This window comes from Hydra vulgaris, chromosome 12 (genome assembly GCF_038396675.1).
Source record: "Hydra vulgaris chromosome 12, alternate assembly HydraT2T_AEP".
NCBI lineage: Eukaryota > Metazoa > Cnidaria > Hydrozoa > Anthoathecata > Hydridae > Hydra > Hydra vulgaris.
The window spans coordinates 4,785,411-4,905,295 of NC_088931.1; the positions used below are offsets into that span (position 1 = coordinate 4,785,411).

Genomic DNA, 119,885 nt, shown 5'->3' on the forward strand with positions numbered 1-119,885 from the left:
ATTAATCTTTTAAGGCATCTGTTAATCATCACGTTGCTTTATGAAGTTTATCTCTTCTCTTCCAGTAACTTCCAACTCTAATAGTGGTTGCTTGCAGCTTTGTTGGAAGTGAAGATGTTACTAAAATTACTTTACCCCCCTCCCATATAATTTCCCATAATCAAATACTTAGTTTCGACAAGTTTCGACTTTTAAAGCTCACATAAGACCCTGAAAAATTATGGCTTATTTAAATATTTAAAATCTAAGGAAATATTTTAGAAAATAAAAAAAAATTTAAAATCACTAATTTTCAAAAACTGATTTGGGTTTCTTCTTCTGTTTAATAAAATGAAAAAAAAAAAATTACAAGTGAAATAAAATTTTTATATAGAATTTATTTTAAAGATTCGTCTAGACTACTTACTAAACAAACTACTTTATAAATATTTACTTCATTTTATAAACACACAAAACGCCAGAACATAGCAAACTATGCAAAAAAACATACTAATAGTTCAAATATGTACATATGCCAGCATTCGAGTAATTTATAAAAGCACGTAGGCAAACCACGCCAGAACATAGCACCAATTGGAAATTATTTTTCATAATTGTGAGACAAACTAGATTTATGTAGTTAAACTCTATTTTTTTTAATTCTAAGTTTGTTTTTTTTTACTTTAAAGTTTTTTTCTTATTTGATGTTTTTTTAAAAAAAAATTATTTGCTTATTGATGCTTAATTCTTAATTTTGAATTTCTAGCTCTGGTACGATGTTCTTGCTGCGGTACAATGTTCAGCACATTCTTGTTTTAATAAAGGTTAGTATTATATTGTTCATAGAATTTTAACTGCCATATTTGACCACCAATTTGATTGTATTTAACCTCTCCAATCAATGATATCAAGGCATTCTAAAAAATAATTATATGTCATTATGTATCGCCAATTAAGGCCATGAGTGAATAAATTTCCCAAACTAATTTCTCATTTGATAAAAATTGCAAATAACAAATATTTATTTTTAAAAATAAATCACTATTACTGATTTTATTAAATATCTTTGAAAAATTCGAAATTTGACCAAATTATTGTCCATACTAGAACCTTCCATAAAGGTAATAAATTTTTATCAATTTTTTGAATAAAAATCGTCGTAGAAGTTCAATTAGGAAAATTTTTTTTTCCATAAAAATAATGCAAAATGTACTGTTCAATATTAAAAAAAAAATGTAAAAGATTTAAATAAACATTTAATCTTAGTAATTAATAAAATCAAATTCAAAATTTAATTTTGATTTAATTTGTGTTTTTATCTTTCAATTATGCGAACAAACCAAAAAAAAAAAAGACGCCTTTAAAATCAAATCAAATATGATTTTAAACCACATGGTCGACTTGCAATATATTACTCGTAGGTGCCAAATAAACATGTTTTACAACACGGATTATTGATTACAAGGAGCAATTAAAAGTTGCATTAAAAATTTCATTATTAAAAGGCGAATGACAGTAAATAAATATAAAAAAAAATTGTTTCTGGTGTCATAATCTTAAGCATTAAAAAATAATTTTATCGGTACTTTTTTAATTTCAGCATAACACAAATATTTGTTGCACTATTCAATAAGACTAGCTTAATTGTTAAAGTCAATTCTCTATTAAAAACTAATACTTGCTATATATATAAATATAATAGACAGCCACTGAAATTGGTAGATTATCACACTTAATGTCGTTTTTAACGCCTTTAACAATTTAGAAGTTTTTTCTTTTTTCTTGAGTTTCCAAACTGTTAGGTTATATTAAAACACTTGAATAACACAACTAAAAACGTAGTTTCTATTGGGATTTTGAAAATGCTTGTACATTTTTTGCCATTTTGAAAAACTTATTTTGAAAATTACCCGCCACCCCCCACGTCCCATCTTAGAATCGCCTCTACACCTAAGAGCTAGAACGAATAATGATGATTTATTAGCAATCGGCACACCTCATTGGAATTAACTCAAGTTAAACTTAAAAATAAAATTTTGGTCAATAAATTTTTACTAAAAAATAAGATTTTTTAATTTAAAGAAAAAATTATAATAATAATAACAATAGCAGTAGAACATTATATTAAGTATATACCTCAACCTGTTCTTCATTATGAATGTCAATGACATTGTACGCCTCTTGCAATAATTTATCTCCAAGGATAGAAATACATTGGCTAAAAATACAAATATAATTTTTTTCAATCTTTAAAACCTTTTTTTTTTTGTTAAAATATTATTTTTATTTTTTGGCTGAAAAAATTATATAACGAAACTATGAGTTAAAAACCTTAACTTCTATAAACGCAAGCTTGGAAGGATTAACAGGAAAGTGAAAAAAATTTATGCTAATTAAAAAATAAAACAAAAAATATATCTATCCGGGTCATAATATTAAACTAACAATATACTAGTGCAGAGATACTCTGATATAAAACCTACAATTGTGGACAAGGGTAGAAGAAGATCATAAACCTCGGACAGAATTCCTCTTAGTAGTAATATTGCAATAAAAATAAATGGTCCTAATCTGAAAATCAGATTATTGCCTATAGAAGGCATTAGGTTATAAAAAATTGCTTCAATACATCCATAATGTAAATTTAAATAAAAATATGACATAATGTAAACCTGTACAAACCAAATATAAATTTGAATAAAATATGACATTATGTAAACCTATCCAAACCACAAATATAAACTTAATAAAAATATGAATTATGTAAATCTGTCCGAACCACAAATGTAAATTCATACTCAATTAATTAAATGTAGTTTTTAAAGTTTTAAAACATTTAAAACATTACCGTGGTTGAAAAATATTTCAAACAGAGTAAAATAGGCGCAATTAAAGAAAAATGGAAAAAAATTGAAAAAAACTGCCACTCAGTCCAAAACAATTTATGTAAAAAATTGGACCAAAATTTTCATTAATTTTTTTGGTAAAAAATCAGCAATTTTTTAAAAATAAGCATTTTGCGCATGCCTAATGAATGTTTCTGCATGGAAATTATAAAAAAAATCTGAATGGAGAATAGGGCAGGTCGAATTACAACTTACTTTTTTTTCGATTTCAGTGTTTGGCATTATGGAGATAATTTCTAAACAGTCCAAAAATACATCCTGGAAAATTTTATGAAATTAAAATAGTTTCTTCATGAGCGATTTTAGCTTTGAAGTTGGGTCCTAAGGCTTTCCGCGCAACATTTACTGCGGCATTGTATTATAAATTCAGGACCCAACTAATTTATATATAAAATAAAATAAATAAAAAGCAAAAGGACTGACAGTTACTTAGAAATAAAGAAAAACAAAATAAAGTACTCTAAGTCAAAAAAATATATTTTTTTTCTAAGTTAGATATTCATACTTTAACAAAATTCTTTTGTAAATTCTGGTCAGGATTTTATAAAAAAAACGCAAATTTAAAATGTTGAAAATTTGTTTAATGGTTTTATCAGGGGTCTAAAACTGTAATCCTGCGGCTCTTTTTTTAAAATTATTTAATGAATATTTATTTTAACTATTTAATGAAAAACCTCTCAACCTTAAATAGGTTGCCGACGCCTGGGTTATATAATAGAATATTTGTAAAATAGAAAACTATCTTAATTATTTCAGATAAGTTAAATTTATCCAATAAGTTAAATTTTAATAACGATTATTAAAAACCTTTGAAATAACTGTCAAAATTTTAAATTATATAAAAGATTCCATAAAAAAAATTGCATTCAAATCTTTTTATTTATTAAGAACCACGCGAGGTAATGACTAACTCAAAAATTATTATACATTTTTATTAAAGTTTAATTTTACATGTACAAGTAGCAATAAATTAGTTTTTAAATTAACAAAAAATATCATCATATGTCTCACCGTAATAACGTTTAGACATAAAACTCTTTCTATGCTTTTTGCTTAGAATTTTTGCTAAAATATGCATATGCTTGGCCATCTTTTTTACGATTTCTAATATCAAGTAATCTCTGCATTGCTATTGATCTTATATATATTTCCTCTGACTTTAACATTGAGTACAAAATATTCTCAGGAAGTAGGCAAAAAGTATTGAACCTTAAGTTTGCTAAGCAAATATCTTGCACCTCTTATCCTTGGAGCTTGATTTGGTTAATCATAAAATATATAATTGATGGAGCATCGTGTAACTTATTGCTCTTTTTATGGAGGAACCATGTAGGAACATAGACTTGGACAATATAGGTTACCAAAATAATTAATTTAGAATCAGGAACTAGTACTCGGACATATAAAGACATCAACCGTATTGCCAATGTTAACCATCGAGAATGATTAAGGGGACCAATTTTCCAACTTGAATATTTAACACTCATATTTCCAGTGGCAATTGCAATGCAATATTCATATAAAAGCCTCTGGTCACTACTTAAATCATCTAAAATTTCTTTTTCTAAAACAATAATTGGAGACTTAATAACACCAAAATTAACAACTAAATTAAGCTCATTATTGATATTTGCCATTTTACCTAAAGGTCCAGCAAAATGGTTTGGTGAATTAGTTACTCCATCAATTTTTTTAAACAAAGATCTAAAGGGAAGCTCATTCTGATGAAGATTGCAGCCTATAGTCTGAAGTTTTCGTTCTAGTTTTTTCTCTAACTCCACAACCATTCCTGCTTTATGACCTGTATTTGTGGAAGTATTGTCTGCCAAAACTGCTTTTAGAGTGTTTAAAGAATCATACTCTTCAAGAACTTCGTATAGGCACTGAGCTTGCTTTTTTCCTGTTGCTCCAACAAGAGGTAAAACTTTGTGAGTAAGATACTCCCCACTGTAAAGGTTAGGGAGAAGTTCTTTAGTCACAGTCATGTGATGTTCTTTCTCTGTTGATCTCTTTAACACAACCTCACCATCTTCTCTTTTTATTTCTCTTATAACTAAAGTTTCATTATCAATGTTACCATCAACACCAAGGCAAACAAACTCTCTGTTATTTTCAAAGGATTTTAAGTCTGACAATACTTTAACTGACTTTTTTTGTCTGTCTATTTTGAATTTGTCTAAAACTAAACTTGATATAATTGCTGGATCATTAAACAGTCCTGATACATCGAGCAAAAGAGCATTCCCTAATGCAGCTCCAATCAAACTTCCTATATCGTTTCTGATCAACTCAATAGCAAACTTTGGAAACTTCCAAAGATTGTAAATTCCTGATGGACTTCTTGCAGGCTCCCATATCTAAAAGAAAAGTTATAAAGTTAATTAACAAAAAAATTTTATATAAAAAAGTGATATGTTAAAAAAAAAGAAAGTAAATTTAAAAAATATAACAATGAACTAAATTTCGATTTATTAATTAATTACCTCACTTAAGATAGAAATAACAGATTCTGAATCAGATTCTGATAATACTATTTCTGGAAGTAAATTAAATGTTTCTTGTTGTAATGATTGTTCCATATTTTTATGTTCAGTTTTATGTTTCTTTAAAGATCCTTTTCTAGACCTTTCACAATCAACTGAGCCAAGTTGAAATGATCCTTTAGGACCTGACTTATCTCTCTGGTTTTTTAAATATAACCTTTCTTCTACAGGAACCTAAATATTATTTGATAACATTGAGAAATTGCATATGAATTTCATAGTATTAAACTTTATCACTCTAGTAATATACTTGTGTTCATTTTATTTAAAAAAAACTTTTATTTTATTTATCTATTATTAAAAAATAACATAGTACTTTTTTATCTGGACTACATGTGCATAAAATATGAGTATTAGGACAATTATCTTGACTACATTTGATATTTTTATCATTACAAAGTACAACTTTAAGGTCACATGTGCAGGAACTGATATCAAAAAGCGTACCCAATTTTTTAGAAGTGTTTTTTTCTGTTAATACTTTGCATTTTCTTCGGTTAATTAACCTGGATATGTTTAGAAGTACTCCAACTTTTTTTTCGACACAATATGTGGACATTAATGGTAGCCGAGTGTTAACTTTTTTCCAAATCATGATTACTTTTTCAGCTATCAGTTTTACAATTATGCTAAAGCAATAACTTGGATAAGTATTGTTAAGAAAATAAAAATCTTGAATAATCTGTCTGTTTGTGGGTGGTTCTGTATTTGCAAGAGGGTTAGGACTTCCACCAAACTTGCTTTTTGTGCAATTTCGTGTTTTACGCTTGTTTGAAAACATTATTTTTTGTCCACAAAACTTTCTTTTTCCCACACAATTATAACATTTGTTTATTTTGCGTAAGTGCGGCAATCTTTAATTTGTATAAAAATGTAAGTGATAAAGATGGCGTTGCAAAAAATTTTTTAATTAAATATACCAATATTTAAAATCATTTTAGCTCAACTTAAACTTAATTAAAACAAAAATTTTTTTACCAAGCACATTTTTTTCACCTATTAATCAAATCTCTTTATTACCAAACCCCTGATTCCAAAATCGACCTGCCCTAATGGAGAATGGATTTTATTGATTATAAAAGTGCCATCTGTGGCTTTTTTTAGAAACATTAAAAAAAAAAAATCATAGTGACAGGACAAGGTTTACATATGATAGATCTAAAATTCAACTATTTTTGCATGTTAGATTTTCACTGGCAATTGGTATGCTTTAAACAGCTACAAAATAATTTGAAAGAAATCGAAACGGGAATAACTATAATAGTTATTAATAATAAATTTCTGTAAACATAAATTTTTTTGTAAACATAAACTTTTTTGTAAACTTAAATTTGTTTGTAAACATAAATTTTTTTGTAAACATAAATTTGTTTGTAAACATAAATTTGTTTGTAAACATAAATTTGTTTGTAAACATAAACTTGTTTGTAAACATAAATTTGAGTTTTTACTCAAAATCAAAAATTTTGAAAAAACCAAACTAATGGTTATGCATATAAAACAATCAAACGGCTATTATAAGTATTGAAAAATAAAAACTTGAATTTTTTGATTTTTCGTTATTTTTTCATTTTTTACTGATAAAAATAATGTATTTTAAACACGTTGAGCATTACTAAAACAGAGGATAAAATATGAAAAAAATAAAATATTTCAAGCAGGGTGAGCATTACTAAAACCAAAGATAAAATATGAATTTTCCCAAATTTCAAGACAATTGTTTCACATGTCAATATTATTCATAAAAATTAAGAATTAAGGAAAAATTCATTAATTTTAAAAAAAATACTATAATGCTACTTGATACCAATAAACTTTTAATTTAATAGTTTTTCTTTCTAAGGTTTGTAAAGTTTTTTAAACTTACTGAATACCATGTTTTTATAAGGTGTACCTCACCTCAACATACTGAATAATATATTTAATTGAAGCAGGAAACTTGTATTTTATGTTTCTATAATATTGAAATAATTAGTAAACAAATTTCTTACACAAATATTTTAAGTACGTATTTCAGTTTTGACTATATCAATGTTCTAATTTACTTTCTTTCTTGCTTCTACCTTCTCTATTTTTCTGCAGACAGGGCTTTTGACTGTTGATTGCCAAAATCCTTCATTCTTTCCTGTTTTCAGTTTTCTGATAAACATTTTGTTAATTCAACTTTATGTGCCTTCATATCATAACATAAGATAATTATGGGTAGAACATATAAAGATATTGGTGTCAATGAATTTGTGTTGCGAATGAATACTCATTCAATTTAAGCTTGTCCATGAAATATTGATAACATGCTGTAATTTTGCTTCTTTAAATCAATTTCCAAAACAAATAGATAAACAAATAAAAACATAAGTTATCCCTATTAAAGGATTTTGATTTTATATTATAGTATAGCACATTTACACTTTTAAGGAGATTTACATTTTCAAGGAGATTTGTCTCAAGCTTTAATTTAAAAATTTCTAGTAAAATAATTGTATAGAAAGCTTCTTTTTCACAAATACACTCATACTTAAGTATTTTCAAGAATTTAAAGTTTATATACCTTCAGCATAAAATAATTAAAAATAAACAAAAATACAAAAGTTGCAACAAAAATGTCTATTTGAACCAGTAATTTGAAGAAGGAAATAAACACTACTTTGTGACATGCTTACATTCTTTAAACGTAGAGCTTAATAATTAAGTTTCTTTGTTCGAAAATAATATTTAAGCCATTTTAGTAATTTAATCCTTTTCTTCGAACTCACATTTAAAAATGTAAAATGCAGAAAAGTGATTATGTCAAAAAGTGGTGTTTATATCCTTCTTCCAATTGGTGATTCATATAAAAAAAACACTGTAAAACAGCAATTTTAATGATTAAATTATAATATGAATGTAAATAATTTAATGCTTACTGCTTTAGCCTGGCAATCCTCTCAAATAATCTGCCAGTAACAGTTGGACAATCAATAACTAAGTCAAATAAAATAAATATTATTTGTTTATATTGAAAAACTCTTTACAGTATGACACTTAAAAAGTAGTATTCTTGAAAAAAATTAGTTAACAAAGTTGTAAATTATTATTTATATTTTCATTCTATAACACCTTTTACTTAGCAAAATACTTTCTTTTTTTTTAGAATTAAATAATGTTTATATAGTTTCTAAATTTTGCTTGTTTCTTTTATTTTAACATCAAGGCAATCTTGATTCAGAATGAGTTGATTGAACTTAAAATTGTATCTTATGGCAAAGTGTTCCAATAACTTGATATTCTAATTGCGAAGAAATTGTCTGATTATTTCATTCTTTGAGCCTTTGTTCAATATTTCTCTTTTAATTCTCATAATATGTCTTCTTGTAGTTGTCACAATATGATTGATAGGGTTGTGAAATTTATTTTACCAAATCCTTTGAATATTTTAAACATTTGAATAAGATCTAGTCTTTTTTTTCTATTTTCTAATTTTTAGATAATTCTATTTTTTTATTTTCAATTTTTAGATGATTAATCCTTTTTTCATACAACAAACCCTTTAAATTCTCTATTTTTGTCGCTTTATGTTGTATTATTTTGATTTTATCAACTTCATCTTTTCTAAAAGGGCTCCACATTGCGCATTAATGTGAGGTTTCCAGTTAAAGTCATTTGTGAGAGTTATACTGAGATCAATTTCTGATTGAGTTTCTAATAATGTAAAATCATTTAGTTTATAATCATGTTTTCAATTACTTTTACCAAAATGCATTATTTTGCATTTATTTTGATTAAATTTAATTAACCATTCATTTGACCATTCATCTACAATGTTTTCATGATTTTTATTGTCCTCTGGATTCTTTATCACCAAAATCACTTTTGTATCATTACAAAAGAACTTTATAGCATTTTTTAGATTAAATATTATTTATGTATATAATAAATAGTAGTGGACCTAGTACAGGTCCTTGGGGAACTCCACTTGTAAAATTTTTTCATTCATATACATGTTCTCCTAAAAATACTAACTGTGTTCTATTGCTAAGAAAACCTTTGCACCAATTTAATAGTTTACCTCAAATTCTGATTGCTTCTAATTTCACCAAAAGCCATAGGTGTGCAACTAAAGCAAAAGCATTTGCTAAATCCAAAAAAATAACATCTTTATTTAACTCCTCTGCTAAGCGTTTCAAGTAAATTATTTTGTCTCTTATTATTTTTTCCCATCATTTTGTACATTATTGATGTTAAAGAAATCAGTCAATAGTTAGTTGGATCAAGCTTATTTCCTTTTTTAAATCGAGGTGTTACCATAGCTTTTAACCAAATTGTCAGAAGATTACTATTTTCAAACAATTTTACAAATATTTTCAATAACCTAACGAAGAGGAGATATGATACAAATGTTTAAAATATTCAAAGGAATATATAAAGTTGAGCTTATCAACTCACTGTTGTTTAAAAATTTAAAAACCAGAGGTCACGGGTTTAGTTATGACAGAGAAATTATTAATAGTGGAGTTTGACATAACTTCTTAACAAATAGAGTTGTTCTATTATGGAATTCATTGGTTCTATCAGCAGCTCCCACTTCACATTGTTCTTTCCAACAGAAAACTTGGTCTGTTGTGGCCATTATAATTTAATACAATATTTTTTATTCAATAATATAATATATTTCTTATTCAATAATATAATATAATATTTTTTATTCAATAGTTTAATATATTATTTTATACTCAATAATTCAATATAATATTTATATTCAATAATTTAATATAATATTTTTTATTAAATAATTTAATATAATATTTTTATTTAACAATTTAATATTACATTTTTTATTTAATAATATAGTATAATATTTTATATTCAATAGTTAAATATAATATTTTTTATTCAATAATTTAATATAATACTTTTTATTCAATAACACTATGTAACAAATTTTCATTTTTATTCTGTTCCTGGGTTGAAAGTGTGTTTTCCTAACCTTTAGGTCTAGAAAAAATAGAAAATCGATGATATTCCAGAAAAAGCTTCTGTGACCAGGACAATGAAATTTAGAAAATCGCATATTTTCAAGAAAATTCTTGATTTGCTTTCAATGCAATTTGATATGGCATCAAGAGGTTGTTTCCATCCAGCTAATTCATTCTGCTATGTGTGCAAACAATTCATAAAGACAAGAGCGAAAAAGTATTCCGTGAAAGCAAATTGTTTAATGTGCAAGGACTACAAGGCATACTGTGGCATGCTGGTTAGGGACCAAGACAAATCTTGGGCATCGCATTTCACATTGCAAGAAGGTAAACTGAACAGTTGCTTCTTACTTAGATGTGTTTTAATTTATTTTCATAAAATACCAATGCTTTAGATCTAGTTCATTTCAAAGAGCTGTAATTTACAAAGTTTTGTCATAAGTCGTGTACTGTAGGTGAACACGTTCCATCTTGAAATCATTCCATATTTTGAAATTTACTTTCCTTAAATTATTATAATTCTTATGTATTATTATGTGCTGTGTTACAGGTTGGTACAGTGGAGAGAATTGAGCCATGAAGTTTGCTATGTCACGAATATGGCAAGAGCCAACAGACCAAGCAACTGCTACTTTTGCATGGTAAACCCAAAAATTGTCCCACCAGCACAAATAACCCTCAGATCATTTATGTGGACATACGTTCTTCCATTGCCTTAGTACGACACCAGCCCAGATCTGCATGTTCCAACTCCTTCTAGGCAGCATCGACCATCTTCAGGAGACAGCAGCAAGTAAGAAAGTGAGGCAGATACTGTAGATATGCATTACAATTCTGCAATTGAAGTTAGGGATAGAAAGTCATACTTCCTTAACCAGAAAGATGTGAACAATATAATTAGGGACCTGGGGCTTACAAAATCGAATGCTGAGCTTCTATTATCCAGGCTCATACAGTGGAACTTGGTTGATGATTGCGTACAAGTCACAGATCAGAGGAAGCAGCGTCAAAGATTCTCTAACTTTTTCAGTTACCATGATAAGCTGTGCTTCTGCTATGATGTTGCCAGTCTTTTCCAGGCTATAGGTACTACATGTAATCCTATTGAATGATGCCTCAAAGCTGTGTTGCTTCACAATAGAAACAATTACCCGTTTCTTGTGATGGCCCACTCTGTGCATCTCAAAGAGGACTACATCAGTTTCAAAATTTTACTGAGTGCATTAAAGTATGACTACTATGGATGTGAGGTCATCAGTGACTTCAAATGATACCATTCTTCATGGGTCTTCAATGTGGTGTCATGAAGTTTCCTTGTTACCTCTGTCTCTGGAATAGGCATGACACTAAGGCGCATTACCGCACAAAGGACTGGCCACAACAGACCAAGTTTTCTGTTAAGAAGTGCAATGTGAAGTGGGAGCTGCTGATAGAACCTCATAAAGTGCTTATGTCACTGCAGCACATCAAGTTAGGTCTCACTAAGCAACTTGTCACTGCTCTTGACAAGAAATTAGCAGTATTTTAATACCTCCAAGATCTTTTTTCAAAGCTGTCTGAGGCTAAGGTCAGGGCTGGTATATTCGTTGGACCACAGATCAAGTAGATAATAGAATGTGAGGATTTTGCAAAGCTGTTGAACAGGATGGAGAGAATGGCTTGGAGCAGTTTTGTTGCAGTTGTTCAGGGCTTCCTAGGTAATTACAAAGCTGAAAACTATGTAGAGTTAGAGCAGTTAGTGCTCTCATAAATAATTATGCAGATGCAGAATGGGAAATAATTATGCAAATAATGGGATGCAGAATGTCTCTGAAATTCCATATCCTTGATTTGTATCTCAACAAATTCAAGGAGAACATAGGCGTTAACTCCAAGGAGCTTTCGTCAAGATATATTGGACTTTGAACGTTGTTACCAAGGAGAGTATAACAAAAACATGATAGGGAACTACATTTTGGAGCTACTTTGAGAGAGTGATTCACAGTGCAATCATAAATCAAGAAAATTTAAACATTTCTGGACCTTGTTGAGTGGTTTCTGAATGTTTGTCTATTCCTTGTGCAATTTTTGTTTTTACCCGATCATAATGACAAAAAGAAATGAAAATCGTTCTATTTTCACAAAACAACGAGTTTTCTTTGTGCTGTTGTTGTGTAAGCAAAGTTTTTGTGCTTAATGAAGTCATTTGTTCACATACTTTAGACATAATATATTTATGTCTAAAGTATGTGAACAAATGACTTCATTAAGCACAAAATAGTATGTATACAATTTAATATAATATATTTTATTCAATAAGTTTAATAAAAAAGATAAAATAAATATAAAATTACAAAATATAAAAATAATATAATATATAAGTTTTTACTTATTTCATCACAAGATGGCTGGTCAGGTGATATTCTATCATTTATGTCACTTTCCATTTTCAAAGTCTGCTGAAGACTTTCAATAAAAGCTTCTTCAACAGATTTAGCATTCCCAAGAGACTCCTTTGATTGCTAATAAAAAACTTTATATTATAGAATAAGAATTTTCTTGATAAAAGAAGATAGAATAAAACCAGGGTCTTATCTCAAATCATTATCGGGTTGTTTTCAAATCTGTGTTAAAAAAACAAACTACAAACCAAACTAACATATTGATTTTGATTAACATCAACTCTTTTTATGGCTCCATCAACAACATCACGCAAACAATTCACTTTTACCTTAGATACAACTGGAAGGTTTTTTTTTGGAACTAAAATATTTTTGAAAGCTGTTTATTTTTTAAAAACTTTAAATAATATAATATTGCATCATTATATATATATATATATATATATATATATATATATATATATATATATATATATATATATATATATATATATATATATATATATACATACATACATATATATATATATATATATATATATATATATATATATATATTAGAGGTGTTTAGAAAATAAATTTTAGAATTTGTAAAATCAAACCATCTAGATTTAAAGCAAATATGTTTAAACTTACTCACAAAAAATTTCAGCACCATCGAACCACTCTTTCCTTGAAAATTGACCCAAAAATGACCAAAAATGGCTTACTTTAAGTGTCTTGAGGGCAAGGTTAGCATAAACATTTTTTTTTAGAGCATAGATAAATATCTGTATTTTTGATTATGGTTTTTTTCTTTCTTCTCTCAAAAAACAGCATAATTTACATTTTAAACCAGCTAAAAAAAATGTATTATGTGGTAAGGCATTGTTTTGATAACCTTTTCAACAATTAAACTTAAACATTGTTATTTGGGTTTATAGTATAGTTTTCAAATGTATATATTCAAAATTAGAATAGAATTACTTATTTTATGTACATTTAATACCTTTACCAAACAAAAGAATATGTTCTTAACTTATAACTGCAATTTTAGTAATTTTGTAAGTAGCGATATGAATACACAAATTAAGATATAATGTATTGTATATATCATCTAACATGTAAAATGAAACAATATAAAGTATATCAAATATTTAAACAATATATTAAGTATTTTTCTGGCTTTTATAATGTTTACAAATATAAAATCCTTGGTTATTTAGGGTAATGATGATGATAAATACTAAACTTGCGATAAATTTGTATAAAAGAAATGAAGAGTGTGAGTTTGAGAACAAATTTAAGATCTAATAAAAAAAGAAATTGTTTATTATTAAAGCAGCTAAACCAGAAGTTTCAGGTAACTTCTACGTTGTAAGAACCTTGTACAATTTAATGTATATTACATATTTAGGAGAGGTCTAAATTATCTCAATAAAATATAATGAACAAAAGCAAACATACATATTCAACTTCAGACAGGAATGGATACTCTATAACATCTCTGCAATCTAATCTGCCTAAAACCACCAAAAAAATCAATTTAGATACGTGCTCACTTTGTAAAAGTTTTGAAAGAGTTAAAGAATTGTAACTGTGTTTTAACTAAGGTTAAGAAACCCAGGATAAAAACAGGGTTTGAAATCGTTAGTGACACTCAATTATTCAAAAATATTATAAAACTAGACAAGCAGTATTCTAATTTGAAAAAAAAAATAAAAAAAGAAAAAAGAGGCTCTTCTAAAGATTTAACAAATCAGAAAAACTTTGAGAACAACTTAAAAAAAGTTTTTTGGGTAGGCAAACCAGATTCGAAGAACATTATTAGGACCAAAAAAAAAGATCTAACAAAGATAAGCTCAAAGATTTAATGTTTTTGGAAGATCAGAAAGGAGAAAGAAAGTTTATTCTTGGGACAGAAGAAAAGAAATTTAGTAGAAAGGTACAACTTTACAATTACAAACATTAGGTGATATTTATCTTATTAAACATTTCATTATAATTAAATTAAATTTATGCTTGTAGACAGCAGAGAGTAACAGAAAGAAAAATAGAACAAAGGAAGTGCGATTGACAAAATCTAGTAATGTAATTGAAATCAATTCTGATTTGAGTTCTGATTCATTTTATGTTTCTGATTTTGAGCCTAGAGATGTGTATGCCAGGAATGTTGGCCTTATGGCTACATTAAGTGATGTTTTGTCAAATGTTTTGCAGAAAGTGACACGTGCCATTTTAACTGAAACTGATGTTGATCTTACAGATATAGATTGTAGTAAATTAACAGCCTTCAAAAAGATGAAATAGACAAATAAAAATGTCAACTTTAGCAAATGAGGATGTAAAAAAATGCAATAGAAGCTTCTCCGTATCCATGTATTATACATTTTGATGGAAAAACTCTTTATGTAACTAATGCAGGAAAAAGGTTCAAGATTGACAGCCTGGCAGTTCTTGTGAACATTGAGAGTGAGACGCACCTACTAGGTGTTCCTCCTCTAACTTCCTCTTCTGGTGAGGATCAATACACAAGTATTATAAACATACTGAAGGAATATAAACTTGAATCAAAAGTAGGAGGTCTTTGTTTTGATACAACTGCAAGCAATACTGGGATCAAAAAAGGTTCAACAGTAAAGATATCCAATAACTTAAATGAATATCCTCTAAAAATTGCATGAAGGCATCACATAACAGAACTAACAATGGTGCATTTTTGGAAACAGACAACAAATGAGTTGAGTAGAGTACCAGAAAATCCATTGTTTCAAAAATTTAAGAACCTATCTGAACATCCTAATATTAGTTATGCTCCAAGTGATCTGTGTGAGTTTGATTGGAAGGAGGTTAGTGGTAGTATTGGATCTTCTTGATTCAATGCATCGGTATTGCTTGCGTCTCTGTTTTTATGACTAGGCAACTCGTTCTATTATCTTCTAATGAGAGCACAGCTCTAAAACTCAGTTTTATGGTTCTGAGGCCGGCTGCAAGTCAGGTTTCCTGAACTCTGTGGAAGCTCTCAGAGAGGCTGATTCCATCAACAGAAGAAAAATATCAAAGTATTAAGAGTGCGCATGGATGGTGTCCCTGTTTGTACTTTTTGGTGATCATTGCCAAGACAACATTTGGAGCCCTTTGCTATGGCTTATGGTTTATTAATAGTAATGAGGCAATTGTTTGGGCTATTAAACAGTGTACTGAGCACTGTTTATGCTATGAATCAAGTTCTTTAACAAAATTAAAAATGAATAAAGTACCAAAAACTATAAAACACAAAAAAACATCGTCACCACCAAGTTCTCTTAACATGTCTTTCACTAATATTCATGGTCTTCAAAGTAACTTTCCCTCTGTTGAGCCTTATCTTTTGCCTACTTGCTCTTTGTGAGACTAATTTGAGTTCAACTTTCTCATCTTGTGATCTCAGCTTTGATGGTTATCTTTCTTTAATTCATAAAGACTCCAATAGTCACAAGCTTGGCCTGGGCATTTACATTCGTAAGAACTCACCCATTTGTCAGGAAACTAGGTTTGAATCCACAGATTATTTTTTAAGTGCTTTCATTTAGCACCACTTCATTCAATCGCCTTTCTCTATGTTTTATATTGCTCTCCTTTATCTCAAGACTGCACTCTCTTCGATGTTATTTCTAATCAAATTGACCAAGCCCTCTCTCTTTATCCATCAGCCAATATCGTTGTTATTGGTAACTTTAATGCTCATCACACTAAATGGCTTGGCTCTAGTGTCTGTGATTCTGCAGGCATTAAGGCCCACAACTTTTGCCTTTCTCAATCTCTAACTCAAATAGTCAACTTTCCAAATCGCTTTCCGGACAACCTGAATCATTTACCTTTTCTACTCAACTTATGTCTTATTTCTGATCCTAGTCAGTGCTCAGTTTCTCCACATTCACCCTTAAGTGCTTCTTATCACAGTTTAATCTCTCTAAAACTAATATCTCATTCTTCTTCATCATCTGAATCCCCCTATCATCATACCTCTTACAACTACCTCAAAGCTGACTGGGACTCTTCCTGTGATATTCTTCATGATGGTTATTAGGTAGAAACCTTTGATCTTCCTGTTGACAAATATGATTCTTACATAACTACGTGGATTCAGGCAGGCATGGAATCTTTTATTCCCTCTCAACAATTCAAAGTCAAGCCTCACTCTTCTCCATGGTTTTCCTAACATTCTGCTGCTGCAATTGCCAATCAAAACTGTTACTTGCATATTTATCAGAAAAACAATTCTCCAGAAAACAGACGTCTGTCTATTACTGCTAGAAACCATTGTAAAAATGTTTTGTCTAACACCAAAGCCCGTTGTTCTCAGGTCATGAAATCTCGCATTTTATCACAAAAATTAGGCTCTCATGACTTCTGGAAAAATCTTTAATAGTATCATATTAATCTTTAATAGTATCAATATTATATCAATATTAATACCATCTTTTGATAAAGTTTGGCATGCTGGTCTTCTTCATAAGCTTTCTTCTTACGGTGTTTCTGGTGACATCTTTAAGATTATTGAACATAATATCTTAGTATAAAAGTTGTCCTTGATGGACAGCACTCTTCTTCATTTTCTGTAATTTCAGGGGTTCCTCAAGGTTTCATTCTTGGCCCTATACTGTTTTTAATTTACATTAACAATCTTCCAGATATTCTCACATCTAAGGTGGCATTGTTCGCTAATGATACTACCATTTATTCTTGTCATGATAAGAAGCCAACACTTGGAGGGGGCATTTGAGCTTGAAAAGGATCTCACTTCTGCTACAGCAGAAAAGTGTCGAGCTCGATAAAGTCTTAGCATCTGCTATGGTTGCATCTCTTTATTGAGCTCGACCTTTTCTTACTCTGGATTCTATTCTCTATCTCCATTAATTTTCAAATTCGACCTTTATGGAATGTTGCCATATCTGGGGCGGATCATCTAATGATGCCCTTTCTCTTTTAGACAAGGTGCAAAAACGCATTGTAAACAATACGTTTTTACACCTTGTAGGTTGGGTGCTCTTGCAGCCAACCTACAACCATTATTACATTGTCGTAATGTTGCTTCTCTTTCTCTTATCTAAAAATAAAAATAAGCAGTGTCTAAAGAGCTAGCGCCTCTTGTGCCATCTACTAAAACTAATTCTCGTGTTACTTGTCATTCAATTAAGTCTCATCCTTTTTCTGTGACTGTTACTAAATGCTCTAAAAACTCTTATTCTCCTAGTTTTTTTCCTCGAACATCAGTTGGGATTCGCTTCCTTTATCTGGCTTTCCTGGTTCATATAATTTGCAATCCTTTAATCCATCTGTCAATCGTTATCTTGCTCTACAACCTTCATCTTTTCTCTTCCAGTAACTTCCAACTCTAATTAGTGGTTGCTTGCAGCCTTGTTGGAAGTGAAGATGTTTGAAAAAAAAAAAAAAAGTATAAAAAGACTGCTAAAGATTCTAAGAACTTTTGTAAAGCATAAATTTTTTTTTAAACATTTTCACTTCCAACAAGGCTGCAAGCAACCATTATTAGATTTGGAAGTTACTGATGAAGTTCATACAGCAAGATAACGATTAACTGACGATTTAAAAGATTGCGAACTAGATGAAGCAGCAAAACAAGATGAAGAGAGCAAATTCTAAAGACCTGATGTTCGAGGAAACTCGATGAACTGATGTTCGAGGAAAAAAACTAGACAAATAAGAATTATTGGAGCTCTTAGTAACAGTCACAGTAAAAAGATGAGACTTTTTTGAAGTCTCATCTTTTTATTGTGATGAGTAACACGAGAATGAATTCTACTAGATGGCACAAGAAACGCTAGCTCTTTAAAGGATTGCCCATTATGGTATTTATAGAAAAGAGAAAGAGAAGCAACATTGCGACAATGTTATAATGGTTGGAGGTTGGCTGCAAGAGCAGGTTCAACTGTGTTTACAATGCGTTTTTGCATTTTGTCTAAAAGAGAAAGGGCATAATTAGAAAATCTCCCCAAGATATGGCAACAGTATTCCAAACCAGGATGGATTTGAGATTTATAGAGATAAAGAATAGAACCCTAAGTAAGAAAGTCGCAAGCACGATAAAGAGACGCAACCTTAGCAGATGCTATTTTGCAATCGATTTAATATATGATTTTTAAGAAAGATCAGAAGTAACAGTTAATCCTAGAAGATGAAGATTTGATGACTCATTGAGTACATTACTGTTCATAAATATAGGAAGTTATAGACTATTACGATAATGGTTAGCTGAGTTTTATCTGAGTTAAAGTTTATCAGCGACTATATAGAAAGAAAGGGGATAGTAGGAGAAGATATAAAGAAAGTATACAGAAAGAAAGATAGTAGGAGATATAAAGAAAGTATATAAAAAGAAAAGAAGTAGTAGAAAATATGTAGTAGTAGGAGAAGATAAATGCGAAGACGAAAGAGAGCTGGTTGAATTAGTTGTGACTTATCTATCACTCTCTGTTTATAAAATCAGGAAAACTGGAGCTATCCATTATGTCCATTTTCTTTCTAAAGAGATTTACTTTCTGAAAATGCAGTTTTTGCATTACAAAAACAACAATCTCAAAAAAGAAATCAAGCTTATTGCAGAGTTTGCGGTCTGTTTTTATGCCAAGCGGTATTTAGATTTGAGTTATGTGTCAAAGCCCCCAACTTAGATTCTAAAGCTATCCATCAGATGCATCAGATCAAAAATATTTGTTTGAATCCAAAAGCAGTTGATGCTGTGCTTGATTTGTTTTACAACCACACTTGGTACTTGGACTCAACTATGATTCCAGTAGCTCTATTGGATGAAGATTTGTCTTTGCGTGAAAAACAAAAAATTCCAAATGGAATTCTTTCATTTAAAATGTCTAAAACTAAACACTTTCAAAATGAAAACAAAGAAATGAAAGACATCAGAAAAGAGATAGAAAGAAATGCTAGTACTGAGAAAGATCCACCAAGCTTAGCTTGATGGATCTTTCTCAGTACTAAGCACCAAGTCGTCTTTTGGTAGATGAGTTTTCTTACCTTATCTTTAGTTTTAGTGGTTTAACAGAAAAAAGAATAAAAGACTGGCTTTCACTACCACCGCAATACTGGCATACACAGTCTTTGTTTAGAAAATTTTTGAAAATTATGCTAATAGCCATTATGTTGTTAATGACCATTTGGAAAGAGCCATCAGCATGATGCAGCAATATGTTCATCGTTACAGCAATGAAGAGAAAAAACAGAACAGACTGATATCAGTTGATAGAGTTCGCTCTGCTTTCATGATTTGTAGGAAAAGCTCCGCCAGTCTTACCAAAAAAAGATTATCTGATAGTCTTTTTTCCTTAGCAAAGAAACACAACACAAACAAGCATTAACACAAACAAGCAAAAGAAAGATTAACATAACACAAACAAGCAAAAGAAAGATTAGTTAGATTAACTATAGAAGAAACTTTTACAAAATCTTCTTAAATAATTAAAAATACTTTTTTTTTTGATTTGATAAGTAACATTAAATTGTGATATGCACAAACGACATATGTTACAAAATCAATATTTTCGGTAAATTTGAAAAAACCTTTTTATTTCTTTATTGTTAATGACTTGTTTTTATAGACAACTTGAAAACCGCATATTTACTTATGATGTAAGGTACTTTGGCACATGTTTGATTTTTCCAGAATATCATTGATACTGCATATAAGGAACATTTTTCAGAATATCATTAATACTGCATATAAGAAACATTTTTCAGAATATCATTGATACTGCATGTAAGGAACATTTTTTGCAATAAAATCTCAAAATTTTCCAAATAAAGTAAAAAAAATGCAACATGTGGTTTTTACAGATCAAGATCAAATTTTAGTAATAACTTAAGAAGCACTTTATTATATTCTGATTAAAATAATAAACATTCATAAAACGAGTAATTTTATTCTTATTTTGAATATATACATTTGCAAACTATATTATGAATCTAAATAACAGTTTAAGTTTAATTGTTGAAAAGGTTATAAAAACAATGCTGCACCATGTAATAAACATTTTATAGCTGATTTAAAATGGAAATTATACTGTTTTTGAGAGAAGAAAGAAAAAACCATACCTTTTTAATTAAAAACACAGATATTTATCTAAGCCCTTAAAAAAAAATTTATTAAAAATGTTTATGCTAGTCAAGATGCTTAAAGTAAGCTGTTTCTGGTCATTTTTGGGTCTTTCTTTTTCCAAACATGTGCTTTGAGGGCAAGGAAAGAGTGGTTTAATGGTGCTGAAATTTTTTGCGAGAAAGTTTAAACCTATTTGCTTCAAATCTAGATGGTTTATTTTTTCAAATTCTTGAATTTTTTCTGAACACCCCTAATATATATATATATATATATATATATATATATATATATATATATATATATATATATGTAAACACTATATTATAAAGATATGAAAAAGCATAAATACTTAATTATAAAAATAACCTTGCCATATATCAGAAACAAATGGTGCCACAGATTCTTGTTGTCTTTGTCTACGCTTTTTTCGAGCTTCAAAATTGGGACCACACTGTAATGTGTATATATATGTGTATGTATGTGTGTGTGTGTGTATATATATATATATATATATATATATATATATATATATATATATATATATATATATATATACATATATATATATATATATATATATATATATATATATATATATACATACATATATATATAGATATATATATATATATATATATATATATATATATATATATATATATATATATATATATATATATATATATATAATATGGGGCATGCAAAAAACAAAAGAAACCCCTGTGCTTTAGATTTATATTACACACTGTTGCTAAATCTTTTATAAGCTTTTTGGTAATATGCTTAAAAAATTAATAATTTAGTTAAATCATTTTGTTAATTCTTATTTCGACAAAATTCTAACCCTCAACCCTTCTCACCTTCCATCATCCTAAAGCTAGCTTTCTAGTCTGTGACCTTTACGTTAAATAAAAAGCAAGAAAAAATTTTAGCTTAAAAAAATAAGAAATATACATATGAGGTAAGTACAGATTATGAGAAATATACATTATGAGATAAGTACACAATTTTTTTACAAGGTATACATTTCCAAACTCAATATTTTCTTTAAAAATTTTTTTTTAATAATTAGTATTATGTTTAAAATAATATAGTAAAAACAATATGAAAAAATAATATTAACCAAGAATTCAAAATAAATTTCCTTTATTCTGTTAAAGTAATATAAATACACTCCAGTTTAGACAACTCTAACACTGATTCATTATCGCTTAACTGACATTTTTAAGGCAGACCAATAGAAGAACTGCTAGACCTCAGGCATGAAAAAATGTTTTAGGACTTGAAGGTCAGCATGCTTTGCACAGCTAAGTGGCTGTCACTCATTGTACAAGAGTTTTTTTGGTAATTGCTTCTTTTTTCCAAAAGCTTTGAAATGACAACTCTTTTAAAAGGTCCGTTCTAACTGAGTCTGTATTGTAACATAGTAGGGAATTCTTATACTTGTCTTTGTAAAATGATATGTTCAGAAAAAATTAAGAAAATGTTCAGCTCAATCTGAAGAACTTCAAAAAGTTTCTTATGACACAAATTCTTCTATCCAATTTACGAATACTTCTATCCAATTTATTGGTAGTTTTAGTTACTGAAATTGTTTCTTTACTACATTAAAGTGTAAAAAATGAGTTTTTTAGTTACTGAAATTGTTTCTTTACTACATTAAAGTGTAAAAAATGAATTACAGTCCAATTCTTATTTTGCTTACTGCACGAATCACAAAGATGTGATACATCATTTAGTAAAATGTAGTCAAAATAGTGCTCCATCATGCTTGCTACATCATCTGCTCCCTTTTTTCCGTAAGTTTCATAATTTTAATATATAAGGGAGCACTACTTGATCCTAAGCAGTGTATATTAGGCAGCAGTGATGTAGTGGTAAAACTCTAGCCTCTTAAGCAAGAAGTTCCAAGTTCGATCCCCACCACATCCCTGGTAGTACCACACTCAACTTATTTTTTCTTGCAGCGGCTTTGTTCGTCAAGGTTTGTGTTTCGGTGTTATAGAGTTGAGAGAGGGTTGTAACCACAAAAGTAGCCTCCTCAATTGTAGTGGCTCTCTCGGCCTTGGGGAATCATTTTTAAAAATATATATATATTAAATGTGTACGACAGCTGTCTACAACAAAAAAAAATCATTTGTGGAAACATTGGGACAACTCATATTTTTAGCAAAGTCAAATGCAAGAGCTGCATGGCCAGTTTTTGCATTACAACATGGTTCTTTCTTTCTGGAATGAAACATCTTTGCTTTTTGCAAGTGAAGCTCTTTTTCTTGACGACTCTTACTGAGTTGTAAATCAGTTTTTTAGTGTCATGTAATATTTCATGACTTTTTTTTGTCCTTTGAAAGACTTGATATGATCAATAGTACTATTTACAATATGATCTGAAAAAGTAAGAGGTTGGTTTGTATGTTTTCCTTGCTAGTTTTTAGGAGAAACTCCTAAAAGAATAATCGAATGTACAAGTTATTTAATGTTTTATTAACTTAACTAAATCAAAATATCAACTTTCAAGCTCACTTAAAATCTTTTTTTTTTTAATTTTTGAGAGAGAAATTTTGTTCATACACGTTTGTGCATTATGTTTTTTATTTGACTGGCTATTTAGTAAATAAATAATAGTAGGAGATCCTCTTATTCTTTCTATTCTTGATTTTCTTTTATGGATAAAATAGCATTGATGCAAACTGGAACTCTAACAGTATTATTATCTTGTGTCACTTTGATGTTACAAGAAGCATATTTCCTCTTTTTTCAATGTCTTCTTTGTTTAACATCTAAAACCTCAATCAAGAAGCAAGAAAGTTGTCTTTTTAATTTTTATTTTGCGTTTTGTTAAAGTGCAAAAGTAAAAACTCTTCCACTCTCATTTTTTGAAAACACATATAAAGCTTGCAATTACTTGGAAAGCCCATCACTTGCAAAGATAATCATTCATTTCTATCTCCGTCCTACTTTTGACAAAATTTTTTTTATTTTTTGGAATATCTGTAGTATCTGGATTTTGATATTAATCCGTTATTTTTACAATGATAGTTTTTTTTTGATAAAATGGAATTTGATTGGGTGTTATGTAAATTGCACATATATATATATATATATATTGCACACACACACACACACACACACACACACACACACACACACACACACACACACACACACACACACACACACACACACACACACACACACACACACACACACACACACACACACTTTAATTGTGGTTAAATATACATAGCCTTGTTTTTAAAGGTATGTGGTCCAAAACACATACCTTGAAAAACAAGGCTATGTATATGTAAACAGGCCTTATTTTATAGTGTAAACTAGTGCGCCATTTATCTATGCCCTATGCCAATAAACATAAACAGTGAGCCATTTCATGTGAGGCATTTTTTATCATTTAAACAAGTCTAAAGAAAATATTTAAGCGGTAATATAAAAGAAGTAATTAACGTTATAAAAACAACTTATGAAGTTTGAATGACGATTACGTAAAAAAGTCCGCATGACAATTACATTTGATATTTGTGTTATTCAAAAATGTAATAACTTAAGAAAAAACAAAGAAAATTTTATTTTTATTAACCTAACTTATTCATCAAAAATAATCAGTGAAAGAAAAAGAAAAAAAGATGTTATGAGCGTGTAAAAAAAGAAACCATAAAATAAACATAAAAATTTTTTTATTTATCATCTTGCAAAAATATTTATTTAGACAATTTCTCATAACAAACAATAACAAAAATAATTACTCAATTTAAAAAAAAAATATTTAAATTTTAAATTTTGTTTGTTTGTTTATTTTGTTATAATGATCGATTTAAACAAATAAATGAAAAAATATTATAACAAGCTTTAAATGAAATTTTATTTAGAGTTTATTTTTTTATAATAAAAATAAAAAACTTCTTTTATGGTAGTAACTCTTATTTAATTTTTTTGTTTGAATTTACGCTTAATGCAATATAGCTCATGCAATGTCTTCGTTTATATTTATAAGTTTTATTTTGTAAAAAATAAAAAAATAATATTTTATAACACTTGCAGAGGTTTTATATTTTTTGATTTTAGTTTTCATATTTCTTAGAAAGTTCAGTGACATTTTTATATTTGGGAGCATTTTTTTTTTAACAACTTCGCTTCTAACAAGGCTGCAAGCAGCCACTAATTAAAGTTGGAAGTTACTGGAAGAGAAAAGATGAAGATTGTAGAGCATGATAAAGATTGATGGACAACTTAAAGAATTGCAAATTATATGAATCAGGAAAGCAAAATGAAGAAAGCAAATTCCAAAGAGCTGATGTTCGAGGAAAAAAACTAGACGAATAAGCATTTTTGGAGCGTTTAGGAACAGTCACAGAAAACGGATGAGACTGAATTGAATGACGAGTAACACAAGAATGAATTTTAGTAGATGGTACATGAGACACTAGCTTTTTAAAGCAGTGCCCATTATAGTATTTGTAGAAAAGAGAAAGAGAAGCAACATTACGATGATGTGATAATGGTTGGAGGTTGGCTGCAAGAGCAGGTGTAACTATGTTTACAATGCGTTTTTGCACCTTGTCTAAATAAGAAAGGGCATCATTAGAAGATCTGCCCCAGATATGGCAACACTATTTCATACAAGGCCCGATTTGAGATTTATAGAGATAGAGAATAGAATCCAAAGTAAGAAAGTGACGAGCTCGATAAAGAGATGCAAACTTAGCAGATGCTAATTTTGCAACTAATTTGATATATGGTTTCCAAGAAAGATTGGAAGTAAGAGTTAATCCTAGAAGATGAAGAGTAGATGACTAATCGAGTATAACATAAACACTGTTCATTAACATAGGAAGATCTAACTTATTGTGATAACAATTGGCTGAATAAAATTGAGTTTTATCTGAATTAAAGTTCACCAGCCACCGTAAGCCCCATGCTGTAGCAGAAGTGAGATCCTTTTCAAGCTCAAATGCCCCCTCCAAGCAATCAGAGAGTGTTGGTTTCTTATCACAACAAAAACAAATGGTGGTATCATCAGCAAACAATGCCACCTTAAATGTGAGAATATCTAGAAGATTGTTAATGTAAATTAAAAAAACTATAGGGCCAAAGATAGAACCTTGAGGAACCTTGAACCTTGAGAACCCCTGAAGTTACAGAATAAGAAGAAGAGTGCTGCCCATCGAGGACAACTTTTATACTACGATTGGAAAAGAAGAATTCAATAATCTTAAAGATGTTGCCAGATACACCATAAGAAGAAAGCTTATGGAGAAGACCAGCATGCCAAACTTTATCAAAAGTTTTTGAAATGTCAAAAGCGATGGCCTTAATCTCTCCACCTTTATCTAATGCACAATAAAACCTATCAGTAATTACTGTTAGCAAATCAGCTGTAGAATGAGAAGATCTAAATCCCTATTAATGGTCAGATAGTAAGTCATTAGATTTAAGATGAGAAATTAAGTGTTTGTTAATTAAAGATTCAAAAACCTTGCTTATGATAGAAAGAAGACTAATGGGACGGTAGTTAGATGAATCAGATCGCTCTCCAGAATTTTTGAAGATAGGGATAACAGATGCCGCTTTCCAGCAGGCTGGAAAACAAGACTCTGATAATCACATGTTGAATAGTTTTGAGAGTATAGAAAACAGCTCTGGAGAACACTTTTGCAAGGCAATAACAGGTATGATGTCCGGGCCACAAACTGTAGAAGAGTCTAGGCAGAAAATCACTTTAGATACAGAAGCTGGAGTGATACAAATGTCAAGCAATGGATCAACCTGTTTGTTGGCAATATCAGGTAGAATGCAACTAGTGGAATCAAGAGATGATATTGATGAAAAGTTTTTAGCAAACAATTCAGCTTTGTCTTTAGGTGAGGTGACAAAGTCTGAAACATACAAGAGAGGTGGGATTTAAGAATTGCTTTTATTATTAATACTATTAAAGAGTATCCAGAAGTCACGAGAGCCTAATTTTTGAGATGAGATACGAGATTTCATGACCTGAGGATAGCGGGCTTTGGCGTTAGACAAAACCTTTTTACAATGGTTTCTAGCAGTAATAAACAGACGTCTATTTTCTGGAGAATTGTTTTGCTGATAAATATGGAAGTAACGGTTTCGATTGGCAATCGCAGCAGCACAGTGTGAGGAAAACCATGGAGGAGAGTGAGGCTTGACCTGGAATTGTTAAGAGGGAGCAAAAGATTCCATGCCAGCCTGAATCCATGAAGTTATGTAAGAAGCACATTTGTCGACAGGAAGACAAAAGATTTCTACCCAAGGGCCATCACTGAGAAAATCACGGAAAGAATCCCAGTCAGCTTTACTGTAGTTGTAAGAGGAACGATAATAGGGGGATTCAGGTGATGAAGAAGAATGAGATATTAGTTTTAGAAAGATCAAACTGTGATCAGAAGCAACTAAGTGTGAATGTGGAGAAACTGAGTACTGACTAGGGTCAGAAACAAGACATAAGTCAAGTAGAGAAGATAAATGATTTGGGTTGTCAGGAAAGCAAGTTGGAAAGTTGACTATTTGAGTTAGGGATTAAGAAAGACAAAAGTTGTGGGCTTTAATGCCTGCAGCATCACTGACACTAGAGCCAAGCCATTCAGAGTGGTGAGCATTAAAAGATTTAAGAAGGTAGGCATATCCTAATTTAAATGCAGTTTCACTTATACCAAAATAAACTTTATCTTTGAATTCAGGATCTCCAGAACTTACACTAGCTTGGTATATGGTACTACTAAATAGGTATCGGTTATCTAAGGTCTCTTCAATTTGTCTTATTCATTAATGAAAACAAATTTATTTCCACCAAACATTAATATTACAGACCTATTTAACAATCAAATGAAGTTATATGCTGATGGCAGCAAATTTATTTCCACTAATTCAACTTCTGGCAGCCCAACTATGCTCCAGAACGATAAAAATCAAATCACATCTTAGACTACAACCTGACGCTTACATTGCTTACGACAAATAATGCTAAAGCAAAAATCCAAACCACTAATATTAAATCTTGACTCCACAAGGAATGCAGCTTCTCAATTCCACTTACCACGAAAGAGATCTTGGAATTTGCATTTCACACAACTTCAAATGGGACATTCGTGTTGAAATAATATCATCAAAAGCTAACTCTGTCCTTGGTCAACTAAAGAAAGATTTTATTCAAAAAAGCACACAACTTTGGAAGAGACTTTACACATTACTGGTCAGATCTTCTCTCAAGTATAATGCTCCTGTATGGAATTCTCTTTCTGCACACAGCATTAAAAAACTTGCGAAAGTTCAAAACTGTGCCATTGAAGAAATTTCACTTCTTAAAGTGTTATCCAGCAAAGCCAGATTATCACATCTTCATCTCACCTCACTAAATGAAAGAAGTAATTGAGGTGATTTAATCTACAACTTCAAGTTTATTAACAACTTAGAAAATATTTGTTGACTTGACCCACAAATTGGCCATCCATATGATCGAATAAATCGAGGACACTCTTAGTGTCTCTTCAAAGAGTTCTTTAATGCATCTGACCTCAACAATAACATGTGAGCCATCTCTACTAGACTTAATTTCTTCCCTAACAGAGTAGTCAGTCGATGGAATTTACTCCCACAAACTCTGATTGACGATTGTCATCATAATGAATTTAAAAATCGTATTGACAAACACTTTGGTCGGCACTAGCATTATAATTATCCACTAAAATGCTGCTACAGCTCATTGTATACTGACAAGGAGCTAAAGGGTTGCTACCCCTTTCAAGCGAGAAAAAGAAAAAACATAAAACAAATTTACTTAGTGCTACACTCAGCACTTTTATTTAATTTAGTCCTTATGTTAATATTTTCTTGCCACAACTTATCATTATTATTATTAGGACATATATTATTATATAGGACACATTTCTTTGTGAATGTAGTATGCATGTTTTGGAATTTTGCATCACAGATTTTTTATAATAAAATAGTTTAAATTCAATATTGTGTATTTTTTTAGACTTAAATTTTCATTAAGTCTAATTTTTTTGAAAACTTCGTTAGTTTACATTGCATTGCATTATATTGCAATGATTTTATCAAACCTTTTCTTATCCATTGATATGTTTATGTGTACATATTTTTTTTATCTATGTTTTTTTATAAAATGAATATTATTTTTGAAATTTGTATATGATTTTGCTTCGTTTGAGACCCAACATGACATACTTTTGAAAAAAATTTTTTTTTATATTATTAGGGACCTGTTTGATGTATAAGGGCCTTGTGGCACCCGTAAAAATATTTTTTATTCAAAAATTTTTTAAATCCAGTATTATTTTATTATATAAAACACATTTAGGGGTTGTCAGCTGACATTTTCAAAAAAAGTTGTTTTTAGCACCACCCTAATATATATATATATATATATATATATATATATATATATATATATATATATATATATATGCATAAATATATCAACCCTTGGAATTAGGATCGGCATTCGGCAATGACGACAAAAGTCATTTGTGGTCAGCAAAAAATTGCTGACCTTGTTTCGATGTTTTATGGTAAGACCTTAGTATTAAATTTTTTTTGCCAACCTCTAAAAGATTGAAGTCGGCAAATTATTGTTGACCTCAGTTTTCTTAATTCCAAGGGTTGATATATATATATATATATATACACACATATGGGCAATTCTGTGAGAGTGATGGTCGTAAACTTGACACTCTTTAAGCTATTAAAAATGAACCAAATATGGAAATGACTCAAAACATTCCAGAAATATAAAATACTATCATATAATTTAGTATCCAAAAGTAACAACATTAAAGCCCTAAACTTTTTTCAAAAACTAACTTTATGTAGCGTGATGGTCATAACGGTTACTCTACAACTTCTGAACAAAACAACTTTGTTATACTTAATGCAACGAACAAAATGGTAAAAAAAAAAATTCATTTGATGTGTGTATTTAGCACATTAATATTATGCTGAGTTTAAAAGTTTTTACTTGAAGTTTTACAAACATTTTAATGTTTTTTTTGTCAAGATGGGTTGTAACGAAAAATCTAATATTAAAAAACAACAAATAAAACAACACAATCAATAATGTAAGAAAAAAAGTATAAATGATTATTAAAAACCATATAAATTATGTTAAAAAAATGCACTATAACATTATGAAAGTTCTTAATTATGGTTTTACAATACAATTTTTCAACGCTTCACAACAGAACTGTATATAAACGTCAAAACATGTTTAAACAACCCTTACAACTTTAAAACCATGCTATGGTATGATAAAATGATTTTGTTTAATAACTTTTTTGCTTAAAAGTATTTTTAAAGAGTTAAAAAAAAGAGATATAGAGTTTTTAATACTTTTTCAAATATTTATCGCTGTTTTTTTTTTCCTCTCTCTCGCGGTATTGCCCATATATATATATATATATATATATATATATATATATATATATATATATATAAATATATATATATATATATATATACACACACAAACACACACACACACACACACACACACACATATATATATATACTTATATATATACTTATATATATACATACATATATATATATATATATATATATATATATATATATATATATATATATAGAAAAAAGTTTAGGGCTTTAATGTTGTTACTTTTATATATATATATATATATATTTTCTTTTTTTTTTTTTTTTTTTGTTATTCACCTCCCCAAGGCCGGGAAGGCCACTACAGATGAGGAGGCTACTTTATAGTGGTTATAACCCTCTCTCAACTCTATAACTCTGAAACACGAACCTTGATGAACAAGGCCGCTGCGCGGAGAAACAAGTTGATATATATATATATATATATATATATATATATATATATATATATATATATACATACAGTAGCGTGCAAAAGTAACCAGACAAGCGCATAACTTGAGATGAACTTTTGAATGAAAAGTCTAATTTCTTTCAAATTTTCACTGGAATGTCAAAAAATTGATTACAATTCTAAAAACAAATGAATTTTTACTAAATCTAAGCAATATAATCTTAAAAGTTCATTTTATTGAAATATACACATTTTTTTTGCTTAAAAGTATTTTTAAAGAGTTAAAAAAAAGAGTTATAGAGTTTAGTATACATTTTCATAACTTTTTTGCTGATTTTTTTTCCTCTTTCTAGCGGAATTGCCCATATATATATATATATATATATATATATATATATATATATATATATATATATATATATATATATATATATATATATAGACATAAACACACACACACACACACACACACACACACACACACACACACACACACATATATATATATATATACATAAATATATACATACATATACATATATATATATATATATATATATATATATATATATATATATATATATTTTTATATATATATCTATATATATACATATATATATATAGACACTGCGACCATTTTCTATAGACGCACGTAGAAGTTGGCGAATTTACAGTGTTGCAGTGGTAATAAAATTGTTCTAATGGTCCTTTTGAATAAGTGTATGTAAGAAAACAATGATCCATTATGCATTTGATTATTAATTTTCTTGATTGTATAATAATAATTTAATTTTTAATATTCACATGGCAATTTTCTATAGACGCACTAAAGTTTTTACGAGTTTTGTCGCAAATTTTTTATATTTTGTAGTATTTTTTATCTTGTGAGTCGAAATTAAGTTGAACTTAACCAAATGCCGAAAGGAAAGGTCCTTACCGATATTGAAAAAGGTCAAATATTGGCTTATCATCGAGAAAAAGTTCCAAATCGAGAAATTGCTAGAAGATTGAAGAGATCAGATCAGGTTATCCGTAATTTCTTGAAAAGTCCAACAGATTATGAAACAATCAAGAGGAAACCAAAGAAATCTAGGGTTTCAGACCGTGAAAAACGCAAAAATGTTCGACTTGTATCAAATTCATCAAAAAGTTTGAAAACAATTAAGTCAGATTTGGGTTTAAATGAATGCAAGGAGACGATTAGAAAAGTTCTTAAAGACATCCCACACATAGTACGATCAAAAATGAATAAAGCACCAAATTTAAAGCTCGTTCACAAACAGAAACGGATGGAATTCGCCCGTGAAAACATGACACGCATTTGGGAACAAGTAAGAAATTTTAGATTAAATTCTCATGAATACTTAAGATGTCTAAATAGCTGAATATTTTTGTTTTCAATACCAGGTGATTTTTTCGGACGAGAAAAAGTTTAATCTTGATGGGCCTGATGGTTTTAGTGGCTACTGGCGTGATTTGAGGAAAGAACCCAAATATTTTTCGACAAGGAATTTCGGTGGTGGATCTTTGATGGTTTGGCTTGGGTTTTGTGCAACAGGAAAGTTAAATTTAGCATTTACATCTTGCAAAATGAAAAGTTCTGAATACATTGATGTGCTAAAATTATGTTTGATTCCATTTAAAAACAAATATCGACGCAAAAAGTTTGTTTTTCAACAAGACAACGCCAGCATTCACACTAGTAACAATACTAAAGCTTGGTTTGAAGCTAAAAAAATTAAGCAAATGTGGTGGCCTGCTCGCAGTCCAGATTTGAATCCTGTTGAAAACATCTGGGGAATCATTGTAAGACGTATCTATGCTGACTAGAAGCAATATAACTCTGTGGCAGAGCTAAAAGTAGCGGTATCAGAATGCTGGGAGGATATGGAGCCAAAAGTGTTAGAAAACTTGGTGGAAAGTATGCCAAAACGAATTTATCAAGTAATTGAGCGAAAAGGAGGTCCAATCGAGTACTAAAAATGTGATAAAAACATTTTTTTGGATAGTTTTGTTAAAAAATGTGAACTGCGTCTATAGAAAATAGTCAGCTATCTTTTGAACTTAATGTTAAGTGCTATATTGTTGGTAGCTGGTATTTAGGATCGTTTCTATGGCCTTTTGGTCGACGAACATATCTAATACCATCAGATCCAAATAACATAAACTGAGATTCATCACTAAAAAGTACTTTTGACCATTGTTCTCTTGACTAATTCAAATGTTCATTAGCAAATCTCAAGCGTGCTTCTCGATTCTTCATAGAAATAAAAGGTTTCTTTGCAGGACATCTTCCAAATAGATTTGCAGACCTCAAATGACGCTTGGTTGTGTCAACACTACATTTTACATTATAAAATTCTTTCATTTCAACATTTAACAAGACAGCATTTTTGCGTGGATCATTTTTTGCAGCATGAACTAAAATTTTATCTTGTCTTTCAGATGTAATTTGAGGCCTTCCTGACTTTAGAGAGATTCTATTGTTATTTTTTTCCTTATATCTTTTATATATATCTGCTACTGTTGATTTTCTTATATCAAACTGATCCGCTATGTCTCTTGTAGTTCTGCCTTGTTCAATTGCACGCAAAACAATCTTCTTTTTAATTAAAAATACTTTAAGCTTTGTTTACTATTTTTAAACATTAAATAAAAGCCAACTAAAGTATTGGAATGTTATTATTTTAGTTCTGCCCGGATACTTTTGCATGAGCATATTTCAATAAAATGAACTTTTAAGATTAGATTGCTTATATTTAGTAAAAATTCATTTGTTTTTAGAATTGTTTTCAATTTTTTGACATTCCAGTGAAAATTTGAAAGAACTTGGACTTTTTATTCATAAGTTATCTCAAGTTATGCGCTTGTCCGGTTACTTTTGCACGCTACTGTATATACACACATATACATATATACACATATTTATTTCTTCTGATTCACTTCCAGCAAAACTGCAAACAACCACTAATAAGTTAAGAGTTACTAAGAAAAAAAAGAATAGAGTTATAGAGCTAGGAAATGGTTGACAGAAGACTTAAAGAGTTGTAGGTTATATGAATCAAGAAAACATGAAGATAAGAGAGTGTTCCAAAGGGTTAAAGCGGATAAAAAAACTAGACAAATAAAAGTTTTTAGAGCATGCAGGGACAGATAAAGTAAATGAATGAAACTTAGCTGAATGGCAAGTTAAGCGAGAATGAGTTTTTGTTGATGGAACTAGAGATGATAACTCCTTTGAGCAGCAACCATGATAGAACTTGTAAAAAAGAGAAAAAGATGCAACTTGACAATGGAAAAGATGCAACAAGACAATGGAAAATAGGGTCAAGCTTAGCTAATAGAGCGGTTACAACTATGTCTACAATTCCTTTTTGGACCTTGTCTAGAAGAAAAAGAGCACCATTAGAAGAACCAACCCAAATATAATAACAGTATTCCATACAGTTATAAATAAGAGATTTGCAGAAGTTGAGAATGGAATGAGGGCTAAGAAAATGATGATCATGATAAAGGGATGCTAATTTAGCAATCTATTGTATATTTTGTTTACATGAAAGGTCAGTAGTAAATGATAATCCAAGAAGATGTAAAAAAGAGGACTCAGTGAGAGGGTTGCCATTTATTAATATAGGAATGTCAACAGTATTGTGGTAGTTGTTTGCAGTAAATAACTGAGTCTTGTTGGAGTTAAAATTTATAAGCTAAAATTTGTGAGCCCCAATCTGTTACAGAAGTGAGATCAGATTCAAGATTGGTTGCTCATTCTAAGCAATCAAAAAGAGAAGACTTTTTGCCAAGACAGGAGTAAAAAGTTGAGTCATCAGCAAAAAGAGCTACTTTAGATGTAAGGTTGTGAGGAAGATCCCCCCTTAAGATAAAAAATCAGAGCTCAGTTTTTTTATGTGCTGTGGTTATCTTTTGTGAATAATCTAAGTTTAATGTTTAGTTCATGCTTAAGCTCATTATCTATTCAACAGGTCCCTAATATTGCTTAAAAAATGTTTATATTTAAAAAGGTTAATTTATTACTTAAATGAAGGGAAATTTTATATAAATGTATTTAAAAAAATTTAAACAAAGATATCAAAAATCTTATAGAAATTCATATTTTTTAAATTTTGATATAAAAACTGTAGTTTTTCTGCAATAGAATCTAAAAATAGATTAACACAAAAGATAACCACACCACATTAAAAACACTAAGTAGTGATTTTCTATCTAAAGGGGTTTTAAAGCACCATAATATCTATATATACATACATATATATAAAGAGAAAGTATATCTTTAAATTCCTTTCGCCATAAGATTATGTCTAAAAATTGAACTTGAAAAATAAAGCATGTTAAAAATTTTGCAAGTGTTATGAAATAGTGCTATATAATATATATATATAGTCTAGATAAATAAATCATGTAATTAGAAAAAAAATGCAGATAAAAAATAAATTATAAATGAATAAATTATAAATAACCAGGTGAAGTTGGTCTGGAAAACTCCATAAGTAATAATAATTCAAAATTTTTAAATTTTACAAGAAATTAAGTTCAGTATAGGGCATTTTTTATAAGCGCCTACTAGCAATATATACTTTTTTGACAAGTATAACAAACAAACAATGTAAACTAAATTACTACACAATATACAAATGCTCAAATAAGTAAACAATCTCAATAGATTGATTATTATTTTAGAGCATTTGAAGTCTGGTATTAAATTTGCATAATATGATATACTAATATATTTACTAAAGTAAATTAAAAATTAAAATCAAAATGGTAACTTTCTTATAGGATAAGAATAGTTTCTATATATAATGAGTATCACAGTTGTTAATACAACATGACAAAAAAACATTTCCTTACAGTATAAATAGATATATAACTAACTTGAAGCTAATTTAATTTTGTTATTAAAAACTTATGTTAAAATGGTGTTTATACATCGAAATGTGCTTTTAATGGTCATATACTAAAAATATAAAAAAACTAAAAATGCTTAAAATCTCTCTCTCTCTCTCTCTATATATATATATATATCTTTTTTATAGTCAGGTCATGTTATCCTGATCCTAGTAACATGTAACCCAGTACAATCTGCTTCATGTCCTGCTGCCTTATAGCATACAACTTTTAGAGCAAAGGCTAGGAGAAAGCTAGCAACTATGACTTAAAACACCCCTGCCTTAGGGCTTTTGGTTAAGTAAAGGCTAGAGATAGTGTCTCAATAAAAATACTCATCTTGGACAGATATTAAATGCATCCGGCTACTGTCTTGTAATAGGCCTCCTAGGCAAAGACTTAAGGGGTTAATAGATTTTATCTGTTAACCAGTCGCGCATCGCTTTTTCATCTATTAGGCTGGCGCAGATGTATTTTTAATACATTGTTTCCAGTTTAGGATGTTGAATGCTGGATCTTCTTGATTCAATGCATGGGATTTGCTTGTATCTCTGTTTTATGACTAGGCAACTCATTCTATTATCTCCTAATGAGGGTACAGTTCTAAAACTCAGTTTTATGGTTATGAGGCCGACTGGTAGTCAGGTTTCCCGAACTCTGTGTTAACTCTCAGAAAGGCTGATTTCATCAACAGCTGAAAAATATCAAAGTACTATCAGTGCCATGTTGCACACATATGGTGTACCTGTTTCTACTTTTGGTGTGCATTGTCAAGGCCACATTTGAAGACCTCTGTTACGGCTTAGGGTTTATTAGTAGTAATAAGGCATTTGCTTGGGCTATTAAACAGTGTACTGAGTACTATCTATGCTTTGAGTCAAGTTCTTTAACAAAATTAAAAAATGAATAAAGTGCCAAAAACTACAAAATACAAACAACCATCGTCATCACCAAGTTCTCTAAACCTATCATTCACTAATATTCGTAGTCTTCAAAGTAACTTTTCTTCTGTTGAGTTGTATCTGTTGCAAAGTTCAACAGACTTACTTGCTATTTGTAAGACTAATTTGAGTTCAGCTGTTTCATCTTTTAATCTTAATGTTGATGGTTATCTTCCTTTATTTTGTAACTAATCCAATAGTCACATGCATGCCTGGGCATTTATATTCATAAGAATTCACCCATTTGTCGGAAAATTAAGTTTAAATCCACAGACTATTCTTTTATGTGCTTTTGTTTAGCACAACTTCACTCAATTGCCTTTCTCTTTGTTTTTTATCTCTCTCCTTCATCTCAAGACTGCACTCTTTTTGATGTTATTTCTAATCAAATTGACAAAGCCCTCTATCTTTATCCATCAGCCAATATTATTGCTGATGAATAAAGATAGAGGTGACTTTATTGGCTCAAGTGTCAGTGACTCTGAAGGCATTAAGGCCCACAACTTAAGCCATTCTCAATCTCTAACTCAAATAGTCAACTTTACAACTTGCTTTCCAGACAACCTGAATCATTTACCTCCTCTACTCAACTTATGTCTTGTTTCTGATCCTAGACAGTGCTCAGTTTCTCCACATTCACCCATATCTGATTCTTCTTCATCACTCCAGCTACTGTATCTATAGTGATTTCCAGCTTAGTCTCTTCTACAGTTTGTGGCCCGGACAACATACCTGTTATAGTCTTGCAGAAGTGTTCTCCGGAGCTGTTGTCTATACTTTCAAAACTATTCAACAAGTGCTTTTCAGAGTCTTGTTTTCTAGCCTGCTGGAAGGCGGCATCTATTATCCCTATCTTCAAAATTCTGGAGAGTGATCTGATTTGTCTAACTACCGTTTTATTAGTCTTCTTTCTATCACAAGCAAAGTTTTCGAATCTTTTATTAACAAACACTTAATCTCTCATCTTGAATCTAATAACTTACTTTCTGACCATCAATATGGATTTCGAACTTCTCGTTCTACAGCTGATTTGCTAACAGTAATAACAAATAGGTTTTATCATGCATAAGATAAAGGTGGAGAGATTAGGCTATTGTTCTTGACATATCTAAAGCTTTTGATAAAGTTTGGCATGCTGGTCTTCTTCATAAGCATTCTTCTTACGGTGTTTCTGGTAACATCTTTAAGATTATTCAATCCTTCTTTTCCAATTGTTGTATAAAAGTTGTCCTCAATGGACAGCACTCTTCTTTTTATTCTGTAACTTCAGGGGTTCCTCAAGGTTCAATCCTTGGCCCTATACTCTTTTTAATTTACATTAACGATCTTCCAGATATTTTCACATCTTAGGTGGCATTGTTTGCTGATGATACAACAATAAATTCTTGTCATGATAAGAAGCCAACACTTTCTGATTGCTTGGAGGGGGCATTTAAGCTTGAAAAAGATTTCACTTATGCTACAGCATGGGGCTCACAGTGGCTGGTGAACTTTAATTCAGATAAAACTTAATTTCTTCCAGCCAATCGTTATCGCAATAAGTTAGATCTTCCGATGCTTATGAACAGTGTTTATGTTATACTCGATGAGTCATCTACTCTTCATCTTCTAGGATTAACTCTTACTTCCAATCTTTCTTGGAAACCATATATCAAATCAGTTGCAAAATTAGCATCTGCTAAGTTTGCATCTCTTTATCGAGCTCGTCACTTTCTTACTTTGGATTCTATTCTCTATCTATATAAATCTCAAATCTGGCCTTGTATGGAATACTGTTGCCATATCTGGGGCAGATCGTTTAATGATGCCCTTTCTCTTTTAGACAAGGTGTAAAAACGCATTGTAAACATAGTTGGACCTGCTCTTGCAGCCAACCTCCAACCATTATCACATTGTCGTAATGTTGCTTCACTTTCTCTTTTCTACAAATACTATAATGAGCACTGCTTTAAAGAGTTAGCGCCTCTTGTGCCATCTACTAAAATTCATTCTCGTGTTACTCGTCATTCAATTAAGACTTATTCTTTTTCTGTGACTGTTCCTAAGTGCTCCAAAAACACTTTTTTGTCTAGCTTTTTTCCTCGAACATCAGTTCTTTGGAATTTGCTTCCTTTATCTTGTTTTTCTGATTCATATAACTTGCAATCCTTCAAGTCGTCTGTCAATCTTTATCTTGCTCTACAATCTTTATCTTTTCTCTTCCAGTAACTCCCAACTTTTAATATATATATATATATATATATATATATATATATATGTATATATATATATATATATATATATATACACACCACATACATGCTATATCTCAATGAAATAATTTTGCTTATAAGCTCGGTTTTATGTGCAAAAAAGGTATATATTGTTGCTTTTATTGTATATAGGCATATTCGCAATTGTTTTTATCTATAAATAAGACAATGAAACAGCTAATTTGTTGTCATAGTATTACAAAATATTAATTTCTAAATAAGCATATTATTTTTAAATTTTGTGTAAAATATAAATCAGATTTTATAATCTGAAAATAAACTTTCTGGCTCAGAAACACTTTTCCAGATGTTAGTTTCATTATGTTGTTTATCACTACTTTTATCACTTAATGAACTTATCTTATCTCTTTTATAATCTTTGCGGCATTGTTGTGATGACAACGCTTGAGTAAATTTTTAAATTTACACAAATTAGTCTTTTTTAAATTACTGGCATGTTATACTTTTCTACAGAAGAACCAGATTTGTCTATTATTAATAAATGTTCTAATGTTTGAGTAGACAAGGAGCATCTAAAGTCAGTTTTAACTAATTTCAACTTTGAAAACATTATTTTTGGCTTGGCGTTGCACTCTGGGATGGTGAAATATAATACAATTATTACCAATATGTCCTTCCAGTTCTTATACCACAAAGAAATTTTTTTTCTCTATGTAGACAAGCATGTCAATGTTAGTATTGAAAGATTATCTCGAGCATACTCTAACAAAAGATACTCTCAAGCATATTCTAACAAAAAGTACCATTGACTTAACATATCTGATGCATTTTATCCCAGCACATTTTAAAGGTGTTTCAAAATGATGTAGTAAATAAGTAATGATATCATATGCAAACACATAGTCATTAACAGTTACTTTTTTCACTACTACTTTCTGATCCCATCCTTCACAATCTAAAACTTTTGGAACAAGTTTACATCTTTGCTTGCTTTCTGCTTCTTCTACTAAGCGAACTATAAAGTAACTTTTCACGCGTTTTTAAAACTCTTTTTTATTTATTTAACGTATTTAAATTTTTCAGCTTAATGCTTTGAAAGTAATATTTTCCCTCCTTATCAGTAACTTTCAAAATCAAACATTTTACATTTAATACTATTTCTAATTATAATAATTTCTAAATAGGTTTATAATTTTTTTTTAATTTGTTTTTGTAATGTGGTTTTTTTATAGTTGGAATATTAGCCTTATACCAGAATAACTTCATCTGCAACTGTGTTGCAGGATATTGAAATAGTTGACTTTTTGACTATCATCTCATAAAACACTTAACATAGGCCAGCACCACTTGTTGGCAACTGACTTGGCCCACCAATAGTTAAGAGAATTTGTCAAACATTCGTAGGTGAGCCAAACATTCGTAGATGAGCATGTTGCATAAGCAGCATACAAGTCTGAAGCTGCCAGTTTAAGTAATATTTTTTTACTTTATTATTAAAAAATGTATATAACCTTAATAAATATAAAGTACTTGTAGCCAAATAAAAAAATTTGAAATTTGAAAACAAAATTTTCTATATAAAAAAAACCTAATACATGTACATGCATTTATAAATATATAAATAATAATCACAAACAAGTTATAAAAAAAACATGAATTTGTCCCATTTCCATGAATGTGTGTGAATATTTAAAATTGGCAACTTACTGCTTGAATATCCTTAGAACCACTGGTATCTTTGTTGGACCTAAAAAATTCAATATTAAATATTTTATCATCAACTACAAAGGTTTAAATTTAAACTTAAAAAAGCTCAAAAAATTAAAACCTAGTTTAATAAAATTTAAGAAAGAAATATAAATCTATTTATCGATATTAAAAAAAAAAAGATAAGTTACAAAAAATGTAGTTAACAAAAGATCGAAAGTTGTCAATTTTACAAAATAGCTACACAAAGTTTCAATGTCATAATTTTTTTCATAAAGTTTGAAATCTGTTAAAAAATTTGATATATTCTTATTTTTTTTTACTTGTATATATGAGAGTGTAAATGCCCTCAAACTCCAACACACATCATTAATGAGCAGAAACAAACATAATTATTTGTAAAATATTCCTAATTTGACAAAAAAACAAAAAAAAAACAAACATAAAAAGTTCATCTCAAGTGGATCTCAAACACTTAAAAATCTAATTGCTAATTAGATTTCCTACCTTTAGATTTTTTATTTAAATTAAGCCCTTTAGATTCCATTATTCCAACACTTCACTTAAAAATGGTCTTCTGGTGTCAGTCATCTTTTAAAACATGTTTCATAAAGTTTTGTATATAATTTAGTCTGTTTGCTAAATACTCATATGTGAATTAGTATTCAACAAAAAATTATTATTAGTAACAAAACCTTGAACATGATATAGCAACAGGATACACCTCAAGAGGCTGATTACAACAAGGTCTTGGTGGCAAAGGTCGACTTGAACGCTAAACAAATTTTAAAAAAGAAGGAATTAAATTAAAAAAAATAAAAATGAAAACCATTTTTTATAATTATAAACTTTTTTAAAAGTATAATTGAAATTCAAAACTGAGGAAAGTTTATTACCCATAAAGCATATTTTTTGAATATCTACACATACTTATACACATTTAATGAAAATCTATTTAACAGTGAGTTTTGATAAGTGAACTACTTTTTTTTCAAAAACTAAATTTTGAAATCCTCTAATTTATCCCTGAACTTTTGTCTGCCACAATTTCAAACAAATTTACTTACTTTTTCTTTTTCTTCACTATGCGGACCTTCATGCTGACATTCTTCACTTTGTGGACCTTTATGCTGAGGTTGTATGATGTCATTTTTCTTTTCATTTTGATGAGATTTTTTAATATTGTTTTGTATTTCATCTCTCTGATGCAATTTTAACTTAAGTCGATCAGTTATTACCCTACGAACTTCAGAACTATTATTCTCGCAAAGTTTTCTTTCATTGTTTTGCTGTAACTTCAAAGGCTTGCTTTTCAAGGAAACCTTATCAGATTTTTGGTTAGTATTTGCAGATTCTTCAGGTTTCATATAATTTTTAGTTGACTCAAAATTTCTATTTGAGTCAACTTTCACTTCTTTAAGTTTTTTAGATTTATCATCAGATGACAATTCTTTGACTTTAGGAGCTTGAAAATTATTATTTTTTTCAAATAATAATCTATTATCAACAGGAACTTCTTGAACTTTGTCATTTGAGTTATTTAATTTATCATTAAATATTTTATCATTAACTATTTGAATTTCGATATTAGATGAAGTTACAACATTTTTTAGGTCACATTCACTAAAACCTGAATCACTTGCACCTTCATTATTTTTTGATTTGGTCTCACAACTTCTTCTCCTAAAAAGAAAGAGTATACATATACAAATGTTGTAGTATACATATCACTTAAATATACGTGTATATATATATATATATATATATATATATATATATATATATATATATATATATATATATATATATATATATATATATATATATATACATATATATATATATATATATATATATATATATATATATATATATATATATATATATATATATATACATATATATATATATAAATATATATACATAAATATATATATATATATATATATATATATCAAATATATAAATATATATATATATATATCAGGTGTTAGAACAATAACAATAAATACTCCTAATATCCCAAAAACGTGGTAAAAAATATATTCCTGGCTAACACCCTATATATATATATATATATATATATATATATATATATATATATATATATATATATATATATATATATATATATATATATATATATATACATATACACACACACACACACAGGGTGTGTATATATTTATATTCCTGGCTAACACCAATATAAATATATTAGGGTGTCCCAAAAAACAACATTTTTGAAAAATATATGCAGAGACCCCCTTAATGTGTTTTATCTAATACAAAAACACTAGATTTAAAATTTTTTTGAATAAAAAATATTTTAAGGGGTCCCTCAAGACCCTTGAATATTTAATGGGTCCCTGATATTTAAAAAAAAAAAGTTTTTTAAAAGCATGTCAACCTGGTACACAAATGAAGCAAAATTATATAAAAATTTCAAAAATAGTATTTAACTTGGAAAAATTTTAACTTATTTATCAAATTTGTCATAAAAATACATAAAAAATGCATTTTTTTGTTTTTTGTTAAAAAACATAATTTTTCATAAATAAAAACAAAAATAACAATTCTATATTTGAAATCTATATTATTTTTGAAATTTTTATATAATTTTGCTTCATTTGAGTATCAGGTTGACATATTTTTAAAAAACTTTTTTTTTATTAGATAGAACACATTAAGGGGTCTCTGCATATATTTTTCAAAAATGTTGTTTTATGGGACACCCTAACATATATATATATATATATATATATATATATATATATATATATATATATATATATATATATATTTATATGGGTGTACAAAATAGATGATGTATTATTATGGTATAATAATAATACAAATACTCTTGCGCATTTAAGAGTGCTCAATATTATTAAATAATAAAGCAATATTTATTTATTCATATAAAATGAATAAAAACAACTTTTGATGGAACTCTGAGTTTCATGCCTTTCAGCAAACATCAGCCATCATGTATTTTGTCACTTAAAAACCGTTTAAAAGTTACAAATTAAAATTATGGTGGAAAGAGTTCTGACGTTACAAAAACAAAACAAAACAAAAACAAAAAGATGTCAAAGACTTTAGTCCCCAGTGTCAAATGAGGATAGTAAAAATTTCTTTGAATACCGGCACTTTGATACTATTTTATATCATTTATTTAGTAAGTTTTTTCCTTTATATGACAATATATGAAATTTCTTGCGGAGACAAAGGTTGCAAACTTTAGATGCTTGATTGTAGGGCTTACATCGTGTTGTATATCAAGCCATTGTAAATTCTGGATATCCTCAATTCAAAGATAAAGTTTATTTTGGCATAAGTGAAACCACATTTAAATTAAGATACATCAACCATCTTAAATCTTTCAATGTACCCAAATATAAAAATGACACTGATATTTGTTATGCAAATTCCTGTTTTTTTATGACATTATCTGCGTGCATCTATTGCTGCATTTATATATGTATATATATCAGGGTGCGACAAACCCTTTTTTTTATATAAACGTTGAAATTCATATCTTTATTTATTGACGAGCTCCTAATTTAAGAGGGATATGTCAAATAAGCCAGTTATTTATTTTCTATTCTTTCAGTTTTTTCAATTTTTTTCATTTAAATAATTTTTTATTAAATTATGGGTTTTATTTAAAAGTAACTTTTATTCTAGTTAATAATTAGATATATCAAAGGTTATTTTTAATTTTTTATTAAATTCAAAACTCTTTTATTATTATATATTTATTTATATTATTATTTATTCAAATTTTTTTTATTAAATTCAATTTATCACGCATTTGCAAAGTGCGTGCAAATTAATGATAACTAATATGCAATAACCTTATGACTGTAAACTGTTATCCATTAATACAAAATGAATAGTAAATTTTTCTCAAATAAGTTTGTTATATTTAATTACTTATAAAAAAACGTATAGACTTGAAGGAATTTAAATAAAATGGAACTAAAAATAAAATAAAGTTGTTTTGACATTTTTTTTTAAACCTTTAAAAATAATATAATATTAAGTATTTAATAAGTTATCATACTAAGTTATTATTAAATAATTAATAAGATATCATTAAATTTATACTATTAAGTATTTAATAATAAAAAGATCATATTATTGGTGTTGTTAAACGCACAATAAAAAATGGAAACTATAATAAACATAATATAATAAATTCTCTATAATATAGAACTATAATATAGAACTATAATATAGAACTATAATATAGAACTATAATATAGAACTATAATATAGAACTATAATATAGAACTATAATATAGAACTATAATATAGAGCTATAATATAGAATATATTATATTATATTAAATTATATATTTCAGCAAAACTTAAAAAATCTTTTTAAAACTTTTAAAAGTACTTTTAGTATGCAAACAAACATTACGATAATAAGAAAATTTAAAAAAAGCTTTTGAAAAAATCAATGCTTTAGCATGGTTTCTTTTAAAGTCAGGGCTAACCCTGGTTAGGGCAAGGGTTAGGGTTCATTTTGACTAAAAATTTTTAATGCTTTTGTAAACGCATGTAAAAACCATGCTCAAACATATTACTTTCTTCAGTTCCGTACTTAGTTATTAAAGTAACGCTATTAAAGAAAATATTTATATTTTAATATGATTTCTTTTAAAGTCGTTGAGAAAGCGCTTTAAATTTTAGTAACTAATTGTATTATTATAAATGTGTTTTTTATAATAAATAAAAAACTATCAATCGTATAATTGTTTGGAAAAAAAGTAATGCGTTCGTTTTTAAAATTTTTAAGCGAACGTCATCATTTGCATAAGTAAAAGTAAAGAAAAGTGGACATTCATTTTTTTGTCTTTTTTTTAACAAACGTTTGCACATGTAGCATGGTGGTCATAAAATTTACTTTTTACCACTTCTGAACAAAACAACTTTGTCAGACTTGATGCAGCGAACAGCATGGTAAAAAAAAAAATCATTTGGTGTGTGTATTTAGCACATGTTGATATTATTATATGTTGAATTTCATAGTTTTGCTTAAAGTTTTACAAGTATTTTATATTTTTTTGTCCTGTCAATGGTAACAAAAAATTCAACACTAAAAAAAACAACAAATAAAATGCCGCAATCAATTATGCAAGAAAAAAAGTATAAATCATTATATAAAACCATGTAAATTATATCAAAAAAATACACTATAACATTATCAAAGATTTTAATTATGGTTTTATAATATGAACAGAACTGTATATAAATGTCAACCCAACCCTTAAAACTTTAAAATCATGCTATGCTATGCTATTTTTTAAATATTTTTTTCTTAAAAGTATTTTTAAATAGTTCAAAATGAGTTATGGAGTTTAGTATGTGTTTTCATAATTTTTCTGCTTTTTTTTCCCTCTTTCTTGCATAATCGCCCACCTACCCACCCACCAAAACACACACACATATGTAGAAATATTGTTTATGCCTTACTTGAATTGTCTGCAATGATTATCAGTAGTCCTGTATTTTAATTTCATTTTAATCAGTTTTTCTGAAGGAAAAAAAAAATTTAAATACCGGACTAAAAAAAATAAAATACCGGACTACTAAAATATGACTAATAAGAAACACTTAATTAAAAATAAATTATTAAATAAAAAAAGTGAAAAAATATTTTATTATTCTGACTTGATCTCAAATTAGTTTAAACTGGTTCAAAATTTTTTTTACTACCATTAAAATTTTAAAAAACATTTTAATTAGTGTGACTAATTTAATACAAGTGGGCTACTTTTTTTATGTTCTTTTTTTGTTATGTTTAGTTTATTTTATAATGCAATGTAATGTATAATCATTCAAAATGGTTTTTAAAGGTTTTTTAAAATATTAACAAGGAATAAAATCTTCATAGTTCAAAATATGGCTTTATTAATAAACACTTTGTTTTAATAAATAACTGTCTGGTCACCATGCTGGGCTACTGACAGTTTTCAAAACTTATTATATTATTATTATAAAACAATAATAATTAATAAAAAATTATTAAGAAACTGCACAAAAATATAATTGAAATGTTAAAATTGGTGTTACCTATTTTTAGCTCCTTCTAGAAATAACACAATGTGTGATTTTATATACGGATAGCGTAATAAACGTGCAGCACTTGGCCTAGATGTAGGATTATGCATAAGCATTGTTTTGATAATTTCTTGTAAATCTTGTGAATAATGCTGAGGCATTGATGGTAACTATAATATTAAATAAAAACTTTAAAATAAAAAAAAATAAAAACAAAAACATCAAGCAACAACACTAGAACTTTTTATTATTCGTATTATTATTTATAATTTGAAGATACAATCTATAAGATAAAATACATTAAAGATTGAGCACAACAACAAAAATATAAATATGCCACACCTTGCCTTTAAGTATTTTGTACACCAAAGAGTTCATATCACTTGCATTGAACGCATGCTTAAGTGTAATCATCTCATAAACACAACATCCAAGAGCCCAAATATCTGACTTGGTGTTATATGGTTTATTGGAGAAAAGTTCAGGGGACATATAGTAAGGAGTCCCAATCATAGTAGTTGCCATGTCAAAATTATTTTCCAAAACACGAGCAATTCCTAAATCTCCTAACTGCAAAAAAAACAAAAACATAATGGTAAAATGATTTATATATATTTAAATACAATAATAAATAAACTTTTAAATTCTAAAGTTTATTTCAAATTTATATATGCAAATAAATACTACAAATGTGACGCTTGCTAAATAATAAAGAATACTCACTTAATAATTAAGAAAAATAAAAAAACAACAAATACTGGTACAAAATTTTATTTTATTTAAATGTAATTGAAAAGTATAGAAGCAGTTATAGCATTTTTCAAACCTGTCTAAAATATAATCCTTTGTATTCTAGACAAATTTTAAAATGTATTGTGAATGAAGTCATTATTAATGTAAATGTCGTCATTAGAAAAACCAGCCGAAATATGAAAAGTATACAAAAAAGGACAAAAGGACAAGGACAAAAAGAGATTAATAGAGGTAGAGAACTAAATCAAGAGCAAAAACTTGTCAAGCACAATAAAGAGAGGCAACCTTAGCAAATATTAACTTTGCAATGAACATATTAATTCCATAAGGTCATTTGTGAAAGTTAATTCAAAAAGATGTAAAGCAGAGGACTTAGTAAGAGTGTTGCCATTCATTTATACACAAAGAGCAAGTAAGTCTGGTCTTGCCTCAAAGACCATTTGTAAAAAATAGATCAAAATAATTAGGTGGTGGTGATGGTTTTTTATATTTAACATTCATTGGTACTTGAGTCATGTTTTAAGTTATTAGAGACCCTAACTCAATCATGGAACAAGAATGGCACCTTAAACAATAAGCTATGCATATTTGTCAGTATATATTTACCCAAAGTTATAACAAAGAGTTCAACCTCAACAATGCCCACCTAAAGCACTAACAGGGACATTATTCATGCCTAATATAGCACAGTTAATAATCTGATAGTTCACAGGTGTTAATGAAATCAGCCATCACAGAAAATCTTACTACTATTTAGCTATAAAAACATTTAACTGAGTTTTAGAGATTTATCCTCATTAGGAGATATAAAAAAAAATTACATAGCAACTATCCAAGAGGCACAAGCAAAATCCCTGAGTAGTGCCAAGAAAATCCAGCATTCATCAACCTATGCAGGAAACAATATAACACTCTAGGTCACTCAGGTCTACATCTATGTCAGCCAAATAAATGAAGAAGGATGCGAGATGTCAACCTAGTCAACAAAACTTTTCTGCATACCCTTAAAGCCTTTGACTAGGATACCTTCTACAAAAAAAGTAGCTAGATGTATATTTTTATCAAAAAACCTTCTCATACCTCTACTAAACCAAGAGCCCTAAAGGAGAGGTAGACACACAAGTACAGTGGTACACACACAAGTACAGAGGTATAGAAGTACACACACAAATATATATATATATATATATATATATATATATATATATATATATATATATATATATATATATATATATATATATATATACACATACATATATATGGGCAATTCCGCGAGAGAGGGAAAAAAAAAGTTAGAATGACACATACTAACCTCAATAAATTCTTTTTTAACTATTTAAAAGTACTTTTAAGCAAAAAAATTATTAAAAAAATAGTTCTATGATACCATAGCATTGTTTTAAAGTTGTAAGGGTTATATAAACGCTTTGATGTTTTCGTATAGTCCTGTTGTGAAGCGTTGAAAAAGGTTACTGTGCTATGTTTTTAAGTAACTATTACTTTTAAGTTTAGCTTAAAAACGAAATTAAACATTATGTAGAATATTATTTATAAAAATGCACTCCAACTATGTATAGAAAAAGAATATATTTATCAAATTAATGCACTACAACCATCACAAAAAAAAGTCATGAAGTTTTTTCTAGGCTTTGTGTCAGATTTATTAAAACTAAAAATATAGTAAAAGTGAAGACACTGTATAAGTTTTATCATTGTTTCAATTTTTTTTTTTAAAAGAGAGCTTCAGATAATAGTATTAAGATCTAACAAAGTACGTTAGGACTATCACGCTATGTTTGTTTTTCCATTACGGTTTCTTGACTTATGAACAAAAAGTTTAAGAGCAAACAATTTTATTATTGAAACCAAGTTAAAAATCATTTCGTTTAATTGTCAGTTTGTTTACTCATTATATAGCTAAGCTTGTTAAAGTATTTCTTAATATTTTTTTAAAATATAAATCACTTATTTCAAATATAAATTATGTAAAGAAATTAATATTTGCTAAGAAATAAAAACTTTTAACACAAAGAAAACTTTTTTTAGTTAAAATGTGTTTTATAGTTTGCATTGCAACATTTTTGTTCATTCGATTTCGCGGTTTTTCTATTTATAAAATTCTCGCTTTTTAAAAAAAATCATAACAGCACGTAAATCACGTAAAGGGAAGCTGTTATATTTAATACCATTTTTTATATGCCTAAATCAGATGCTGAAAGATACACTAATTATTTTATAACTAATAAGATAATAAAAAAAAAACTGAAAAGATTTTCTTTTTAAATATATAAAATATTTTGTTTAAACTATTTAAATATCAGCTACATTTTGTAATTATATATTTAAAATTAGTTGCAATTTGGTTGGCATTGCCAAATGCTGACCCTAATTCTGAGAGCATAAACTTATAGAGTAAGAAACAGAAAAGCGTTGTTGAAAGAAAGAGAAAGTTATCAAAGAAGACAGTTATTAGCACCAAGAAAAGAAAACAAGAAAAAAAATCAAGCAAAAGTTCGCAACCAAAGGTTAAGGATGACAAAAAACTCACTGCTAACATCATTTTGAATGTTACACCTGATGATTCTTATAAATACAAATCGTCAATGACAAAAGCATTAAACAAGTATTTAATTATATTTTTTAATGTTATTGTTTTTGCATAATTTGGTTTTTTTTTATATTAAATTTATATTAAATAAAATTTTAAGGACAAAACAGGCTTTTCTAAAGTCTCCAAATAAAAGACGAACTGTTGTAGAGCAGTTAGGTATTGAATATGACTTATCACACCAGAAGAAATTGAAAAAGTAAAAATATTTTATGAAAGAGAAGATATATCATTAGTCTCATGGAAAAAAAGATTAAAACTGACAGAGAAAAGGTTCAAAGACGCTATTTAGTTATGAATTTAAAAGAGCTGCATCAATTGTATAGCGAAGAGAATGCCAGCAAAAATGTTAAATTAACTAAATTTTGTGAACTAAGGCCTAGATACATTCTTACATGCAAAGACACACCACTTTAATCATGTGGTTGTGTTTATCACAGTAATTTTACTTACTTGCGTGCTGCTTTGGCAAGTAAAATACATTTTCCATTGAATTGCAATAAATGGTTAGAAAAATATGTATTGTGCAAGCCACCTACATCCCAATGTAGGATAATGAAATGTTCTTTGTGTAGTGATTGTAAACTATTTAAATTTGTTTTACCTGAAAACGGAGACATGGATACATCCCTCACTTATAGTTGGTGGATAAAAGATAATAATTCTTGCGTACTCAGTGAACAAAAAATAAACATAACAGATGTCTATAAACATTTCTGTGACTATTTACCAGAGTTTACTGAGCATCAACTAACTAAAAAGCACCGTCTGAACAATACTGTAGTCAAAAGAAAAATCTCAAACCAGACCAAATTTTGATACACTTTGATTATTTATAAAACTATACATGTGGTTATCAGGATGCTGTTCAAGCTGCTTATTGGTCCCAGTCTACTATTACTCTGTTTACAATTGTTACCTATTGTTACCAATTAGAACCAAAATCAGTTGTAATAAAATCCGATGATAGTGATAAAACCAAGCGCTCCACTACTACTTAAGTGAAATATTTGACCTCTATAGAATTGATTGTATAAAAAAAGCTATATTATGGAGCTATAATCCTTGCACTCAGTTCAAAATTCGTTACATGGCCAAAATCATACAACATTGCTCTGTGAAATATCATTTTCAATCAATAGAATGGAATTTTTTTGCTACCTCTCACAGTAAAGGAGCAGTTGATGGTGTAGGAGGATTGTTGAAATGATTTGTTTGGAGCAGCGAAAAATATCACAAAGTTATTGTCTTAAACACTACAGACTAGCTGATCAAATTGAAGAAGCAAAAGTCGTTAAAAATATTAATAAAATGCATTTCTGGCAAGTAAAAAATAGAAAGTTTTTAATTTCAAAATTGTTAAATATTTTTTAATGGGCTTGTAAAACAATTTTCAAAATTAACATTTTTACTTTTCTGAAAGAATTATTTTATAAATTGGGAATTATTTTATAATGTTGGGAGCATTAACCATTTAACTTAAGTAAAGTAATAAAGTATAAATAAATATAGCCGATACGCAGATTTAATTTTTGAAAAAAGTTTGAGACTTCAATACCGTAATTTTGCAAAATAATTATATAACAGTATTCCACATTTCTGGAAAGTTTCCATATTTGGTTCATTTTTAATAGCTTAAAGATATATATACTATTTCCATTTTTGGTTCATTTTTAATAGCTTAAAGATATATATACTATATATATGTATAAATATATATATATATATATATATATATATATATATATATATATATATATATATATATATATATATATATATATATATATATATATATATATATATAGTATACAAGTACAGAGGTACACACACAAGTACAACCTGAATCATTTACCTTCTCTACTCGAGGTACACACACAAGAATCATTTACCTTCTCTACTTGACTTATGTCTTGTCTCTAATCCTAGTCAGTGCTCAGTTTCTCCACATTTACTATTAGGTGCTTTTGATCACAGTTTGATCTCTCTAAAACTAATATCTCATTCATTATCAACAATTCCAGGTCAAGCTTCACTCTCCTCCATGGTTTTCCTCAAACTGCGCTACTGCGATTGCCAATCGAAACTGTTACTTCCATATTTATCAGCAAAACAATTCTCCAGAAAACAGACATCTGTTTATTACTTCTAGAAACCATTGTAAAAAGGTTTTGTCTAACGCCAAAGCCCACTATTCTCAGGTCATGAAATCTCATATATCATCTCAAAAATTAGGCTCTTGTGACTTCGGAGATACTTTAGTAGTATTAATAATAAGGGAAAATCTTTAATTCCACCGCTCTTGTATGGTTCAGACTTTGTCACCTCACCTAAAGACAAAGCTGAATTGTTTGCTAAAAACTTTTCATCAATATCATCTCTTGATTTCACTTGTTGCATTCTACCTGATATTGCCAACAAACAAGTTGATCCATTGCTTGACATTCGTATCACTCCAGCTTCTGTATCTAAAGTGATTTCCTGCCATGACTCTTCTACAGCTTGTGGCCCGGACAACATACCTGTTATTGTCTTGCAGAAGTGTTCTCTGGAGCTGTCGCCTATACTCTCAAAACTATTCATTATGTGCTTATCAGAGTCTTGTTTTCCAGACTGCTGGAAAGCGGCATCTGTTATCCCTATCTTCAAAAATTCTGGAGAGCGATCTGATTCATCTAACTACCGTCCCATTAGTCTTCTTCCTATCATAAGCAAGGTTTTTGAACCTTTAATTAACAAACACTTAATATCTCATCTTGAATCTAATAATTTAATTTCAGACCATCAATATGGATTTCGATCTTCTCGTTCTACAGCTGATTTGCTAACAGAAACAACCGATAGGTTTTATCGTGCATTAGATAGAGGTGGAGAAATTAAGGCAATCGCTCTTGACACTTCAAAAGCTTTTGATAAAGTTTGGCATGCTGGTCTTCTCCATAAACTTTCTTCTTATGGTGTATCTGGCAACATTTTAAAATTATTGAATCCTTCCTTTCCAATCGTAGAATAAAAGTTGTCATTGATGGATAGCACTCTTCTTATTCTGTAACTTCAAGGGTTCCTTAAGGCTCAATCCTTGGTCCTATACTTTTTTAAATTTACATCAACGACCTTTTAGATATTCTCACATCTAAGGTAGCATTGTTTGCTGATGATACTACCATTTATTCTTGTCGTGATAAGAAACCAACACTCTCTGATTTCTTGGAGGGGGCATTTGAGCTTGAAAAGGATCTCACTTCTGCTACAGCATGGGGATCACAGTGGCTGGTGAACTTTAATACAAATAAAACCCAATTTTTTTCAGCAAGTCGTTATTGCAATAATTTAGTTCTTCTTATATTTATGAGCGGTGATGTACTTGATGAGTCATCTACTCTTCATCTTCTAGGATTAACTCTTACTTCCAATCTTTCTTGGAAACCATATATCAAATCAGTCGCAAAATTAGCATCTGCTAAGTTTGCATCTCTTTATCGAGCTCCACACTTTCTTACTTTGGATTCTATTCTCTATCTCTATAAACCTCAAATCCGACCTTATATGGAATACTGTTGCCATATCTGGGGCGGATCTTCCATTGATGCCCTTTCTCTTTTAGACAAGGTGCAAAAATGCATTGTAAACATAGTTGGACGTGCTCTTGCAGCCAACCTCCAACCATTATCACGTTGTTGTAATGTTGCTTCTCTTTCTCTTTTTTACAAATACTTTAATGGCACTGCTCTAAAGAGCTAGCGTCTCATGTGCCATCTACTAAAATTCATTCTCGTGTTATTCATCATTTAATTGTCTCATCCTTTTTCTGTGACTGTTTCTAAGTGCTCCAAAAATGATTATTTGTCTAGTTTTTTTCCTCGAACATCAGCTCTTTGAAATTCGCTTCCTTTACCTTGCTTTCCTGATTCATATAATTTGCAATCCTTTGAGTCGTCCGTCAATCTTTATCTTGCTCTACACTTTTCATCTTTTCTCTTTCAGTACTTTCCAATCAGGAAAACAAGATAAAGTTAGCGAATTTTAAAGAACCGATGTTCGAGGAAAAAAGCTAGACAAAAAAGAGTTTTTGGAGCACTTAGGAACAGTCACAGAAAAAGAATGACAAGTAACACGAGAATGAACTATAGTAGATGGCACAAGAGATGCTAGCTCTTCAGAGCAGTGCCCATTATAGTATTTGTAGAAAAGAGAAAGAGAAGCAACATTACGATGATGTTATAATGGTTGGAGGTTGGCTGCAAGAGCAGGTCCAACTATGTTTACAATGTGTTTTTGCATCTTGTCTAAAAAAGAAAAGGCATCATTAGAAGATCCGCCCCATATATGGTAACAGTATTCCATACAAGGCCAGATTTGAGATTTACAGAGATAGAGAATAGAATCCGAAGTAAGAAAGTGGCGAGCTCGATAAAGAGATGCAACCTTAGCAGATGCTAATTTTGCAACAGATTTAATATATGGTTTTTAAGAAAGATCGGAAGTAAGAGTTAATCCTAGAAGATTAATGGTAGATGATTCATCGAGTACATTACCATTCATAAATATGGGAAGATCTAAATTATTGTGATAACAATTGGCTGAAAAGAATTGAGTTTTATTTGAATTAAAATTCACCAGCCACTGTGATCCCCATGCTGTAGCAGAAGTGAGATCCTTTTCAAGCTCAAATGCCCCCTCCAAGCAATCAGAAAGTGTTGGCTTCTTATTATGACAAGAATTAATTGTTGTATCATCAGCGAACAATGCCACCTAAAATGTGAGAATATCTGGAAGATTGTTAATGTAAATTAAAAAGAGTATAGGGCCAAGGATTGAACCTTGAGGAACCCCTGAAGTTACAGAATAAAAAGAAGAATGCTGTCCATTGAGGACAACTTTTATACTACGATTGGAAAAGAAGGATTCAATTATCTTAAAGATGTTACCAGATACACTGTAAGAGGAAAGCTTATGAAGAAGACCAACATGCCAAACTTTTTCAAAAGCTTTTGAAATGTCAAGAGCGATGGCCTTAATCTCTCCCCCTGTATCTAATGCATGATAAAACGTATCGGATATTACTGTTAGCAAATTGACTTTAGAACAAGAAGATGGAAATCCATATTGATGATCAGAAAGTAAGTTATTAGATTCAAGATGAGAGATTAAGTGTTTGTTAATTAAAGATTTAAAAACCTTGCTTATGGTAAGAAGAAGACTAATGGGATGGTAGTTAGACAAATCAGATTATGTATAAACATATATATATAAATATATGCATATTTATATACATATACATATACATATACATATATATATATATATATATATATATATATATATATATATATATATATATATATATATATATATATATATATACAAATATATATATATATATATAAAACTATGAATGCGTGTTTAAATAAGCACTCTGATGTCACACACTGAAATAGCCTGCTGTTGGGGCTTCAGTACTTACATCAACTATCTTATAGCCTGCTGTCGCAAGGGAGTGCTGCTACATCGACTGAGGATTTGCTGACATGGGGTAGCAATCTTTTTATTTATTATCCTTTGATTTTTTCTTCTGTTTCTGAAAACAATATATAAATTTATGTCACAAAAATAGGGTAACAATTTGTTACATAAATATGCTAGATAATCTTTATATTAAATTAAATTTGCAATAATATGTTTAATACCTATATTTTCAAAATGTTAATTTAAACTTTATTTAGCACTTTCTGCAACAAAAAAATTACACTCACATGAAAATTTGAAGAATGCATTCATTAATTCAGATAAAACTTCTGACATAAAGTATTAAACTATTACTTCTGATATAAACAAATGATGTAATGAAAAAAAATAATGATATAAAAAAATTATATAACCAAATATATAAGCAATTAATGCAAAAAAAATATATATGGTTTAAGTTGTTGCATCAGGCAGAAATAATCACTAATGGAAGAATCAGGCAAAAATAAACACAAATTTCTTACAAAATATAAGCTTATTAAAACTAAGACTTGAAATTTTGTTGAAATAGCTAAAAAATCTCAATTCAAAAAAGCTATCCCTTGTATCAGGAGAGGTACCAAAAAAATCGAAAGATTCAAACAGTTTAAATTTTTCGATTTTTTTTTTAAATTCACAATATTTTCACTGTTTCTCCTTTGTCTGATATACACAAGTTTTAGAAAGGAATATTAAAAAAAAAAATTATTTTGCATTTTTTTGATAATAATTTGATAAATAAGAATCATGGTTTTTTACCAGGTAAATTTTGCATAACAAATTTACTTGAATACCATTTCAACTTTTAGCAATTTTAACTTTGACCAAGAATACCTTATTGATATTCTTTCTTTTTTGATTTTTCTTGACAGAGCACTTGACAGAGTTCATCAAAAAAAACTTATATTCAAAATTGAAATGTATAGTATAAACAGTTTATTTAATAAATAGATTGAGTCCATATTATAAAATAAAAAGCATAGAAATAGAAGAGTTTACTACATAGAAATTTCTACTTAAAACTACTTAGAGTCTACTTAAAACTACTTAGAGTCTACTTAAAACATCTTGGAGATATGTTTTAAGTAGCGTAACCCAAAGTTCTAGGATCATTTCTAGCCTTGATCGCTTTTTCTCATAAATAATGAAAATGATCTTGCGAAAATACAGCAGGGTGCAGGTGGCGCTAGTAACTTAAGTGCTAACTCTTTTAGCAGTGGAAACTTTCTTCATGTTTCCAATAATTTAAAATGTCATTATTTTTTTCTATAATCGAGTAATTAAAAAAAACATTATTTCCTTGAGCAGCTTTTAAAAAGGAGAATTGATCAGAATTCAATACATTTTGAACTTACTTGTGCAGCTGAAGAAGATTCAACAACAATTTTTTTTTCCTCTTCATACAACTTCCAATGAAATTTTTTTGTGTGATTATGCAGTGGAGTTGTGCAAAATGACTTCTGAACAGATTTATTACATCCCCTGCTTATCTGCTTTCCACATGAAATGCATATTGCTGTGAAATGACAGAGATCATTAATTTTGAAAAGCTTCCAAACAAATCTCACCATTTTGAAGGTTTATCACAGTAATATTTTGTCATAAAAAACTATATATTTTAGGATTTGAATTACATTACCCAGTCGGATATCCAGCCAGATAATTTTTCAATATCAGAGTATTCGATATCCGGTCGGATAATAAAAAATTGTTATCCGGGACACCCTTATTAAACTTAGCAAGTTTTTTTTAACTCCAGTTGAACTTTATCATATTATCTGCTTAATCGTACCCTGGTTAAGTCAAACCATTCCCCAACTTGTACAGTTTTTTAGGGTCCAATTGACAAAAAACTTCGCTTAACTAAAACTTTTACTTTGAATTGCATAAAAGTTCATGAAATAAAAAATTAAAACTTGTAACAGTTCAAAGAAAATCTAGCATATTTAATTTTTTAACATTTTGCAATATTTATAAATATCTAGCGTAATATTTATAAATATCTTATAAATAAACATCTAGCGTAAAAAGGTTCTAAAACTTCACTTCTAGCTTCAATATCGAACAGGTTCGATCACATTCTAATTATTAATATATTTAAAATTCAAAAACATCAAAACGTTGGAATATCAAATATAAGTTGACAAACTAAATGTTTTCACTGATATCTTCAAATTGGTTAAGCTTATATTAAAGTCTATATATTAAAAAAGTTAAAGCTAAACAGAACTATAAAATAAAAATAAAAAAAGTTTCAATAAACATTACGTTTAACAAATATATTTGTTATATAACTTTGTATTGAAACTTTTAGAAGCGTTCTCACAAACAACAAAAGAAAAAATGTAACGTCACTATTTTTGCAAACTATATTTCTCAAAATATACGTCAGTATATAAGTTGTTTATATACAGTAGGCAGGTCTGTTTTTAGGGGTTGGAAAAACTACAACTTAACAAACTTATTTTCCCATTCTATGTTGTCATACAAGACCTTTCCTGAAATAATTTTTGAAATATTTTAAATTTCTTGACCTCCCTAGGGGTTTGAATATTTTATATTTAGTACATTTTTAGGTTTTTTTTTTTTTATTTGCACTGCTGGACCTATGCGGAGTTATAACCACTGCGGGCAATAAAAATTTTTATGAAATTGCGCTGCGCTTGTAACATTTTAAATTTAAAATGGCAATATCAACACGTTCAAATACTGAAATATTTTTATTAGGACAAACCTACGAAATTGATTGCAGAACTGTGCCTACAAAAAGCAACATTTTAAGATATTTTTATCACTGCTGCAGATTAATTGAATTTCAAAATAAAAGAAAAAAAAACAAAAAAACACCAAAATTATTTCCTGCCTTCTTAATATAAATCACGAGCTGCTTTGTAATGATAAAATGTCAGCCCAAATGTGTTGTTTCTGCTCTTAGAAAACCGTGGCTTATGGCTGGTATACTACACATTAGTTGCAGAAGTATTAGGTAACTAACGATTTAAATAATGTTCATAGTTTATTACATAATTATTGATAATTATTGATATAAAAATTTAAGCTAAATGACAAATGAAAATTTATTAAATCATTTTAGATAAAAATATTTCCAAATCAATATATCATCACAAGAAACTGGTATCATATTGTTCAAAAAAAATGGAAACACAAAAGCTGCATGAAAATAATTTTTTGCCATTAGAAAAAGAATTGTTTGACATAGGGCACCCAAAACTTTATGAAATAATTGAAAAAGATAGAATTCGATCAAAAGATGCAAAAGAACAATGATAATTGACAAAATAGACAGGTAATATCAAAAAGTTTATTCCAACAGAGAGTTTCGCAAAAGGAAAGCCAAGGAGCTTGAGCAAAAGGAGGAGTCTGCCGCAAAAGACTCAAAGTTAAAACAATTTTTATCAAATTGCAATTGTATTAATGAAAATCAAGACATATTTTTGTTAGAAAACTTTGATAATGAAGAATTTTAATATAACAACTATAACGAATTTGAAAAACAATCAACTAAAATAAAATGAAATAAAATGACAGTGACAGTATTTATTTCCACATCTTAAAAATTTTTAGCATTATTTTTAAGATGTGGAAATATCAATCCTAATGAAGCAAAACTTTCAAAAACAAAAGTAGAAAAAATAAGAAAAGATTTATATGTAAGTGAATCAGAATAAGTGAAGGGAAAAAAAAAAAAAAAAGTAAAGTAGTTATTTAATTTTGCACATTGACACAAAAAAAAGTTATGGTTTTAAATGAAGACCATATTTCTGAAGTAAACGAACATCTAGCTATTGTTGTTACAAACTGGGATTTATATACAAATGGAAAACAAAAGGATGAGCTGCTAGGCATAGTTGAATGTCAATCAGGAAAAAGGATATGATCAAGCATTGGCATGTTTTAATTTGATAAAAAAGTTTGGAATTGAAAGCTTTATAATTGGAATTTGTGCTGACACAACAGCATGTAATAAGGGTTGTATAAGTATTTTAGAAGAACTTTTAAATCGACATCTGTTAAAACTTCTTTGTAGAAAACATTCTCAAGAACAACATATTTTACATGCAATAAATGCACTCACTAAAACAGAAAGCAAAGATCCATCAAAATCTATTTACACAAGATTTAAAGCTGCTTGGCCAATGCATTATGAAAATGTTCAAAAAAATATGAATCAGTTATCAAAGTTTTTGTGGTGCAAAGTTAGTAGAACTCCATTAGAAGATATGGCTAAAAAAAGTTTATCTTTTTGCAAAAATGCTTTGGAACTTCATACTTTCCCCATAAATGATTATAAACATCTGTGTCAATAAGTCATTGTTTTTCTGGAAGGAAGGGTGGCAGTTCCTATACGCAAATCAGCTGCTGAACATGAAGCTAGATTTATGGCAGATGCTTTATACATTTTGGCAATGAAGCTTGCTCAACCAATCATAAACTCAACCAATCAGTTTTTAACCCAAGAGGAAGAAACAGTATTTTCAAAGGCTGTGATATATGTAGCTTCAGTTCATGCAAAAAACTTTCTTCAATTAAGTCAAATTGCTTCTACTGCTCTTAATGATTTGTGTATGAATAAAGAGATGATAAAAATGAAAGATTTTGATACTGATGTTCCTCAAGTTTTTATTTCAAGCATTCTTAGACACAGTTATTATCTTTCTGAAGAAACAGTTGTCTTTTGTTATTTGAAAGTCTTGACAATACAGTTAAAGAAAAAGTTGGTCAGCAGTTGTTAAAAATAAATTTACCTGAAATCTTTAAACTTAAAAAGTTTAAGCCTGTAGAAATAAATGAAAATTCAAAACTTAATGATTATGTTGGTCAAATCTCTTGGTTAATATTTAAAATAGTTCCTTACTTATCAAAGTGGTTAGAAAGTCCATCTGATTTGTGGACTCATGATTCTGATTATAAAAATATGCAAAGGTTTATAAAAAGATTAATCTGTGTCAATGACTGTTGTAAAAAAGCTATTAAATTGGTAAAAGACTTAATCGATTCAACAATTAAAGAAGAAAAGTTACAAGATATTTTACTGGTTTTAAAGGAACACAGAGTTAATTTTCCATTTTATAAATGTAAATAAATGTATATATATATATATATATATATATATATATATATATATATATATATATATATATATATATATATATATATATATATGTATATATATATGTATATATATATATATATATATATATATATATATATATATATATATATATATATATATATATATATATATATATATATATAATATATATATATATATATATATATATATATATATATATATATATATATATATATATATATATATATATATATATATATATATATATATATAACGCTCAGAATTAGGGTCAGCATTCAGCAATGCTGACAATAGTGTTTGAGGTCGGTAAAATATTGCCGACCTCATCTCTATGATTTATGGTAAGACCTTTGTATCAAATTTTTTTTGCCAACATGATGCCGACCTTTAAAAGATTAGGCTCGGCAAGTTATTTCCAACCTCATTTTTCCTAATTCTCTGAGGGTTATATATGTATGTATGTATGTATGTATGTATGTATGTATGTATGTATGTATGTATGTATATATATATATATATACATATATATATATATATAAAGCCTAAACTCCATTCTAGTCTGGTTTAAACAGGTTTCCGTAATGCCATTTTCATATTTCATATTATGAAAGAATGGAATTTTTTTACAACTGGGCGTTACATTAACCTGTTTTGCAGATAAACTTATCATGATACCACTAACACGAGGCTACTAAAAATTTGCACAAAATTTTAACGTTCGAAACTCGCAAACAAACTTGAATATTTCTGCAGTTCAAAGTTAAATATATTCATTAGACATTCTTATTTCATAATCTGATACTGATTTCGCAATTAAAATTATATAAATAAAATGGATGGAATTAAAAAAAACGACAAACGAGAGCTTATTGGAAACTTCTATTTAGATAACATAGACAAAGGGAAAACATTTATAGTGCATCATTTTATGCAAATGAAAGTTGCAAGGCAAACAATTTATAATATTATTAAATAAGTTGACGACAATATTGACCTTAAAAGAAGGTTGGGAAGCGGGCGAAAACCATACAAAATGGACATAAGAAAAATTACTTCACTCATTAACAAGGTTGAAAAAAAAGTTGGAATTTCCCAGAGAAAACTTCCATTAAAATATGGAGTTCATAAAAGTTATGTTTATGAAGTTTTTAACATGCATGGACTTAAGTATTTCAAAAGAAAGAAAGCACCAGAAAGCTCTGAAATTCAAATAATTTAACAAAAACAGTGACTGTTAAAACTTTCAAAAACTTTTTTTAACTGTCAAACGAGTTTGAAATTATCATGGATGACGAGTCCTAATTTACATTAAGCAGCCAAAACACACCATGAAATGATGTGTTTTGGCTGAAATGGCTTTTACAGTCAAGATAAAGACAAAACTGAAAATAATATTAAATATAAGTTTAAATCAAAGTTTTAAGAGAAAGTTTTAGTATGGATTGCAATCAGTAGATTTGGTAAATCAAAGCCTTTCTTTGCAATTAAGAATAATTCCATTGATGCAAAAATATATTTCAAAGAATGTATTAAAAAGAAACTTGTTCCCTTCATCAATTCGCATCACAAAAATATAAAATATATATTTTGGCCTGATGGTGCAAGTTGTCATTATGCAAAGCTAACAATTGAAACTTACAAAAAGTTTAATGCAACCTATGTTTCTAAGGATGATAATCCACCAAATGTACCACAATTAAGGCCCATTGAGACATTTTGGGCTCACCTAAAAGAGAGTCTATTCCAATGATTTCAAAACAAAAAATCTTAACCACCAGAAAAAGAGAACTCAATTCAAGTTATGATATTGCTACCCTTACTTATTTGATCAGTTGTGAAACAATAATATAATTTGAATGACAATTATAAGCAATTATATTTTGTGCAAATTTATAGTAGCCTCGTGTTACAAAGGTTATTATCTAAGATCCTCCTTTACCCCAAATATTTGTGGGTTTTATAACTCTCCTTTTATAAATATAAATAATAATATTAATGATCTCACCTTTATGATCTTGGTTTTAGACAGAAATATATTTTGAGTTTTTAAGTCTCTATGAAGAATATTTTCATTGTGCATGTACTAAAATTATATATATATATATATATATATATATATATATATATATATATATATATATATATATATATATATATATATATATATATTTTTTTTTTTTTTTATATATATATTTTATTATATATATATTATTTATATATATATATATATATATATATATATATATATATATATAATAATATATATATAATAAAATATATATATAAAATATATATATATATATATATATATATATATATATATATATATATATATATATATATATATATATATATATATATATATATTATATAAAAATCAAATAATACAATCATCAAATAATTCTCTTAATACAAATAATAATTTATAATTAGAAATTTTTGTTGGATTGTGGTTATGGTTACAAGCATTATCAGCCTGTAAAACTATGCAAAAAATTTGTTGAACATTAAAAGCATTCTTAAATTTAATGTTGTCAGCAATTAAACAACTTCTTTCTTTTTTATGCAAGTGTGATGAGCATTAAAGTCACCAACAACAACGATATTGGCTGATGGATAAAGAGAGAGGACTTGGTTCAGAAATAACATCATAAAGAGTGCAGTCTTGAGACGAAGGAGAGCAATATAGAACAAAGAAAAAGGTGATAGAGTGAAGTGGTGCTAAACAAAAACACATATAAGAATAGTCTGTGGATTCAAATCTAGTTTCATAACAAATGGGTGAGTTCTTACGAATGTAAATCCCCAGGCCAAGCTTGTGACTATTGGAGACTTGATGAATTAAAGAAAGATAACCATCAACACTAAGATCACAAGATGAGACAGCTGAACTCAAATTAGTCTCACATAGAGCAGGTCCGATAAACTTTGCAAAAGATAAGACTCAACAGAAGAAAAGTTACTTTGAAGACCATGAATGTTAGTGAATAATAGATTTAGAGAACTTGGTGATAGCGATGGATTTTTGAGCTTTATAGTTTTTGATACTTTAGTCATTTTTTAAATTGGTTAAAGAACTTGACTTAAGGCACAAGCCTTCCCAGGAAACGCGTGCAGATTTTTGTATTGTATGTCTACGCATGAGTATTTTATTTTAGACAACTTTATCACAGTTGTTTGCAAGTTTTATTATATTAAGTGTTAAGTTTCAAAAACAAAGAAAGCAAAACTGACAAAATAGGAAATTAAAATAAATTCAAATAAAAAAAAATTAATGATTTAAATAATTTATGTACTGTTTTTATTTTTGACAACAATTATTAATAACTATTATTAACAATTGTTCACCAATAATATAGTAGATCAAAAGGGAGATGGCGGGTATAATTAAGTGCACAGAGCCAAATGTTAAAAAAAAACAGGTATCCAAAATTACAAGGCGCTAAAAGATTGCAGATAAAAAACGCAAAGGAATAGAAAGATAACATGAAAGAATTAAGGGTATGTGAAAAATGTGTAGATAGCATGGCCTAATTGAAGCTTAAAATCTATGCATATATATTTGTGCGTCTTACTTAGAAAATACACTGAAAGGCTTAAATGGTATAAGAAATCTGAATGTGGAGATATGTATTATTCTAAAAAATACAACAAAAAGATTTTTTGTATATACAAAAAAGAAAAGATAAATGGTTACAAAGCAAATATATGACCAGGGTTATTTAAAAGATAAACAATTAAAAAAATAGATTATGGTGGAACTCGACCCACAGACATTTCGTATGCAAAGTTAACGACTTTCTTAAATAATCTAAACGTATGCATTCTTATGAACATATAAATGTAATTACATAATAAAAAAAACTATACATAAAAGTATATGCATGCATTACACAGGGTTGCCACTATATTTCTAGAATAAAATTCCCTGATTTTCCCTGATTTTTTCAATAAAATTTTGCTTATTTTCCCCTGATATTTTTATCATTTATACTCGAAAACTTAGCATTAAAAGTTCAACATCAACCCCCAGACATTCTACTTTTACCCCTTTCCCCCTCCCCTAAAGAAATTAGATCATAAACAAGGATTTTTTATATTTGTGTATTATATAGAAAACCAATCTTTTGTTAGATAATAAAAATAAATAACCAAACATTTTGTACAATACAATTTAAAAAAACAGTTGAAGTAAGCAAATTAGTCTTTGAAATAAATAGAAAAATATTAAACATGAAGACTGTCAAAATCAATCTGATCAAAAGCTCGAAAGAACAAACAAAGAACAAGAACAAACAACATTTAAAAATATTTTAAATAAATAGAAAGGCAATAATAAAATTTCACTCAAAACTTTTTTCTGCTTCTAAAGTCGTAATATTTCTTGATTCAACAACATAAACTTTTGCTTTTTAATGGAATCAAATTGCAGAAGTTGCCTCCTATTGATGATGTTGCGTAAAACATCTTTTTTGATTATTAAACTCATTAAGCTTTAAACAGTTGAAATCTTTAAAAAGATGGAACCATCTTAAGGCGTCTGTCTGATATATCACTAAGAATTTCTGCAACAAACTAGCAATGTAACAAAAAAATTCAATTGTTCAATGTTAAATCATCTTTAGTTCTAAGACTCTCGTAACTCTCGCATTTTGGTTAAACAACACAATATGCCTACAACTTTTTGGTCTTTGATCCAGCTTATTGCGCTGGGTTGAAGACCAAAAGCTCATTACTGCAAAATACATATGGAAATTGTTACACAATCAGCGCCATGGATAACATGGAGGTTGCCACTCCTAATTTAAGAAGTTTAGGTACCTCATGTTGCTCATGTTGCTTTTATTAAGTAACTAGTTTACTCTGGGCCATCAGAGTAAACTAGTAAAAAAGAGGTCCAAAATATTTGTATTTAACACAATATATTAACTGTTGATTACAAATCGTAAAAAACTAATATTTAGATTTATTTTACAATTTTGAAAAGAATCATTCAGACTTTCATTAAACTAAAAAGTATAAAAAGTAGATTTCTTGACATTTTGTGTTAAAAGTAGGTGTAAGCAATGCCAAAGACCAAAATTTTTAACCAGGTTTTTTTTCTTCCCATCTCAAAGGATTTAGGAATTGTGCTATCAGAAAACTTTTTTTGATATAATGGACTATTCTCACTACAATGAGTTCAAGGAGAAATTGTTTTGTACTTCATTAATGTAAAACAGAAGAGAATTCTGCAAAAGTTTTATCAGATTGATTTATTACAAAAACTGCTTGCTTTTTGGATTTAGATTGTGCAGGCTTGAAGTAGCAGGATACTGGTTTTGACTTCTAAATGTATTTTTTCCCTTCCATTCAAATTGTCACAACTCTATGTTTATATTTGATAAGTTAAATTAAACTTGGTATGTTTTGCACTTGGTTGACTTTTAATCTGTGCTATTTACCAGGAATTTTTTTAACAATGGATCACTTAACCATTCTTTATTGAAATAAGTTGCCATTTAAAAATTTTTAATTTTCATTTATTCTAAAAAAGAAAATGAAATTACAATATAGTTTTAAAAAAACTCTTCATGTTGCAGCTAAATTTCATATTTCTACATAAAAAACTTTGAAAGTCTTCACATGTTGCAGCTATTTCTACATAAAAAAGTACCTGATAAATTCATTTAAATTATTAATAATGGTTCAACTTAAACCTGGCTAAACGTTTTGCATAAATTTTTTGTTTGGTTAATACTATAAATAAATGATAAGAATAAAAGTTAATTTATTTTATAATGATCAAATAATAATATACATGAACAATTTTTTGAGCTATATGATTATTTAATTAGTAACCTTAAAAAGGAACATTATTTACTATAAAACATTTTTAAACATAATAAAATAATACAAAATTAAACAATTCCCTGATTTCCCTGACTTTTAACTAAACCAATCTTTTCCCCCTGAGTTTCCCTGAACATATCTGATTTATCTGATTTGGTGGCAACCCTGTCACATAGAGGTATTTATACAGGGACAATATATACTTGTTACGTTACAATTATTAAAATAAATTTTACAAACAGATAGCAATTTAGATTTTCGCTTTCCCCTTTAAAAAAGCAAATAAAATATAGAAAAATCATTCTTTTTATGGTTGAATTAAAACTGTTTTTTTTGCTTTGCCTTATTCGATTTTGTTGCTGAAAATAACAACCACCCTAAAGAAACAAAAATGAAAACAATACACAAATTATTTAAATTAATAATTTTTTATAATTTTTTTAATTTCCTAATTTATTAGTTTAGCTTTGTTTTTGAAGTTTTTTCCTTAAAAATGTGAAACTTGCAAACGGCCGTGACCAAGTTGTCTAAAATAAAATACTCATACGTGGACACACAAGATGAAAAACCGTACAATTTCTTAGAAGAATTGAAACACAGATTGTACTCAGTACACTATCTAACAGTCCAAGCAATTGCCTCATCACTACTAATAATGACTTTTTTTCACTACGTTTAGATCAACAGGCAATTCGATTTGTAATATTTTTTGAAATAGTTTTAAGGATTAAGCTCTTTAAAATCACAAAAAATTTCAATTCCAAAACAAAAATATCATATTAAGCTATAATTCTAAATGTGTGTGTGTGTGTGTGTGTATATATATATATATATATATATATATATATATATATATATATATATATATATATATATATATATTTTTTTTTTTTTTATTTCCATAAATACCATAACAAACATTTAATAGTAAGATAATATATTATTTAAGTACATAACACACTCAAATTTTTCTTTTAACATAATATAATATATACAATTAATATACAATACAATCATTAACATTAATTAAAAAAATCTTTGTTTTACTGTGGCATACAAGCACCTCTAAAAGTGTTAGCATGGAAAAAACTACTAAATATGTATATAAAAATATAAATCAAAAATGATTTAAGAATTTAACTATTGGAACTAGTAATTTTATTGAAGTTATCCTAAACATCATATTTGACTAAAAAAAAACAAAAACAAACATCAAAAACAAGTTTACATATATTGGCAGACAATCTTATAAGATCTTGATTTTGACCATACGCATTTAATGCATAAAATGGTAGAAATACATTGTTATAAGTTCAAACCACTGCACAAAATGCAATCTTTTATTCATTTAATAAATGGCTCTTTGATTTTCCCTAAAACATCATGAATTTTACTACTTTTGGCGCATGCATGTGTAACAAAATTTTTTTTCTTATATGGTGCGGTAGTCTTAGATGTTCTTCAGAAGCGCATCTAGGACTAGCGCAGAAAGTTCTTTGTCTTAAACAATAGATTTTTACAATTGCCTATATCATTAAGCTAGTTTTGAAAAAAGTCTAATTCTAGATTTATCTTCAAGTATACTAGGTTTTGTGTTTGTAAGAATTTTGTAAATTTATTTCTCAGGACTAATCATTAATAACTGCATCAAGACTGTTTATAAACAGTTCAAACCTTGACACCTTGACAAACTGTACTGAAACTCTGTGTCATGAGATAACCAATATGTTAGGCTAAACAATGACATTGGTAGTTAATATACTTTGAATGTACCTTGCAAACCAATATGCGTTTCACTTATTGTGGTAGTTCAAACAAAGCCATGGAAACACAGTTGTTAGATATTTATAGATTTAGAAATTAAAACTTTTTTTTTTTGTCACATGTTTATGCATCATTGCTTCCAATAACTTAAACAACAAATCACTAAATTACTTGTTAAGGATGTGTTTACTTGTTATGTATGTGTTTATCTGTAATTTAAGTGTTTGAAACTTCTTCCTATTGCCAGAGTCACAAAAAAATTAAAGAATATCACTTATGATTTTGAAGTCAGCCAACTTTTGAACTCATTTAAAGTAATTACAAACATAATTTAAAATAATTTGTCACTCTCCTCCTTGCAGATCTGCGAAGTGCTTGATTCTTTAGTTGATAACATTTTTATATTGATATAATCAATTATCAAAATTTTAATAATTTGTAAAAAAGATAACACTTTTTATATTTTAATAAATGATAAGTGTTGATCTTTTTTAAAGAGCAAAAGAGTAACAATTTGATTTGAGTTTTAAAATCTTTTGTGACAAGTTTGTCTTAATCCAATAAAATGGTTATAATAAAGTATTTTTATTTTTTATCATATGTTTTTATGAAATATTAGTTCTATTTTATTTATGCTTTTATTTGTATTTCATATAGAAAAGAACTGTTGTCACCTTATTCTTAGTCAAAAAGTTATAAAAACTATAATATATAGTTGCATCATCATAAATATAGTTACATCATCATAAATATAGTTGCATCATCAGCAAATAAAATTTAGTGGTAAGATTGTCTAGAAGATTGTTGATTTAAAAACAATTTCATTTAATAGAACTTTTTAATTTCTTTTAACAGAACTTTTTAATGGGACCTTTAATAGAACTTCGTAGCACCCCTGTAGCTACTGGCAATAAAGAATGCTGTCTATCAAGCAAAACTCTAATGCTGCATTTGGAAAAAAAATTTGAAAGTTTAAAAAAATTTACTTAATATGAGTGTACAATTAGGGTACATCATACTTTCAAAATTTTTGATTTTCAATTCAGTGGATCATTTTTATAGTGCCACTATATGTGAATAATAACTTGGGAAGAAAAAAATTAATTTTTACCTATGCAGGATTGCACTTTTTGGGAAGGTAAAATTGTTAATTTTAGGCATAAATCAAGGGCGGGTCATACTTTTAAAATTTTAGAAATATGAAACTGTGTAGATTTTTTTTATATACTACCATATATTATGAAACGTGAATAACCATTTTTTTTGAAAAAAAAAATCTCAGCGGAACAAAGTGCGTTTGAAAAAAGATAGCTTTACTCAAAGAAAACTACCAAATCAATGCATTGATTTGGTAGTTTTCTTTGCTTTCTTTTTTCGCTTAAAACCATAAAAAGCAAATAATTTAGACTTTCAAGTTTAATATTTTTAGTTGCTTTTATTTGAGCTTTACAGTTTTCTAAATAGATGAACACAAATAACAAATCAAAACATTACAATTGTCTTATCTAGAGCGCAATCTAATAGGGAATGATATACTTTAAAAAAAGTCAATTTGTTATTTGAAATGTTTTAAATTATTTTTTTGTTTACAATTTTGTTAAAAAAGGCTACTAAAATCTTTTTTTGAATTAAGCTCAGTTAAAGTTTTTCTATTATTCATTCTTGAACGGAAACTTCAAAACAAGTAACCAGATATTTGTCAGGATCATATGTAGAGAATTGGCATGTAAACACTAATACCAATATTATTTCCTTCTCCCAATCATTTAGCCTTTTCATAGATATAGCTTCTGTATTGAGCAAAATCTTTTTTCGTGACTTTACAGCTGTGTCTTTAATTGTGTTAATGGCAAAAATTTTAGGTATAGCCTTACCAATAGGGCCAGTAAAATCATCCTTTGAATTAGTTGGGCCATCCAGTTCAACAATTATATGCCTCAAAGAAGCTTTCCCATGTGCTATATCTCTAATTGTGCTCCAGGATAATTAAATTTTCTCCATCCAAGTTTTCCTTTTAATAACCACTGGAGGTTTAAAAAGAGCATTTGCTTTCATCCACTGCTTAAGAGCAATGTCAGCTAGTAGCCGAGAGAGGTCCTCGCACTGATATATTCCTTCTAAGACCAAAATTACTTGATACCATGCAAAAATGTGTAATTTTAAGAAAAAGTGAGAAGCTGTTTCAATGTTTATTTTATTTCATAATAAACTTTGAGTGTCTTGAGACTTTACCAGTTAACATCTTCTTCTTGGAGTAAAGTTTCTTGGATTAGGAGACCTTTTCTCAAGATATCTCTTAAAGTCAGAACTTCTGATGAAAGAAGATCCTTAACTTATGCCTAAATAAGTTAATAACTTTGTTTCCATAGAGTCTTGTGTTTTTTTGAAGCAGTCATAGTTAATTTATCATCTTTATAAGAAATTAATTTTACTATTGACTGCAAAGAAAAAATTCAACCCTTTTTATATAGTTTATAGTTAAACACAACAAACCCATAAAGCCATAACTACGAACACTTAACAGGCTAATACTAATTTAAACATCACCCCAAAGTATAATTACGACATCATTATTACAAAATATACTTTCAATTATAGTCATTTTGCCTGAACTTTAAAAGACGTCATTAAAACAATGAAAGTATGACAATTATTTAAAATTTTTATGTTGTATTAAATTTTAACATTTTTTTATCAGGCGAAGGGTGATAAAACATGTTTTATCACTCTTCGCCTGGCTAAATGTGAAAAACCTTTTTTTCGAAAAAAAAAAACAAACATTTCGTAAAATATAGTAATACATAAAAAGAACTTTATACAGTTTTGATTTCAAGGATTTAAAAAGTATGCCCCCCTCCCCCTTCTTGCATTTATGCCTAAATCAACAACTTTAACTTCCCAAAAAGTGCAATCCTGCAAGGTAAAAAAATTTTTTCCCCCCCTTATTCACATATAGTTATTATTCACATATAGTGGCAACATAAAAATGATCCGCCAAATTGAAAATCAAAAATTTTGAAAGTATGATGTACCCTAGTGTATTTAGAAAGACCCAACATACCAGATTTGTCAAAAGTCTTTGATATGTTAAGAGCAATGGTTCTTGTCTCACAACTTCAACCTAACAAACTATTTGATTATTAACAATAACAAATCAGTAGAATATAAATCCAAGAGATGACTTAAAAAATACATTTGTTAGCAGAGGTAAAAAAAATTAACTCAAGAACAATCTTAAAGAAACTAAAGACTAGGGTCAATGATAAAACACAAACTAAGGAGTTAATGTAAGTTATTAGAATTGGATACAAAGCAGATTATAAAATTAATTTAACAAAGTGAGAGATAAGATATTTTTAGAGGATAATAGCCATCAACATTAAGATCTGAAGACGGAATATCCTTATTTAAAATACCCAATACTTTTATCAAGTTACAACCTGAAGCCTTTACTCAAGGGCAGCAGGTAGTATGTGTTGGAGGTTGTAACAGATTATATGCTTGCCAGTAGCTGACCTAATAGTACATTACTGTAATAAAGATTAAAATGAATGATTAGTTTATAAAATTATATATAAACAGTTATTAACAATAATTGGTTTATAAACATATATATAAACAGATATTAACAATAATGATTGGTTTACAAACATATATATAAACAGCTATTAACAAAAATGATTGGTTTACAGAAACACTTGAAAGTTTTTTTAATAAAAAAATTTACTTGTAGTGCCATAGCTATTTGTATAAACCACTCAACAACTTGCGTTTCACTTAAATACTGTCCTAGTTTTGCTTGTTCTTTTAATCTAGTATACAAATCTCCTCCTTCACAATACACCATAACTATAGCTAAACATCCATTGTCAAACTGAAAAGACTCTTTGTAGGATACAATATTTGGATGATAGAGCTTAGATAATATATCTACCTAAAAGTAAAATCGATCATTATATCAATCTAACCATATAAATATAATCCAATTTATAAAATTAAATTAAATTTTGATATTTAAATAAAAAAGCTCATGAGTAGAATAAAATTGATTACGTTTTATTTTTTTTAATTTTACACTGAAATGTTTTGTATCATATCATAAATCAGAAAACAATCGTCAGCAATGATTGTTTTTCTGATATTTATTCAAGTATTGTAATGTTTTTTAGAAAAATCGCTAAAAAGAGCTTTGCACTTGATGATGCAATTTTTAAACTATACTTTATCATGTATATTTAGATCACATTTTTATTGAAACGATTTATTATTTTATAAATGTTATTTTGTGTTGTGTTTCTTCTTAATTTCATGTTTAAAAAGTTCCTTCATTATTCATCCTTTTTTGTAAAACATTTCCTAATTTAAAAAGTTTAAAAATTGCACTGAAATAGCACAACGAATAAGTTCAAGTAATTACAAGAAAAGAATTTTGTAACTAAAACTTTAATGAATGAGTGCGATACTTTTAAAATTGTTTGTGTCATGTATTTCAAATTTAAACAAACAAACTTTTATAACTGTTTATTAAAAAAGATTTAAATGAATAAAATATTTAAATTTTGTTTTTTAGGCACTAAGTTAAAATACATCTATAAAAATATTGTGTATTATAAAGTATATTTTATTTTTAAAATTTTTTTAATTAAAAATATAAAATTTAAATAGCCTTTTGGAAACTACTAAAGGTCTTAGTTCTTTGATGTTGTTTTTTTACAGTTTTTTAAATGTAATTTTTAATAAAACTTTTTAAAAGTTTCAACAACTTTTTTACAATGTCAAAACATTTTTTTAAAATCTTCAATAACGAACTTTTTTATCACTTGCCATTTCTGCAGAAGCCTGAATTAGTTAGCAGATGATAAGGAAAAAATTTCTTATTTATTAAATAATAAAGGATCCAAAATTGAGAAAAAACGGAGTGGAGAGAAATCGAGATAAAACTGTCGGAGTTAAGAAAAAATCGGAGGAATGATAACATTTTGTCATAAAATAAAAAAATTAAACATTGTTGAAAAAAAGTTGATAATTAAACATTGTTGTTGTATTTATTTTTTTAATATTTAATATTTCAATTTATAATTCATTATAAATTTAAAACAAATTTATACTTTTTTATTTCTTAGCACTTAAATATTTTTATTATCACAATTCTTTCACAAACAGGTTTTATCTAATAAATGGCTTGAACTTTGTGAACGGCTAGTTCAAATTTCAAAATTACTTCAGATTTCATACAAATTGCTTCATATGATTTTAACTGATCAGTAAAGGTCTTGATTTTTTTTTTGGCTTTTTAGCTGTTGATTGATTTTGATTCAGAGCTTCTTGAATTTTGGCAAAAAAGGATGTTGATTGTGATTGGTTCTCCTTGTTTGCATGTAGCGCAATCATCTAATTTTGATCAGAGATTTTCTTTTATTGCAAATATTTGATTAAGCAGTTTGGCAACAGAATATCTTTTTTCGAAGCATGAAAAAATGTCTGTTTTTATTTTTTTTTAAATTGGATACCAATATATGTTTGACAGCGATTTCAATAAACCCAAGTCAATGTCACTTAACATATTTAGGCAGTTAAGTTCCTCGAAGTTTTTTTTTTACACCTTCAAGGCTGTAAAAAAAAAACACATCCAAAAATCTTTTTATCATCTCAAAAACACTAGTTTCATCTAGTGCGGTTGTCGAGCAGCAGTGCTTTGTCATGCAACAAACCATAAATTTGGTGTATGTTTCTTTTAGAACTTCTTATTGAAGCAGTGAAGCATATATAAAGCAGTATTTTAGGAACTTAATTAATATTCGAAGTTTCTTTAGACTTTTTTCAATATTTTCTTCATATTGAATCTTTTCCTACAAATAATTAATGAGCAATTCTCTTTTAGTCTCTCCATCAGTTTCCATTTCTGCTTTAATATTTGATTCAGTTTATTTGCGAACCACAATTTTGTGACAATCTTTTTTAGCTAAAATCAAATTTAAAAAAAAATAAAATGAATTGAATAATTCTGGCAAATCCAATGCAGAAACTTAATTATGGTACCCAATATCAGCATCCACCTACAACCATCAGTAGTTTTAATTGCAATATCTTCACTAACTAAGCCAAATTCTTTTAACTTTTCCATTACAAAAATGTTTAAATGTTTCAGCAAAACATGGAGACAGCAATTCTATTCTTTCCTAAGCAATACATGAAGCTGTGGTGAACATTTAAATTAAAGTACCTTCAACTTCTATTGCCACACCATTTGACACCATAGATATTTGTTTTTAATGCATTTAAATTAAATAACTTAGCTTTGAATTAACTAATATTTAATTACAATTACCTTTTAGATAAATAAATTTAATTTTTTTTTAAATTTGTTTTTAAAATTAAATAATAAAATTCTTTGTCAACTGTGATGTCACATTAGGTTGTCAATGAATTTTTTTTTTTTTAAAGAACACTTTTATTTTCAAAACAACAATTTAGAATTTTTGTAAAAACAACATGGAAAAAAAGAAGAATTTAATTATTTTACCAGTAAAAAAATAATTATTTCCAAAAACCGTCAAATTTCTGTCGAACTTTGTTGAAGTTTCTTGTTTTCTCTCAAACTCCAAAACTCTGAAAACTTGAGAAATTTCCAATGAGACAAAGTTCCGAACTTGCTTGATAGTATCTGCTTCATGTCCAGCTGCCTTGTAAGATATGCCTTTTTAGGCAAAGGCTAGGAGATGCCAACTCCGACTTAAAATACCCCCTGCCTTGGGGCTCTTGGTTGAGTAAAGGCTAGAGATGGTGTCTCGATAAAAATACGCATCTTGGACAGATATTAAATGCATCCGGCTAGACTTATTGGAAAGGCAAAGACTTAAGGGGTAAACAGATTCTATCTGTTGACCAGCCTCGCACCCCTTCTTCATCTATTAGGCTGGCGCAGATGTACTTTTAATACATTGTTTCCAGTTTAGGATGTTGAATGCTGGATCTTTTCGACTCAATGCATGGGATTTGCTTGTATCTCTATTTATGACTAGGCAACTCATTCTATTATCTCCTTATGAGGATACAGCTCTAAAACTCAGTTTTATAGTTCTGAGGCCGGCTGGTAGTCAGGTTTCCCGAACTCTATAGTAGCTCTTAGAGAGGCTGATTCCGTCAACAGCTGAAAAATATCAAAGTATAAACAGTGCCATAATGTGCATGGATGGTGTCCCTGTTTGTACTTTTGGTGTGCATTACGGAGGCCACATTTGGAGCCCTTTATTACGGCTTAGGGTTTATTAGTAGTAATGAGGCAATTGCTTGGGCTATTAAGCAGTGTTCTTAGTACTAACTATGCTTTGAGTCCAGTTCTTTAACAAAATTAAAAATGAATAAAGTATCAAAAACTGGAAAACACAAAAAACCATCATCATTACCAAGTTCTCTAAACCTATCATTCACTAATATTTGTGGTCTTCGAAGTAACTTTTCTTCTGTTGAGTCTTACCTCTTGCAAAGTTCACCAGACTTACTTGCTCTTTGTGAGACTAATTTTAGTTCAGCTGTCTCATCTTGTGATCTTAGTGTTGATGGTTATCTTCCTTTAATTCGTAAAGACTCCAATAGTCATATGCTTGGCCTAAGAAACTAACACTCTCTGATTGCTTGGAGGGGACATTTGAGCTTGAAAAGGATCTCACTTCTGCTACAGCATGGGGCTCACAGTGGCTGGTGAACTTCAATACAGATAAACTCAATTTTTTTCAGCCAATCATTGTCGCAATAATTTAGATCTTCCTATATTGATGAGTGGTGATGTACTCGATGAGCCATCTACTCTTCATCTTCTAAGATTAACTCCTACTTCCAATCTTTCTTGGAAACCATATATCAAATCAGTTGCAAAATTAGCATCTGCTAAGGTTGCATCTCTTTATCGAGTTCATCACTTTCTTACTTCGGATTCTATTCTCTACCTCTATAAATCTCAAATCCGGCCTTGTATGGAATACTGTTGCCATATCTGGGGCGGATCTTCTAATGATGCCCTTTCTCTTTTAGACAAGGTGCAAAAACGCATTGTAAACATAGTTGAACCTGCTCTTGCAGTCAACCTCCAACCATTATCACATCATCGTAATGTTGCTTCTCTTTCTCTTTTCTACAAATACTATAATGGGCACTGCTCTAAAGAGCTAGCATCTCTTGTGCCATCTACTAAAATTCATTCTCGTGTTACTCGTCATTCAATTAAGTCTCATCTTTTTTCTGTGACTGCTCCTAAGTGCTCCGAAAACACTTATTCGTCTAGTTTTTTTCCTCGAACATCAGCTCTTTGGAATTCGCTTTCTTCATCTTGCTTTCCTGATTCATATAATTTCCAATCCTTTAAGTCATCCGTCAATCTTTATCTTGCTCTACAATCTTCATCTTTTCTCTTTCAGTAACTTCCAACTTTAATTAGTGGCTGCTTGCAGCCTTGTTGGAAGCGAAGATTTTTAAAAAAAAAAAAAAAAACAGATCCATTGATAAATATTGCATAACTATTTTACATTCCATTAAAACTAAATTTTACATTTCACTTAGTCATTTACATTTCTTCAAAACTAAACTTAAATTTTTAAAATCATATGATAAGTCTTTTAATAAAAATTATTTTTATAAAATAACCAGTTTCTTTGAAAAAAAATTCACAATTGCAGTTAAATGCCTTTTTTTTACAACTTATTATTTTCTGGGTAAACATCATATAAACAATATTAAAAGATTTAAATATTCAAAAATTAAAAGTTTTTGCTTAAACTAAATTGCTGATCGCATATGCAAATCGCCATTTTGTATGTATAATGCGAGCTGCATAACACTTCTTAATAAGGCCTGAAATGTTTTTCTCAACTTTAATAACTCATTAAAAATTTTCATTATCATAACAGTTTGAAAAAAAAACCTACCTCTTGTTGAGCAAACAATCTCTCTTTTTTTGATGCATTATGCAAATCAATAGATTTTATAACATACTAAAATTAAAGATGAAGTACTTAAAGATAAAAATTATAACTAAAATAGATATTTATTTACTTTTAAAAAAATCTAAAACATCTATATAAAAATATAAATATAATAGTATATAAAAATATAAATATAATAGTATATAAAAATATAATTTAAATTCGTTTAAGAGTGTCAAAGCAATTATCAAACCAATGCTTAACAAAAAATATTGTACACCAAGCTAATAAGTTCTAATGATCCTACTAACATTCCTGTCAATAAATTTTACATCAGTATAAGTGAAACACCATTCAAAATTAGATATTCCAACCATGTAAAATCATTTAACGTTATTAAATTCAAAAATGACATTGAACTATCAAAAGAATTTTGGAAATTAAAAAATGCAAATTCAAATCCAGTTGCTAAATGGAAAATAACTGTGCAATGAATTTATATGAAATTCAATTCTCCAAAAATCAAAATCTGTTAAAAAAAGTGAAATAATATATAAGTGCAGGTATCGAACCAATTATCTTTTTGTGCAATTCAACACTGGTAATTAAGCAATTTTCTAATTTAAAATTGTTTTGATTTGACATCAGAACTCATTCCATTGCTTTGTTGTTGTTTCTTCCATTATTTTCTGTATTTTGTATTTTTCAATGGTTTTTTCTTGATTTAAAGATTATTCTTTAAATCAATTTTTGGTTGAAGATATACGCCAAAAGGCACACGACTTTAAATACCATCACTATATGTAAAATTTGTATAAATTTTATATATATACTTTTAGTTTTTCCGGATATCCAAAATATTTTCCATAAATTCAAGTTTAGGTATATAATTTTGTGATATATTTGTTTTTAAAGCTTTTTTAGTCTTAACTCATAAATAAAAAATTAAAAGTTTGAAAAAAATAATTGGAAACAACTCAGCTAAAAGCAAAAATTAAAAGTAAAGTAAGGGAAAACATATTTTTTATAGATATTTTATCAAAACAATTTTCCCGATTTTTAAGATATGACCTGGATGATATATATATATATATATATATATATATATATATATATATATATATATATATATATATATATATATACACACATATATATCTGGATACACACATATATATACACATATATATATACACACATATATATACACACATATATATATATATATACACACACACATATATATATGTACAGGGGTGTACATTCGTATTTTTGGTCGGTTGCCAGAAGGGCGACTGAAAGTAACTAATTGGTTAATTTTGATCGCCCCCAACTCTTTGAGTTGCCTGTTGCAATTTTTAAAAATTTTTTTTGCATTAAGCGTACTTCTCGCATATATAGTCAATTTTCATTTAGGGCTAAGTGTAGACTAGAAATAATTTGTGTAAATAAAAGTAATATTGTAAACTATTGACAACATTTACTTTTCTACTTTCAGATAAAGTAAATGCCGATATATACACCATTAGGTTTTTCAGTTGAATAATTAATTAAAATTAATTAATCAAAAAAATTAATTAATCAAAAAAATTAATCTTAATTCATCAAAAAAATATATGCTTTTACAACAACAAAGTATTGACAAATATAAAAAAACAATTTACAAATACTTTAAAATCCTTTGTATTTGATGTGTTGTAAATATAGATCTAATTTGTTAGAGGAATCTGAAAATTATTGATATTTTGAACGGGTTACTTTAAAATGTACCCTGTTATAATTAAATTTAATTTTAAACCATGCTAAAAATTATTTAAACCAATTTAACAAAAGGAAATAATTAACTCTGAAATCAGTATTTGAAAAAAAATTATATTTCCTTATAATTTATTTCTTTAAACAATCTTATAATTAACATAATCTTTTGTTTGTTTATCACAATTGATTTATTTATTTGAACTTTTAGGTATTTAATGTAGTATATTTAAAAAAGATTACAAACAATTTATATATAGATTTTATCAGTTACTAATAAGATATTTGTAAGGGTAATTTAAGTTTTTAAACATATTATATCAAAAGACCTTTACACAATATTGAATTAATAAGAAACAAAAAATACATTTGTGAAAAGAATTCTTTAAAACAAAAGCACTTCTCCCTTTTTATAAGTTAAAAAAAAACAGTTTTTAATTTCCATTCTTATATAATAATCTATGATAATGTATGATGGAGACATTCCTTCAAAACCAAATTTAAATTTTTAAAATCATATTTAATTTAAGTTAAAGCTATTAAATTAAACTTTTTTTATAAAATAATTTATTTCTTTAAAAATTTCTCAGTTGCTGTTAAATGCTTTTTAACGACTTAATATTTTCTGAATAAATATCACATAAACGATGTAAAAGACAATTTACATATTCCAAAAAAAAAAGTTTTTACCTGCCTAAACATTTTCAATGTTTATATTTTACAAAAAAGTTTTATCTTAACTGAATGGTTAACTGAGCTGCGTAACGCTTCTTAACAAGGCCTGTCAAAGTATTTGTTAGGCAAATTTAGTTCCATTACTTTATCTCTAAATCCTTAAATAAAACTTGTAAAAAGATAAAAATTAAATGATATTTTTATTTAAATGATAAAACTTTTCTTTTAAAACGTTCAAACGCTCGTACAATTTTCTTATGCTCTAACTAATAATAGAAAATGCAGAATCTTTGAAACTGACTTAACAAATTTTTTTATCAATTTAAATAGCTACTTTTCTTTTTATAGAATTCTTGAATTAAAAACAAAACAAAAACGAACTAGAACTGCCAATAAAAATCAATAGTCGCCTTTGTGAGCGACTTAATTGCATCAAAGGAATACTTTTAGTCACCCTTCACAAAACTTGGCCATCTGGCACTGTCAAGCGACCACGAGAGTACACCTCTAATCAGGGTTGGTAAAAACTCAGGTTTTTTTTTAAAAACCCAGTCCAGAAGGTTTTTTTTAAAGAACCCAGTCTAGTGGGTTTTTTTGGATAATTTTGGGATTTTATTTTTATTTATATTTGTTAAAAAATTTTTTTGTTTGTTTAATAATATTGAAAACTAATATAACTTCCGACTTTAAGTTTATTTAAAATATATTTTATATGTATTTAAAATTTATAACAACACCTCAAATTATTTTCAAAAATTTTTTTTTTTATTACAGTTTAAAAAATAATTTAGAACTGTAATAAAATATAAAAAAATTCATGTTAAACCTACATGTATTGATTTATTTTAGATTTAAAAGTAAAATAATTGAAAATGTCTATAGAAAGTGGGAGAAAAAAAGCTGGAGAACGGAATGAAGTAGCTGAAGTTGAAAACAGTACAAAGGTTTCTTGTGACTATTGTCATACTTTGATTAGCAACAAGATAGAACAAGTAAAGTCCCATTTAAAAGTTTTTACACAAGCATACAGATAGGGACAACCTCAATTTGTCAAAACATGTAAATAAAAATCGTGATAATGAACTTTTTTTTGTTGTTTTTTTTTTAAGCATCTTCACTTCCAACAAGGCTGCAAGCAACCAATAATTAGAGTTGGAAGTTACTGGAAGAGAAAAGGTGAAGATTGTAGAGCAAGATAACGATTGACGGACGACTTAAAGGATTGCTAATTATATGAATCAGGAAAGCAAGATGAAGAAAGTGAATTCCAAAGAGCTGTTGTTTGAGGAAAAAAACTAGACGAATAAGCGTTTTTGGAGCACTTAGGAACAGTCACAGAAAGAGGATGAGACTTAATTGAATAACGAGTAACACGAGAATGAACTTTAGTAGATGGCACAAGAGACGCTAGCTCTTTAGAGCAGTGCCCATTATAGTATTTGTAGAAAAGAGAAAGAGAAACCACATTACGACGACGTCATAATGGTTGGAGGTTGGCTGCAAGAGCAGGTTCAACTATGTTTACAATGCATTTTTGCACCTTGTCTAAAAGAGAAAAGGGCATCATTAGAAGATCCGCCCCAGATATGGCAACAGTATTCCTACAAGGTCGGATTTGAGATTTATAGAGATAGAGAATAGAATCCAGAGTAAGAAAGTGCCAAGCTTAATACAGAGATGCAACCTTAGCAGATGCTAATTTTGCAACGGATTTGATACATGGTTTCCAAGAAAAATTGGAAGTAAGAGCTAATCCTAGAAGATGAAAGGTAATTTACTCATCAATGTACAATTGATAATGGTAATATACTTATCGATACATAATTTACTCATCAATGTACCATGATAATGGTAATGTACTCATCGAGTATATTAGCATTTATAAATATCTAAATTATTATTATGAAGATCTAAATTATTGCGATAACGATTGGCTGAAAAAAATTGAGTTTTATCTGAATTAAAGTTCATCAGCCACTGTGAGCCCCATACTGTAGCAGAAGAAAGATCCTTTTCAAGCTCAAATGCCCCCTCCAGGCAATCAGAGAGTGTTGGCTTCTTATCATGACTAAATGATATGAAGCCAACACTCAACTTAAAGAATAAATGGTATTATCATCAGCAAACAATGCCACCTTATATGTGAGAATATCTGGAAGATCATTAATGTAAATTAAAAAGAGTATAGGCCCAAGGATAGAACCTTGAGGAATCCCTGAAGTTACAGAATAAGAAGAAGAGTGCTATTCATCGAGGACAACTTTTATACTACGATTGCAAAGGATATATATTTATATGTATATATATATATATATATATATATATATATTTATATACATTTATAAATATATATATATATACATATATATACACACATATATATATATGTATATACATATATATATATAAATGTATATACATACATATATATATATATATATATATATATATATATATATATATATATATATATATATATATATATATATATATATATATATATATATATATATATATATATATATATATATATACATATGTATATTTGTATATGTGTGTGTGTGTATATATACATATGTATATTTGTATATATATATATATATATATATATATATATATATATATATATATATATATATATATATATATATATATATATATATATATATATATATATATATATATATATATATATATATATATATATATATATATATATATATATATACACTGAGGCATATTCGTTTAGGCGCATCAATTTTTTTCTCTTTGTCTTAATTTTTTTCTGTGAATTGTCAACTGATATGCATGCATCTTGTGGGCTAATAAAAATCACAAAAGATTTTTTTTCTATGAGTCTTTATTAACATGAGAGTAAGTTTGATATACAAAAGTACATTTCTTAATTGGAATATATCTATAGACGCAGTCATATTTTTGACATTAAAAGATGGAAACTAGTAATGCGTATGTCCTCCATTACATTGGATCACCTCAAAAATTCTGCTTTTCATTGACTCCACTAGCCGTTAAAGTGTAGTTTGATCCAACTCGGACCATGCTTCAATGATTTTGCACTTTAACTCAGTAACAGTTTTAAATTGGTGTCCGGCTGCTTTAGCGTCATAAACTTTTCTTGATAGCATTCCCCACACGTTCTCGATTGGATTTAAGTCCGGGCTACAAGCTGGCCATTCGAGAACCGGGATGTTGTGGTCTTTAAACTATTTCATAGAATGCCTAGATGTGTGAATTGCAGCATTATCTTGCTGAAGTATGGCATTATCGTCCATGTTTTCATCCATATAAGTTATGAGAACATCATCCAACATTTCTGTATACTTTATCGAGTTCATTTTAGGTAAACCGCAACACAGAGTCAATTTTCCGGAATAAGAAAATCCACCCCAAACCATAAAACTTCCTCCTCCATAATTTTGTTTTGTTTGTGGATCATTTATTCCTCTTAGATCATGCCAATAACAACTGTAAGAGTCCGGACCATCTAAATTGAACTTTTTTTTATCTGAAAATATTACGTTTTGCCACTCATGAGTCCAATGCATATGGTTTTTAGCAAACTGTAATCTAGCAATTTTATGGTGTTTTTTTAAGATTGGTTTTTGGTGTGGTTTCTTCCACTTTACGTTTGGTGTTGTACGTAGAATATGTGCAACATGTTTATTGGTGACAGGCAATAATAATTTATCCTTTATTTTTGTTGCATTCAATTCATTTTTGGTTGCTTTGAAGCGAATTCGATTAATTTGCCAATTTGTTAATACTTTGTTGCCGTTTGTTGCTTTTATTACACCGTAATTGTCACCTTTTGCAATGTAGTTTCGTACAACATGGTCAGATCTTCCAATTATTCTTGCTATTTCTCGTATAGAAAGTGCTGGTGAGATTTCTGAGCCACAATATAAATTAATTTGTATTTTTTCAGCATCTGTAAAATACTTTCCTTTAAGCATTTCGTAAAATGTAATAAAAATGATACTGGCAGAGCAAAAGATCAAATTATACTAAAATTTATCAATTTATTTGTGTAACAGTGATTAAAAATCAATAAATACCGTTATTAACCTGATTGCGTCTATAGATATATTCCAATTAAAAAATATGCTTTTGTATATCAAACATACTCTCATGTTAATAAAGACACATAGAATAAATTTTTTTATTAGCCCAAACACAACAATTATTTTGATAATAACTTGCATGCATATCAGTTGACAATACATAGAAAAAAATTAAGATAAAGAGAGAAAAATTGATGCGTCTAAATGAATATGCCTCAGTGTATATATATATATATATGTATATATATGTGTGTATATATATATATATATATATATATAGATAGATATAATATATAAATTTTAACTATTTATATATTATAAATATATATATAATATATAAATATTAAATATTTTTGTTGGGTAATGTGATTAAAAATTCAATTTAAATGTTTGAAAAAATGATACATTAGCATTTTGAATTAAAAGAAAATGTTATTTCAAAACTCATTTTGAATTAAGAAAAAAACGTGATTCAAAACCAACAAAACGTTTAAATTGTTTTAGTTGATAAATTCACATTTTGAATTGTGAAGAAAACGGGCTTCGATATGCAACAACAATGTTTAAAAACAGTACAGTCACAACCTGAAACATTTTAAATTGTATGCATGTCTAATTTAAGTCGGCTTCTTCTTGCACATGTTTTATAAAAAAAAGTATATATTTATATATAAACTTTTGCATATATAAAAACTTTGTATATTTAATATTATTTTTCACAAAAATCTTATTAAATAGCAGAAGGAGTGAATTTACCAGATAAATCAAAAATATAATTATCAAACACCTATTTTCAATTCAATGACCAAAAAATTATTTAAGTAAAAAGTGTCAATAATATTTTACTTCAGCTAAATCAAAATCTTTATTTTAATCGATCTTACTGATACCTTAATGATACTTATCAATAGTTTTGTTATATTTGATGCAGGTAATCTGTGGTGTTTGAACTAGACTGAGCAATGAAAGCCCAGAGAGAAATATGTAACATTTCTATTAAAAAATCTTTTTAAATAAAGGAGGATAAGTAATAAAAATAAAGAAAAACAAATTCTATATTCTGAACATCTGGTTCAAAACAAATACAGATTTATTTCAAGAAGAAAAAGCTTATACACATATTGTTAAAGTATACCTTAAACAAAACAGGACACATAAGTAAACATAAATCTTCATTAAATACAAATGATATATCAATATTTAAAATGAACAAATATAAAATGATAGGAGGCATAAGAAAGAAAAAAAAGCATTATTGCTTTTGTTTAATCATAATTAATGTAGTGGTGATAATAAACTCCTGAGAATCATGTTTATTATTACCAGCATTTTGAAGAGGCTCAGCACCAATACCTAGTTTATCCTGTCAGATAAACATCATCACCATTTATGCTTTACACTGCAATTTATGCCTATTCCATCCTGCAGTAAAAAAAGGCTTCACTACAAACAGCCAAAACCCTAACTTCACCCAAACTTGTAAAGCACTAATATTTTTAAAGAAATAATATGGATATAGAGAGATATGAATTCAATACCAAATAATTTAACAAATTTAGATAAAAATAAAATAAAAAAGTATATATATCATATATATATATATCATATATATATATATATATATATATATATATATATATATATATATATATATATATATATATATATATATATATATATATATATATATATATGATATATATATATATGATATATATACTTTTTTATTTTATTTTTATCTAAATTTGTTAAATTATTTGGTATATATATATATATATATATATATATATATATATATATATATTTATATATATATATACATACATATATATATATATATATACATATATATATATATATATATATATATTTATTTATATATATATATATATATATATATATATATATATATATATATATATAAATATATATATATATATGTATGTGTATATATATATATATATATATAAATATATATATATATGTATATATATATATATATATATATATATATATATATATATATATATATATATATATATATATATATATATACATATATATTTATATATACATTCTAATGTGATTAATGTTGTTAGATAAAACTTTATTATAAACTTAATAGTTGCTAAAATTGGTACTTATTGGATAAATGAACCAAGCCAATAAGATATATAAATATATATAAACTATAAAAACAATAAAACCATACAAAGTTCAACGCCTTCATAGATACCTAGATCGAATATTGCTAACCAATTAAAAAAATAGGTTTTAAATAAAATATAGTAACAACGCCGAAAACAGTAAACAAAACCACTACAACATCAAACATTAAAGACTAAGTTGGGCGGGAAAGAAAAAAAATTTTGTATGTATAAAAACTGACAACCTAAAAACAAACATTTTTACATACATATACACACATACACATCCATACATATACATACATACACACACACACCAATGGTTGTCGAAGTAAGTATTGAATGTTCCAGTACAATCAAGTCAAGTATCATAATAAACTAGCATAAAAAATCTATCCCTGAACCATATCCAGCTAACTCAGCCATACTTCAAATTACCTATGATGGATTTAACATCCATACATAGGATATATAAAATCTTCTGGTTCTAAAAGTTAGCTCAGACATGTTTCAGAAGCAAAAATATTCTCTAGTGGAACTAGCAAATGACGGTGTTAAACTTTGTAAGGTTTTCTTGTTTTTATAGTTCATATTTATTTCTATATCTTATCAGCTTGGATTATTTATCCAATAAGTACCAATTTTAGCGACTTGTTGTATTTTTAATAGAGGTTTATCTAACAGCATTTATTACATTGATAGTGAAGTTGAGTATTTTGTGATTTTTTATTGGATTATAATAATTTTTTATTATCATCTATATTTTAGTCTGTTGTTTTTTGTTGTACAAATATTGTTTTGTCTTTTTTTTGTGAAAAAAAGCCTACATACGGCAAATTTCCTTAGGGCAAACGTCAGCACATGGAACACCGCTATCCAAATCATTTTTCTTGAATAGCCCCTCATGGGTCATTCCATACGAAATCATAAAAAAAAAGAAAGAAAATTTGTCACCAATAGGTCTCAGAATTGCTTTAATTTATATCATTTGTAGTCCATATCAAATAAATGATAACTGCAAAAATTTCAGCGAAAAATATACATGAGCTGTTGAGAAATCGTCAGTTAAAATAATGCTGATTTTTTAAATTGAATACAGCATCTTTGACATATAATATCTTGTTTTTTAAAGTGCTGAAGGTGTAGCAAGTATGTAACACAGATTTGCAGTCCTGTGTTACATACTTGCTACACCTTCAGTACTTTAAAAAAGGTATTTTACTACTCGTAATGCTATCATATTTTCAAAGTTGTTTTTGGTTAGTCTGCAATTCCAAAAAAAAAGATTTATGTGGGTACTTGGTCTGCACTATATTATTTAAATGTAATATTTGAGCATGAAGCTAATGAGGCACATCTTGCCATCGAAAGAACCACACGAGGATTGCAAACCGCAGGTTGCCAACTTATGGTAATAACATTTAAACAATATAATGTAGACTATGTACTTACATAAATCTTTTTTATTTGCAGTAGGCTAAAACTTTGCAAATTACAACTATTGGCTCTTCTGTCTCAAAAGGTTGCTGACACTTGATTTATACAATTTGGAAAATGCAATTATTGTTTTACTAAACTCTATTAGAAATAATTGGCTTTTATTATAAAATTAAACTAGTTATAAAGTTAAAGTGAGGAGGATCAGCATATTGAAGTGTTGCATTAATTTGAAATATGTTCTAATTTAAATGTGTAAGGTGTAAATATTTAATCTTAATTTTTTTGTTCAGAGTAAGTTTTTGTGTTTATAAAACTGAAAATATGTTCTTAAGTTAAAAGTTTAATAACTTTTTTTCTATACCTTTTACTTTTATTCATTTCTTTTTCAGAGCAACCATCTGTAATTTTAAATGGTTCTCTAAATAGCTTACTCTTAATCTCCTTTTTGTTTTAGTTGTAAACTGCTCTATTCAAAATACAGTTATTGATTTTTTTCCATTTGAATTTTTTTTTTTTGGAGGGAAGGGGGGGGGGGGTAATTAAATGTTGACAACTTTTTAGGGGGGTCTCTAGAAGTTTGACAACTTGTTGACAAGGGGGAGGGGAAATGCCAGAAAAATGTTGACGTAATTAATGGACAGCCCACAAGGGGAAATGCAACTTTTCCTTAAATCTTTAACTATAAAACAGGTAGTGAAACTTGACAATGATGTGATTCTCATGCGATACATTGTTTGAAACAGTTTTTTGATTTAACTAGTAACATCAATAGAATATTAATAACTTGGTATGATTTTTTTCACATTAAGATCCAATTATTCCTATCATTAAGCTAGAAAAATATTTACAAAAATTAGGCAATTGCTTTTCAGAACTGCACCCTAATTACTTCCATATATAATTTATTTATATATATATATATATATATATATATATATATATATATATATATATATATATATATATATATATACACATATACATATATATATATATATATTTTTTTTTTTAATATCTTTGCTTCCAACAAGGCTGCAAGCAATCACTATTAGAGTTGGAAGTTACTGAAAGAGAAAAGATGAAGTTTATAGAGGAAGACAACAATTGACAGACAACTTAAAAGATTGCAAATTATATGAATCAGGAGAGCAAGATGAAGCGAATTCCAAAGAGCTGATGTTTGAGGAAAAAAGCTAGATGAATAAGAGTTTTTAGAGTAATTAGGAACAGTCGCAGTAAAAGGATGAGATTTAATTGAATGACGAGTAACACGAGAATGAAATTTAATTGATGGCACAAGAGATGCTAGCTCTTCAGAGGATTGCCCATTATAGTATTTGTAGAAAAGAGAAAAAGAAGCAACATTACGACAATGTAATAATGGTTGGAGGTTGGCTGCAAGAGGAGGTTCAACTATGTTTACAATGCATTTTTGCACCCTATCAAAAAGAGAAAGGGCATCATTAGAAGATATGCCTCATATTTGGCAACATTATTCCATAACAGGACGGATTTGAGATTTATAGGGATAAAAAATAGAATCTGTAGTAAGAAAGTGTCAAGCAGGATAAAGAGATCTAACCTTTTTTTCAGATGCTAATTTTGCAATGGATTTGATATATGATTTCCAAGAAAGTAAGAGTTAATTTAAGAAGATAACTCATTGAGTACATTACCATTCATAAAAAAAGGACAATCTAAATGCGATAACGATTGGCTGAAAAAAATGTGTTTTACCTGAATTAAAGTTTACCAGCCACTGTGAGCCCCGTGTTATAACAGAAGTGAGATCCTTTTTAAGCTTAAATGCCCCCTCCAAGCAATCAGAGAGTGTTGGCTTCTTATCAAGACAAGAATAAATGGTAGTATCATCAGCAAACAATGCCACCTTAGATGTGAGAATATCTAAAAGATCGCTAGTGTAAATTAAAAAAAGTATAGCGCCAAAGACAATAACCTTGAGGAACCCAGATCCAAGATCGAAATCCATATTGATGATCAGAAAGAAAGTTATTAGATTCAAGATTAGAGATTAAGTTTTTGTTAATTAAAGATTTAAAAGCCTTGCTTATTATAGGGAGAAGACTAATGGGATAATAGTTAGACGAGTCAGATTGCTTTCCAGAACTTTTGAAAATAGGGATTACAGATTGTTTTGTTTTCCAGCCACTTTCCAGCAGGCTGAAAAACAAGGCTCTGATACGCACTTGTTAATTAGTTTTGAAAGTACAGTTGACAGCTGTAATAACAGATTTGCAATTATTATTGTTACTATTTAATAATCCAAACATTTGCCTCATTACTTTTAATAAACCCCAAGCATTTGCCTCATTACTTTTAATAAACCCTGATATTTTACAGCTGTTGATGGGAAACCTGACTACCAGCCAGCCTCAGAGCTATAAAACTGAGTTTCAGAGCTGTACCCTCATTAGGAGATAATAGAATGAGTTGCCTAGTCATATAAACAGAGGCACAAGCAAAACCCATGAATTGAGTCAAGAAGATCCAGCATTCAACATCCTAAACTGAAAATAATGTATTATAAATACATCTGCGCCAGCCTAATAGATGAAGAAGGGGTGCAAGGCTGGTCAACAGGCAGAATCTGTTTACACCTTATGTACATGACTAAAACCTTTTTAAGTTTTAGAATATTGATTAATGGTTGTTAGAGCTAGCTTAGGCAAACCTCGGAATTAAGGTCAGCATTCGGCAATGCCAACCTAACCCCTAATCTTAAAGTGATTGATGTCGGCAAAAATTTGCCAACCTTGTTTCTATACTTTACGGTAAGACTTTTGTATTAAATTCCTTTTACCAACCTGATGCCGATCTCTAAAAGATTGAGGTTAACAAATTATTGCTGACCTCATTTTTCCTAATTCCAAGGGTTGCTTAGGTAATTAATATCTAACTGTTATCCTATTTATATTATATATAAGTTATATATATTATATATTATATATAAGTTTAAACACCTTGCCAAACTTTTTCTAAATTTTCACCAAGTGTTTGAAGGTTTAATGGTGATGTTTTATTAGAGTTAAGTGATGGAAAACATTGATGTACTAATCAGACTTCTCAAAATTGGTTGAAAAGCAACTTCTATGGAGTTTCTTGATTTACATAGAATGTGTTAGTTCTGTAAAACATCTGTAAAAATTTTCTTTTTTTAAAAACTTAAATGTTCAACTCTTTATAACTAAGAAGTTGGTATAAAGATGCAGCAACGAGCTTAGAACATACCCTTCTCCAGCTTAAGATATACATTTTACATACTTTAAGTACTTCACCAGTAGTCTGGCACAATTGTATATATACTTTGTATTGAGTATGCTTCATAGACAGAGACATTACATTTGACAAGAAACAAGTTTACAGATATTTTCACATTTTCAATTTAGCTCTTTTCACATCTACAATATAGCAGGATGATCTAATAATAAACAGATAACAAAACATAGTAGCATTATAAACTATTAGAAAATTTGATTACCTAACTGCCACAGATTTGTTTTGATATTGCTAATTAATTACCTAATGGAATGACTCTTAACATATCACATCTTAATGGAGAATTATCATAAAGAGGTAGAAAAATGAAAAATTGCAGACATTCACATTGAATGTTTATTTTAAGAGTTTATACATACAAAATACATATTTCTTAGATATAACTGCGAAATTGAACAAAATACTGCTTATTGTAATCTATCATTGGTAAAAAAAAAAATTAATAATTAACTTCTAACAGCAAGAGTTTAATATGTAATGATTTTTTGATATAACCAATAAAATCAAGTTTTTTTTAATAATTTTTATGGATACCTCAAATAATTTTTTGACAATAAATATAACTTTTTACTATTAACTAATCCATCGAAGCTACAACCCAACTAAAGCCAATATGGGTTAAACAAAAACAAATAACATGACAACTGACTCAGCTCTTTTTCCATTACTCTTTTTCCATTAAAAAGTTTAATTTTTACCACTTAACTTGGTTTTTTTAAATCAATTTTTTTTAATTAATACAACAGACAAAAGTGCCATAATTATTTGTGTTTTTATGATGCCATAATCCACCTTTATTTAGTTAGCTTTTTTAATTGACTTCAATACTCTTTCTTGCTTGTAAAGTCAGTGCTTATATGTAACTTTACAAAAATTACTGTTCAGTAGACAAACATATAAACTTAACCTCTTTTGTAAATTTTCAAATAGAGTTTTGATATTTAATTTTTATCTTATTTATATAAGTTTATGTAGCCTGCCAAACATTTTTTAAATCTTCACAGTGTTTAATGGTTTAAGAATGATGTTTTATTAGAGCTATGTAATAAAAAAATACATCCAACCAAATATGAAAACGAAATCTCCTCAGAGTTCATGTATTCAAATGAAACATGTAAGCTAGTTTTGCAATCAGTACAAATTTTCTTTTTGAAAAAATTATTATGTTTATTTCTTTATAATCAACAAGTATAAATAAAGTTCTTCACCAGTAGTCTGGTACAATGGCTTTGAAACTTTGTATTTGAGTACGCTTCAAAATCAAGAACATTATATTTTATGAGAAAACAATTATAGATCTTTCTACTTCAACACATACATTTTTTAGATCTTTCTACTTCACGCTCACATTTTTTTTCATTTCTGTAAATTAATAACAGCTAAAATCACCAAGAAAATTTTGAGATTTTTACGAGTGAAAATACTTTTGTACAAATCAAAAAGATTTTGATATCTTTTAAATGCTCTGAAGAGTACAAAATAAAATGTATTTCCTGTGTTGATAATAACACAAGAATTGTATTGATAAACTTATTATCATTACTTTGAAATCTATTTTGAAAATTGCCTTGTTTTGATTTTATATTTTTTAACAAAATGCACTTGCCTCTCTTTCAAAATTAGCAAATCAGATTGCACATATCTTGCCTATTCTGAGGCTGTATAGGGTTTCAAAATATGCTTTTCAGATATTCTTATTTATATGTAACTGCTTTCAGATATTCTTATTTATATGTAACTGCTTATATTCTCTAAATCCAAATCAAATATGTTGAACGTACAACCTAATATTGTTGTGGGTGTAGAAATTATGCATATAACTTCGAAGTTAAGCACCAGTAATCATCGTTTCTCATTGGTCAAAAGAAATTTTTATCTAGTCCATGTGAATGCATAAATCTGACTTTTATATCAAGTTCACTTACATCTTCAACAATTTCTATCCACCTAAATTCATCATAAAAACATGCATTAAGTCCATTGTTTTAATGTTTAATGAAGTCTTAATGTTTAATGAAATACTATTTTTGTTTTTTAGAATATCAAATCAAATTTAGAATATCAGTCTGTGTATCGAAACTTGTTTTTTTATAACTTATTATATTGAAACATATAATAAGTTATAACTCATAGGAATAAAATGATGATACATCCGTGGGCCAGAAACTTCCACCTAAATTTCTTTTTTCTAAATTCACTTGAGTTTGGTCAATATCCTCCTTTGAAAATAACTTTAAACAAATGCCAGTTATTTTGGCTTTACAAAAAAAAGTACATTAAATTAACACCCAAAATATGCCCATTATTTAATTGTTTTAGACTTTCTTGACAAACTAATACATACACCGATTTTTGCTCCAGTGATAACTTTGAACTTCATCCTGGACAACAAATTGATAATTTTCAGCAAAACCCTCTAAAATTAGGGGTCGTCCATAAAGTACGTACGCCAAAAATTTTGAAATTTGACCCCCCCTCCCCCTGTTGCCATGCGTACTTTTATGTCCCCACCCCCCCTTAAAAGTACGTATGTTTCTCAAATACCCCCCCCTCAAATATCCCCCCCCCATCCCTCCTTTTTTTTTTTTCTTAATTAAAAAGTTTAATTAAAAAAAAAAAGACGGAGTACCTTAGATACTTTATACTACCCCAAAGCTTTTTGCTTACGCATTTTTAAAACGTCTTTAAGTATAAATGCAAATAATAATATAAATAAATTTAAAATTTACTTATGTAAGTGTGTATTTGGGCGAAAGGTTTATGCGGCGGCAATAGTCCACGGAGATCCAGGTTCGATTCTCGGTGAAATCTAGGAAAACTTTTTTTGTTTTTTTAACGAATCAAATGTAAATAAACTATACTTAAGGTGGACGTTTTTTTCAGGCACCCCTCTTTAGTAAGTAAAAAACGAGTCTAAGGTGAGATCAGTAATATTGAAAACAAAGGGTAAAACCCAGTGGGAGGGAGCAACAGCAAATTTTGTGCCCTTTTGCTATTTTAAGAAGCTTTTTATTTTAGCAAAACCTAGCGGTCTTTGAGACGCCGTTGACACGTTTTTTTCGGGGTGACTCCGTCCCATCAACCACAGCCCTCAGGTCTTACTCAGGGCCAGTATATAAGGGCGGGCATGTGTGCATGTGCCCCCTCAGGATTTTTTGATGTTTTGATTTTTGATGATAGAACACTTTCACACAACGTGCAAACTTAAGTTTGTTAATATGCCAAATGAGGTGGCCTTGCAAAAAATTTGGATGGCGGAGGCCATCCAAATTTTTTTCCAAATCTAAAAGTTATAACCATGCAAAATTTACACCCCTCTCATTTTGGGGGTCGGGAGGGTAAAGCGTTTTAAGGCTTTTTGTTCACAGGCCTCCGCCATCCCGATATTTTGCAAGGCCTCCTCATTTGGCATAGGTATAAACAAACTTAAGTTATGAGTTTGCACGATGTGTGAAAGTATCCTATCTGGAACATCAAAAAATTCTGAGGGCGCCCATACATGTGTGTGCATAGAGGAAAACTATACCCTCTACTTCATATACCATACATCTTTTTATGTTGGCAAACTAGAATCTTTAGTCAGAATGTAACTTTTCTATTGATTAGCTGGTTAATTGTGATAAATTAGAAAATCGAAGTACGTACTTTTGAATTGAACCCTCCCCCCCCCTCCCATACGCTTTCGTACGCTTTTTGAAGACCCCCCCTCCCCCCTATGAGCGTACGTACTTTATGGACGACCCCTTAAGCAACTGTTTTAGTTTTTATAATTCTTTTTTTACAGTTTTTGAAGAATATACTTAGTGTTTTTGTTATAAATGAATGTGTGGTAAAGTTGCTAATGCTATCACATAAGAAATAATTTAACTCATCTAGTGGTATTGATTGTAACAGTAGTGTCATACAGTCAGTACTCTACCATTGAATTTGAGCTAGAAGAAGATGTAGCTTGAATACTACATCTTCTTCTAGCTCATGGTTTACAAACAATTTTTTAATGCTTGAATACCAGGGCATAGCTTACATCAGTGCAGCATACACTCTGCATTTTCAAGAGAACAAAACATTTACACTTATAAAGTCTTTACAACTTTTATTCCACCTAATTGCATCAATTAAAAACTTTGTATTTTGATGATACATACATACACATAATTGTGCATACCTGATGCATTAGTTGTAATGCACCACTTAGGTTTCAAAGCACAAAACTTTGACAAACTGACCTTGACATAAGGATAGTCTTTTTTTAATGCAACAAGTAATTCATTAAGATAGAAAAGTAATAACCTTTTTTAAACATGTTGGTTTTTCTTAACACAAACAAAATCTTTTTTTCGTGGCATAATTCTTGAAAACTCATTATTTTGATAACAGTTAATTACTAACTGAGCTGTTTCTGAGGAAAGAGAGATTACCATGATTCTGGTGTAAGGGTTAATATTTGCACTTTATGGGGATATGAGTCAGTAACAGAAATTTTCTTTTCGATTTCATACATTAAAATGTCTAGATCATGATTTTTCTTTAATTTATTGTTAGAAATGGTGCTGTTTTTTTCTGCTGTTAAAGAAGCTTCATCAATATCATATGCTAATGAAACTATTTTTGCAACTCTGTCTATAGTGACACCATACTTTTGTTTTGCTGCAGGTAATTTGCAGTGTTTTAGAACACTTTTCAATTTGACTGGTGAAATCCCAAGCAATTCTATAGAGGTATAAAACTTTACCTTTTTCTCACTTTTGATTCCCATTCCTACTGTGAACTAAAACCTGCATCAGTTTCTACTGCTTTTTTGTAACACTTGCTGCAGAACTTCCAACCTGGCATTCAACCCTCGGAATTAGGAAAAATAAGGTTGGCAATAATTTGCCGACCTCAATCTTTTTGAGGTCGGCATCAGGTCGGCAATAATTATTTAATACAAAGGTGTGACCATAAAACATAGAAAGGAGGTCGGCAATTTTTTGCCGACCTCAAACAGTTTCAGGTCGGCAGTTAGGTCGGCATTGCCGAATGCCAACCTTAATTCCGAGGGTTGGGCATTACATATACATTATTTTTATGTAAAGCCTTTGCCAAGTCTAGAGTCTAGAGAAACTTTTACATTGCCTAAAAAAACAAATTTAAGTTTTAATATTAACTTAAAATTAAATCATGAATCTCAATAAAATATATTTCTTTTAATTGACATATTAACTATAATAAATGTAAGATTACCTTTTATATTTTTTTTTATAGGACATTTTTTACTTTCCTTGTGAGTTCCAAAAGGGTTGCAACACTTTGTTATTTTTCTCTCAGAATATTTTCCATAGAAATGTTCATGATAACAATATAATTTTGATTGAACTAAATTTTGATTTTTTAATTTGTCAAGGGGACATGGTCTGGATGATTTCATATGAATTGACCCAAATACAAAAACTGTATAGTCACCATATAAAAGAATGTTTACGGATCAGGGCTACTGGATGTGTTGCATCCAGTAGCCCTGATCCGTAAACATTCTTACTCATTGATCCGTAGCCCATGTGATGACTCAAAAATAATAGTATTAATTAAAATATTCTTTATCTTTTTATTTTTATTATTATTATTATTATTATTTTTTTTTTGTGGTTTTTTGTTTGAGCTTTGTTATTATTTGTTATTCGGATTATATCATATTATTATATTACTTATATAGTTTTAATTTTGGTTATAAAATTATTTTGCCATAATTACTATTTTTCTAACCTGTGTGGGAACTTTATAACAAACTGGTTTGATTATTAAATGTACTTGGATATTTTCTGAACGAATCATTTATATCAGAATATTTTTATAAATTTTGAATATCTTTTTTTATTAACTTTTTTTATTATTGTTATTTTTTATAGTGTGTCATAGTTTCAGTATTAAAATAATTTAAATAAGTACAGTAGAATCCCGTTAACTCGGACTCTGAAGGGGTATATATTTATTGTCTGACTTAGCCAATGTCCGAATTAAGCAAAGTCCTCATTAAGTCAGACTTTTTGAAAATGTCCAAACTTATCGAGTATTCTTCGATATATAAATATTATGTACATATATATAGAACAATATAATCCTATGTGAAATATATATTTTTGTATATGTAATAGATACTAGACAAAAAAAGTCCGAAATAGATTGTTGTTTCAGTGACTCGCACAATTCTTTTTAAAACAGCTTTGAAGCATTCAAAGCTACTCTTCCAATTTCACCACTCTGAGTAAACATCGAAAAATTAACAAGGGTATCAATTGCTTTATGAACTTCTTTAGTCATTGGCTTTGTCACCATTTCATCCGACGTTTTGTTTCTTTATTCTTCTTGCATTTCTTCTTCAACTACACCAGTGATATCTTGAACAATATCTTCATCTGTCATCACTCCTCCCATAACCGAAAAGTCATCATCAATTGTTAACATATCTTCATAAGTTATGGAACAAGATCCTCATCACGCTGATGCAACTAATCAATTGAATTTTTTAATGCAGGGAAGTATTCTTCATCTTTGCCTGGTACTTTTACTTCTTCCTTAAATCCTGCTTTGTGGAAGCAGTTAATAATAGTGACTTCTGAAACTTCATTCCTAGAATGAACAAGAATTTTTATAGCTTCAAGTATGGATTGAAGGCATTTGTTTTCCGTTGTCAATAGCATTTATGATCTTGTTAATTAAATTAGTTTGGTACTTACACTTCAATGATTGAATGACTCCTTGGTCCATCAGATGCAAACATGAACTTGTGTTTGGGGGAAAAAAGTAGAGTGTGACCGATTTAAGATTCTCAATATTAGGATGGGTGGTGCAATTATCAATAACCAATGCTACCATACAGCCTTCTAATGCAAACTTTCTGTCTTTCTGTGTTTTTTTCCTTTGACCATCCAGACAATGTTTGCATATTTCTTTGATATAGATACAGATGATTCTCCTTTGTCGAGTTCTTTTAGTATTCTGTAATTTTGCTGTTATAGTTCTACTTGATAGCTTTCTTTTAGCAACCTTCAACATTTTTAGTAAATAAAACTTGATCGAAGTAAAACCGAATCGAAGATATCAGTGTAAATGTTTAGTTCGTTAAATTGTGTTTGACGTAAAGGTAATTAATTTTTGAACGTTCTAAGTCTTAAATTTTAATTGATATTTTTGAATTTTTAATGTAATAGTTATTAACAAATAGAACTTAATCGAAGCTTAACTGAATCGAAAGCTTAACTGAATCGAAGCTTAACTGAATCGAAAGCTTAACTGAATCGAAGCTTAACTGAATCGAAAGCTTAACTGAATCGAAGCTTAACTGAATCGAAAGATCTCCATAAAAATGTTTAGCTATGTTTAACTATAATTGACGCAAAAGTATTTTATATTTGAGGGTTTAATGTTCGGAATTTTCATTGTACTATTGGAAATTTTCTTATTATATGCACTTATATGCAATTCAAAATAAGAGTCTTAGTTAAGCAAAGCTTTTCACCGAAGGGACCTCAAAAAACAGTACGAGTTAGGGAATGGTCCGACTTGACCAGGGTACAACTTAAGCCAATTATTTTACAGTAAGCTGATAGAGAATGTTTAAGGGGAATTGAAATTCCATCTGACTTCGTAAAAGTCCGACTTATCCAGGGTCCGAGTTAACAGGATTCAACTGCATTTATTATTTTAACTAAAATTAAATACAAGTTTAAAAAGTAATTATTGTGCTGTGTAATGCATTACACAGCACAATAATTAGGTAGAAAACTGTACTTATAAAAATATATTAAGATTACCCATTTCTTATCAACTTTACTTTGCGCAAGATTTACTTCACCATAACTTCCTTTCCCAATTAATTTACCAATAATATAATTTTCTATACTCATACCCCTAAACAAATAAATATAACATTGTTTAATATACTTTACAAATACAATGAATATGTCAGTATGATCCTGACATAATCATTGTAAACAAAACTTGGTTTAATTTATCAAGTACCATAAAAGTACCAGATATGTTTTTCACAACAATCGATCTAAAGCTAACTCAACTAAATGTCATGGTGGAGGTGTAGCTATCTATGTTTAAAACAAATACATTGCTTATACTCCTCATAATCTACCATCTGAAGGAATGATAGTTGAACAAGTCTGGTGTGTCATTAAAAAAAAAATGAAAATATCGCAATTGGTAGCATATATCGTCTACCAGGTGCTAATGAACCGACAAATAAAAAAATCAATAAAATAATAAATATAGCTAAGAAAAGTGTTAATTGCAAAAAATATTCAGGTCTACTCTTTTCTGAAAACCTCAATTGCCTAAATATAAAATGGAATGACGAGAATATCCAAATAGTATTGAAAAACAACAGACAGGCAAAAATATTTTTAGACAATTTAAATAATAACTTTTTATTTCAAAATGTCATAAAACCAACTTTGAATTCAAGCACACTTTAACTTTAAGTTTAACTATGAAGCTGGAAAATATTAAAAAATAAATAATTCATTCTATAATATAAAATGGTCACATCCATTCTGTAAATAAAAACAATGATGAATGCTACAAAACCCATGTAAATAAATATCACAAATTAATTAACAATTATAAATAATTATAGCTTTAAAACTATAGATTGACAAAAAAATGAAAACTGAAATCAGACATATAACAACTTTATTGAACAAGATAATATCAAATAACTTCAATTTACTAGCTTTGGATCAACAATAAAAATACAAAGTAAATTAGTTAAACACATGAGATTAAAATAGAATAAATGCAAAAAAGAATCAGTGAATCATCAAAAAATCGATTCTAAATTATTTTATAGTTATGTTAACTTTTTTTCTTCTCAACATCTTCGCTTCCAAAAAGGCTGCAAGCAACAAATATCAGAGTTGGAAGTTACTGGAACAGAAAAGAGGAAGTTTATAGAGCAAGATAATGATTGACAGACAACTTAAAAGATTGAAACTACATAAATAAGGAAAGCAAGATGAAGGCCAAATTCAAAGAACTGATGTACAAGCAAAAAAACTAGACAAATAAGAGTTTTTGGAGTACTTAGAAACAGTCACAGAAAAAGGATGAGACTTAATTGAATAACAAGTAACACGAGAATGAAATTTTGTAGATGGCACGAGAGATACTAGCTCTATAGAGCAGTGCCCTAGTATTTGTAGAAAGTGCCATAGTATTTAAAGAAAATCCCATAGTAAATGTAGAAAAGAAAAAGTGAAGCAACATTACGACGATGTGATAATGGATGGAGGTTGGCTGCAAGAGCAAGTTCAACTATTTTTATAATGCGTTTTTGCACCTTGTTTAAAAGAGAAAATGCATCACTAGAAGATCTGCCCCAGATATGGCAACAGAATTCCATACAAGGATGGATTTGAGATTTATAGAAATAAAGAATAGAATCGTAGGTAAGAAAATGTCAAACATAATAAAGAGATGCTACCTTACCAGATGCTAATTTTGCAATGGATTTGATATATGGTTTCCAAGAAAGATCAGAAGAGTTAATCCTAATAGATGAAGGCTAGATAATTCATTGAGTACATTACCATTCAAAAATATAGGAAGATCTAAACTATTGCAATAAAGATTGGCTGAAAAAAGTTGGGATTTATCTGAATGAAAGATCACCAGACACTGTGAGCCCCATGCTGTAGCAGAAGTGAGATCCCTTTTAAGCTAAAAAGCCCATTCCAAGCAATCATGTTAGCTTCTTACCAAGAAAAGAATAAATAATAGTATCATCAGCAAACAATGCCACCTTAAATGTGAGAATATCTGGAAGATCATTAATGTAAATTAAAAAGAGTATAGGGCCGAAAATAGAACCTTGAGGAACTCCTAAAGTTACAGGATATGAAGAAGAGTGCTATCCAACGAGGACAACTTTTATACTACAATTGGAAAGGAAAGATTCAATATTTTTAAAAATGCTAGTTGATACACCATAAAAAGAAAGCTTATGGAGAAGACCAGCATGCCAAACTTTATCAAAAGCTTCAGAAAGGTCAAGAGCAATATAAGGCTATACCTCTCCTATTAACCCTAACCTCTATCTTATGCACGATAAAACCTTTCAGTTATTACTGTTAGCAAATCAGCTGTAGATCGAGAAGATCGAAATCCATATTTATGATCAGAAAGAAAGTTATTAGATTCAAGATGAGAGGTTAAGTGTTTGTTTATTAAAGATTCAAAAGCCTTGCTTATTATAGGCAGAAGACCAATGGGACGGTAGTTAGACGAGTCAGATCGCCCTCCAGAATTTTTGAAAATAGAGATAACAGATACCGCTTTCAAGCATGCTGGAAAACAACTCTGATAGGCACTTGTTAAATAGTTTCAAAAGTATAGACAACAATTCAGCTTTGTCTTTAGATGAGGTGACAAAATCTGAACCAAACAAGAGAGGTGGAACAACAGATTTGCCCTTATTATTGACACTGCCATGAGAGCCCAATCCTCGAGATGAAATAAAAGATTTTATGACCTTAGAATAGCGAGCTTTGGCATTAGACAAAACCTTTTTACAATGGTTTCTAGCAGTAGTAAACAGACGTCTGTTTACTTGAGAATCATTTTACTGATAGATTTTTTTTTTTTTTTTTTTTGTTATTCACCTCCTCAAGGCCACTACAGATGAGAAGCTACTTAATAGTGGTTATAACCCTCTCTCAACTCTATAACTCCGAAACACGAACCTTGACAAACAAGGCCGCTGCGCGGAGAAACAAGTTGAGCGCGGTACTACCAGGGATGTAGTGGGGATCGAACTCGGAACCTCTCACTTATGAAGCGAGCGCTTTACCACTACACCACTACCGCATTTAAAAGTAAGAAGAGTGAGGCTTGACTTAGTAAAAGTAAGAAGAAGAGTGAGGCTTGACTTGGCTTGACTTGACTTGTTGAGAAGAATAAAGGATTCCATGTCAGCCTGAATTCAAGAAGATATGTAAGAAGCACATTTGTAAGCAGGAAGACGAAAGATTTCTACCTAATGGCCATCATGAAGAAAATCACAATAAGAGTCCCAGTCAGCTTTAAGGTAGTTGCAAAAGGTACGACGATAGGGTGAGTCTGATGATGAAGAAGATTGAGATAATGGTTTTAGAAAGATCAAACCGTGATCAGAAGCACCTAAGGATCAATGTGGAGAAACTGAGCTCTGACTAGGATCAGAAACAAGACATAAGTCAAGTAGAGAAGGTAGATGATTCAGGTTGTCAGGAAAGCGAGTTGGAAAGTTGACTATTTGAGTTAGGGATTGAGAAAGGCAAAAGTTGGGGGCCTTAATGCCTGCAGAGTCACAGACATTTGAGCCAAACCATTCAGTGTGATGAGCATGAAAGTCACCAACAACAATGATATTGGCTGATGGATAAAGAGAGAGGGCTTGGTCAATTTGATCAGAAATAACATCAAAAAGAGTGCAGTCTTGAGATAAAGGAGAGTGATATAGAACAAAGAGAAAGGCGATAGAGTGAAGTGGCGTTAAACGTAAGCACGTAAAAGAATAGCCTGTGGATTCAAATCTAATTTTCCGACAAATGGGTGAATTCTTACGAATGCAAATGCCCAAGCCAAGCATGTGAATATTGGAGTAGTTACAAAATAAAGGAAGATAACCATCAACACTAAGATCACAAGATGAGTCAGCTGAACTCAAATTAGTCCCACAAAGAGCAAGTAAGTCTGGTGAACTTTGCAAGAGATAAGACTCAACACAAGAAAAGTTACTTAAAAGACCACAAATATCAGTGAATGATAGGTTTAGAGAACTTGGTGGTGACAATGGTGTTTTATATTTTATAGCTTTTGGTACTTCATTTTTAAGTTTGAATAAGGGGTTTGAGGCTGGTCAACAAATAGAATCTGTTTACCTCTTAAGCCTTTGCCTAGGAGACCTTCTACAAGGCAGAAGCCGGATGCATTTAACATCCCAAGATAAGTATTTTTATCGAGACACCATCTTTAGCCTTTACTCAACCAAGAGCCCCAAGGCAGGGGGTGTTTTAAGTTGGAGTTGGCATCTCCTAGCCTTTGTCTAAAAAGGCGTATTCTACAAGGCAGCAGGACATAAAGCAGATTGTACTGGGTTACATGTTACCAGTAGCAGTATAACCTGACCTGAAAGTAAGTAAGCTATAACTTTAAAAAAATATTGAAAGAATTATAAAAGGCCATAATTTTGCATTGATTAATAAAAATGAGTTTCTAAAAGAAAATAATACTTAAAATTGTAATTACAAGCAAAAAATTAACTGCCTTATGGATAGCAAATGCTCATCAAAAAATATTATTTACAAATGCATTGTTTCCTCGCAAAGCAACCCTGATAAACAATATATTGGCTTAACTGAGGGCAAATGGAGAAACGTTATGCTAACCACAAACAATCTTTTAAACATAAAAAATACTCTAATGAGACTATGCTGTCAAAATATCTTTGGGAACTAAAAGTAAAAAATATCAATTTCAAATTAAACTGGTCTATTCTAAAATTTATTAATAAAAAACAATATATGTTTCGACTAACACTAGTCATCTTCAGTTAAAATTTGATAGGTAAAATTTGTTAAAATACCTATGTTGTGATGAAAACAATACAAAATGTAATTATTCCTGTTTAAACTTAAAATAATATAATTACAAAAATACAAAAAAATTTATTCAAAACTTTATTATGTCATACTAAAGAAATAGGAAATAACAAAATAATAGGTTAAAAAGAAACGCAATATGTATAGTAAGTAGCAGTTAAACAGAAAGTGTCATTTGAACATGGTTAACCTGTTTATTTATGCCAGGTTTTAACTATTCTATGAACATACTTTCTTGAAGTTTTAACTAGAATTTGTTAGATGCTGAAACTAAAGCAGAAGAACACTTATCACTTATTTGCATGAAAAATGATAGCAACTAATGTTAGTCAAAAGATGTATTGTTTTTCATTAATAACAAATTAAAAACAAAAAAACAAATTAAAAACTTGTCTTGTTTAAGAAAATATTTAAATTTTTGGTGCTTGAAAGAAACTCTGGATATATATATATATATATATATATATATATATATATATATATATATATATATATATATATATATATATATATATATATATATATATATATATATATATATGTATATATATATATATATATATATATATATATATATATACATATATATATATATATATATATATATATATATATATATATATATATATATATATATATATATATATATGTATGTATATATATGGATATGTATATATATATATATATATATATATATTGGATATATATATATATATATATATTGGATATATATATATATATATATATATATATATATATATATATATATTGGATATATATATATATATATATATTGGATATATATCCAATATATATATATATATATATATATATATATATATATATATCCAATATATATATATATAAATATATATATATCCAATATATATATATATATATATATATATATATATATATCCAATATATATATATATATATATATATATATATATATATATATATATATATATATATATATTGGATATATATATATATATATATATATATATATATATATATATATATATATATATATATATATATATATATATATATATACATATATATATACAGTACTGCAAAAATTATTATTGATTTTTCAGCTTTTAAATAATAATTATAGTTTTTTACATAAAAAACAATCATAACGTAAAAATAAAGTTACAGATCATACATTCCAGGTATAACAATGTTTTTAATACTTGGTTTGATCACCTTTGGCAGCTTTCAATGATTTCACTCTCTTGGGCATATCATTGATTGAATCACGGCATAACTTGGTGATTGGTTCGCTGTGGAACCAGACATGGAATAACCTCAGTTCTAATTACTACAAAAGCTGTGTTTTTATAGTAATTAGAACTTTGTGTATTTCGTCTTTTAAATGTCTCATAAATTCTCAATTGGGTTCATTCCTGGTGAATTCCCAGGCCATTTGAGTAAAGAGAATCCATTGTAATGTAACCATAGCGTTTACAACTTGCCCATATGGCAAGGAGCACAGCCCTATTGAAATATAAAGTCCTTATCCGTGAACCATTTTCTGACTTGAGGAACCAAATGTTTCTCCAACATCTCTATATACTTTCTCCGGATAATCATTCCTTCCACAATATGTAGACGGCTTGTTCCATAGATGGATATCACTCCCCATACCATGATCTTAGTGGGGAACTTCATTTTTTTCTTAAGACACTCAGGCTTAAACTTTTTACCAGGCCTTCTTCTGACTGTCTGGACTCTATCATCCTACACAGCTAGACTCATCTAAGAATACTACCTGAACAAAAAAAATGCCTGATAAGTTTCAAAGAAATTATGGTACAAACATTACATTGATAGTCATGATCAACAAGTACTGCTATATATCAGAATACCTACTGATATTAGTCAGAAAATATGAACTGAAAAAAATCAAGAAATCAATACTATCAGAGATCTAACTGAAAGCTAAATTAATAATTACTTTGTACAAATCTTCTTGCATCCAACTTTCATGCTAAATGGCCCATTCATGCCTGGCATGCTTCATTTTATTTGTGAGTCTTGGCTATTTCCTTGGTCTGTATGCCTTCAGTTCCTGCTCCAACAAGCAATTATTCACTATTTTACGGCTTACATTAATGCCCTGATTTGCTAATTCCATAGATATCTTCTAGCAAGAATTTTTTCTATTTCTGAGGCCCATTACTTTGATCTTTCTCTTAAGTCTCAAGGATAGTGATTCTTTTCCAACTCTTCCAGCTCCGACATTTCTACCCTCATCCAGCTACATTTTCACTGCACTAGCTATTTGTGTTGAAGTCTTCAATTCCATAGCCATCTCCTTTTGTTTTAGATTACTATTTTCCAACATAACAGAGATTTGTCCTTTATTTCTAGGGCTCAGGTCTAATCTTTTCCTTATTACATCAAAATTGGTCAAAAATATCAAAGATTGTGCTGAACAATTATTTTTTTATTTTATCAGAATTTAAAATTATAATTACATACCAAATACACCATAAACCATAGAGATTAAAAAAAAGTGACGCAAACACAAATTAACATATTTCAGAATTTACGGGTAAACTTCAGCAACTTTTTCTTCTCTAACCCTTAAGTAACTCTAAAACTAAAAAAACCAGATCTAAATGGATTTTGCTTGACAATAAAATGGTCCTAATACTATATTTATGTATGTCATTAAAAACAAAAAGAAAATCATTGACCACTGAAAACCTTTTGCCTGCCTTAATTGATGGATTTTAGTGACAAATCTCAAAGTCCATAAAAATTTTTCCAGTACTGTATATTATTTATTTATATATATATATATATATATATATATATATATATATATATATATATATATATATATATATATATATATATATATATATATATAAGGGCATTTCCGAAAAACCACGCACAGGCAATTCCATAAAAAAAGTGGGACAAAAAATTGAAATTTTTCAGTCACGCTCTCAGATATCCTTTAAATTTGGACCAGTGGTACCAATCAATATAACAAAAAAAATGTTTTTTCCACTTCCGCCATTATGAACTTTGTAGTAGTACTTTTAATTGAATAAAATAAGATCTAGTGGAAAAATGTGGCTAAAAATTGGTACCTAACACTTTTTGAGGGTGCTGAATTCAAAAGTGTAAATAAAATAGTGAAATTTAAATTTTTTGATAGTTATTTTTTTATTTTAAAATGGTCAGTCAAAATTTTTGTTCTTTTACCATGGGTTGCGCTTTCATTAATTCCCAGAGTTGCCCAAGTCTCATGGATTGAATTTTTTTTTTGAAATGATGTAGGTGATCTTAGGCTATCTTTATAAAAAGATGGTTTTGGTTTCTTAAAGCATAATAAAGATATGTCAAATTAAAATTTAGACAAAAAATTTCTTTATTTAGCTGCTATTCTCTATTAAAGATTTTATAGCGATACTTTTTGTGTGAATAATTTAAGTTCTAGTAGAGAAATACTGAAAATTGGTATCTGACCATCTTTAAAGGTGTTGAATACAAAGATGAAGAGAAATTAACCCAATTCCTAATATTTTAGAATAATTTTTGAACTTTAAAATGGTATAATATTACTTAACCATAAAAAGGGGTAACATTTTCACAAATTGCTGACTCTCATGGGTTCAATTGTGGTGTGTAATCTTCTTTGGTAATTCAGTTTCTTAGTCATGCCAAACAGCTAACAGTGCTCAATTGGAATCAACCAAGAAAGTGAATGTCATCTCACAACATATACATCGTTGCTGGGAATTGAACCTTTTGAAGATATTCCTGAATATGAAAGAGAAATATTAATGTGAAGGACTGGACTCTCAATAACAAATGTCAAACCATCAACTTGTCTCCATCATAAACATGTTTATTTGAAGCGTAATACAACTAAATTGACACGGTGCTGCAAGCCATTTAATACTCATAACAAAGTTATAAAAGGTATTTATAGTAATCAAAACTTTTAGTTTTGTGAAAGTATTGTGAGTTACAATAATGAAATTATTGGCAGCCAAATTCTATTTTAGCTATATTTAACCTTTTAGCTGACTTCTGAAAGTGCGCTTTAATTGTCAAATTGTCAAATTGGTTGCTACTACATCGACTAAGGGTTTGGGCTAGGACAGCAATCTTTTTTTTCATCATATTTCCTTTTTTTTCTTGCCTTACTAAAAAAGCTGTAAACAAATAAATTTGGTTGAGGTTATTCAAACTAATTTAAAAAAGTTTTTTTTTTAAAGGTTTTTGAGAATAAAATGATGAAAAGACATGAAATTTAGGAACAATAAAAAAATTGATTCAATGACGTACATTTTGAAACCCTATACAGGCTCGAAGAGGCAGAAAGATAAGCAATCTGATTTGCTGATTTTGAAAGAGAGGCAAGTGGACTTTTGTTAAAAAATATAGTTAAAATCAAAACAGGCAGATTTTTGAAATAAATTTCAAAGTAATGATAAACTAAGTTTATCAATACAAGTCTTGTGTTACTATAAACACAGGAAATTTATTTTATTTTGTACTCTTCAAAGCATTTAAAAGGTATCAAAATATATTTGTACAAAAGAATTTTCACTCGTGAAAATCTCTGATGGGGATTTTATCTGTTGTTAATTTTTAAAAAATGGAAAAAAATATCTATTAAAGTAAATTTGAAAAGATCCATAAATGTGTTTCAGGTAAAAATGTCCTTGGATTTGAAGCATACTCTTTGGTGCCTAATAGACGTCCCCCCCCCTCCCCACTAATTAATTTTTCAAAAATTTTCCACCCAGGACATTCTTATTTCAACCCCCCCCCCCCCGGCTTTTAAATTTTAGAAAAAATTCCATCCAAGACAAGACAATTTTTTATAAAAATTTTCTTTTTCACTACTTACTTACGTTACGTATTATCATTCATTCAAAAAACTTTGTTTTAAAAAAAAGAACGTTCTATTTTCTTCTTTCTATCGTTACGTTATTATTCATTAAAGGAGAAATTTTCTTCTTTCTATTATCACGTCATTTACAGTACTTATTTACTTGTATACATTGCAATATCAGAGTGTAAGAACGAAATGGCGACTACGAAAAGAATTTTTAAAAGGACAGAAAGAAGCCAATATAGTAACATAGAAAAAATGGAGCTTGGAAAAATTGTGGAAAAGTTCAAAGAAGAGTACGATGCCGAAGTGATAAAAAACAAAGGAAAGACAAAATACGATGCAAAAAGAAAACGACACGTGCCAATAAAACCAACAACCGGATATGTTGCAAAGTCTGTCCGATTCTTTTATACTGATTTGGTCGATGCAAAAGGTGACGACCCTGAATTCGTAAAAGCAGTTAAACTTGCATCCCGTTCATACAACGACCTAGAGCGTTTGCAAGATCCTTCCTCTTGTCCACCGAAAAAATTGCGAGGAGCTGGTGCTGATCGTAAAGTGAAGGTCCCAGAAGTAAGAGTAGCATTATTCCACTGGTTCGTAGACGTGAGAAAATTGTTGAAGGGACGTTTGCCGCAACGCTTGTTCAAGCTGAAAGCACAGCAACTTTATGGCGAATGGCTCATTCAAAACTCAGTTCCTGAACAAGAGAAACTCAAATTTAGTAATAAATGGATTAAATCCTGGGAAAATGAATACGGAGTCAGCTTAAGAAAGCCAAACAAACGCTATTCAATCAAGAAAGAAGATCTTCTGATAAGACTTCGTAATTATCTCCAAAATGTCTAGGCAGTTCGAAAGTTCTTTATCGAGAAATATGGGGTTGATCCTCCTATTATAAATGGGGACCAAATGCCCCTCCACAGAAATGAAAGTTCACAGGAGAAGACAATGTCGTTTAAAGGTGAAGAGACATTTGTTAAGGAAAATCATAATCTTTCCAGGGAGCGCGTTACTGTATTCACAAAAGTTTCAAGCGTTTCAAACATTAAATTGGAGCCTGAATTCATCTTCAAAGGTAAAGGAGTTATAGCAAAGGTAGAAGTCGATAATGTCAATTACCAGTGGTCCCCAAGTGGATCTTATCGATTAGAGCACATGATCAAAACGATAAATAATCTCCCGAATCGTTTCAATCCCTTCACACAAAAGAATTTTGCAGTTTACGTCCTGGATGATTACGCTGTCCACCTAATGCCAGAAGTTAGAAAAGCTCTTTATCAACGCGGCTACATTCTAATTGTGATGGGCGGAGGTATCACTGGTTTCATTCAAGCAAATGATACTGATCTACATTGCCGTCTTAAGGCATTATACAGACACGAAGAAATGGATTTGATGTTGAAAATGCTGGAAGTGGATAAAAACAAAGTCCTTTCACCAAAATGCGAAGAAATGGTCAAAATGCTTTTGTAAGCCACATCTAAAAAAAATGAAATCAGCTTTTTACGAGGTTCGAAAAAGCCTCAAGAAATGAATAAAAGAGGCTCATGATAATACCGATGTTGAGCAAAAGGATGAGGGTAACATATTTGACATTTTACAAAATATGTAAAAAGAGAAACTTATTTGAACTGGACTTCTGTTGTTATTTCTTCTTTGGACTTTAGTACTTCTTTTTTTTGATTGCAAAATAAGCTTACATGTTCCATATAAATATATGAACTCTAAGGAGATTTTGTTTTCAGGTTTTTTTTCAACCTTAGTTTTAAGGAGACTGATATATACTTTTTTTATTATATAACTTTAAAAAAATTTTGTCCTGAAACCATTAAACACTTTTTCAAGATTTAGTAAATGTTTGGATATTATTACTCTATTTGAAAATTTAACTAAAGAAGTAAAATTTATGTTTGTCTACTGAACATTAATTTTTTGCACAGTTACATGTAAACACTGATATTAGAAGCAAGGAAAAGTATTGAAGTCAAATAAGTTGACCAAATAAAACCGGATTATGGCATCAAAAAAAAAATGCAAATGATTGTTGCATTTGTTTTTATTGTAATAATTGAAAAAAAATGATTTAAAAAAACCAAATTGAGTGGTACAATAATTAAACTTTTTAAAGAAAAAGAGAATAAACTTTTTAATTTTTTAATTTAAACTTTTAAAAGAGAATAAACTTTTTAATGGAGAAAAATTATTTAAAAAGATCAAATTAAGTGGCACATTAAACTTTTTAATGGAAAAAGAGTAATGAAGAAAAGACAATAAAATTGTCTTTTCTTCATTACTCTTTTAGTTAGTTGTAATGTACTCTCAAAGTTAGTTGTAATGCTAAGTGTTTTAGTTATTATAAAATGTTTTTGTATAAACTCTTGAAATATTCAACATGAATTTACATAAGTATAATATTTCTTTTTTCTACCTCATTATCTTTAGTTCTCCATTAAGATGTAGTATATTAAGTTACTCCATTAGATATTAAGTTTACTATATTAAAACAAATATGTGGCAATCATTTTTTTTAATAGTTTATACAATGTTTTGTAATCTGTTAATTGATGATTCTGTATTTAAAGCTAAATTGTAAATGTGAAATGATTTTTATGTGTGTTTCTCAACAAATGAAATGTCTCTGTTCTATGAAGCATACTCAATACAAAGTTTATATGCAGTTTTAGCGGACTACTGGTAAAGTATCTAACATATGTAAAGTGTAAATCTTAAGCAGAAGCGTAGGTTGTTCTAAGCTCGTTATGCAACTTTATACCAACTTATTAATTATAAAGAATTAAACATTTAAGTTTTTTAAAGAAGAAAATTTTTACAGGTGTTTTACAGAATTTGCTTACATGTTCCATGTAAATCTATGAACTTTGAAGAAGGTGCATTTAAATCTTAATTTTGAGAAGGCTGATTAGGAGTACATCAATATTTTTCATTACTTAATTCTAATAAAACATCATCCTTAAATGCTTTTAATTCGAGAATGTTGCAAATTACCTGTATTTGCTATAATAACCAATAAACAATATTCTCAGTCTTAAAATGTTTTATTATTATTATTATTATCATTATTATTATTATTATTATTATTATTATTATTATTATTATTATTATTATTATTATTATTATTATTATTATTATTATTATTATTATTATTATTATTATTATTATTATTCTGATTCACTCCCAACAAGGTTGCAAGCAACCACTATTAAGTTAGGAATTACTAGAAAAAAAGAATAGAGTTACAGAGCAAGGAAACTGTTGACAGAAGAATTAAAAAGTTGAAGGTTGTATGAGTCAGGAAAACATGAAGATGGGAGAAAGTTCCAAAGGGTTGAGGTGCAGGGAAAAAAGCTAGGTGAATTAAAGTTTTTGGAGCATGCAGCGAAAAATACAGTAAAAGAATGAGACTTTAATGAATGACAAGTCAAGTGAGAGTGAGTTTTAGTTGATAGAACTAGAGATGAAAACTCCTTTGAGCAGCAACCATGTTTTAGTAAGATTTATAATTTATATTTGTGAATAATTTGTGTAAAGCTCTGAAAAGAAATTAGGGAAATATAAAAAATATTTTTCTAGCTAAATGATAGGATTAATGGGAACTTAATGTGAAAATAACCATACCAAGTTATTAATATTCTATTAATATTAAGAGGTAAATTATAAAACTGTTATAAAAATCATATGAGAATCACAGCATAGTCAAGTTTCACTATCTCGTTTATAGTTTGTTCCAATATAAACCATTAGGAAAAGAAACTACTTTTTAAATCTTTACTTTTAAGCATAAGTACTATATTGTACAAAACTTGATAGAAAAATCATACTTTATTTGTTACTATTAATTGATTTTTTTAATTATTATTTTGATTATTTGATTTCATTTTTATTATTCAGTACTCTTTTTGGCATATGTTTTGATTTTAACATACGTGAAAAAACTTATCTTTTAAAATCAGCTAATCAGATTAAGCCTATTCTGAGCCTGTATAGGATTTCAAAATATGCTTCATGGACACTATAAATATGGAAACTGATATAAAACTATTTCTAAAATGTAAATATTAAGCATGAAAAAATGGGTATCATCAAAAAAATTTTGAGAAAAGAATTCCCAGCTAAGAATACCACATGCATTGATAGAGAAATTATTCAAAATCTATCTGCACCAAAGATAATTAAAAATTTACAAGTAGATCATGTCATACCTGTAAATCCTCAAACTGTTGGTTATAACTTAAAAAATCAAAATTTTCTTGGTAAAGTTGTCCAAAAAAAATATTTCTTGAGTAAAAAAGGTCAAAAGAAAATATTGACTTGGGCTAAGGAACATTCGTTATGGATTCTTAATCAATTGCAATGAGTTTTATTGCTAGATGAAACAAAAATATGTTTCTTTAGTTCTGATGGTTTTGTATGCAAGTGACACAAATAAGTACACAAATGAAGCAAATAAGTACACGAATTAGGCATTATTAAATTATTACAATACTCTAGACAGTTTTAATTAGTTTTTTTCAGTATGGAGAACCAAAACACACATCGAAGTTATTGATTTATTTTATTGATATTGATTATTACTACTCAGTGGTTCAAAAAAATAGTATTAAGATGTTAGATTAGGTTCTTCAGTCATCATACCTAAATCCAATTGAAATTTTATGAAATCATATAGTTTGTCTCAAAAGCTATTCTGATCAAGGAGTGAAAAAAATTTGACTTAAAATGGCTAAAAAACATAGTAGATTTAATTCCTTAAAAATGTCTTGTGGTTGTTAAGGAAAAAGGCAGAAAAATTGGCTATTAAATTTGTATGACTAAAATAAAGTTAATAGTTAATTTTTGCTAATTATTATTAGCAAAAAAATTATTTTAAAGAAATGAACATTTATTTAAAGCATGAACAGTTTTGACATTTTTTGGACTTACACCTTTAGTGATTAAATGTGTAAATTTTTCAAAGTATAAGAATATAAATTTTAAATTCAAAAAAGTTAAACTTAAGCTTTTTTTTCTGGTTATGAAAAATCATTAGGTGATAGAATTGTTTGACATAATGTGATACTAAATATAATATATGATAATAAATTATGCAGTTCTTATATGAACTACTTAGTTCTTATATGAAATACGTAGTTGATATTACTGAGTTAAACTGTGAAGCTGACCGTTTGAAAAACTTTTATGACTTGGGAGTTTTGCATCAAATGGCTCATGTGAGTTCACATAAGTGGGATTTTATTCAAAAGTTAAAAAAAAAATACAGAATTATTCTGTAGATTTATATATTAATGGTTAGAGGTAGGTTTTCGCGGTTATTAGATAATTTATAGATATATAGATATACAGAATAATTACTAGATAGAATTACAACAAAAACCTTTATAATAGTAAATACGCTTAATTTTATAATAGTAATTAATTAGCATAAAAATACTCACGTCTCTCCATTGAGACCGATCCGGCTTTTCGGTCTTAACGGGGAGACGTGATTACAGACTATGGCCTACATAAAGTACAGCAACACTGCAGTGGTTAATAACTTGAGATAACAGTTCCTAGCTATCTTATACTCTTCCCAGATAAGAATTACAATTTTCAAGTTTTCAATCTATTGTCTCCCCTCTCCACACACACACACACACACACACACACACACACACACACACACACACACACACACACACACACACACACACACACACACACAATTTATTGACTTCCTCCCAATCAATGCCAATGCGAAAGTAACTCCACCCAACAATTTCGGCACATTCCATGAGTTTTTACCATTATGTCTACTTCCGTTTACTTTTATTCCTCTCTCCTTTTCTCCCTAGAATAAGGTAAGGAAGAGTAATATGTTATAGAACAGGCCCGTAGCAACGGGGGGGGGGGGAGGGGTTGGGGGGGAACAGCAGGGGCATTTGCCATCCCCCACCCCCAATAATTTTTCAAATAAATGATTTTGAATTTCATCTTTAGAAAAAAGTAAACGATTACAAACCAAAAAAAAAATTTTAAAAAAAAGGATAGAAAGGACCTGATTTGTTATCCATATTTTTGGCGTAAGTTCCTTTGACAAAAAATTTTGACCTACTACTATTTGACCTATCCAGTAGTATTGCCTCCTCCCCCCCCTCCCCATGTAACTTTTGTTCCTACAGGCCTGTAAAAAATAGTGAAAGCATGCTTTTACTGTTTTCTAAATTTGCTAGCAAAAAGTAAACTACTCAACAGTTTACATATTTAAAAATAAACTGACTGGCTTTCAGGTTGAAATGATGGGCATGAAAAAATTAAAAAAAAAAAATTTCAATGAAATTAAGTCCAAAAATTGACGAGGATATTAAAACAACAAATTGTAGAGGAAAACAATCGTTTATGCAAAAAGTGCAATTTTTCTCTTTTTTTACTGTATTTTTCTTCCTGAGGCCAAGAAAGGAGGGGGAATTCAATAATAAGAAAAGTTGCTTTTCAAAAAAAGGCTTTGGCTTTTTGAACTCTTTAAAACTTATAAGTTGAAAACACGGACTTGATGAGCAATGGCTGCTGCATGAATAAAGATATTAGGCGAGGTACTACTAATGAAGTGATAGGACTAAAGCTTATGTTTTATTATTATTATTATTTTTCAAATTTTATTTATAAACCTCTTAAATTTTATAAATAGCAAAAGTTACTAAGATTTTATTTTCCCTAAGTGATCGTTGTAAATAGTGTTTGAAAATATTTAAAAAAACGCTTGGTAGGAGATTTTTCTTATACTTATCAGAGCCGGAACCAGCTTTTTTTGGTCTTTGAGATAGCTAACTTCTAGACATAGAGCAAAATCCAAACATTTATATGTTTACACTTATGTCAAATAAGGGTGCTTTGCAAAAAACTGCGATGATTGGAGGCAGAGAACAAAAAAGCCCCAAATTTTGTGCCCCCCTGCCTCAAACGTGAGAGCAACAAGTTGATGAAATATTTTTTGTACTGTTTTTAACTAGACCAATATTTATCAATAAATTTCAAATTTCATAGTAAAATATTTTAGCATTCAAAAATTATGACCATATAAAGTTTAAGCCCCCTCAATTTGAGGGGTTTATAAATTTTATATGGTCATTATTTTTGAACGCTGAAAGATAATACTATGAAACTTAAAATATTTCATCAGCTTGTTGCTCTTACGTTTGAGGCAGTGGGGCACAAAATTTGGGGCTTTTTTGTTCCCAGCCTCCAATCGCAATTTTTGCAAAGCATCCTTATTTGACATAAGTGTATCCTTATTTGACATAAGTGTAAACATATAAATGTTTGGAGTTTGCTTCATGTCCGGTTCTGCTTATAACTAGTATCTGTAATGTATTAAGTTTTTCAATATAATGGGCTGTCTATTAATAATGTCATCAATTTTTGTTCAATTTTACCTCCTCCCCCTTCTTTGCAACTTCTCAAAAAAAAAAAAAATAAACAAATTAAATTTTTATTTTTTTTATTTTGATTTATATCAGAATAGGGCCGATTAATTTCTTATTTTAGATTATTAAAAAGCAGAGACCTCTATACCCCTATAAAATAACAACAACATTTAATTACCCTGCCCCCTCCTCGAAAATAAAACATGCTTTGATAACTGATGTTTATTTTCCTGTTTATCTCCAACCAGAAAATATACACTTTTTTTCTCTTATTTAATGTGGTAAGCTGGTAAAAAAACTTGAAAAATTAGGTGTTTTTTTTTTTTTAACTGTTTTGTATTCAAAATTTATCATAGAATTCAAAAATATATATTGTCATTGTGTTTTTTTTATTTTTCATTTAAAAAAACAAGGTTTTTTAGGGTATGGTTAAAATTTTGATTAAAAAATTTTAAAAATATTTTCTTCATCTATTGAAAAATATAATATTCGGTACTCCCATTACATTGGCGATGGCGATACAGAATCCTTTAAAAAAGTTAAAGAATCAAAGCCATATGGTGAAGATTTGGAACCTATAAAATCTGAATGTATTGGCCATGTTTAAAAGAGACTTGGCACACGGCTCCGCAAACTTCGTGTTAGCATGAAAGGTAAAACCTTATCAGATGGCAAAGGACTTAGCAGGAAAGGAAGATTAACTGATAATATTGTTAACAAAATGCAGAACTATTTTGGCAGGGCTATTCGCCAAAACTCTCTTCTAAGTTGGAATGGTAACAAAAGTATTGCTTTGTATATGATGAAAAAAGGAGTACTGGCAGTATTGTGGCACTGTACAGGTATTAAAGATCCTGGAGTTGGTCACCAGTTTTGTCCCCGCTACTAATGATAGTTGGTGTAACCCGCACTAAAGATAGTTGGTGTAATTACTGGAAAAATATCAAGCGGTACAAACCATCAGTTAATTTACCAATTGCAGTGAAAACTGCAATCTATCCAATTTTTAAGGATTTACGTAGTGATCTTTTGAGTCGCTGTTTAGATGGATCCACTCAAAACCCAAATGAGGCTCTGAATCAAATTGTGTGGAAAAGATGTCCAAAAGATACTTTTGTTTCAAAAACCACTGTAGAAATTGGAGTTGCATCTGCAATAATAAGTTTTAATGATGGTATATCTGGACTTGTACAACTTTTTGATAAAATGAAATTGTCTTTTGGAACAAAAACAATTATAGGTTCTATCAAAAAAGACACACTTCGGATTCAAAATATAAATAAAAAATCAACCAAAAAGAGTATGGAAAGAAGAAAACTGATTATAGCAAAGAGAAAAGGATATTTGGACAAAGAAAAAAAACTAGAAGGAGAGGAATCATACCAACTTGGAAATTTTTGAGATTTTTTTTTTTTATGTATTGTTTTCTTGGTTTTTTAAAATCTTGTTGTAGGTTAACGAAAACATAGATTTTGGAAGATCTATTTGAGTTTTCATTTTGAAATTTTCAACACTTGTTTAAATTATAGAGCACTAGTGCCTAAAGCAGAACAAAACCTATATACTCAAGTACTTAATGAGAAACCAGTCACTGGGCATTGAACTGTTTATCTAAAAAATTCAAAATTAAAAGAATCTTCGCCATTTTGAAACGGTTGATCAATTTTTAAAAATTTTGCTTTAGGCGCTAGATAATTATATATTCTTTTACTGTAGCAAATTTCATACTGATACTAGTTATAGATCTCTTGATACCCGTGTTTTGCTTTTTAGCTTATTTTTAAAATTTTTGCTGACTCATCAAAAAGTAATTAATTTTTTGAAGATTTTTTTTTTTGTAATATTTATTTTTATGATGACTGTTGTGTGTGTTAATTTCAGTTTCAAACAATAAATATTAAACATTCTAGTTTTTTTACCAGCTTACCACCTTAAAGTAATTAAATTTATTTTAAAATGTAACATTGTTAAGGTTAACTTTTTTTGACCTACCGCCCCCTCCCTTTTGTGAACAATTGTTAAAAAGTTTCAGACCCTTCTTCCCCTTATTTTGTTCACATAACTAATAGACTATTCTGATATAAATTCAAAATAATAACAAAAATTTACTTTTTAATTTGCGTGTTTTTTTTTTTTTTTTTTTTTTTTTTTTTGAGTTTTCATAAAAGTAGTAATGATTAAAATAATATAATTTAATGTATGACATAAAATAAATATATTTTAATAAATAAAATCACTTATTATTCTGTCAAATTTTTTTTTTTTTTGATTTAATTTTTTTTTTCTTCAGGTATATAAATATATATATAACTTTTATTTAACTGTTTATTGCTTTATTCTTTTTAGTTTTAATTCTTATACTATTTATGGCTTTCTTTTTATTTTAGTGAAACGTTATTTGGAGCAGAAATGAACAAAAACCATAATAAAGTTTGTTGATGAAGAAAACAATTTTCTAAAGCTTTATCTAGTCATACAGGTATTAATAACACTACCCATTACATTCAAAGTCGATTTTTTCGGTATGCAATGATAAAAGATTTTGTATTATCTATGTTTCCCAATGTGACAAATGTCAAAATTCAAAAAATATAAAACCTCAGTAAAATCTTTCTGCAAAATATTATAATTCTAAAAGGTAATATGAAGCAAAAAGGAATCGATATAACACAATTACTAGAAGTTAATGGATACAAATATCTGGTTGTATTAGTAGACTACTTCATTAAATGGATTGAAACAGAAGCACTTGCTGACAAAACTGCTAAATTAGTGGCCTTGTTTTTGTATAAACAGATATGTCGACATGGTTGTTTCGAAATAAAAAAAAATGATTGGGGTCGTGAGCTTTTAAATTAAATTTGTAAAAAACTTCACTTAAAAACAAGAACAATTTGAAAAATTACGAGTGCATATCATCCTCAAGTGCTCAATGAAAAGGCGGAAAATTTGTAAAGCCTAGGACTGGACAATATATTGTAACTTGTAATTTCCATTTCAAGCACAAATAACTGTGCGTTGAAAAACCTTAAGTTATCTTTATATAATGAAAAAATAACTAGTGATGAACAAGAAGTTACATTTGATGAAGTGAATATGGAAGTTGCTAATAATAAGACAGGAAAATATGCAAATATTGAAATCTTATATTATTGGAGTGAAAGAAAGTATGAAATTATAATATAAAAATTTGTAAGACATATGTTAACACAAATTGATGAAAAATAACTTAATGTTTGAACCAATCAATCATAGTATATCTTAATAAAACTGGTATGAGTGATAATAAAACATGGGAAACTGGTGCAGAAATTATTGCATGTGCCTCATTTATGAGTATTGATATAAAAATATATAGTTTATATGGAGAGGAATCAAAATGGCTTACTTACCCATGTAGTTTAACACTTACGCAGCTTAGTAAATATGCAATATTTTTTGACAGTTTAACTAAAAATCATTTGAATGTTGTACTGTTGTAAAATTCTCTTTTTTCAGAAAAATTTATTTTTTATCTAAATTAACTTGTTGTTATTCATTATCTTCTCATAATTTTTTGAGATTTTGTATAAATATCTACCAAATTAGTTGTTATTATACAAAGTAATTAAAGGCATTAATCATAATCATATAAAATAGTTGAAAATAAAATAAAGTGTTACGTTATCTTCAGATATAAAAAGCTACAATTTTCAGATTCAGGAGGTTGTAAACTCCGTAAGTACAAAATATCAGTATCAGTAATATACCATCATTAAAAGTAAAATAAAAACTAATAGTAAACGGAATCATTTTGAACTGTTTGCCCATCTACCACGATCGATCTAATAATCCCCTCCACTTAGATAGATATATAAAGTAAAGTAACACTATGTGTAACTTTACTTTATGTAACTATCGATCCCAACCACGGCCCTGCTAGAACCGCGCACAACTTGTTTCGCCGCGCAGCGGCCTTGTTTGTCAAGGTTCGTGTTTCGGAGTTATAGAGTTGAGATTGAGTTATAACCACAATTAAATGGCCTTCTTGTCTGTTGTGGCCTTCTCAGCCTAAGGGAGGTGAATTTACACACACACAAACACACACACATACACACTCACACACTCACACACAAATTTATAAACTTATGAAAACTTTTACTGTAATTTATGTAAACTAAATGCAAGTTAATAAAAAAATTAGTATTTCAAGTTTAACTTTTAATAACCTTATATAAACATAAAAATTCTAATAATGATACATAAACATTAATAAATTTCTGATAGTGCTACGTAAACAAAACTTCTTAATTGAGTAAAGCGGGTACAAATTCATAAATGGAATAAAAATCCAATACGCGTTTTTTGATCTGCGGTAAAAATTTCATGTGAAGTTTTTTAATGGGTGTAAAAAAAATTAGAAGTAAAAATCTCATAACGCACCGGTAAAATTGAAAATTAAGAATTACTGGTTTTTAGTTTTTTGATATAATAGTTATGGAAACAACTTAATCTCAAACTATAACTATGGGAAAGTGATCACGAAAATATGTCTAAAA

The 119,885-nt window shown here is 28.6% G+C and overlaps 1 protein-coding gene across 1 annotated transcript; it reads right to left on the bottom strand.

The window, feature by feature from the left end:
* Positions 1-275: 275 nt before the first annotated feature.
* LOC100212063 (serine/threonine-protein kinase Nek4) lies at positions 276-113,418 on the bottom strand. Its single transcript, XM_065811290.1, has 16 exons — positions 113,380-113,418; positions 98,215-98,311; positions 77,032-77,097; positions 71,838-72,044; positions 62,520-62,597; positions 46,872-47,099; positions 46,542-46,699; positions 41,522-42,137; positions 41,150-41,229; positions 40,455-40,494; positions 21,217-21,301; positions 13,019-13,122; positions 12,749-12,881; positions 8,332-8,389; positions 2,116-2,197; positions 276-896 (listed from the first exon to the last, which is right to left on the bottom strand). Exons 2-16 carry the CDS (start codon positions 98,305-98,307, stop codon positions 795-797), a joined length of 2,130 nt encoding a protein of 709 aa, XP_065667362.1. The 5' UTR covers positions 98,308-98,311; positions 113,380-113,418; the 3' UTR covers positions 276-794.
* Positions 113,419-119,885: the final 6,467 nt, after the last annotated feature.

Bases quoted from the DNA above. Each gene is read 5' to 3' on its own strand.
- LOC100212063 (XM_065811290.1), bottom strand. From the start codon at position 98,307: ATGAGTATAGAAAATTATATTATTGGTAAATTAATTGGGAAAGGAAGT. The intron at 47,100-62,519 runs GTGAGATCATTA...TTTTTTTTGCAG, and splicing joins CTAAAACCAAGATCATAAAG to TTAGGAGATTTAGGAATTGC. The intron at 8,390-12,748 runs GTAAAAACTTAT...TATTTGACTTAG, and splicing joins GCCATCTTGTGATGAAATAA to TTATTGATTGTCCAACTGTT.